At 36.7% G+C, this 135,774-nt stretch overlaps 22 protein-coding genes and 1 pseudogene across 37 annotated transcripts in view; 14 read left to right on the top strand and 9 right to left on the bottom strand.

Annotated features, from left to right (window-relative positions):
- The window catches only part of LOC109718052 (F-box/kelch-repeat protein SKIP11-like), a 7,697-nt gene extending 2,793 nt beyond the window's left edge, over positions 1-4,904 (top strand). The window contains exons 2-6 of one of the 3 annotated variants that reach the window (XM_020244052.1): positions 1-1,094; positions 1,543-1,649; positions 3,301-3,507; positions 3,961-4,009; positions 4,325-4,904. The exon at positions 1-1,094 is cut by the window's left edge and continues 476 nt beyond it. The gene's annotated coding sequence lies outside the window, so the exon portion shown is untranslated. Of the gene's footprint in view, positions 1,095-1,542; positions 1,650-3,300; positions 3,508-3,960; positions 4,291-4,324 lie in introns of those variants that run through there. The other 2 variants (XM_020244051.1, XM_020244050.1) reach the window with 2 other exon arrangements.
- LOC109718483 lies at positions 5,919-9,001 on the bottom strand (annotated as a pseudogene).
- Positions 9,104-11,585, top strand: LOC109718608 (pentatricopeptide repeat-containing protein At1g26900, mitochondrial). Its single transcript, XM_020244915.1, has one exon. The coding sequence runs from the start codon at positions 9,213-9,215 to the stop codon at positions 10,950-10,952; it is 1,740 nt and encodes a 579-aa protein (XP_020100504.1). The 5' UTR covers positions 9,104-9,212; the 3' UTR covers positions 10,953-11,585.
- LOC109718885 (HVA22-like protein a) lies at positions 11,713-15,126 on the bottom strand. Of its 2 annotated transcripts, none has more exons than XM_020245352.1 (5): positions 14,854-15,119; positions 14,001-14,027; positions 13,770-13,892; positions 12,591-12,840; positions 11,713-12,201 (listed from the first exon to the last, which is right to left on the bottom strand). In XM_020245352.1, the coding sequence occupies exons 1-5, from the start codon at positions 14,907-14,909 to the stop codon at positions 11,998-12,000; spliced, it is 660 nt and encodes a 219-aa protein (XP_020100941.1). In that variant the 5' UTR covers positions 14,910-15,119; the 3' UTR covers positions 11,713-11,997. The 2 variants fall into 2 exon arrangements, with proteins under 2 accessions (XP_020100941.1, XP_020100942.1); XM_020245353.1 differs by lacking the exon at positions 11,713-12,201 and adding an exon at positions 12,232-12,417 and having other exon boundaries at positions 12,558-12,840; positions 14,854-15,126.
- LOC109718193 (transcription factor bHLH47-like) lies at positions 16,341-20,817 on the top strand. 2 transcript variants are annotated; one of them, XM_020244269.1, is made up of 5 exons: positions 16,341-16,445; positions 17,050-17,149; positions 18,152-18,270; positions 19,592-19,719; positions 20,171-20,817. In XM_020244269.1, the coding sequence occupies exons 2-5, from the start codon at positions 17,070-17,072 to the stop codon at positions 20,645-20,647; spliced, it is 804 nt and encodes a 267-aa protein (XP_020099858.1). In that variant the 5' UTR covers positions 16,341-16,445; positions 17,050-17,069; the 3' UTR covers positions 20,648-20,817. The 2 variants fall into 2 exon arrangements, with proteins under 2 accessions (XP_020099858.1, XP_020099857.1); XM_020244268.1 differs by having other exon boundaries at positions 17,047-17,149.
- LOC109718192 (probable methyltransferase PMT2) lies at positions 21,136-26,634 on the bottom strand. 2 transcript variants are annotated; one of them, XM_020244266.1, is made up of 7 exons: positions 26,494-26,634; positions 24,904-25,555; positions 24,300-24,510; positions 23,835-24,129; positions 23,054-23,443; positions 22,308-22,385; positions 21,136-21,747 (listed from the first exon to the last, which is right to left on the bottom strand). In XM_020244266.1, exons 2-7 carry the CDS (start codon positions 25,546-25,548, stop codon positions 21,525-21,527), a joined length of 1,842 nt encoding a protein of 613 aa, XP_020099855.1. In that variant the 5' UTR covers positions 25,549-25,555; positions 26,494-26,634; the 3' UTR covers positions 21,136-21,524. The 2 variants fall into 2 exon arrangements, with proteins under 2 accessions (XP_020099855.1, XP_020099856.1); XM_020244267.1 differs by lacking the exons at positions 24,904-25,555; positions 26,494-26,634 and adding an exon at positions 24,671-24,718.
- On the bottom strand, positions 29,261-32,241 carry LOC109718120. 2 transcript variants are annotated; one of them, XM_020244141.1, is made up of 3 exons: positions 32,041-32,241; positions 31,882-31,946; positions 29,261-29,764 (listed from the first exon to the last, which is right to left on the bottom strand). In XM_020244141.1, exons 1-3 carry the CDS (start codon positions 32,177-32,179, stop codon positions 29,633-29,635), a joined length of 336 nt encoding a protein of 111 aa, XP_020099730.1. In that variant the 5' UTR covers positions 32,180-32,241; the 3' UTR covers positions 29,261-29,632. The 2 variants fall into 2 exon arrangements, with proteins under 2 accessions (XP_020099730.1, XP_020099731.1); XM_020244142.1 differs by having other exon boundaries at positions 31,882-31,934; positions 32,041-32,237.
- LOC109718616 (thaumatin-like protein) lies at positions 37,381-40,361 on the top strand. The gene is made up of 3 exons (XM_020244924.1): positions 37,381-37,488; positions 38,303-38,619; positions 39,253-40,361. Exons 1-3 carry the CDS (start codon positions 37,437-37,439, stop codon positions 39,685-39,687), a joined length of 804 nt encoding a protein of 267 aa, XP_020100513.1. The 5' UTR covers positions 37,381-37,436; the 3' UTR covers positions 39,688-40,361.
- LOC109718308 (phospholipid-transporting ATPase 3) lies at positions 43,938-60,150 on the top strand. Of its 3 annotated transcripts, XM_020244480.1 has the most exons (27): positions 43,938-44,397; positions 45,785-45,850; positions 46,466-46,527; positions 46,727-46,808; positions 46,921-47,031; positions 48,233-48,310; positions 48,454-48,550; positions 48,969-49,075; positions 49,292-49,357; positions 49,451-49,572; positions 49,753-49,837; positions 49,926-50,003; positions 50,085-50,201; positions 50,753-50,902; positions 51,021-51,122; positions 51,647-51,789; positions 52,304-52,405; positions 52,484-52,547; positions 52,626-52,838; positions 54,750-54,915; positions 55,068-55,147; positions 55,661-55,900; positions 57,176-57,397; positions 57,760-57,927; positions 58,690-59,052; positions 59,317-59,423; positions 59,537-60,150. In XM_020244480.1, the coding sequence occupies exons 1-27, from the start codon at positions 44,143-44,145 to the stop codon at positions 59,847-59,849; spliced, it is 3,759 nt and encodes a 1,252-aa protein (XP_020100069.1). In that variant the 5' UTR covers positions 43,938-44,142; the 3' UTR covers positions 59,850-60,150. The 3 variants fall into 3 exon arrangements, with proteins under 3 accessions (XP_020100069.1, XP_020100070.1, XP_020100071.1); XM_020244481.1 differs by lacking the exon at positions 43,938-44,397 and having other exon boundaries at positions 46,471-46,527; XM_020244482.1 differs by lacking the exons at positions 43,938-44,397; positions 45,785-45,850; positions 46,466-46,527 and having other exon boundaries at positions 46,921-47,060.
- Positions 61,543-63,127, top strand: LOC109718025 (40S ribosomal protein S28). Of its 2 annotated transcripts, none has more exons than XM_020244010.1 (2): positions 61,543-61,727; positions 62,672-63,127. In XM_020244010.1, exon 2 carries the CDS (start codon positions 62,676-62,678, stop codon positions 62,871-62,873), a length of 198 nt encoding a protein of 65 aa, XP_020099599.1. In that variant the 5' UTR covers positions 61,543-61,727; positions 62,672-62,675; the 3' UTR covers positions 62,874-63,127. The 2 variants fall into 2 exon arrangements, with proteins under 2 accessions (XP_020099599.1, XP_020099598.1); XM_020244009.1 differs by having other exon boundaries at positions 61,547-61,727; positions 62,675-63,081.
- Positions 63,652-68,497, bottom strand: LOC109718895 (IQ domain-containing protein IQM2-like). The gene is made up of 10 exons (XM_020245366.1): positions 68,379-68,497; positions 66,972-67,543; positions 66,412-66,526; positions 66,246-66,311; positions 66,057-66,145; positions 65,556-65,646; positions 65,320-65,466; positions 65,140-65,232; positions 64,906-65,007; positions 63,652-64,539 (listed from the first exon to the last, which is right to left on the bottom strand). Exons 2-10 carry the CDS (start codon positions 67,403-67,405, stop codon positions 63,817-63,819), a joined length of 1,860 nt encoding a protein of 619 aa, XP_020100955.1. The 5' UTR covers positions 67,406-67,543; positions 68,379-68,497; the 3' UTR covers positions 63,652-63,816.
- On the top strand, positions 72,166-77,163 carry LOC109718482 (F-box/kelch-repeat protein At1g55270-like). The gene is made up of 4 exons (XM_020244739.1): positions 72,166-72,233; positions 72,866-73,058; positions 75,215-76,462; positions 76,556-77,163. The coding sequence occupies exons 1-4, from the start codon at positions 72,166-72,168 to the stop codon at positions 76,595-76,597; spliced, it is 1,551 nt and encodes a 516-aa protein (XP_020100328.1). The 3' UTR covers positions 76,598-77,163.
- LOC109718894 (pectinesterase 31) lies at positions 78,359-82,584 on the bottom strand. The gene is made up of 6 exons (XM_020245365.1): positions 82,183-82,584; positions 81,106-81,210; positions 80,632-80,709; positions 79,608-79,795; positions 79,097-79,270; positions 78,359-78,772 (listed from the first exon to the last, which is right to left on the bottom strand). Exons 1-6 carry the CDS (start codon positions 82,435-82,437, stop codon positions 78,610-78,612), a joined length of 963 nt encoding a protein of 320 aa, XP_020100954.1. The 5' UTR covers positions 82,438-82,584; the 3' UTR covers positions 78,359-78,609.
- On the top strand, positions 84,022-86,782 carry LOC109718893 (transcription termination factor MTERF15, mitochondrial). Its single transcript, XM_020245364.1, has 2 exons — positions 84,022-84,061; positions 84,511-86,782. Exons 1-2 carry the CDS (start codon positions 84,058-84,060, stop codon positions 85,875-85,877), a joined length of 1,371 nt encoding a protein of 456 aa, XP_020100953.1. The 5' UTR covers positions 84,022-84,057; the 3' UTR covers positions 85,878-86,782.
- LOC109718481 (probable calcium-binding protein CML45) lies at positions 88,855-89,427 on the bottom strand. The gene has a single exon (XM_020244738.1). The coding sequence runs from the start codon at positions 89,425-89,427 to the stop codon at positions 88,855-88,857; it is 573 nt and encodes a 190-aa protein (XP_020100327.1).
- LOC109718403 (probable prolyl 4-hydroxylase 6) lies at positions 91,302-95,332 on the bottom strand. The gene is made up of 7 exons (XM_020244635.1): positions 95,104-95,332; positions 94,946-95,003; positions 94,334-94,438; positions 93,383-93,440; positions 93,105-93,280; positions 92,916-92,976; positions 91,302-91,813 (listed from the first exon to the last, which is right to left on the bottom strand). The coding sequence occupies exons 1-7, from the start codon at positions 95,256-95,258 to the stop codon at positions 91,503-91,505; spliced, it is 924 nt and encodes a 307-aa protein (XP_020100224.1). The 5' UTR covers positions 95,259-95,332; the 3' UTR covers positions 91,302-91,502.
- On the top strand, positions 96,609-99,867 carry LOC109718404 (translation initiation factor IF-2-like). Its single transcript, XM_020244636.1, has 8 exons — positions 96,609-96,878; positions 97,640-97,720; positions 97,810-97,898; positions 97,987-98,061; positions 98,482-98,585; positions 98,671-98,886; positions 99,217-99,285; positions 99,404-99,867. Exons 1-8 carry the CDS (start codon positions 96,756-96,758, stop codon positions 99,508-99,510), a joined length of 864 nt encoding a protein of 287 aa, XP_020100225.1. The 5' UTR covers positions 96,609-96,755; the 3' UTR covers positions 99,511-99,867.
- Positions 105,599-109,188, top strand: LOC109718979 (GATA transcription factor 19-like). Of its 6 annotated transcripts, none has more exons than XM_020245498.1 (8): positions 105,599-105,780; positions 106,852-106,938; positions 107,304-107,419; positions 107,963-108,082; positions 108,237-108,342; positions 108,445-108,513; positions 108,604-108,699; positions 108,777-109,188. In XM_020245498.1, exons 1-8 carry the CDS (start codon positions 105,685-105,687, stop codon positions 108,822-108,824), a joined length of 738 nt encoding a protein of 245 aa, XP_020101087.1. In that variant the 5' UTR covers positions 105,599-105,684; the 3' UTR covers positions 108,825-109,188. The 6 variants fall into 6 exon arrangements, with proteins under 6 accessions (XP_020101087.1, XP_020101086.1, XP_020101088.1 ...); XM_020245497.1 differs by having other exon boundaries at positions 108,773-109,188; XM_020245499.1 differs by having other exon boundaries at positions 108,604-108,704; positions 108,773-109,188.
- LOC109718002 lies at positions 110,220-115,576 on the top strand. The gene is made up of 2 exons (XM_020243973.1): positions 110,220-110,725; positions 115,077-115,576. Exons 1-2 carry the CDS (start codon positions 110,273-110,275, stop codon positions 115,248-115,250), a joined length of 627 nt encoding a protein of 208 aa, XP_020099562.1. The 5' UTR covers positions 110,220-110,272; the 3' UTR covers positions 115,251-115,576.
- On the top strand, positions 116,836-121,281 carry LOC109718216 (CDK5RAP1-like protein). The gene is made up of 3 exons (XM_020244326.1): positions 116,836-117,191; positions 117,893-118,947; positions 120,260-121,281. The coding sequence occupies exons 1-3, from the start codon at positions 116,863-116,865 to the stop codon at positions 120,760-120,762; spliced, it is 1,887 nt and encodes a 628-aa protein (XP_020099915.1). The 5' UTR covers positions 116,836-116,862; the 3' UTR covers positions 120,763-121,281.
- LOC109718217 (50S ribosomal protein L7/L12) lies at positions 121,485-124,506 on the top strand. Of its 2 annotated transcripts, XR_002218397.1 has the most exons (3): positions 121,485-122,321; positions 123,004-123,467; positions 124,129-124,506. XR_002218397.1 is itself a non-coding variant. In XM_020244327.1 (2 exons), the coding sequence occupies exon 1, from the start codon at positions 121,793-121,795 to the stop codon at positions 122,318-122,320; it is 528 nt and encodes a 175-aa protein (XP_020099916.1). In that variant the 5' UTR covers positions 121,485-121,792; the 3' UTR covers positions 122,321-122,322; positions 124,127-124,506. The 2 variants fall into 2 exon arrangements, 1 of the variants encoding a protein (XP_020099916.1); XM_020244327.1 differs by lacking the exon at positions 123,004-123,467 and having other exon boundaries at positions 121,485-122,322; positions 124,127-124,506.
- LOC109718898 (endoplasmic reticulum oxidoreductin-1-like) lies at positions 126,255-132,063 on the top strand. The gene is made up of 10 exons (XM_020245371.1): positions 126,255-126,487; positions 126,611-126,757; positions 127,966-128,221; positions 128,484-128,594; positions 128,883-129,001; positions 129,092-129,196; positions 129,723-129,925; positions 130,332-130,455; positions 130,852-131,029; positions 131,783-132,063. The coding sequence occupies exons 1-9, from the start codon at positions 126,314-126,316 to the stop codon at positions 131,017-131,019; spliced, it is 1,407 nt and encodes a 468-aa protein (XP_020100960.1). The 5' UTR covers positions 126,255-126,313; the 3' UTR covers positions 131,020-131,029; positions 131,783-132,063.
- LOC109718549 (histone H1-like) lies at positions 134,150-135,322 on the bottom strand. Its single transcript, XM_020244831.1, has 2 exons — positions 134,998-135,322; positions 134,150-134,872 (listed from the first exon to the last, which is right to left on the bottom strand). The coding sequence occupies exons 1-2, from the start codon at positions 135,199-135,201 to the stop codon at positions 134,414-134,416; spliced, it is 663 nt and encodes a 220-aa protein (XP_020100420.1). The 5' UTR covers positions 135,202-135,322; the 3' UTR covers positions 134,150-134,413.

Raw genomic sequence — 135,774 nt, 5'->3', positions numbered from 1 at the left:
TTTATAAAGGCAAGTGGCGTGTCCAGACGATGGATAGCCGTGCTTATGGATGCCGGTACCAGTTGGCATGCACCGTGGCAGTCACTGCCGATCTTTTAGGTACGCAAAGTCAGGACGTGCGAGGTTAGCGAGTAGGTGTGAGACAATAGGTGTGAGACATTGACTAGAAGATTGCGGATTGTAACGTTCATTGTTTCTAAAGGCACTCGACGTGTCAAGACGATGCATGGCATGCCCATGCATGGCGGTGGTCGCTAGTACTACGTGGCGCAGACCAGTGTCGTGGCACGGAACAACAACTCTTTTCTTCCAACCTTTTTCAAGTAAAATAGCTTGAAACTGCTTCCCAAACTCTTACTTAAATTCTACCATTCACGCATTTGAATGCTTCAATTCGATGAAATCGAGTGTTGGCTTAAGAAAATTTGATTTACTGAATTCGGTAACTTCGAGTAGTTTCAATGATATTGATGATTACTGTGCCCATGTAAACAGCTACGTATCATTTTCTCACTGTATAATAGTGTTTCTCACTAATTCATTTTTTCTCTTTACTGAAACCGCACCGCACAGTTGTCTTACTTGTCTCTAGCTTTGTTGTGTTAGAATATGACTCTTGTGATCTCCTTTATTGCCTTTCCTGTTAATGCGCTAATAAGTTTTTTTAGCTGTTAACATGTGAATAGTGAATACGCCAAATTAAGTGTAGTATACTCTATTAGATGTCCTTGCCGGATTTGTGTATTGTGCGACAAATTTTGCACTTATGATTAACTGCTACATAAAAGTTGGTGCCGAATCGCAACTCTCTTAAACACGCAAAGTGAGGAACCATATGGGAAGCAAATGCTGAAGTGAGAATCTGCATGGTTTTGTGAACTTGGAATAAATCGATGAAAAGGAAGAAAAAAGAACGAGTGAGTTTTTATATGGTCGAAAATTCATTCATTTCCGTTGTTTTGCTTTTGCAGGAAGTAAAAGAAGAAAACAAGGGTGCCGTTGAATTTCAACTTTTCAATTTGACCAATAAGATACTATGATTTACGACCTCACATTTGGAATTGCTCAATTTTTATTTATTTTTTACAATAAAGGTGTGCAGAATAGAATAATGTTTTTTTATTTTACTTTGAGAAAAGTACAATTTTGTGACAGAGATTGAAGCTCTTTATGTATTCTAGAACTTGAAAAGTCTAGTTAATGTTAGTTTCTTTATAGGCAAAGCTGAAACATAAATGCTTTACGTTAGGCCATCTTACTACTTTTAGGCCTCTACATTTCGTGCATAAATAATCTTTTCGGAAGTTCTCTTTCGCTTGTGGCTTTGCAACAACACTCTGAGATGTCAGTAAAAGGAAACTGTATCTTTTCGACTATTTGATACTTTTTATGATCATTAGTAATTAAAAATCAATTTAAGTCATACCCTATTCATTTGTGATGATATGCATAATCTGCTCAAAATTTGTAGTAGCTTTGGATAGAACTACTCTAGTTAGGAAATTGATCTAGTAATACTAACTTTAATTAAACACTCTACAGGTTTGAGCGCTGCTGTCGTTTTCTGATCAAGTGCTTTTTGTTTTCCTGCTTCTGAATTCGCTACGGTAATTGGATGATCACACTCCATGTAGTATCACACTTTAAAGGTTTGGAATGTTTTCATGTTGGTTTTCTATTTTCACATCAAAAGTTGGCTGCTTCGCTGTTGTTAATGGATCTTCTTGCTTATTCTTTTTCAGTCAAATCTTTCCTCACCTGTTCAATTGATCGTTAGCTGCTTTTATATAGCATTTAAGATTACGTGTAGTTCTTTGCCCCTGTAGTTTCTGTTTCTGTTCTCTGCACAGACCTGCTCGCATGATACCTTTACTAAACAGATCACTTTTGCTACTCCTTTAAAAGAAGGTCCTTTATATAGAACTAAAACAGAAACCTAAGCGCGTTAGTGTTACATTTAGAACCGCAAAGTAGTAAACTGCAAACGCACTATCCTTAGGAAGGCCTTTTTAAGTTGTCCCTACATTTAACTACAACTTGTTCGACATAGATTGTTATCATTTTACTACAACTGAGTATTTGATGCTCTTATGTTCTACAGACTAAATGAGCTCTTAATTGATGACATTAAGTTAATTAACCAAAATTGGCTTCTTACCGCGTTCTTCGGCATCTTTATACGTAGTAATTAAATGCCTTGTTTATTTAATGAAGTTAGTCATTACAAGGAATAAATTAGTGGAGTTTTTTTTTTTTTGAAGTAGAATAAGCATCAAGAATAATACTTGGATAACTTTGTAAGGGGGGATTGTTTCAATATGAACTGACAAAGAGCCAACAAAAAAGAAAAAGGAAAGAAAAAGATCGTAAATGAACGGAAGGAAAACCATAATAAGCAAGTGATGGTACTAAAAATAGGCATAAGCATCAAAAAAAGAATTTTGTGAAAAGCTATAATTTATTTATCGGGTATGACCTATTTGTTTCTTGGAGTTGCTAGATGAATACGATTAAATGCTTCTTTTTAAGTCAACATTAGAAAAAGTAGGAATATATGATAGTCTTGTATAATTAGTGGAACAATTTGCGGGTAATAATGTGAAGCAAGTTGGAAAGCGTAAACCTAGTTTCCCAGTGGATAAAGATTTTATTTTTTTAATTCTTTTGGAGCTCTTCTTAGGCCATGAGTTATTTTACTCGGATCAGATTCTCGTTAAATACGTAGTTATTTGTTTTAATTTTGACTAAAACGAAGCACTTAACTCACCTTCTTTTTGACATCGTGGCGAGGTAAATGTATTGAATGGTGATGTAAATGGAAGTAAGTATGGTTGCTTAGATAACATTAGCATTGCTTGCATATGGGTTTCGTCCGAAATGATTCCATGTGATGTTCAATCAACTGGTGAGTTATCTCCTTCGTTAAATTGCGAATTAGTTATGTTACAGAAGAGTCGTGAGTTCATAGTTTGATCTTACTAAATTATTCCTTTTTGATTACATGAATCTAAGCAATTGTTAGTATTACTCTCTTGTTTTATTTTGAAAAAGGCAATTCTTAAGGAGTAAAGTTGAGAATATCTTTATAAGGAAATTGTTTTTTCTCTTTCTCGTGCTACATTATATGCATTAATTTAGCATATTTGATGATTTACTTCTTTCATATATGAAGTTGTATGAAATACTCTTCTTCTACTTATTCTTCACGAGGGAACTATAACTGATGAAATGCTTATTCCGCTTTTGTCGCATTCTTCGGCATCTTATATCTGCAACTATAAATGCCTTCTTATTCGACAGGGAATAACTTAGTGGAGAATTATTCTGAAGCGGAATAAGCATCTGAATTTATGCCCAGGGACTTTGTAAAAAGCGAATTTGCTTCAATATGAGCAGAAGAAAAGGAAAAAGAAGGTATGATAAATGATGTTACTTTGAACAGCAAAGACGATGAGCATCGGAGAATAGAACTCGAAAGGCTACACTTGGTTTCTATATCACATAAAAGTAAGCATAACTTGGATGCGTTATGCTATTTCAGTAGATTAAAACCAAATATGGCTTCACAAGTCAAAATAGGATACAAAATAAATCAGATATGATGGATTTTGACACGCACTTTGAGTTGTTTTATTTTTTGAGTCACTTCCTCAAAACAGTAGAATTATTTTTCTTTTTCTTTTTTTTTCCGAATATGTTCGATTATTTGTCTTTTCTGATGCAAGTTGGAAGCATTAATCAGAATAATTGTACTTCCATATTCCTTCTTTTCTTGTCTCATTTGCAGAAATGGGTAACAGTTATTACATCATCATCTCAATTTAGGTCGATGCGTATAACGTCGTTTCTTCGGTTGTTGCATTTCATGTCATATTTGTCTTTTGCAAGTAATACAGGTTAAATTGCATCAATCTAATTTATATTTACCACTTCTGAAGCGCCTTTTTTTTTTTGTTTCAGAAGATGCTTCTGGAGAATTCTTGCGCCCGCAGTATCAAATGTATCATCTGTACGCATCGCAATCCTAGCTTGATATCTCGATTTTGAGAAATAAGAGGATCGAATCATTTTCTAGTGATGTTGCATTTTTCAGTAATCGGCGCTTCGCTCACAAGCTTTCTTCAACATTTTGTGATCATGCTGCCAGCCTTCTTTTTTTTTTCTTTTTTTGGTTTTTAATGCGAATTTACTTTTCTGTGTCCATCAATGTGCTTGTGTTTGATTCACTCTTATGATTTATTTTGATGCCGAAGAATAAAGCTTGTTCCTGTGGATATGCTAACCAGTTTAGATGCCTTTTTTTTCTTTTTTTTTTCTTCTGTAGAGAATCAGCATCTCCATGCATTGCTGTTCACTGCCACCTCGCGGATAGTACTTGATATGTTTGTGATTGTGATGGTGCTTGCAGTACGAGTGTACTTACCGATCTCAGTCGCACCTGGCGCGCAATCCAGACAGTCATCTTTTTGATGATCTTGGGATGGTTTTTCATGATGTCAGAATGCGCAGATCGACTGATGGTTTAGTCTGCCCTCCTCTCGCGGAGTTACTGAAGGCAGCTGTAATCTGCGGACGTAGCGGTGAAGCAGCCGGCAGCCAACCTTGTTGCTATGGTTGCAGTGCTGCAGGCTGTGGGCACCTCGAAGTAGAAGCAGGGTGGGACAAAGGAAGTCGGCTGGAGTGAAATACTTTTGTCAACTCACGAAGTAATACGCATCTCTGGATTTAGAAACATCCATGAAAAAGAAAATCAAGGCATATTTCGAAATTTGAGATTTCATTATAATGCCATTGTTGCTGTCAAAATGTCAATACCCATTAGACATTTGTAGATTTTAGACATTGGTTTAGTTCAAATTTAGTTAATTTGCAAATTATTAAAAATTCGAATAAAACGGCCCATATACGATTTATTCTCAAAAGATCGAAATAATATGCAAATTTTTTAGTTAAATTTATTATTCGTGAATAATTCACGTATGTCGAACTATTCGGCCAAAAAAATACACAAATTTTTTAGATAAAATTTCTTTTTGAATTATTGCCAAATTATTCACCAATTATTGAAAAACTTCGTGAACTTTCGAAATGCGTGGATCATGAAAAAGATTAAGATGGAGAAGATAATAAAATTTGCTATTAAGTTTTTCACTTAATCTACTTTATTTTGTAGCTCTTTTTTATATTTTTAAGAATTTATAGCTATGTAATAGCCCAATTTTTCTACCGAATTGTTAATTGGCGAACGTATAAATTGTGTATCCGAATAATTGATGAATCTATTTTTTAAGTCGTATTTTTCAACAAATTTAAAAATTAAAAGACAAATTTTATTCGCATTATACTCGTACCGAATTTTTGTCAAATTCAAATTAACTATGGTTCAAATTTAGCTTTGGAAATGAGATCCAGAGGGTTCTGCTCTTAATTCTCCCTCTAATTTTACTATCTATCTTTTTCTTTTCTTTTCTTTTCTTTTTTGAGAGATAGGTAGCACGCAACCCGCTTCGTTTATTTCATTTAGAAGTAAACTTAGCTGAAAATATGAATCAACTAGGATTCGAACTTGGATCTCGGGTATCAACCACCAAGCCCTTTGCGACATGCTCTAAGGACGGTCGGTGTCTTTTTCTTCTTTCTTTCTGCTTCTTTAAGGATCGTCTGCAGGCCTCGTAACCCAAATTTTACTCCGAAAAGGCGGTAGATCAAATCCTGTAAATACACAAGTGGGCTTCAATTTCCTGAGTTACAAGATGATCTCCCAGAATAAGAACAGCTGGACTAAGCCATAATTCTTCCATCTAATTCTAATATCATATGCACACAAAAGAAATAATTGGAGAGCGAGAGAGAAGCAGGAGGAGAGCATTCATGGATGGAAAACATAAGAGAAAACAGCATTAGTATCCCAACAGCAGAAGTCTTAAAAATAAGCACATTGGTTGCTCAAAAATAGAAAAGGGAAAACAGAGAAGAGTCTCTTCAATTCTCCTCACAAAAATGAATAACCTATAATGCCCAAGACCAAAACTACAATGGTACAATTGTCATAATCAAAATTAACATCAAGAACATGCATCAAAATTTATCCAGCGGAGCCCACTAAAACAAAAGTTAAAAAAGAAAAACAAGAAAAAAAAAAAAAAAGAAACATGTAATTTATCCTTCTATAGCTTATAGCAAGAATCAGTTCGGCCGACATCGAATTCAAAGGTTTGCATGAGAAAGAGAACTGATGGGGCTCTGCAGCACCTATTCGTCGTTAAGGGTACTGCACTCACTCCTCGTCCTCCTCATCACCGTCGCCCCCGGCCGCCTTCTTTGCCGCAGCCTTCTGGTTCTTCCTCTTCACTCTTCCCGGGCGGCCCCCGCCGAATGGGCTCGTGAGCGAGAAGTCAATGTGCTTCTCCGAATCTACCCTAACCATGACTCCCAACTCCGCAAGGAGTGATTTCGATAGCAAAGTCATTTATATTCAAAATAAATAATTGGGAAAAAAAAAAGAAGAAAATTTGGGCAATTAAGTTATAAGCAAGTAGATATAAGTAGACAGCAAACAGTACAGTAGCGCACTCATGATTTCTCAGGAAATAGATATTAAAGTCCTAGGCCTGTTTGGTTCACAATTTATAATATTCCGATAATCCTCTACATTTTTTATTGAAAATATTCAAATCATTATCATTCAACTCAAGTTGAATAGTTGTAAAAAGTATTAGTTCAATACCTAAGGGGTAGGAGTACTAAATTATCACGGATTAGGAGGTTTCTCATTTTCATGCTTGATGAGAATTACTAGTAATCCATTAATAAGAATATACTAGTTCTTAACAACCTCCAACATGCGGCTCAATAAGTTAATAACAAACTTGTCATTCCCAATATAAAATATACAATATTTCCAAAATAATAAAAACCTTAAACCAAACAGCTCTTTAGGAAAGCGTTGTCTCAAAGAAATATATACAGTATAAAAACCAAAAAAAAAGGAAAAAAAATATAATATCAATCTCAACTAAAGGTGTGGGGGGGGGAATAAAGTTAGGCATCAGAGAGATTTTTGCATCAGCGTAGACACATAAGTGCCTCAGACGACCGTCGTGAGTAATTTACATATTCTCATCATATTGCCCATCTTAAATCAACCCAAAGGAACCACCATCAATAAATCATCATAAGAAGATATTAATTATGCGCTCAACATATAGTCATCCAAATTTTCAAAAATACGTTTCGGATTGAGTAGGTTCAAAAAGCAGATATCATAGAAGTCAGTCAGTCATTAGAGGACTTATCTTAAAAACAAAATTTCTGTTTATACACAGTTGTGAGATTACAGCATCCAGTTTGAGCAAATCACACATGACTCTCTATGTACCAAACAAGAAGCAAGTGATACAGTTCTACTCAAACTGCACATAGTACAATAGTTGCACCCAAAGGAGAAATGGAGAGAGCCAATACATGAATCTACAAATCAGCTGTATAAATCAACTACAAGCACGTCCATTTTATAAGAGAGCACTACAAACTAACAAAAAGTTATGCAAAAAATGTAGGTGTATTCCTCGTACTATACCAATATACAGTCCCTGTACTTCAAATTTAATCACTTCAAAAAATCCGAACTTTTTGTTAAGTGAATCAAGGAAACGGGTCTAATAGTTCTAATGAACGACAAACCATATTTTTCGCCTAGGAACAAAAGTGCAACATATGTCAAGTTTTCATGCCAAAGTATTCAAGTGAAAAGTAAAACAACCAAGCCACAATATCAAGATAGTACAGGGACTTCCATATATTTTACCCTAAAGTTATGACACATATACAATTACTAAGGCAAAAAAAAAGGCCAAAGCATGAGCAGATGTTTCAAATCTAACACATAGATTTCCAATATGCATAACAAATAAGAGGCTAAAAAATCCCAATACATTATACCTAATGTGCCTCTGCCTGATTAGAACCCGGGCATGATGAATGGACTTGGCCATCCCCGTCTTGAACACAAGAGTCTGAAGCCGACGTTCTAGAAAGTTCTCAACAGTGAGCGCAAGGACATAATCGAGCTTGTTCTGATTCTAATCAAGGAGCCCGTATCGGTTCATGCGGCGGAGGAGGGCCTCTCCCTCGAAGATCCGGCGCGGGTTCTTCTCGTCAAGGGTGAGGAGCTCCCTCGCCGCATTCCGGATCCGGCTCAGTGCATACTGGACCCGCCAAAGCTCCCACTTGCACCGCAAGCCGTACTCGCCTACGAGCCTCAGCTCGGCGTCAAGGCGCTCCTTCTCATAGGGCCAGCGCGGCTTCTTGAATGTCTTCCCATCTGCAATGACGAGATAGCCACTACCATCAGAAATGAAGCATCCTAAACCTAATCCTAACCCTAACCCTAGTCATAACCTTAATAAAATCAACCAATAGAAGCTGAGGATATGCAAAGATGAGATCGCCACTGTCACTGTCACCGTCACTGCCACAAGCAATTAAAACCCTACACCTCACGCTAATAAATCGACAAAATGATGATATCTAAGATCTGATAGGGAGGAGGGGCCCCACCACTACGAGATTACTAGTACCATAAGCAACAAAGATCCTAACCTTAATGAGATCCATCAAAATAAGAGATCTAAGATCTGAGGGGAGCCTACAAAAACGTGACAACCACTACCATTAGCAATTATAACCTTAATCCTAACCCCAATAAGATCACCGGTACAACAAGCAATGAAAACCCTAACACAAGCCCTAAACCCTAATGAGATCGACCAAATAAAGAGATCTAAGATGGCCAACAAAGAAGCAATCGCCACGACAACAAGCAATGAAAACCCTAACCCTAACCATAATGAGATCGAACGATGCAAGGGGGAGCTTACAGTTGCGGTAGAAGCTGACGTGAACCATCGCCGGCGATCTCCTCCGCCACCAGTGAAGGGTAAGTAGCGAACGGGGAGGAGAGGGGAGAGGAGGGGAGGGGAGGGTCTTATATCTTGCGGCGGAAACCCTAGAATTTGAGAGGGGCGCGGACGGGGTGATACTGATGGTGCGGCGTGTGAACCGCCCAAAAAGTAAAATTTGAACCGGACAGGGTTCGGGTCCGGGTTCGGGTTCGGCTTCGAATTCGGGCCAAATTTATTTGTGTGGCTTGTTTGTAAATAACACGAACTCGCCGGGTGAAAGTAGAAGATGCTCCGCCACCGTCCGCCGCCATGCCGAGATCCGCGCCCGCACGAATCTCGACGCGCGTCGTCTCCCTCCTCCGCTCCTCCTCCTCCTCCGCCACCAAACCCTACCCCCACCTCCTCCAAATCCACGCCCTCATGGTCAAATCCGCCCTCGACCTCCTCCCCTTCCCCACCAGCCTCCTCCTCTCCGCCGCCGCCGCCGCCGAAGCAGGTGGCGGCGCCGCCGATTCCGCCTCCGCCGCATTCATCTACGCCCGCGCCATCTTCCGCTTCATCCCCGCCCCCAACCTCTTCCAGTACAACACCATGCTCCGCTCCTACGCCGCCCTCGCCCTCCGCCACCACCCCCTCCTCCTCTCCGAAGCCCTCGCCCTCTTCAAAACCCTAATGACCGAACCCCTCCCCTTGGACCAGTTCCCCTTCGTCTCCGTCCTCAAGCTCTCTGCCCGGTGCCGCACCCTCCCCCTGGGGAAGCAGGTTCATGGGCTCGTCGCAAAGTCCGGTTTTGATGTGTACCCCAATGTGTGGAACACCCTCATCCATTTCTACTGTTGCTGTGGAGAAATGTGCGATGCCCATACTATGTTCGACGAAATGCCCCAGAGAAGAGATATGGTTTCTTGGGCCGCGCTTATAAATGGGTATGGTCAGGTGTCGGAGACGAAGAAGGCAATGAGTCTGTTTAGAGATGTGGTGTCCTCTTGTTCGGAGGTCAATGCCGCTTCGATCGTCAGTGCGCTCTCAGCCTCTGTAGAATTCGGTTCCTTATGTGGTGAGTGTTTGCATGGGTATTGCATAAAGATCGGATTTTGCTCGGAGTTAAACGTCGCCACCGCAATCATGTCTGTGTACGTGAAATTTGGCTGCATGGATTATGCTCGGAAAGTGTTTGATAGTGTACAAAGAAGAGACTTGGTTTTGTACAATTGCATGGTGGACGGCTACGCAAAAAAGGGTCTTGTAGAAGAATCCTTGGGCTTGATAGAGAAGATGAGGCGCGAAAGGGCAAAACCTAATTCTTCTACTTTCGTGGGGTTGCTTTCGGCTTGCGCTTCTTCGGGGGCTTTAGTTGTAGGTCGGCGAATTCATGAGTTTGTTAAAGAGGAGGATATTGAGTTGGATTCAGCTCTAGGAACAGCACTTGTGGACATGTACTCGAAAACCGGATGCATCATTGATGCCAATAAAGTGTTTGATGAAATGCCGGAAAGAGATGTGAAGGCATGGACTGCTATGATCATGGGATTTGGCTTCCACGGGCGGGCTGAAGCCGCCCTTAGCCTCTTTTATAGGATGGAAAGTGAAAAAGCGCTTCCTAACGAAGTCACTTTTCTAGCAGTCCTCAGTGCCTGTAGCCACGGCGGGCTGGTGGCAGAAGCCAAGAAGTGCTTCGAGAAAATGGTGAGGGATTATAAGCTTTCTCCGAAGCCCGAGCACTACGGGTGTGTGATCGATCTACTGGGGAGAGCAGGGCGGTTGGAAGAAGCACATGAGCTTATAAAAGGGCTTCCTTCAGAAGCCGATGACATGGCTTGGAGGGCTTTGCTTGCAGCCTGCAGGGTGCATGGGAATGTCGAGTTGGGGGAGACGGTGCGGAGGTATTTGGTAGGGTTAGGGGATGAGCATCCGGCGGATTCGGTCGTTTTGTCAAGCACTTATGCAGGAGCAGGGATGTGGGACGCCATTGCAAAAGCGAGAGAGTTTGAAGGGCACAAGATGGTGAAGAAGGAAGCTGGTTGCAGCTCCATTGAGATGGCTTGTTAGTAAACCTGAGCACAATGGACCAAACCCAATTCACTAGGCCGCGCTAAGTCTGAAAAACTCGAGGCCCGAAAAAATTTCCGGCGTGGTTCAGATCTTTGATCCTTTTTCATGGTCAGTCGACTCGCCCATCTTGGCTTTTTGTAGCCCTTCTGAAACTGGCTCAAGCTTAAAACATCTTGGCTAGTGCTTGTTCTACATAACTGGAGCTTCTGGAGAAGCACTGTTGAGTAAAGCTATCGAAAAGGGCAATAACAGCTTTTCCGACAGTATCTCTCTAACTACTTCCCGTGTTTAGGGGGTTTCGAATGCTTATGTTCCAGTAAAAGCTATATAAATTTGTTTGTCGGGCATTTAACTGTTGCTTTTTAAGTAGAGAAGCTGTTCTAAAAGCCAAGCCAAATAGGTACTCTGCAGTTGTTAAAATAAGAACAAAAAGAATGAACGAAATTTTGAGCCTTTGGGTGTTGGCAGAGTAGGTATAAAGTGTTGTAAAGTATGATCATTTGACTCAATTTGTGAGTACAGCTTATATAAGATTCCTTTGTCTAGCTGATAACTTGAATAACTGTATCATATTTTGCTTGTAATTGAAAGTGAATTCTAATAATTAAGAATGGCCAAATTAGTTTTGTATTTTCTTCATGAGTTTTTTGTTTTCCTCTCAAAATAATTCAAATTATGCTAGAAGGAAGGGAAAAAAAAAAAGAAAGAAAGAAAAATCGCAATTACTAGTATGCTTAGCGCGAAATAAAACAAAATATGAGCTGCGAAAATGCGATCTATTTTTCATATTACTCAATAACTAGTTTATTACATTCACAAGAACTTGACCAACCTATTAAAAAAAGAAAAGAAAAAAGGGATCACTTTTGGATCATCAGATGACACAACAATGTAACATACTTAAGCACATATACATACAAGTTATCAAATACATCTAACTACTTACATATGACTCAAAGGTTTCTACCAGGAGTACAACAATATGATACATTGAGAGAGAGAGAGAGAGAGAGAGAGAGAGAGAGAGGTTGGTTCTAGCCTTCTAGGTCCAGTAATGATTCTCATCACTGAAAATCATGAAGTTGCTGCTGCTGCTCCAAGAGCTAGACTCTTGTTCGGTATCTTTCTTATGGTGGATAACATGCTTGTCATTCTTCGCGGACTTCGTCGTTTCCGTTTCGTGCTCCACCTCGGCAAATGTCACGCGCTTATTGCTGCTCTTCTTAGGCTTTGGCGCCTTTTCAGCCTGAATTTAAAACAAAGAAAAAAAGGAACAGGTTATCTTATTGTAATTGACAATGCGACTGGGGTTGTCGTAAGGATCAGTTACTGTGTTTAATAGCCATAGGTAAAATGTACGGATCGTCGCTGTACTATCCCGATATTGCAACTTATCCTAGAACTATTCGCTCGACCGCTTTAATCCCCTGAACTTGCTCAGATATTGCAATTGCAATATTGGCTGTTAACAAAAGATAATCTGACATCAGTTCGACTTTTGCTGCAAAAATGCCCTTTTCAGTCGTGCGTAAAAGTTCCGGCAACCAAGTTGCAACCTCGGGATAGTAGAGGGATTAATGGATTTATATCCATACGATTTACCCTGACTAGAATGGACTGTTGCTTGACTAAAACCTTGTTTACGAGTTTCTGCAATGCCTCGGGTCCGTTTTCCTCGATGAATTTCTCGACGGCGAATAGGAAATCGTCCGGTTTGGTGAAGATGCTCTTCTTCCGCGGGACGTACCAGACGTTGACTGTTTCCTGGACCTGTTTTACGAACATGGGCCTCACAAAATTCTGATAAACATAGGCGGCTCCGTTGAAGTAGGGTAAGACCAGCCAACAATTGAAGATCAGTTTCATGTACGACCAGAATGGAAGCCTACGAAAAGAAAGAGAAAACAAAAGGAGAAAAAAAACAGACAATTGTGAATGCTAGATCACAGCTTAGTTTACTAGACTTCAAAAAGAACATTTGCTGTGGAAGGGAGGAGTGAAAAATGAACTACGAGGCTCCAAAGGCAGAAGCTCCAATTCTATTGCACGAGGAAGATGTTGGAGATTTTAATGAAAACACTATTACAGCTTCATCAAACAGCTAGGCCAAAACAAGCTCTAAATCACAACGAAAGCACTAGCAAAATGAACCATTAAATAAACCCACACTCCAAGGGTTGAAGCGCCCATCGACACGGGCCGTATCGTGCCAGCAAAATATCGGCACAATACAGCCCTCGTGCCGATAGCACAACTCAAAAACTCTTTATTTTTGAAATTAGTAGGTAATTTTCTCAATAAAATTCAAAAAATTTGATAAAAATATACAAAAAATAATTGGCATATTTTGTTGCTAAAAAAAAATAAATATTTCATGCAATTACGTGTTGGCACACATATATTTTTTGTGACCGATACGCATCGGCACGGCCCAGCACGCACCGTGCTATACCGTGCTAGCAAGTTTCCAGCACAACCTCATGCCACGGCACTTAAATCCTTGCCACACTCGACTTTCAAACTATAAAATGTAAAATTTTTGCTGCTCAAAGAAAGTGGATAGCTTACTCTTCTATCTCTAAGATACAAATAACATAGAATAAGAGGATATAAGCAATTAAACTTTCCAGAAATAATAATGAAAATTTCCAAGATGTTATCTAGTTTGGAATTATTTTTCCTATTAACATCTAAAGAACACCACCGCAAAGTTATGGTTCTACAGTAAATGATGATGAAAAAAGTTAATAAGTACTCGAGCATTTGATGAGGATAAAGTAAAAAATAAAACTGACACTTCAGAAAAATATTCACCATTCAATAACTTTAGCGAAAGTAAGCTCGAATAGTGTGATTAAAGAGTACAAAACCCAATATGTGAGCCATTGCTGATCATCCACAGGAGACTTTGTTTCTATTGCTTTAACTGAAGCATACCTGTTAAAATTTCGTCGAGAGGTAACTTTTTCCCAAAAAAAAAAAACATAAAAAGAATTAAAAGAATTTGCTTATCTTAAACTTGTGTAAAGAGGAAGTAACACTTACAACGGATAAAGAAGCGTAATTACCGGCCTGCGTACCAAAATAAAGAAATATAAGCTTGAAATTACAAATTCAAATTTAAGAAGAATACAAGGTACAATGTGGATTTATTGATTCATTTGGTTCAAAATGTCAAACTAAATACAAGCATATAGTTTTGAAAACCTCAATTAGCATTACACTTCAACATTATGGAAATTTTGGTATCATGGATGTGAACTGAGTTTCGAGGAACTCGGCATAATAATAAGAAGTTTCATTGAGAAAAAAACATCTTTTCTAAAGCTATGCTCAAGAGAATTCAGAAGCTGCAACAAATAATAATTAGAATGCATGCAATTAATTCCTAAAACTATGTAGCCCTAGTAAAGAGGAAAAAAAAAAAAACCCTAAAAATCACTTCTTTAAAATAAATGTGCTACAAATCGAAAGAGAGAGAGAGAGAGAGAGAGAGATCAGTTGCACTGTAACTAGATAACAAATCATCAATTTGCAAAGAAATTAACACTTTTAAAACTAATTCACCATGGAGCCAAACTTTGAAGTTTGCAATATATAGTGCGAGAATTTATAATTGATAAAACAAAAAATCACTTTTTTTCCACTAAACCATACCAAAAAAGCAAAAAAATAAAATTTTTTTTTTTTGTTTTAACTTGACCTCTCTGTGAGTAGAACACACAACCCTACAATTCAACTTCAAAACCCACAAAAAGCTACAAGAAGAACAAAACCCACAAATTATTTGATCTAAAATTCCACAAAAAGTTGAGATTTTTATGTAAGGGATTTACCATAGAACCACAAAATAGAGTAAAGTGGAACAGGGGAACAAACATTACAATACATTACATACCCAGCAAGAACATCAAAGTTTTTTGCAACCACCTTGAGAAAAGATCCAGAGCCCATGATATCACTCCTTGTAATCTCTACTTCTCCTTTTTTTTTCTCTTTTTTTTCTTTGTTTTTGGGGCCCTTTTTGATTCAAAAAAAATATATGCAAAGGAGAGAGGAGTGAGAGTAAAGTTTTGGTAAAGAGAGGAGGTTCATAAAAAGGAGGTGATAAATACAATCACTTTTTTTTCTTAAATTCGCACACTTTGTTTTGGAATTTGTGTAAAGAGCTTATCCTTCTTTTAGACAGGGGAAAATATTCCCTTCTAAAAATAAAAAATAAAAAATAAAGAATAAAAAATATAGCACTCAATTTTCAATAATTAATATTTTAAGATTAAAAATTTAATTTAACAGATACTTTTAGCGCAAATTCATAAGATTTACAAATGTATTAGTAGGAAACTAAATAGTCTCAAAATCTCAATGATCAACACTATACAAAGAAGAGAAGTTCTTTAATTTCTAAATATTACAATTTAAATTTTATAATTTTTGATATATAAATTTTTTAAATATTATAGATTTCAATCAAGATTTTGTCTATTGGGCACAATTTTCAATCCAACATCTTATATTTGGCTAAAAAGAGATACAATTAATACTTTTATTTTAACAAATGCATTGAACAGTCAATGCCCTTAAATAGTTCTTATACTTTCAATTTAGATATTTTAGTTCTAATATTTTACTTGCATTATACTTTTAATCACTATATAATAAAAAAAATCAGCTTTTATTATATATAAGATTTAATCATGTTTAAAATATATTAGAATCCGCTAAGCATTTGGAGGAGAAATATAAAACGATAATTTACATAAAATAATATATTTTTAAAAAATTAGTAGGAACTATCAGTAATAATTTTTGCTTTTAATTAGAGACTAATGTTCGCAAAAATAAAAAAAGATTTAAAACATAAATAGATACAATGTATATGTTCCGACAATATTAAATATCATCAATTATTATAATATTAATTATCTTTTAATTATATTCCAACCACATAGTATATTTGAATCCGAATTTTAGTATAACAATAATTTATTATTTATTGCAATCGTATTATAGCCGTATTACTTCGTGCTCCCGCGTTAAATTCGCGCCACGTAGCGGAAAAATACACCCGGGGCCCACTGTCGGGTGGCACCAAACTACTTGCTGCGGCGGCGCGGGACCCACGGGAGGCGTAGAGTTGGGTGTTCGCCACACGCGGGTACGTGGTATCCTCAGATTGGATATCATTCCCTACACCAGGTGTATCCCTACAAACATACACCACCCTTAGATCTTCTCCCTCCACCTCGTATGATTCAATCTACACCGTCCATTGTATTGTCACACCGAAATATTTCACGTGGTGCACGAGCGTACGAATGAACCGCGTGCACGCTAATATTTCTACGAAAACAACAATATACTACACGTAGTGGTAGTGTGTCGAAGACGAGGAAGAGGAGGGGAAAACGAAAACCCTAGATTCTTCCTTTGTTCAATTCTCCCTTCGATTGCGTCCTCTTCGATCTCGTTTCCCCCAATTTCGTAAAGGTAAAATGGTTCCGATCTCGAATCCCCAATCTTTTCCGCGGTTTCTGAGATGGCGATTTGGTGGGTCCGTGTTGGAGGGGTTGATTCGGGTTTTTTTCGGGTGTTTTCGATGCGAATTTGGTGAATTGTTTCTAGTTTTGATGATAAATTTAGATTTTTTTGGCCCCGGTGTTTAGATTTTGGGAGTTGGAAATTCAGGGGTTTTGATTTGGTTTGTGACTGAGAATTGGTAAGAGAGGAGAGGAGTTTCATGAATTCGGTTTAATTTATGGAAAAAATCTGATAATTTGTTCGCAATTATTGATGATTTAGCCGCATTTTTTAGACAAAATTGTATCTTTTTTAATGTTTTTTGTTTCTTAAGGTCATGGTCTTCAAAAGATGGAGTTTTATGAACAAAACACACACACACACACACACACACATATATATATATATATATATATATATATCACTAACTTTTTATCTGAAAATTTGATATAAAAGGGGAAGAGTATTAGGAATTCGATGTAGCTATTTATAGGATGTTTCAAGTGAGATGCAATTACTTCTTATTTATTTATTGATCTATTTAATTTAACTTGTGTTATATATGATAAAGAAGTGAAAAAGGGGATTTGCGTGATGCTGGACAGCAGCCAGAGCACGGTCTCCGAAAATCCAACTTCGACGGCTAACAGTGTCACGGAAAAATCGACCGATGGGTAGATCTAAAACTCGCCATAGTTTGATTATAGTTGTTGCAACTTACGAATTACTTACCGTACAATTCATTAATCCATTCGTGTGCTTTATATTTAGTTATCTTGGACGACCATTTGTATGAAACATCGATTGCTTTTACGGAGCGTAATCTACAATGAACTTCATTTCTTTGGTTGTATACGCATTATAGTTTTATGTAATTTTTTCCCCCTCTTCTTTTGGGCATTTACTTCCTAAAGGGGCTTTTCTCTGTTAATCTACGGCTCTGTTCAGTTGCATGGTAGGGTACGTGGATCCTTATGCGGTACACATTGTTAGAAGCATGTCGGCTTGTATAGTGGGATAAGCGGTTGCGAACGGAGAAAATTGAACACAACTGCCATCCTGTACTGTTCCGAATGGAAAGCAAATGAGCGTGCACACAAGTGAAACGTGAAATGCTACGCCGCATGCCCAAATGAGCCTTAAATTTTACGTACATATTTGGAAGGAGTCGCATATTGCAATTAAGTTACATAAGGATTTTCTGGTGTACAAGGCTCTCGCCACCCTTATTTGGAGAGGCTGTTTCTATGTTTTGAACCCGTGCCACTAAATAATATAGTGGCAAGCTCTTACTTCACGCATAAAACTACACTTTAGTAGCATCTATATACATTCATGATGAAACCTCACCAAATATGTTGCTAGCATCGGAAGAAGCTTGTAGCAATTTTTTTCCCCCCAAATACAAGTTCTTAGCAATTATTAATAGTGAACAACAGGAAAGCTTACTTACAGTATGAAAGTAATGTTAGTTATTTCATTTTTTCAGCCGTTTCCTTATATGTTTATGAAATCTTTTGTTGTTTTTTTCACCGAAATTGTCTCTTCACCATTACTTTTCCCATGCTTCTGCTTGTGAATCTTGTATAAACTTTTTGTTTATCGAGTTCTTATAAACCTCATTTGCTGACACTGCAGCAAATTTTGGTCCGTATCTGAAAATTCCCATGATGCAGGTCTCCTCCTAACAGAAAATGCCAAGGGAAGGTCCCGAAGAAAATACACAAAGCTGAGAGAGAGAAACTTAAACGCGACCAGTTAAATGACCTCTTCCTTGAGCTGGGTAATTTGCTAGGTAAGCATATTTATAATCTGTGATTTATTCTACTTAATCAGCATTTATTGAGAGCTGTTATAATTGTGCGTGGTCCGAATCCTATCTATTAAAAAGCTCAAGTTAATTGTTGTTCCAGTCAAACTTTACTTTTCATCAGAATATCAATTCTAACTTTTATGTTAGAGTAAGGAGTTATGCGAGAAAAGAAACACTTTTCTCCCTAGACTCTTCGTCTGATGTTCTAAAGTTTTATCCACATTCTCTATTCAATGCAAATCCCAATATTAAAGCCAAACAAATGACGAGCATAAAGGTAAAAAGTAACAATCATCATGAGAATAAAATATCTTATGCCAATCTCTCTAATTTCTCAACTAAACATGTATTTTTTTCCTTTTTGGCGCGTCTGGATAAACGCTACCATGACTTAACAGTTTAATGTTATCACAGATTCTATTCTATAGCTTTATAAGTAGAAATTGCTGCTTCAATGAGCATCTCAGCTGAATATAGTTATTTTATCATTTATTAGGTGTATATTGGTTGTACATATAACAGATATAACTATATTTGAGGCGCGGTCTCTTATGCTCTCTAGCCTATACCCACTGTTCAATCCCTTGTGAGGATGGAAATATATCGACATTCGTTTTAATAATGGTAGTAATTTGTGTAATACCATTTAATCCAATATCTATTAGCATCTAATTTCTCAATCAGAATTGTGTAGACAATTATTTGTTTATTTAAGCATAAATAGCACCAAATCTACACATCATATGCATAAACTGGATAGATATTTTCAGATGGAACTGCATTATATTATGGGAAAACTTCAAAAACCTCCCCTGTGGTTTCATAGTTTCTCACTTTGCTCCCCTGTGGTTTAAAATGTATCAATTTGCTCTCCTGTGGTTTCCTTTTTCTCTTTTTCTTATCAATTTCATTATTTTTTTTTTCTTAAATCAGTGATAAAGTTAAAATTAAAGGGCACTAAAGTGAATATTTGATAAATCTAGATGGGTATCTGAAGTTTTTTGTATATAATTTAATGAAATATTAACAAAAAAGCTATCGAAAAGATAAAAACGAAACCACAGGAGGGCAATTTGATACATTTGAAACCACAGGGGGCCAAAGTGAGAAGCTACGAAACCACAGGGGGGGTTTTTGAAGTTTTCCCTTATATTATCTTAGAAGTAAATAACGAAAGAATACATGAGAGGAGCTTTTTGAAAAATAACATTGCGTCTTCTGTTTGGTTCTCTGGTTGTTGCAGAATAACTTTCGAACTATTTGTTTTCCATTTTTCCGATAAGAACTAAATTTTGATTTGCAGAATCGGACCGACAAAATAGCGGAAAGGCATCCATATTGGGCGACACTACTCGAATATTGCGCGATCTCCTTTCTCAAGTGGAGTGTCTCAGAAAGGAAAATGCTGCTCTACAGACCGAATCTCGCTACGTAAGTTCTTTGATGTGATGTTGTGCTGGATTTTCATGGTATCACTATGCTCTAAATGGTCGCCGGTGTAGATGCTGACAATTTGTAATTAGGTAAATATGTATGGAGACCCCTCAACTATAAGCTATTCTGAAACAGACGCCTGAACTTTTTCTTTTTTGGATTGAGAACCCTCACCTTTCATTTACTTTTATAACTACATGCAAAATCAATAACTGTCCTAAAATTTTCGACCTATTCGGGACAGTAGTAAAATGCAGGGTTAAATTGATGCAACTTTTTATGCGTAAGGGTAATTGAGACACGGGCGAGCGAATTTGTACCCTTTTTTCATTTCTTCTTTAATTTAGCCGAGTCTTTAATCACCATGCATTGGATATTTGACAATAGGAATTGACCCTTCTGTTTTTTTTGCATCAAATGGGAATTCTAACATAATGCTCATGAGCAGGTAACTACAGAAAAGAACGAACTAAAAGACGAGAACACGGCACTCCAAACCCAAATTACCGAACTACAAAACGAGCTTCAGGCAAGAATGGGCTATGATCATCCGGTATGGACCAACCGCACAGATTCTCTAAGCCGTCTCGCCACCCCTCACCCTGCAATTTCGATCCAACCGCCCCACCACCACAACCGCCATCACCCCCAGCCACTGGCGCAGCCTCCGCCTGCCGTTATCGGGCTGGTCTGCCCAACCCCGCCCCGAGAGCTCCAGCTCTTCCCGGTGTCGGAGCCAGCACGGGAGGAGGGCGAGGCGCCCTCCAACGTGAGGCGGCCGCATGCGAGATACCCAGCTTCATTGGATTCTTGGCCAGGGCAACTGCTTCATACTAGCCTTGTAGTAACAAGAACACCAGATGAGCAATGTAGTAGTAGTGGCCTTACTCTCACAACCAACACTCTGGAAGAGAACCCTAGATAACTGATCTAAAAAGAAAACCCAGGCTTGTTGTCATTCATGTGAATAGAGACCTGCCATTTTGAGTTATGTAATTCGGTCTTCATGCAGATTGAGTTTCTATTTTGTATCTTCAGGTATCTGAATTCTTTTTGTTTCATCGGTGAAAATAATATTTGCTGAGATTTTAATCACTGATATGTTTACAAAATATAACTGGATATGAGGTGGGAGAAGTAACTGGACATGGACATGAAACCCCATGTGAAAAATTGGGCATAGGAGCTTTTGTTTAGGTTAGAAATCAAATTTGGATCTGGATTTTACAATTCACACACACTAGCACAGAGTAGTTTACAGAAAAATATATACAACACATAATTGCGGTCGTAAGTGTCAACATTTGAAAAGGCAAACACATTTTAAATTCATATGCAGTGCAAAGGTATGCAAGTTCTTTGAAGTTTCAATGTAAATTATCAACATTTTTAGGGCATCAAAGCACATTAAAATTCAAGCAGGAAATGTTTTAGCCCATAAGATTGAACCATGCAATTTTTACAGCTCAAATTATAAATAATCCGGTGCTTACATCATCAAGCCTAGTTAAGTAAATTCCTCAGAAAAGGAAAAAAAAAAAGAAAAGAAAAGAAAAGAAAAGAAGGCACTGATGATGAAGCAATAATTATGATCACTACATTAAGCTAAAACACTACCAAACATCAATACATTAACTTCTACAACTTGCAAACACAGAAAACTCCAAGCTTCCTTCTGCTCGCGGACTGCGTGAAACCACCTAATTTGGTTGCAGCTTTTCCGCCTGAAAAGTGCGTCTTAAAATCAGCTTCAGGAAGTAGCCGATGAACTCCATAAAAATGTTAGTCTCCTTTATTAACCGTCAAGCACTATCGCTCCCGCCGACCCAATACTGCTTAACAGCGTAAAGTATCTTCTCGGGGACAAAAGGGCCGTCCTCGTGATCCGTCATCTTCGTGTTCCATCTCATCCCACTAATTACTTTATTTACTTTAATCAAGACGTCGACATTATCTCGGAATATAACTGCACCTTCTGGGCGCAAAATCCGATCCATTTCTAAGAGAATGTCTTCCATTTTGCACCTAAATTTAACACGGACCAAGTACGAGAAATTAGTAAAAGGACAATTTCCTGCATCCAACAATGGGGTCACCCGATAGTAATAGCAACAACCCCAATAATACTAAGGCTTAATTGCAGGACAATCCCCTATAAATATCATATCACTTTGCCCATTAGAAGATACAGGATAACCCTTATTCTACAAGCTTTGTCAGTGTTAGTGAGATGATCTCTATCACTTTGCTGATGGATCAATGATGTTGGTTGTACTCATGTAGGTTTCAAATTTCAGCGGGCAATGTGGAAATAATGATACTTACAAGGGGGTCTCCTGAATTTCAAACTAACAAAAATAACAAAAACAACTAGTATGTTCTTTCAATCAACTCTGTTTTGGGTAAGATTCCTTGTCAAGCCAAAAGCCATCATGTCTTATCTCACTATTTCCTCTATTGCCATTGTTTGCAAGATAATGGATTTACTGATCATATAATTAACATCAAAGCTTTGTGATTTCGATATATTATTATTATTATAACAGCTTGAAATGTAAAGAGTGTCGAGCTGCGCATCAACTTACTTGTTCTGGTACAAGCTGAAGACACCATTGGCATGTATAAGGTCGTAAGTCCTAGGATAAGTTGAAAATGCTTCACACCTAAACCAAGATGAATACATAAAGAACCGCTCAGTACTGATTATAATACATAAAAAAGAAGCCTTGTGCAAAAATAAAAAAAATAATGCAAAAACTGGGTATATATCATTTTGTGAATTTTGTATTACATTCTGATTACGAGTATAAGAATCAATTATATTTCTACAAAATTATAGAAGAGAAATCTCAACATCAATAAAACATTAGCACTTTTTCATATTTTATGGGGAAGGTAATGCAGGAGTTTCTAATTAATCGAGAAGCTATAAGCAGGTTTTGACTAGGGAGGGGACAAAAATGCAAATGGTGATATCCCAAGAAGCTATCTGTATTTTAATCATTTTAAGAGAGAAGGGGAGTGTTAAATATAAAAATATTTAAACACCGTTCTCTAACAAACAGCTTAAGCTTTTAGAGTACAACGGTTGTTTCACATGGTATCACAGCAGGAGGTCCTTAGTTCGAGTCATGTTAGGCTCCAAGCATATTAATTTCCTCCCATTTAATTCAAGCCCACGTCATGGGCCAATTAAAAAGTCTTGAGTCCAGATGTGAGGGGGAGTGTTAAATATAAAAATATTTAAACACCGTTCTCTAATAGCTTAAGCTTTTAGAGTACAACGGTTGTTTCACAGGGAGTAAACTTAGCATAAGGTGAAAATAAATACCAATCATGATAAATGCCGATCAACCCTCGCTCGTAGATGACACCCAACGTAGATGACTCGGCAGCAGTGGGCACAACATTCATAACCCATAGTTTTGGGGACTCAATTGCGGCAGCGAAGCTTCCCACGCCAGCATTCATGTCCATTATGTTGCGATACCGTCCCGTGTCAAGTAACTTATTGACTTTCTTATAAGCCTGAACATGCTTTTGCCACAACGAATTCTCCTTTTGAAATGACTCAACAGAAAAGCTGCGGACGGAACCACTGGCTATTCGAGGAGGGACAGCATTTAGCCTCTCTGGAAATGGCCTCAGTTCGCCCCCCGCAACTTCTTTGGGAGTGCTAACCTCGGGATAACGGCTTATGCAAACCTCCATTTTCTTGTACCTGAAGTCATAAAAGGAAATATAAGAAAAAAATATACATGTATATATGTCCCTGCAATACTATGTCTGAAGTTTGCTTACATACCTGACCGTTGATTATTTATTATTTCAACCATAATTGCAGCTTTTTTAACTGTATATTCTGTAGCCCTAATAGAATATTCTGTAATTTGATAGAATAATCTGTTACTTGTGAATTCTTTTTTCCACAGAAAGCGCTAAATTTTGACCGTATTTGACAGGAAGTTACTAAAATAAAATATAACAAAAGGTCTGGTAATGAGATCGAAGTAATTAAATGTAAGGATTGTAGTCATGTAGTGTCTATACCTTTTAACCTATTTTTTGAAATTTGACAACGTACAAAATGGTAGCCAAGTATTAACTCTCACCAGACATCATCAGGGTTTGTCGATTCACACATAGGAACACGTGGCTCATCTTGCCTCTCTGGACAAGAATCGGTATTTATTCTTTTTCTCCATATGGCAATCTCAGCAATCTCGGTAACCTTTTCCCAGCAAAGAAGTTTAGCAAAATCCTCGATCTTCCTCTGTTCCTCCTCGAGATCCTCCTTTGTACGCTGCCACGACTGGTAGTGAGTCTTCCAGTTAATGGGCGGGCCCGAAAGCACCCAGTAACCACCAGGCCTTAAAACTCTATCGACTTCCATCATGTACATTCCATCTTCAAAGACAAGAAAAGCAAATTAGTAGAGTAAACGTTGCACATCAACAAATTACATTCGATGGACCATTTTCCCTTCTTTGGATATATATTATATGCAACCTACAATAAAGGAAAAGACAACAACCAGACAATTTAACTTAAGTTAAAACATGAAGCAGCATCCTCACCATTTTCGCCCCAAGGAATCAAACACCGTGAACAGTGGGCCATATCGAAGGCTCTAGAAGGATATGGAAGCTTTATGGATCCAAGAACACCAATAACTGCGGGCACACCTCTCTCAAGTGCAAACTGGACCTGTGCCTCATGAGAGTCTCTTGGTGCAAATGACATGGCTAATACATTCCTTTTCAATAGGTAAGCTCCCCAACTTGCAACCTAGAAGTAAACAAAATAACCAGAAGCGATTTCAACAAAAATGTCTAATTTCAGAAAGCTAATTTATTATGCAGAAGTGCCGCTTTAGTAAAAGTTGTTTGAAGAATCACTAATAGGTTCTCAATAGCTTTTCGCTGTAGCACAAGCAGAATTTTCAAACCAGATCTTCTGCTTTCCAGGCACAAAAGCTCATTTTAGCAGCGTGCCACAACCAACAGCTCTGAACTTCTTGTTACCTAAGTGGCTGGTTTCTGGAGCTTCAGCTTTCTAAAGCAAAGAAGCTGTTTCAAAAGCCAAGGCAATAGATATTTAAAACACAATAAATAGCTCTTGTTTTTATAATGACAGATGTTAATAGCATTAGAGATCAAAGAAGATTAAAACTTCACGTACCCCACAGCCAGTGTCGAGCGCAGTTCTCACCGTCCCATTAGCAATAGGAATAACCGAAGCGAGCTGGTCAATATACTTATCTGCACCTTGAGGAAATTGCGTCCCACCACCAGGGAACCTAAACACATTCCCCTCAAACTGAACCCAATTCTGAACCGCCTTCTCCACCGTCAAGCTCTTATAAGGCGCATTAGCAAATGGAACATAGTCGCGGCTCTTAGGCCATGGAAAAGGAGCAACATATCCCTTAGGGGCCGGAATAAGACAATAAAGCTTCTCCTCCTCCGGAGGACAGTGCCTCTCCCTATAGATCATATTGTTCCTAGGGAAGGTCATGGCCCGCCTTTGATCTTGACAAGGAGTGTAATCAGTGTAATGGTCATCACATGGTTTGAAAGTTTCCGTTTCCGAGTTATTAACACTCTTGTCAAGGTTGGCTACGCTATGATGGGTCTCGAAATTTAGGTTTGTCGAGACGGTGCATTCGGTTTGCTTAGTGATTGCAAGAGCTATGCTATCCCCCTTTCCGAAACCACTCTTTTGCCAAGCACCCAATACATAGAAGAAGCAACAGAGACCAACTACAATAATAATGGATAAGGAACTTCTAGTCCTGTTGTCAGCTGAATTCCCTTTTATAGCCATTCTTCACCTAAAAAGATTTTTGTCATCAAAGAGAGCATTATATCATATTTTCCGATGAATATGATTACATTTTTTGAATATTATAAGTTCCAAAGTTTGAATTTAAATTTTTTGTTTGGATTAAGGACTAAGTTTATGGCTGATCTGTTACTCATTCATATTTCTGTTTTCGACAATCTCTATTTTCTGTTGATTTCAGTTCCTACAATCAAGGGATGGACATTTTGCACAAACATATTTCAAATGAAGAATTCGGAACCAGAGTGAAATTTTTTTTTAAAAAAAAAATCACCACTTTCCACTTCTCGAACTCAATCAGCTTTGATGAAAGAAATTACCACTTACCAATCATCTACAGAATTAGCAGAAGCTTACAATTAGTGCGTAGGATTAATCAGTAAATATTCAAATTAATCCTTTATAAGTAAAATAGAGATTGAAAAAACCTTTACTCGATCTAATTTAAGAACTTCCATATGATGGACAAATATAAAAGCAAAGGTGGCGCCTTTTACAACGAAATTCTCCAATTCACCTAAATTGATAATTAGAAATTGAATCAACCCAAATCCACGAACCACTAGAACGAGTACAAAATTAGTTCACATAAACCATGTCAAAATGGACGATTTAAACTTCAATTTCTTCCAAAAAGCAGATTTTTTTTTTTTCGAGGATGCTGAATATAAAAATATAAAACACCATTCTCTCTATAAGCTTAAGCTCTCAAAAAATGGTTGTTTCACATAATTTAACAGAAAACAAATTCGAATCCCTGTTGATTCTTACGATGAAAATGATGAAAATGACATGAAATTCTACAAATATCAGCAAATTACTGCAGAAAACGACACAATTCAGCTCAAAAAAAAGAGAAAAAAAAGTGCGAAATTGAGATCAAAAGAGATCGAGAGAAACGTTGTTAGGGGATCAATCGATTCATACCGACTAAGGCGAAGACGATGAAGAAGAAACGGATCTCAGATCCACCGACACATCAATCGAATCCACTCACACGCCCATCGGGTAGTGGAGAAACCCTAAATTCTCTCTCTCTCTCTCTCTCTCTCTCTCTTTCTCTCTCTCTCATTTTATAGCTAAAGCCACTATCGAGAAGAGGGAGGGGCAAAAATGTACGAGACCCCTTACATTATTGAAAATTCTGAAAACCGCTCAACAAAATGCTTGGACGCCGCTCACTACATGCTATTTTTAAAATATGCCCTTAAACTTTAATTTTAAGTATTTTAAAAAATATATAAAGTTGAGGCGCAATCTTAAAATTTTGTATACTTGAAGGGTCTCAGTGCATATTTACCTATCTCTTTCGCGTATCACTTTGAACATTTCTACGCGACTCCGTATAAGTACGGCCCCTCGATCCAACGGACGAGTCCATACAAAACATATGCGACCTATTTCTGATCGTCCGATCGTCCAACTCAACGGCTACGGATCCACGGCATACAAATCTCTATGCGGGGACGAGCAGCGACATTTATCCTTCAATGACACCGACACACGGTGTTCTTTATTGGGGGGATAGAGTTCGTACGTGGCCAAAAGATACCATTTAAACGTACCCCTAACTGTCCCCCAATCATATTTTCAGGGGCATTTTGGTAATTTAATCATATTTTTACTCTAATCCCACGCAACGTCAATTTTTTTTCTTAGTTTTAAAAATAAGACTAAATTAGGAAAAAAAATTTATAAATATTTTTTTTAACCTTTTCATTCTCAACTTTCAAAAATCTATAATTTACCACTTAATATTTCAAGTTGTTACATTTACTCTCTTTTCCTGTAAAACAGCCATTGTACTCTAAACCTTTAAGCGGTTAGAGAATAGTATTTATATAATTTTATATTTAACACTCCCCCTCACGTCTAGACTCAAAAGACTTTTTGCAACACCCATGACGTGGAATTGAATTAAATGGAAGAAAATTAATAATGCTAGAAACCTGACATAATTCGAACTCAGAACCCCATACTCTGATACCATATCAATCAATCGTTGTACTCTAAACCTTAAGAACCGTTGTAGTCTAAAAGTTTAAGCGGTTAGAGAACGGTGTTTATATAATTTTATATCTAATATTTTTCGTCAAGATTTCATCACTATTCCGTCTATTTCTCATAATTTACACCGAAAATATCATTCAAAATAACATATTTAAAAAATTATTTTTTTCTTATAAAAGATCTGGTTAGTTTATCATCTACATTAATGTTGTATCTTTTGAAAAAATTTCTCAAATTTTAAGAAGATAAAATATAAATTTTTAAAAATTAAAAAAATCTCTGTATTTTAGTCTAAAAATAACTCAATTTTTAGTAAAACAAATGAAACAATTTATTTCAGAACCAAACAGTAAGTGTACGAAATGTTTGTTTTGATGCGTGCATAAAATTAATTAAAAAAATTATTTCACGAATATCAATGTATCAATAGATAGATGGTGACATGCTCTATTGAGCTAGTGATGAACTTGCATGCACCGTTAGTTAAAAATTAATGTCGAAAAATTAAAATCAAATTCGATGAATATTTTGCTCGTACATGTCAAATAGGCTAATCTTTGTTTCTATTTCGCCTTAAAATTATGTCAATTTTAACGGGGCATTTGAAAGTTCAAAATAGCTGAAAATTTCCACTGTAGTGGAAACTAAAAAATATAATTGGGGGGACAAAATGCGGATATTCTAATTCCGTGCTTCTGATTTTGTTATATAGGGAAGTTCTTGAGAGGAAATTATTATAATGCCTCCTCAAACGAGATTTTGCATATATCGCTCCATCAAAAGGTTAGTATACCCTACAATTGGGCCAAGAAAAATCAATTGTACGTGTTATTTGTCGAAGTGCTGGCTCAGAAGTGCTATTATCAAGGTTTCTCTCGAGAAATCAGAAGTTCGAAACCTAATTTTCACACCATATAAACTAGAAGTTCAAAATTTGTTAATTATTAAATATTTTATTAAAAATAGTTGTTGCTGAAAATAGAAGCAAAAGCCATATATATATATATATATATTATATATATAGAGAGAGAGAGAGTGAGTGAGGCTACTATGTTATTGGAAGCACGGAGCCTTCCGTGCTTTCAGCTCGTTTTTGATATTGCGACTTTCGAATCGTCGATCGGCACCGTTAAACTTGATCTAGAGTATTTGAAGTACCTAGAAAATAAATTTTATGATTTTACGATATCATTTGCCTAGTGAACGACGGGGCTCAAAATCAACGGCTGAAAATAAAAATCTTACAAAATGTAATAATATGACATTAAAATTTTAAATCAAAGATATTGATCTTGTTTTATATAGTATAAAGAATTTTCTATCAAAATTTCACGTGATTTGGATATTTCTACACCGTTAAACTTGCAAACGACTCACTACGGCCATTGAAATTTGTTGATTTTGAGCATATTCGATCACTAGGCAAATGACATCGAAAAATAATAAAATTTATTTTCTAGGTACTCCAAATACTCTAGATCAAGTTTAACAGAGCCGATCGACGATTCGAAAATCGCAACATCGAAAACAAGCTGGAAGCACGGAAGGCTCCGTGCTTCCGATAGCATAGTAGCCTCATTCTATATATATATATATATATATATATATATATACTCGACCGTCTCTAGTACAAGTAGCAAATAATTTGATGATTGATACTCGAGATTTCAAGTTCAAATCCTAATTAATTCACAATTCCAGCTTTAAGTTTATTTCAAAAAATAAAATAAAGGCACACATAATATATAACTGTTACAAAATATCACAAGTCTACACTACAAATAATTAATCATAAATATATTTTTCTTTCTTAAAACCACCTTGACTTAGTTGTCACATTTCCTCTACTCTCCTTCACTACTTTTATGTATCAACTATTATAAGTATATATTAATTATTGTATATATATATATATTTGTTCAACTAGATGGACCTGCAGTACAAATTTTATTTTATTTTATTTTTTTTGCATAAGCAGTTAAAAAAAAGTCAAAATTACTTCTTTAAAGGACTTTCATTTGCTGAGAAAATGATTCAAATTTAAACTCTTTTCGAGTCAGCTCCTCTCCGGCGGTTTCGGCGTGTGACGATCGTTCGCGCCCGATCCCGGATAGTCTTCGATCTCTAAATCCATCCTCCCGAATCCGCGGAATTCGATTTCTTCGAATCGATTTCCTCGCTTGCTGACCTGCTCATTTCAAAACAAATCATAAACTCAAAGTTCACCAGAAACATCTTGTTTTTGAAAAACAAAAGTGAAAACTATTCTCACCTTTAACGTAATAAAAGAAAAGAAAAAAGAAAAGGGCTAGAGATTTTACGAAGGTGCTATTTCTGTGCAGCTGTTTACTGAAACACTTGTATCTATTTTTTATTACAGCAGCAGAAACTCATTTTAATTTTTCACTATTTGAAATTTAGTATATCATTAGATTTCTTTTTCCTATTCTAGTTTAACTATAAATATTTCAGAATAAGCGGTTTGAGAAAAATTTGTATTGTTTTGTATTAATATCTTTAACTATAATATCATCTCCTAAGGAAAAAAGAAAAAAAATTGTCTATTTTGTGATGCAAAATAATACTTACTACTTCCAAAGTATACATAGTTACATAAGCTACAGTGATTTACACAAAGTAAACTATTTTAGTCCTTTTTTAAAAAAATTTAAAAAGAACTTTTTTTCTATCAGAATTAGAAATGTTAGACCTTTTTATTTGTCAAATACTCTACTAAAGATAATTGTTATAGAAAACAGAAGCAAATGGGGGACACACGCTACAAATTTCTCCATCAAAACGTAAATTAGAATAAAATATTTCAACGAAAATTTTAAGAAACTTCTTTTTCTATCAGCATGAGAAATTTAGACATTTTTATTTGTCAAATACTCCATAAAGATAACTATTATAGAAAGCAGAAGCAAATGCGAGACGCAAGTGAACATTATAAATTTCTCTTTCAAAATGTAAATTAGGATAGAATATTTCAAGTATTATATTAATAGAATATTTTAAGAAACTTCCTTTTCTATCAGAATCAAAAGTTTTAGACATTTTTATTTGTTAAATACTTTACTAAAGATAATTGTTATAGAAAGCAGAAGTAAAAGGGAGATGCAAGCGGACACTATAAATTTCTCCTTCAAAACATAAATTATGATAGAATATTTCAAGCATTATATTAATAGAATATTTTTAAAAACTTCTCTTTCTATTAGAATAAGAAGTATTAGATATTTTTATTTATCAAATGCTCCACTAAAGATAACTGTTATAGAGAGTATAAGCAAAAGTGAGATGCAAGAGGATACTATAATTTTATCTTTCAAAACGTAAATTAGGATAGAATATTTCAAGCATTATATTAATAGGGATGCAAATGGATCCGGGTTGGTGGAGCTCCGCCCCGATCCGCCCCGAATGGGATGGTAAGTGGGAACAAAAAATATAAAAAAATATAACCCGCCCCGAATCCGCCCCGATCCGCCAAGTAAATGGAGCGGGAGGTGGGAGACTCTTTTCTTCCTTCAATCCGCCTCGATCCGTCAAAAATCCGGCTCCCGCCCCGATCCGCTCCGAATGGAGCGGTAAGTGGGAGCCAAAAATAAAATGAAAAGTAACCCGCCCCGAATCCGCCCCGCCCCGATAAGAAATGGAGCAGGAGGTGGGGGAACTCTCCCGCCCCCGAATCCGCCCCGTTTGCATCCCTAAATATTAATAGAATATTTGAAGAAACTTCTCTTTCTATCATAATCAGAAACATTAGGCATTTTTATTTATCAAACGCTTCACTAAACATAACTATTATAGACAGCAGAAGCAAAAGTGAGACAGTACAAGCAGACATTATAATTTTCTTTGTAATGCTAGTTGATTTACTCGAGACCCAAGTTCGAATCCTAGTTGATTTACATTTACAGCTAAGTTTATTTCTAAATGAAATAAACGAAGCGGGTAACATGCTACCTATCTCTCAAAAAAAAAAAAACAATTTTCTTTGTCAAAACGTAAATTAGGATAGAATATTTCAATCATTATATTAATATAATATTTCAAGAAACTTCTATTTTTATCAGAATCATAAATGTTAAACATTTTTATTTGTCAAACACTCTACTAAAGATAATTGTTATAGAACGAAAGCAAAAGCTGAATAAAAGCAGACACTATAATTAATTTTCTCTTTCAAAACATAAATTCGGAAGAAGACTAAATTTAATTGTCTTCAAACATTAATTGTTAAACTTGAATTTCAGCTATAAAACAGAAGAAGAATTATTGCATCTACAAAAATTGATTCACCTGAGTTGTGCCACTTGAAGGTGGAAAGCCTTTCTTCACCATTCTTTGAGACCCTGAATTGGTAGCTAACATTATAGATAGAGAATTATGAATGACCAGTAAGTGAGTAGAGGTAAATTTTTTCTTTTTTTGGGAAAAAAAAACATTTTAGAGAATTACTTGTTGAAGGTATTGCATGGGAGGAGAAGATGAGATAAGAGAAGCAAAATAGAAGCAATAGCAAATGAAGAGATGCAACTCTTTCCATGTCCTCTCTCTCTCTTGGATCTCTTTCTCTCTCTATACCATTTGTTAGCATACAATAAAAAGAGACATGAGTTGATCTCCTTTTATGAAGGCTCTTATCATGGAGAGCAAAGTCCAAAAAAGAAAAAAAAGCTAGGAAGGAAACAAAACTTCTTATTAATGCAATTGGCTATGTACCTAACATCACTCTCCCCCACTAAGGTTAGTGCTACACTTTAATTATATAGTAGGGCCCATTCTCTCATTTAAATATCTTCACAATGACCAAAATGCCCTCTTTATGATAAATTAAGGACTAAATTATAAAATTCTCTCTTGCACTTTATTCTGTGTTTCAGTTATCCTCTTATGTAAAATTTCGCTTTAATTTGAACCCATCGTGTATTTCGCCACATATTGTGTCAAACAGGTCTAAATTTTTTTATGATTGCTGGAACAAGTAAGAGAGTAATAATTGTTATATCTTATAAAGGAATTAAGAAAATCTCTTTTATTTAAGTTTACATATAGATGAAGTTTTGAATCTGAATCTAAGGATAGAGATGAAGTTTTGAATCTGAATCTAAGGATAGAATATCCCAACTTTTCTAATCTATATATTTAAGTTATGGTTTAAGTCGAAGCAAAATTACTTCTGCGCAAGAAAGTAATAAAGACAAGAGACAAAGTGCAAGGGAAATCTTATAATTTAGCCCAAATAGAGATACCATCAAGGTGAAACAAAGGGGTAGTTTGGTAATTTTGTGTGCAAAGCAAAGAGGATATATATGAACAAAGTACACAGACATATGATGGGTTAGTGGATAGGTATTGTGAGGTGTTTGATATATATATATTTATGAGCAAGGAGACACATGTAGAGTAACAGCCCTTTGGTGGTGGGAGGAGATCATAAGAGGCAAGATATGGGAGGAGAGTGGTGAGTGGTGCACCACCATAGTTAGTGTGGTGTGACATGGTAATGCATGTGTATTAATGATGATGATGATGATGATCTAGGACATTTGCTTCTTTGGAAAGCTTGCTAACTGGCTCAAGTCAATATATATAGTGGTGGTGTTTGTGTCAAAAGCACTTGTCACATATAGTAAGTTGAACTAACTTTCACTTGGTTGGAGCTATTTAGAAAAGTGCTAAGAAAGTATAACTGTTTGGAAAAGCACTTATCAATTATTTAGGGTTATTTTTTTGGCTTTGTAGAAAGATTATATTGCGTAGGATGAAAAAATACGATAAAATAATATTTTGTTTGTTTCTATGCGTAATATCACGTAGTGCAAATTGCAATAAGTTAGTTACGATATGTTTACTGATATTCTATAAAAAAAATAGAAAAGCATATTTTTATAAGCCGCCGTCATAACTCTGTTTTATTTAATAACATTAGATGAGTCTCAATACCAAGCAGGCTTTTGATAGCTTATATTTTGCCGATAAAAATGCATAGTAGCTAGCTACTTATTATAACTTCTATTTTATTGGAACCATTAGAGCATCAATTGACTTTTCACTGCATTAATAGAAGTTTTTACTTATTTATTTATTTATTTTTGCTTGAGTGGTAGCTTCTTCTTCTCTATCAGACATTAAGCTTCTTCTTAATTTGTTGACTCAGAGGATTTATTGTGCATTTTAATATGCACTCACTTGACTAAGTCAATTAAGACAAGTCATATTTAAATATTTGAGAAATTAATATTATATAACAAATGCTAATTTATATATAGATTAATGGCTGATGCATGAAAATTTTCAGTTGTGCATGCACTCCTATAAATTATTATGAATATATGCAAATAATATAAGTCTGATCTTCTAAATTATGATAACTATTTCATGTATGTAACTTACCTAGTTAAGGTATGCCCTATTTAGATTTAATTATTTAATCTCTAAAAATTTTGATCTTTTTTTTGACATAATTTGTGCGCACTGCTTGTTTTATTGTAAATATATATAGTCATGCAAATCACATAATTTAATATGAAATCAGATGGAGAAGTTTGAGAAAAGAGTGTAAAAATAAAGTAAAAAAATAATTAGAAAAAGCAGGTGTCTGGAAATTTCAAGTGAAGCATCAACACCTTTAAACTAATACATAAAATTATAAAAAGTACATTTTTGGGGTTTCCCTGTTCAATACATATGCATAAAGTTGTCAAGCAAATTTTTACAAGAATAGAAAAAGATTGTTTATCCTAAATTCCACTACACCACATGTCCCCATCATCTTAGATATTATATTTTTATTTCTTGGATTCTATTTTAGTTATTATTATTATTATTATTGTTATTGCCTCTAGAAGCCTTGAGATTGAAGCAAAGGCAACACCCCTCCACCACTCCACCATTGCTTGGTTGTGTTACATTAATGTCTATAAGATTAAATAATAATAATAATAATAATGTAAATGGTCCTATTATTCTTTGGCCATTGATTTAGACAAAGGTCAAACTTCTTTTTGACAATGGAGAGGAGGACAAGTATTAATGACCCCTCCACTCCCTATCATCATTTTGTTTGATTTTTTTGCACAGTAATATTGATAATAATAATAGTAACTTGTAGGTAAAATGCAGAGAATTTATCTAAATTATGGACTATTTTTAATCGACTATCTAATCATTCAAAATTTTTATTTTACTATCCAATCTTTTAATTTATTTCATTAATTTGAGTCAGTCAATAATACTTTAATTTTAAATTTTAAGTTAATTATTTACTTTAATGACTTATAGTTACAAAAATTATATAAAGCATACTAACAAAAGCTGTAAAAATAAACGATGCATTCAACTTTTGAAGTGAAAGAATCGTTGACTAACTCAAATTAAACAAAGTGAAAGGTTCCATGGTAAAATCAAAATATTGAAAGATTGTACCTAACTCAAAATGGTCTGTAATTCAAGTAAGTTCTGCACATCTTTATCTAAAATAAATCGTTCAAATGATTCAAATTGGTTTGTGCTGTATGAGAGCTCTGTGGCAAGAAGCAAAATTTTGGAGATAGATTACAAGGAACCACTATATAGAGAGAGAGAGAGTTGAGCTAGAATACTATCGGTAGCTAACGAGCTTCGTTGCCACCCATTTATTTTCGATGACGGAATCTCCAAATCGATGATCGACACCGTTGAATATGATCTATACCACTTGAAGTATTTAGAAATCAAATTTCATACATTTTCGATATTTTTCTCTTATCCATTGAGTGGACATAAAAATAAACGACTAAAAATAAATATTCTTTAAAAAATGATGATAGGAGTCTTGTAGTCAAGATCAAGAGTATAGATCTGGTTTTAAATAGTTTAAAGAATTTTCTAACAAAAATTCAATTGATTTGTATATCTTTACGCCGTTAAACGAGAAAACACCTCATATCAACCCTTAAAATTATCAATTTTGAAACATTTTTATCATTAGGCAAATGATGTCGAAAAGATTTAAAATTTGATTTCTAAACACTTCAAGTGGTATAGATCATGTTCAACTGTGCCGATCGTCGATTTGGAGGCTCTATCAACGAAAACAAATGGGTGGCAATGGAGCCCGTTTGTTATTGATAGTATTCTACCTCAACTCTCTCTCTCTCTNTCAAATTAAATAAAGTGAAAGGTTCAATGGTAAAATCAAAATATTGAAAAATTGTAACTAACTCAAAATGGTCCGAAATTCAAGTAAGTTCCGTACATCTTTATCTAAAATAAATCGTTCAAATGATTCAAATTGGTTTGTGCTGTATGAGAGCTCTGTGGCAAGAAACAAAATTTTGGAGATAGATTACAAGGAACCAGTATATATAGAGAGAGAGAGTTGAGCTAGAATACTATCGGTAGCCAACGGGCTCCGTTGCCACCCATTTATTTTCGATGATGGAATTTCCAAATCGACGATCGACACCGTTGAACATGATCTATACCACTTGAAGTATTTAGAAATCAAATTTCATACATTTCGATATTCTTCTCTTATCCATCGAGTGGACATAAAAATGAACGACTAAAAACAAATATTCTTTAAAAAATGATGATAGGAGTCTTGTAGTCAAGATCAAGAGTATAGATTTTGTTTTAAATAGTTTAAAGAATTTTTTAACAAAAATTTAATTGATTTGTATATCTTTATGCCGTTAAACGAGAAAACGCCTCATATCGACCATTAAAATTACAAATTTTGTAACCTTTTAATCATTAGGCAAATGATGTCGAATAGATTTGAAATTTGATTTCTAAACACTTCAAGTGGTATAGATCATGTTCAACTGTGCCGATCGTCGATTTGGAGGCTCTATCAACGAAAACAAATGGGTGGCAATGGAGCTCGTTTGTTATTGATAGTATTCTCTCTCTCTCTCTCTCTCTCTCTCTCTCTCTATATATATATATATATATATATATATATATAGACTGAGGCTACTATGCTTCTGGAAGCACGGAGCCTTTCGTGCTTCCAGATCGTTTTCTATGTTGCGATTTTCGAATCGTTGATCGGCTCCGTTAAACTTGATCTAGAGTATTTGAAATATCTAGAAAATAAATTATGCGATTTTTCGATATTATTTGCCTAGTGAATAAAGGGGCTCAAAATCAATGGCTGAAAATAAAAATCTTACAAAACGTGATAATATGACATTAAAATTTTAGATCAAAAATATTGATCTTGTTTTATATAGTATAAAAAATTTTCTATCAAAATTTCACATGATTTAGATATTTTTACACCGTTAAACTTGCAAATGGCTTACTACGGCCATTAAAATTATTGATTTTGAGCCCCTTCGATCACTAGGCAAATGATATCAAAAAATCATAAAATTTATTTTCTAGGTACTTCAAATACTCTAGATCAAGTTTAATGGAGCCGATCGACGATTCAAAAGTCGCAACATCAAAAATAACCTGAAAGCACGGAAGACTCCGTGCTTCCAAAAGCATGGTAGCCTTACTCACTCTCTCTCTCTCTCTCTCTCTCTCTCTCTCTCTCTCTCTCTCTCTATATATATATATATATATATATATATATATATATATATATCATCACCAACCATGCTTTAGAAGTAAGCATGAAGGTACCCAAATTATTGTTTTTTTTTTCTTTTTTAATTTTCTTTTGAGACATCAATTGATTTTACTTTGACTACAATGCAAGTATGTTGACAAAAGTTGAACCTTACAAGTTTCAACAATATATATATATATATATATATATATATATATATATATATAAAATATCTATATGACTACGCATTGAACTCATCAAAAGGAATATATATTTGGGGATCCCTCGTACTAAGGAAGTGTTAAAGATGAGTAGTATGGCTTTAGCTTGGCTCCTCCTGGTGCATTTCATCTTCTTAGGTAACCAAAAAAAAAAAAAGTGTTTCATTAATGTAACACATATATTTACTATATAGTTTTATTATTACAGTTATGAGTTAGGATTTCGATTACTAATTTTGTTGGTTTTAATTGTCTAAATGGTGGCTGTTATATATATATATATATATTTTTTACTTCGGAGGTGTTTGGTTTTCTCAAAAATAACCCACAAAATAATTTTATAGCCTACTAGAAAGAGTAGTTTTCTTTTTAAAAAAAACAGATTTTACGGAAAAAGTAGTGCTTTTATTTTTTGGATTTTTTTTTTTGTTTGGAAAAACAAAAGTTTGTAGAAAAAATAGTTTTTCATGAAAAAATTTTTTTTCCAAAAATTAATTTTTCGGAAACCAAACAACTTAACTTGTAGTTTTTCGGGAACCAAAAATTTTTTCCAAAAAATCAAACAGCCCCTAAAAGTAAACCATAAAGGTAGGGATTGAATTACAATTAATATCACATAATACACAAACTTAAAATAAATTGATCTCGATCCCGACAGATGCACACGTGGATGGCCAGGTCAGCTTCCACGTCANATAGTATAGTATGGAGGTGTTTGGTTTTCTCAAAAATAACCCATAAAATAATTTTATAGCTTACTAGAAAGAGTAGTTTTCTTTTAAAAAAAAAATTAATTTTTCGGAAACCAAACAACTTGTAGTTTTCCGGGAACCAAAAAATTTTTCCAAAAAATCAAACAGCCCCTAAAAGTAAACCATAAAGGTAGGGATTGAATTACAATTAATATCACATAATACACAAACTAAAAGTAAATTGATCTCGATCCCGACAGATGCACACGTGGATGGCCAGGTCAGCTTCCACGTCATCAACAAGTGCCCGTTCCGCGTGTGGCCGGCGGCGGCGCCCAACACCGGCCACCCCGTGATCGCGGACGGCGGCGGCTTCCTCCTCCAGCCGGGCCAGGGCAAGCAAGTCAAGGCCCCGCCGACGTGGAGCGGGCGGTTCTGGGGCCGCACCGGGTGCAGTTTCGGTTCGGATTCGGGTTCGGGCTCGGGCTCAGAACCTGCAGGTTGCCAAACTGGTGACTGTCAAGGCCTGCTTTCCTGCAATGGCACTATTGGGATGCCTCCAGCCACTCTTGTGGAGGTACTTCTAATTAAAATTTTTTCTTCTTTTTGTTTTCCAATAACACTTTAGATTGTTGTATATTTATTACTGACTAAAATAAGTTTTAACTTTCTGCCCAATAACAATAGGCTCAAAATACTAATAAATTAAATAGAATCACGGTTCATAATATATATTCAATTAATGGCAAGAGATCTAACAATAAAACTATCGTGTAGATATGTTGAGTCAGGTTGAAGCACGTGAGTGTCATAACTAAGATACTTTACTTCATTATAGTCCCTAATTCTTAAATGTAGCCTAATGTTTCGGTAAAATAAGTCTTTAAACGCGTAAAGAAAAGTAAAATAAGTCATTTTGTAGGTGAAGGGGCAAAAAAGTGGTTTATTATACAATTTATAATAAGATTTGTTCGATAGTAAAGAACATAGTAAGCATATGATAAATGTGGAACTACGAAAACTGAAGCACTTAACTGAGAAGTTAGTATAAAGACGCAATCACATTGTTATGATCGTATAAATACTTAGAAGCTTATTTCAGTCTTTCACTATTACAAATAGACTAAATAAGAACGAACTTGCAATCGAACTAGTACTTTTGTAACAATTTTCACATTATGATAAGACTTCGTAATATTTCCTGGTGCAGGTTTCACTGCAAGAGGACGAGAGCAAGCCCAGCTTTTACGACGTCAGCCTGGTCGACGGCTACAACCTGCCGATCGCCGTCTCGACCAGGCCGGCCGACCGCAACTGCCTGATCAACGGTTGCACGAAAAGCCCTAACAGCGTCTGCCCGAGAGAGCTGAGCGTCACGGACGGCAGCGGTGGCGCCGTCGTCGCCTGCAAGAGCGCGTGCTTGGCGTTCGATCTCGACGTGTTTTGTTGCAGAAACTCTTATGGAACGCCAGAGACCTGCAAGCCCACCATGTACTCCAAGATGTTCAAGGATGCTTGCCCCTCTTACTTTAGCTATGCTTATGACTCTCCCCCTCCTCTAGTGAACTGCTACTCAAAAGAGTATGTCATTACTTTTTGTCCCTCTAAATGGAGTGAATCACCTCTCTATGAGAGTGAAGAGTAAGTGTGGGGATTGAGTTTTAAATATACAAAATTAGAGTTGAACTGGATTGCTATTAATAGCAAATGAGTTCCGTTGCTACCGATTTGTTTTCGATGATAAGATTTCCAAATCGACGATCGGCACTGTTGGATATGATCTGTACCATTTAAAGTATTTAAAAATCAAGTTTCAAATCTTTTCGGCATCATTGACTTAATAATCAAAGTATTTCAAAATTTGTAATTTTAATGGTTGGTATAAAGCATTTTCTCGTTTAACTGCGTAAAGATATCTAAATTAATTAAATTTTGATTAAATTTTTTTAACAAATTATTTAAAAAATGATCTACACTCTTGATCTTATGAACAAGACTCCTATCATCTCTTTTTAAAGAAAATTTATTTTCAATCGTTCTTCTTTGTCTACTTGATAGACAAGGGAATAATATCACAAAAGTATGAAATTTGATTTTCAAATAGTTTAAATTGTTTAGATCGTGTTCAACGGTATCAATCGTTGGTTTGGAGGCTTCATCATCAAAAATAAATCGATAGCAACTGAGCCCGTCTATTATTAATAGCATTTCAGCTCAACTCCACAAAATTACTTATTATGCATAAGCTTTGTACATCATTTATATGTACGCACATTTGCTTAGAATAGAATGGTATAAATGGACTAATGTTGTTTGAGTTGCGAAGCAATACATCATGCTTATCATTATCATTAGTGTTTGCTATAATAACTTAGTGTTTATTTAGCCCGATTTTAAATAAATGTCTAGTTAAAAAAAAAAAAAACGGAAATTAATGATTTAACAAATGAGAAGTTTATATCTTGTGACTAAAATAGAATGTTTGAATCGGATGTAGAATCCCAAAATTAGAAACTCTTCGAAACTTTTGTTTTTACTTTCGGTTTCAAGCAATTTAAACGAAAAACAAAAGCGCCATGTTTGAATTTATTCAAAAAAGATATGTCGCATAAAATATTTATGATCGATCTACTAAAGTAGAAAATATAAATATACTTATTTTGTAGATAATAATTTATACTATGGAGATTCCAAGGCCATGCTAAAGAAGTTCTTGTGGGCTTCTTTTTTTTTTTTTTTTTTTTTTTTTTTTTTTTTTTTTGATGAGACTCCCTCTTAACTTTCACTAAATTTACTAAATTTAGTGGCGATTGCATTAAATTTGACCGTTGTTTTAGTATTTTCGCCGATAAAATGTTGATATTTCTAAGGGTTAATGGTAATAGCTAGCAAAGTGGTCAGGTTTAACAAAATTTCTAACTCAAATGACTTAAATAATCAAACTAAAATAACATAAAGCTCAAGCTCCAAAATTAAATTTAAATTTGAAGGGTCTATTTCAAGATCTACTAAAGTTGAGAGGGCCTCTTTACATTTTAGGGTTAATTTCATACATGTCCCTGAAAACATAATGAATAGTAAATATATTCCTACAAAATTCAATTTTTATATATTGTTCCTGCAAAAGTTTTGTTATTTTCAAATATATTCCTACCGTTAGAATCTGTTAGAAAAAGTTCCTGCAAAAGTCCTGCTGTTTTCAAATAAGTCCCTGCCGTTAGAATTTGTTAGAAAAAGTTAGTTAACCATAGATTAAATACTTAACCCTAGTTAGTTTTTGACATTTTTATCCCTTTATATTTATATTATACTAGTATGGCTTTTGGAAATTTATTTGTGATGACAAAATAGAAAATATAAACGGTTATCTAACAGTAACAAACTAGAGGGACGTATTTGAAAACATTATGACTTTTACAGTGGCAATAAATGAAAGTTGAATTTTGTAGGTATATATTTATTATTCACTGTGTTTGCAGAAACATGAATGAAATTAACCATACATTTAATATTAAACATTGGGGACCTTTTTGGGTGCGCACACCAAATTACCCGGGTTGTGATTTGTCAACCGGTTCCTCCACCTGTGCCACCACCCACTCGCGGAACTAATTCTGAACCTGGTGCACCACGTCATCTGTGGACCACCCAATCTCGCCTCGCTTCAGGTAATGAAATCGTTGCCCGGACCGGGTCCACGGTAGACCGATCTTCAAAAGCACATTTGTAGCGGTCCTAGTGCGAAATGTCGCATAACAAAGAAACGTCAACGCGTTAAACTCATAATAATTTATTTATTTTTCCTTACATAATAAATAGCTCTTTTATATTATTCATTTTTTTTAAATATTTCATCTTTTATATATATATATATATATATATATATATATATATATATATATATATATATATATATATATATATATATATATACTATATATANATTTTTTTTACATATTTTTATCATTCAATATTTTTTCTTTTGACAATGAATATTTATATATTATCTCTATTCTATTTACTAATATTTTATTGTTACAACAATTAATAATCGAATTTAAATTTAATTCAAATATATACCTAAATTTTAATATTATTTCATTTTAAATTTTTATTTACCTAAAATTTAGAGTTGAAATTTAATTATATAATTTAAATAATTTTTGGATATTAAATTTGAATTAGTAATTAAAATTTTTTATTAAGGTGGATCAAAACAAAATTTTAAATTTTGAATAAAATGTGAATTAATATTTCAATATTTTTAGTTTAAAACATATATTTAAAATTTGNAAAGAACAGAAATGTACTTTCATAGTTAGAAACAAACAGCGGAAGTGAATTAATTTTTTCCTAAACTTCACTTCAACCCAAAGTCCACTTTTATCCCAAGTCTACTTACATTGAAACAAACATGCCCCACACAAGGCTGTCACCCTTTACCTAGGGGTGAATACGGTCGTATTTTGGCGAAATCATATCCGTATTTATATTTTGCAAAGTTTTCGTTATCATATCCGCTTTAAATGAATTCGGATTTGTATTCAAGTCTTATTTGCTTTCACATATTATTCAAATAATATACAATAATGTGCATATATAAATATAGTGTAGAGCTCTTATGCTATCGGAAGTATAGAGGATTTGATGCTTTCGATTTTTTGACCATTCGATTAATAATTGTACGGTTAGGATAATTGCTGTCCCCCTAAGGTTGAGTGGTCTCCACTTGGTAATAGTATTAATCCAAAGATTAAAAATGATTAAAGGGACTGATTTAAGGGCCAAAAAGTTGGAAGCATCACATCCTCTATACTTCCAATAGCATAGTAGCTCTACTCTTTCTCTCTCTCTATATATATATGCTATTTATTACTGTAAATTATTGAGAAAAAATCAAGATATGTGGAACTGATTATTTCTTGCATGATATGGAGGACTAGATTTAGATTATATCTCATCTGTTATATCATATTTTTTAATCTAGACCCTCCATTTGCTGCCTATGGTGGTTTACTAAAATATACTCTAGAGGTCTCAAAGTGATTTTTTTTAAAAAAAATCATACATGGTTTACAACATTTAAAATAGTTTATATTTTTAAATAACACTATTACAAATTTCTCATAATATTATTTTTATAATATGCAGTAACGTATAGACCAATTTATATAGTATTTTAGATTGTATGTAATGTGTTTGATTTAGTCAATAGCTTCCATGTAATAGAAAGACAACTATCACGTCTTCTCTAAAGAATTTTTCATATTAGAAATCTAAATTTTAAAAATAGATAAAATTATTATTTTGAATGCTATTTTCATCTATATTATTTTTTTTTAAAAAAATTAAAGACTAAGGCCTAGTTTAGTATTATATTTATTTTCTATTTTAACAGAATTTGATATAGCAAGAGTGTGGGAGTGGACAGTAAATTACTTGAATTTTTTTATCTAAAATATTTATTTGGCAATAAATTTTTTTTTGCTTCTATTTTTTTCTAAAAATATTATGTATTGTTTGATGGGATGTATTGTACTAAACTTATAATAATGAATTTTTTAATAATGATTAAATTATATAAAATTATAGTTTTAAAAAATAAAAAAAATGACACAGATATCGAAGCAACATTTCAGTGGTTAAATACACCAAAGTTGAAATTCCACGCTCCCTCCTCAGCTGACGTGGTGGACCGGGTCCACGAAGTTTCCTCCACGTGGAGGAGGAACGACCACCACCCGTGTTTTCAGCCCATCATCATCGATCACACCCGTCCGGTTTCCATCAGACGGCTAATATTCCTCCTGGATTCGTTATACTGCGTGAGACGATTCGCCTCCCTCGAACCGTGTATCACCAACTCTTGTTGAGGAAGACGACGACTCTGAAACCCTCCATTCAAAATACAAAACACGAACCAAAAAGCGAAAAAGAAGAGGATACAAAAAGAAAGAAAAGATCCTCGAAGATGAGATTCTCTGCGTTTCCTCTCGATCTCGCGAATGAATTGAGACGCGATTGAGGCGAAGATCCCGGATCGGATCTCTTTGGCAACGTCGATCGCTGATTCGGTTTCCCCCGAGCGGGATTCGTGGAGATGAGCGAGCGATGGGATAGGGTTAGGGTTGCGACGGCGCGGCTCGGCGGGGAGGGGGCAAGGGGGTCGTCGCGCAGCTTCGGCGGCGGGGGCGGCGGGGCCGGCGCCGCCGCGTCGGCGTCGGCGTCGGTGGCGGCGGAGCTCCGGCAGGCGTCGTCGAGGACGGTGCGGCTGGGGCGGGTGCAGCCGCAGGCGCCGAGCCACCGCACCATATACTGCAACGATCGGGAGGCGAATCTCCCCGTTGGATACAGGGTAGGATCGATCTCTCAGATCGTATCTGTATTTACGTTTTTCTGACCTTCTTTTTGTTAGATTCGATCTATTTCTTCATTGCTTCTCATGTTTTCATTTTGTGTTTCGTTGCTTTGCTTAGTGTTTGTTACGAATTTTGCGTTTATTTTGTGTGTTATGCTGGTAATTAGATGTTTCCGTGAACATAAGTAAGTAGAATCTGTTTTTCAAAGAAAACAATAATTCTTATTATAGCCTTTTAGGGATAATAGTTTTAGCTGAGCAATGAAATGAAAGAACATTGAGCTACTGTAAGATTCTTAATGGGAAAGCAACTATAGTTGGTCTAAGTTTCAAATTCTACTCTGGATTCTGTTTCGAGGAGTTAGTTACTGTCTATTACGAATGTACTATTGATTTGCATATTGGATGTATGTTGGGTTATGGTAAAAAAAGTTGAAAATGTATGAGAATGAACTGTTTTTAGGAATGAGAATGCAAATCTTCCGAGGATAGCAATTTTAAACAGCATCACGTGCATCTAGTTTCCCAGTCTCCTATAGGCTGTTGATTTTACACGCACTTGGGGGTTGAAGCATCTGCTCAGGGGGAGAAGAATGGAGGGCTTGGTTATTTGTTTCATTGTTGTTACGGCCTATGGCGATGCATTAGAATAGGCACTCTATTGTTTTTCCTTGGTTCTTTGTTCTCTGTCTATCTCTTTGACCCAAATGTAAGATGAAGGAATGAGCTTTGAGAATGAGTAGGTGCTTGCAACATGTCCCTTTTTTTTTCTGGTGTAATCGCATTTGTTTCTCTTCATTATATGCGGTTTATTGGTTGATTTGTGGAAGGAATAATATATTAGAACTGAAATTTAGGCAAGATAACAAAAAATTAGCCTTGCAAGTTACTGTTTAAGATTAAACAGAATCAGTGTCAAGGAAAAGAAAAAGCTAGGTTGTACTCTTTCAAGATTGTGAATTTCCAACTTTGCTGAATGTACATTTCATACATAGTATTTTCTGTGGTGGTCTTGTATTACAGTTACCCATCTTCTTGCTAACTGTTTGATATTAGCTTTGGCTCTTGGTTGCCCATTTGTTTTATTACACCCTTTGTTCTTCTTTCCAGAGATTTTGCACTGATGGCTACACTGTGTTGCTCTACCATGTCATCTGTTTCCCTGAAATTGTGTGGGCCTTCCAATGGGAGGCCTGCTATGCCAAAAGCGAGATTTGTCATTACACGTCTAATTTGCTTGTGCTTTTCATACAAATTTTGCGAGTAAAAATTTACTTTCCTGCTATGACTAGATAATCGTTTAAAAAAAGAAAGAAAGAATGGGTTGGATAAAATGATTTCTATATTTTGATAACTCTTGTTTTCACTCTTATCCTATTTTCAGGGTAACTCCGTTTCGACTACCAAATACAATGTCCTGACTTTTCTACCTAAAGGATTGTTTGAGCAGGTACTTCATTTGTCAAATTTTTGTATAGATTTCTGATACTATAATTTCTTCAAGCCTTAACCCTATCTAATCTTTTGCTATTTAATATCTCAACTTTGAAAATTTTCCCAAAATGTTTTAATGTGGCAAGTTAACATGGCGACCGGGCAATTCATGTATCTTAAAAATATACTGATGTGAATTGAATTTATCAAATATATGAATTTGACTAAATTAGATTTTAGCCCTTGTATGTGTATTAAATGATTTCGTATGGCAGGTAGCTCAACGTACTATATTCATATGTTAGAAATGCTTTATGACTTTGTTGTCGCCCATTCAATTACTATTTAACTGCACGATTGTTAAGTAAAATGGGAGTAGGATGATCATTTAATTAGATATAGAAAACTCACTGGAACAAGTCACTCTGATCATAAGAATCAAGTAAACTAGGATTAATAATTCATTTAAATTAGCCAAATAACAAATAACTGTGAGCCTCAAGCCTTTTCAATTGACTCGAGTTAGCGTATTCAACCCAAGATCACTAAGGTTTTCACATGTTCAGTTATTTGGATTTTGTACCTTCATTCTAATTTTTTTATCTGAGAATTTCCATATTTTCTCTGGCAGTTCAGGCGGGTGGCGAATCTGTACTTTCTAATGATATCTATCTTATCTACTACACCAATCAGGTATCTTTATTCTCCCAAATAGCTGCAGGAATGATATTCACATATGACACTATAGTTGCATTTCAGTTCTAATCTTTCAGATACAAAGGGTTTTCCTAGAATACATGCAATGATGGTTATGTTAATTGACACAAAGCTCTTAAGTGTTTTTTTCTTGGTGTCATGTTCTTTCTACTAAAGTACCAATTATTTCTTGCAGTCCGGTGCATCCAGTGACCAATGTGGTCCCACTTAGTCTAGTGCTTTTGGTCTCTCTTATCAAGGAGGCTTTTGAGGACTGGGTCTGTAATGCTTACCCTTCTGTTTCCGTTTGTCCTTTGATGATCTCTGCTTCAAGATGACTTTGATATTTAATTTAGATAATCTCATTATTTTATGTATTTCATAATGCAGAAGCGTTTCCAGAATGATATAACAATCAATAGTACTCCTGTTGATGTGTTGCAAGGTCAAAAATGGGAGAGTATTCCCTGGAAGAAGTTGCAAGTTGGAGATATTGTGAGGGTAAAATCCGTGAACTTTTCATCATGATGGTAACCCCTTGCACCCTAGCTTGTATCTCAATTGCCCCTTGTATCGCAGTTGCATTGATTTTGATCCTGCACTTACCACTATGTTAGATAGGATGAAAAAAAATGGGATCATTGTTGTATTCAGATGCAATACTTCACTAGAATGAGTTGGCATATCACATTGGTTCTATACTTGGACATCTGACTTGCATCTAGATCATAGTTTTAAAACTCGATTAAAAAATTCTCTGCTGGAATAACCAAACCTAGTAGTTTATTCGAAGATTGATTCACTTTATGTGATTCTGCTCTGTTAAATATAAGCAATGTCATGTGCTTATCCATCACCGTGAAGTTTTGCATCTGAATTTAACAATCATCCCAAAATTTTTGACCTATTTGAGATATCGTCAAAGGTGTAGGTTTGAAATTGATGCAATTTTTTACTCAGGGAGTAATTGAGAAATAGGTTGAAGGGCAAGGTTTTTTTTTTTTTTTTTAACTTTTCATCCTTTGGTAGTTTTGCATGTTACTGTTTTCCCTGAGACTATTGAAACTCTCAAAGTTGGTGGTCTGCATGTTAGGTTTGTGCTTATATGGGATGTGTGCCTTTGGTGGTCGCATGAGAGATTTTTATGCCAAATCAGCCAGCCGTAGCTGTTAAAAATCATTATTTGACTACCAATTACTGCTTATATTCGCTAATGGCATAATTTCATAATAATTTTGATGAATTGTCCTCAATTGTCAATACCATAAAAGTCAAGAAGCAAATGAGTGGCTTGCATGAATGCAACAGGAATCACCTATGAGGTGGCTGGGTGGTTAGGTAGAAGCCCTTGAATTGTATCAGTGAGTTAAGATGTCCCCTAAAGTGAGGATACTCTAAGTCCTATAGTAATTAACTTGCTTTATAGATCAGAAAATTTGTAACTAAAGAGTTCTAGTGTATGTTTTCTGTTTTCTGATGTGAAAACTATTTGTGTGCCTTGTCTGTCAGTTATTTTCTTCAGAAGTGCATATTTGAAAATTTTACTTGATAAATCTAACAATATTGAAAGCAATTTCCTGCTGCTGTTGTTTTACTCAATGTTAGTAGATATTATTTGAGTGTTTTGTTATTTTCTATTATAGAATTTTTTTTGGGTTCATGATAATGGAGAGCTTATAATGGCTCTATATGTTTGAAGCAGGTTAAGCAAGACGATTTTTTCCCTGCTGATTTGCTGTTCCTTGCAAGTACAAATCCTGACGGTGTCTGCTATGTTGAGGTTTTCTTTTTTCAGAAAAAATACTTTTCCATCTATATGCTTGAGAAGCTTCTGTAAGATAAGACCGATGAACAATGATGTATGCCTGTATAAATCTTTCATATTACCACTGAAACTGATTATAGTTAATTCATGGGTTTTAGACTGCAAATCTTGATGGGGAGACTAATTTGAAAATTCGAAAGGCATTGGAGAAGACTTGGGATTATTTGCTTCCTGAAAAAGCTGCTGAATTTAAAGGTTTGGTTTATCCTTGTTTAATAGATTTTCCTTGCTAAAGTATTCTGTTCTAATACATTTTACTATTCTCCTAACACTAAATTAATAATTGTGATCTCTTCACCTCTTTTACACATTCACAATCACATCTGTAAGTTCCCTATCTTCTTCCACAATGTTGACAGTTCTCCAAACTTTGTTCTCCTTTTGGAACCTTCTCATCGTGTTTGTCGTAGTCTTGATGATGAATTTCTGAAAATTTGCAACAGATTCTGTTTGATTCTGGAAGTGCAGATTTTACATTTCAAGGCTATGTAATTAATAAATCATAGTGCAACCTTACATTTAATTCCTGTTGAAGGCAGTATTTTGTGCTTATAGTTTCTTATCTCCTTGATTATCTGGTGTAATTTATGTTGAGTTTCCTTTTGACGAACAGGAGAAATACAATGCGAGCAACCAAACAATTCACTGTATACATTTACTGGAAATCTTATTGTAGATAAGCAAACACTACCACTTTCTCCAAATCAGCTATTGCTAAGAGTAAGCTTTGATCTCCTATTGTCTGATTGTATACATCTTCTTCGTTGTGTATGGACTGTAGAAGTGCTTTCTTGCATTCAGAAGTCAATATGATTTAGTCAATATTTTTTTTCCTCTTATTTCTATGGAGGAGCTTTGTAGTCAACCCATATATGTACTCCATGTAGGGTGAACTTTTACCTATTACTTTAATCTAAAATTGTCATCATGCCACAGGGGTGCAGCCTTCGTAACACGGAGTACATTGTTGGAGCTGTTATATTTACCGGGCATGAAACAAAAGTGCGTGCTCTTAGAAGCTTTCTACTGACATTGAACTCTTTTTATTACTCAACTCCGCTTGTTTTCTAACAGTCTGTCAACACCGTACTGTAGGTTATGATGAATTCCATGAATGTTCCTTCTAAAAGAAGTACACTAGAAAGGAAACTTGACAAGCTCATACTTGCTCTTTTTGCTACTCTCTTTGTAATGTGCCTCATTGGAGCCATCGGAAGGTAAGTTCAGAAGTATTCCAGTTTGCAGAATAAGTTAAACAGAGTTTATGTATGCATGCTTCGGCAAAGTGTACCCTTGTCCATCATTGTAAATGGTCCTAGCACATCGTGTCTTGATGCATCTTGTTGCTATTAGTTCATTAACTACTGCTCTTGTTGACTGTTTCTTAAATTACTCAGTGGAGTGTTTATCAACCGCAAGTACTACTACCTTGGACTTTTTGGACATGTGGAAGATCAGTTCAACCCCAACAACAGATTTGTGGTATCAACTCGTTGAATTAATGCAGCAGATTAGATTTATGTATATCCCGTCTTTTACGTTTTCTTTATGGTTTCTATTTCTTTTGCAGGTCACCATTTTAACAATGTTTACTCTAATTACACTTTACTCAACTATCATCCCGATTTCTCTCTATGTGTCCATTGAGGTGGATACTTCATTCCTTTTGTGATATGTTCTTGAGAAATTCTTTATGAACCTTTCAAGCTAACGATGCGACTTTTATCAGATGATCAAATTTATCCAGTCTACTCAGTTCATCAATAAGGATTTGCACATGTATCATATAGAAACAAATACTCCTGCTCTTGCACGAACATCTAACCTGAATGAAGAGCTAGGGCAGGTACTTTTTTGTCTTAAAGGGCTTTTACTGTTAGGATTGGTACTTGTTCGTTGATTTTCTTTGTTATATTCTATCTGAAAATTATCCAATATTCTAATAGCCAGCCTTGTTATGCTGGTAGTCAAGGTCTATCATAGTGCACAGCCTAGAAAAATGTTTAGCGGTGATTATTGATTAAAGGTACAGTAGTAAAAATTTGTGCATAATTGTGCGAAATGTTGCACTTTTAGAGTTTGTTGATGATTTATTGAAATGTACCAATTACTTTATGTACACAATAATCAAGTGACAACGAACAGTGGTCAGCTGTTTATTTAAGCTAATAAAAATTTTTTAAAAAATCTACAAAGCATCTAATTATTGAGTTAAAATGGAGTAGAAATATGTATGCAAATGTCTTTCTCAAACTACCTAGATCAACTATGCAATCATTACATTTGGTTCTAATGACAGCAAGCTTCTTTTGTGAGTGTGAAATTGCTTTGCCTGCATAAACCTAGATAGCATTCTGTATTTTGGATCACTAAATCTGGAAAGCTTTTTTGATGCAGGTAGAGTACATATTTTCTGATAAAACAGGCACACTTACGAGAAACCTGATGGAGTTCTTTAAGTGTTCAATTGGTGGAGAAATGTATGGAACCGGTATTACTGAAACAGAAAGAGGGGGAGCACAACGGAATGGACTGATAATTGATGAGGTGCAATAACCTTTACGTACAGTGACAGTAACTTTTTCATAATGAAATATCAATGTCCAATGAAGAATTATATAGTTCGATTTACTAATGCTGTATATATTTGTTCATTTGTGTAAAGGCCAAATCAGCTACTGCAACGCATGAGAAAGGTTTCAACTTTGATGATGCTAGGCTTATGCGTGGTGCATGGAGAAATGAGCGTGATCCTGAGGTTTGCAAGGTAGGAAAAATTACAAAACTCGGATAGGTTAATGTTCTTTTAAAGCTTCCTTTCTGGAAATGTTTCATAGCATATATCTTAGAACTTCCAGATTGAAACGTTAGTGCTGATGAATTCTACATTTTGCATTTTTTTTGGTGGACTGTTGTCAAACAGTGGAAAAGAAGCATCCCCTTTGTAGGAAGCTAAAATAGATCAGAAGCTGAAAACTCTTCAGGAACTGTGATAGTGGGCGTTGTATTTGGAATTGCCTTTTCATTGGCTTCTTTCGTGATAACTTGTTCTAATTTTTGCCAACTCACCTGTTTCGTACGGAGTCATGTGGCACTCTGTCCTTTTTAACAGTCCAATCCCAATCATCTGTCACTCTTTTTACCTTCATCCTCAATATGGTGACCTTGCACTCATTTGAACATGAAATTCAGTTATAACAGTGAACTTTATTACTTTGTTTTTCCTCCAATTTTTTTAGCACTTATCTTGGACGAGGACTTTATTCTCAGGTTGGTCATGTTCCTGTGTAGGAATTCTTCAGATGTCTTGCACTATGTCATACTGTTCTTCCAGAAGGCAACGAATCTCCAGATAAAATCACATATCAAGCTGCATCACCAGATGAGGCTGCTCTTGTGACCGCTGCAAAAAATTTTGGGTTCTTCTTCTATAGGTATACTATTTTTTAGTTGGTTTTAATTCTTCTTACCTTCAAAATGACTATATTAGCTGCTACTTTTTTCATAATTGTACTGTAGTGTGGCTTTTCCTTTCTATGCGTAAATTGATTGGTTTCATATCTCCCTTTCTTAATTCTCAAACTTTCCGATATTGTCTATCTGTAATGACTAGTTATATGGCATATCAATTCCAAGGCTTAAAAGATCTCGTTTTATGCTACCAATTGTTATCTTGACAGTGTTGATGAAAATAGAAACTTGTGGACCTTTTGTTTGATCATGTTGCTAGGTATTCATCATCCTTCATTATTTTTTAAGGCTTTTTTTTTTTCTGGTTAATGTAAGAGAGTCCACGACAATTTAGAAATGGATGAGATATTCACTCTTTGTTCTTTTTTTATGGTCCCTATTTTCTAACATCCTTGACAATTTCAATACTAGCAAGGTTTAGTGCTTTAGAGTAGTACTGCTTCTTGTTTACTGGAACTGTTTACTTTTTGTTAACAGACGCACGCCAACAACAGTTGTGGTTCGTGAATCACATGTTGAAAAGATGGGCAAAGTTCAAGATGTCTCCTACGAGATTCTAAATGTTTTGGAGTTCAATAGGTGCTTAGAGTTTTCCTTTAGTAAGTGAATTTATTGTCTTGACGAACTATATTTACCTTTTCTTTAATGTGGTAACAGTACTAGGAAGCGCCAGTCCGTGGTGTGCCGTTATCCAAACGGAAGGCTCATTCTTTACTGCAAGGTAAAACCTGAAATGTTACTTATCACTTTCCATCAAGCCTTATTCTCACTCCAATAAATTAAAATCAATAAAAAACAGGGTGCTGATACTGTTATATATGAAAGATTGGCGGAAGGAAATCATGAGATTAAAAGGTTAACCAGAGAGCATCTAGAACAGTTTGGCTCAGCTGGTCTGCGCACACTTTGCCTTGCTTATCGAGATCTAAGCCCTGATATGTATGAAAATTGGAATGAGAAATTTATTCAAGCTAAATCTTCATTAAGAGACCGTGAAAAGAAACTTGATGAGGTATGTCTGTTACTATCATCTATTGATGCAATCCTCCTATTTTACTGAATATGCAACTTACTAGTAATCTGGATATATCTTTGCATTGCAATTGTAGCATAACCAACCCTCATTCTCTGAATAATATTTCTATACTAGTGAAGGCACCGGCGCTTTGCGGCGGGTTGATTCCACATAAAAAAATAAATAAACAGAAAAAGCTGAATAAAAAAGAAACATTAAAAATATATGAAAAATAAAGAAGTTAAAAAATAAAACATAAAAAAAGTAGAAGAAATTAAGAATAAAAGCATAAGACAGAAAAAAGAAGAATAAAGGCTAAACTGTAAGAACAATAAATTATATTTATAGTATCAGTAAAAGTTGAGGACTAAAACTATAAGAATAATAAATTATAGTTTTAGCGTGAATTTGCTATTAATTGAAGTTTGAGGACTACAGTGTCATGTGCCTTATAATTTGAGCCAAAGCTTGAAGTTCAAAAAATAACGTGTCATGCGTCTCATAGTTTAATGACCAAAGTGTAATTATCTTTTTTTATGTTTTATTTGTATTCCAAACAGTAAGGGTTGACCATCGATCGATTTCATTCAAGTAGTAATTTCATTCAAGAAAAGAATATGCTTAATTATCTAATAAAGTTTAGAATGCCTAATTGTTAAAATATTTTGAATATTTCAGAAGATTCTAAATGTGAAGTTGATTGCTCATCATACTATAAATATGACATTAAAGATTGCTATCAAAATCAAAATAAAAAAGTATATAATTTTCCTAAATTGTGGATCAGTTTGAATCGGCTGTCTAACCTTTCAAAATTGTCTTTACTATCTAGCATTTCAATTAGTTTGATTTCAGTTAGTCTACGGTACTTTGACTTTGAAGTTTTAATGCATCGTTTATCTTTACAAATTAAATTAGTAAACTTTATACAATTCTCGTAACTATAAATTTATTAATATAAGAAATTACATTAAATTTCATCAATCTCTCTTTTAATTTTTTGTTGTACAACCTATTTTTAAACGACCAGTATTATAAAATTAAAACTCATATTTAATATAAGCAATCTCAATTATATAAAAATTTATGTATAAAAATATTTAATATAAGCAATCTCAATTATATAAAAAATTATGTATAAAAAATTAACATAAACTTTTATAATGAGAGAGAGAAAGAGGAGAATTGGTTTGGATTAAAAAAAAAAAACAGCCCAAGTCCAACCCCAACTCACTGGAGGTTGAGAGAGTGAGAGAGGTGAATTGGGATGGAAAACACCAAAAAAAAAAGAAGTGGGCCCACCCATTCTCCTCCCATATTAATAGAAAAGTGCCACCTGGACCACCAACTGTGGTTTCATATATGAATATAGCTACATTTCAGACCCAACACCTTAGAGTTATCATTGTAGCTGTAGTGTTTCAATAATTAGACGAACAAGCCCTTTTATATCTTTTCTCAATCTTTTATATCTTTTCTCAATTTTCGTTTATACCTCTAGGCTCAATGTACTTGAAAATTATCTCAAGCATCAGTATCATGGATTAAAAAACTGCGAAGTTTATATATTGTTCATTATCCGTGGTGCTCACCATTATCCTCTATATTTTTCTTTTTCTACTCTTTCCTACTCTGAAAGTTATATCAAGAGCTGCTAACACGTTTAGATTTGTAAATGTTATAGTTTTCTTCTCAATAGTTGAATATTTTATTTAATTTCTTTATCATGTTCTGTTGAGAATGCCATCTCAAATACTTTGTGTGTTATTTTTGAAAGGTATTTATTGGTCTTCCAATTATATTTTGGATTTTCTCCCTAGTTTTTCCCTAAATCTGTGTTCGCAGAAAAATGTCTCCATGCTCCAAGCTCATAAATATTTCTCGTTGTAACAAGCCAAATTTTTGTAGGTGGCAGACTTGATTGAGAAGGATCTTATACTAATAGGAGCCACCGCTATTGAAGACAAGCTTCAGGAAGGAGTCCCAGATTGTATTGAAACTCTATCTAAAGCTGGAATAAAAATTTGGGTGTTAACAGGGGATAAGATGGAAACTGCAATAAATATAGCATATGGTAAGATTTAAAAGGAAAAAAAAAGAAACTCTGATCTTAAATTCATGAGTTTGTCTTATCCTTTTGTTTTCCTTAAGCTCGTTATATGGGAAAGCTTATTAGTATGGTATATCTTACCTTTTAATAGTGTTTACTGATTTACTCTCTGGCAGCATGCAACCTGATAAACAACAATATGAAGCAATTTATCATCAGCTCAGAGACGGACACAATTAGAGAAGCTGAAGATAGGGTAAGATCATTTCTATTAGTAGCTGAAATAGTTTACTTGTAAATCTTTGTTTTCGATTCTTTTCTGCATTATAAACTTTTGATCCCTCTTTCTTGTCCTCCTTTTCCTGCGTTGCATTTCTATTCATTCTTTCACGTGCTTTCTTTTGATTTCTCATCTTATATCACTTATTGGCTTATTGCCTAGATCTTTGCATGTCATCGCCACTGACTGAGCTTAGTTATTGCAATTTCAAATTATATCTGCATTGCTGTATTTGGCGGATATAATCAACTTGTTTTTCAATTTTTAAATTTGTTCACTTTTTTTTTTTTAAGCTTTTGCAGCTCTAGACCAAAATATTTTCTCACAGGCCGAAAGGCCTTTGACTTATGTTTCACTGAATTTACATATTGAAATCTCATCTAGAGTTTTTGGGTCCTGTAAAAGATATTGTTGTCTATAGCTACAAAACAATAAAAAATGGGCTGTAATTGCAAGATCAAAATGGCCTTATTGAGTTATTTATGTTAGGGAGATGCTGTGGAGATTGCACGCGTTACCAAAGAATTGGTAAAGCATGATCTGGAACGATGCCTTGAGGAGGCTCAGGAGTACTTGCATGGTTTTTCAGGAACAAAATTGGCTCTCATAATTGATGGGAAATGCTTGATGTATGCATTGGATCCAACTTTACGTGTTGGTCTTCTCAATTTGAGCTTGAATTGTAGTTCGGTAGTTTGCTGTCGTGTTTCTCCGTTGCAAAAGGCACAGGTAAATTTGTCTTGCTAATGTCTTCCAATTGGAATTTCTGCCAATTATTTTATGTCATGACCTACTGTGAGAATAAAAAAGATAAGTGCTGGTGCTCATAATTTGAAAATGCATCAATTATCTTATTATAAGAGTTTTCTTTTCATTTCTTTTATTTGAAAAGAAACCATTTGTGCAGGATGGGGATTTTGGTGGATCCCTACTTGTCTAAGATAATTGGTGTTATTTCATGTGCACGAAATGTGATCAAGTAAATCAGGGTTTGTCTAGTGCTGTTTAGTTTTCAAGACAAATCAAATTAAGAAAGCCATCTATTAACATCATATTCCTTCGAAATTTGAATTTTTATATGTTCCTCCAAAAAACCTTAATTTATTGCATACAGCTTTTAATTTATTACTTACGTACCTTTTCGTAAGAATGCACCTTTTTAAGATATTTTTGCAAAACGAACTTTCCTTGCACTGGCATGACCCCTAAACTTGCAATAGGAATAATTTTGTAACAAACTACACTTTCGAGGATTGAATATGAAAGGTCAGATTTTACAGTTATATTTGTAGATGGATGATTTTGCAGCATAAAGATATATGCAAAAGCCCTATGGATATTGTTAAACCTCCATTTCATGGGAATGCCATGTTTAGTTCCTTGGCGGTTGACTAGTCTTTACACTTTCTGTTCCCTAAATTTCTAGCTTTGCAAAACACATGAAATAGAATAACTCTGTATATTAACTTCCCTTATTATTTTAAAGCATACAGAACTGGAACTATCCATTTTGATTTGGCTACCTAACCTTTCTAAATTTTGATTTTACTATCCAATATTTCAATTTGTTTGATTTGAGTCTGTCAATGGTACTTTTGACTTTAAAATTTAAGCTAATTACTTACGTTAATGAATTTATAGTTGCGAGAATTGTATGGAGAATATTAGCTAAATCTGTAAAGATAAACGATGCGTGTAAATTTTGAAGTTAATGTGCCATTGACTGACTCAAATCAAACAAATTGAAAGGTTAGGTAGGAAAATCAAAATTTTGAAAGGTTATTTAGTCGGATCAAAATGGTCAATAGTCTAGGAAAGTTTTGTACATTTTTACTTTTTGTGAAGTTGGAAACAACTTAAATCTGTGGATTAGTACAATTCCTTCTTCAACATTGGTTTGGTGGTGTCCAGTGCACAAGTGAACAGTTTTTTATCTGTATTTTCTTGTCTCTAGTCGGAGCTTTCTTTTTATGCAAGGCTATTAATTCTTGTGAACTTGTGAAGGTTACTAGCCTTGTCAAGAAAGGAGCTCGCAAGATCACTTTGAGTATCGGTGATGGTGCAAATGATGTGAGTATGATTCAAGCTGCTCATGTTGGGGTCGGCATAAGCGGGCTTGAAGGAAGGCAAGCTGTGTTGGCTAGTGATTTCGCCATTGCTCAGTTTCGTTTCCTAACTGATCTGCTACTTGTACATGGGCGGTGGTCGTATCTTAGATTATGCAAGGTTCCTTTCTCTACACTTTTCATAAGCTTAATTAACAGTTAAAATGATAAATTACAACACTGGTAACTGGGCTTAATAACGAAATTTCACTTAGGTCAGCTATCAAACTCCTGTTAATTTCCCTATTGGAGGATTGATGTGGCAGATGAATTAGATGCCACGACCACACCTCTGTTAGGGAAATCAGACAGATTTATGGAGGGATCTGATTGAAATAGAAACTGAAGTTCACTGCATCAATTTCAACAAATTAAAGTTCAGTGCCCTAGGTGAAAGTTCGCAGTCATGCAGCAACCATTGGCGTAATTTAACACTTTTAATTAATTATCAAGAGAATTAATTGTCAACTCGTCATGTTGCAGGTTATTACATACTTCTTTTACAAAAATCTTACTTTTACGCTGACTCAGTTTTGGTTCACCTTCCAAACTGGCTTTTCTGGTCAAAGATTTTACGATGACTGGTTTCAGTCTCTGTATAATGTCATTTTCACAGCACTGCCTGTCATTATCGTTGGATTGTTCGACAAGGTATGTTTGCTTTTACATTTATTTGCACTTTTTTTTTGGGAAAACTTCAAATACCACCCCTGTGGTTTTGCACTTTCTCACTTTACTACCATGTGGTTTAAAGTGTATCAATTTAGCGCCCTATGGTTTTATTTTTCTCTTTTTATTATCAATTCCACTACTTTTTTTTCTTAAATTAGTGACAAAGTTAAAACTAAAGGGTACTAAAGTGAATATTCGATAAACCTAGGGGGGGTATCTGAAGTTTTTTTTATTTAATTTAACGAAATATTAACGGAGAAGCTGACGAAAAGAGAAAACTGAAACCACATGGCACTAAATTGATACACTTTAAACCACAGGGTACTAAAGTGAGAAAGTGCGAAACCACGGGTGGTATTTGAAGTTTACCCTTATTTTTTGCTATGTCTCGCCAAAGCATTTGGCAGATGCCTAAATTTACCGGTGGCTAGTATTATACTGCCATTTCTTTTGGGTTTTTACCTATATATCCCCGCAAATGTACATATCAACATATTTATACTCTTGCAAAATGCTTTATATAACCCTTGAGAATGTTGTTCCTTACCAAACAAATCCTCCAATTCATAGGCGGAAGGTGGTTTTGTAATATAGAAAGTTATGAGGTTACATATATGTGAAAAACTAAACTTATTGAAGGGCATATATGATAACTTAGATTTTGCAGGGTTACAATTATATAAATCTCTTTCATTTATCCGGAGAATTGTACATCATGCCAAACCGTCTTTTGTCTTCCAGGATGTGAGCGCTTCTCTCTCAAAAAGGTACCCAGAACTATACAAGGAAGGAATTAGGAACATGTTCTTTAAATGGCGAGTGGTGGCTGTGTGGGCCTTCTTCGCATTCTACCAGTCATTGATCTTCTATTACTTCACAACCGCTGCCAGTAAAAACGGGCACAATTCGTCAGGGAAGATATTCGGGCTTTGGGATGTTAGCACTATGGCCTTCACTTGCATCGTGGTGACTGTTAATTTGCGTCTTCTTTTGGCATGCAATTCTATCACGCGGTGGCACTATATAAGTGTTTTGGGGAGTATCGTGGCATGGTTTGTGTTTATATTCGTGTACTCCGGAGTAATGACTCCATACGATAGACAAGTAAGTTCTTTGACTTTGCTGGTGCAAGTTGTATGATGGATCGCTAAGTTTTTTGGGAAATTTCATTCTAGTCGCTGAAAATCCTCTTTTAATCGAGGACCAAATTGAAACGTAAATTGATCTCCAGGGCGTCAATCGAAACAATTGAAGTTTGGTCATCTAAATAAATTTTGAGAGTAACTTCAGTGACCAATGGCGTAACTGGAGCCTGCTCTTCTAATTAACTAATTTGTCCTCATCTAACTCTTTGCGTTGTTCTTGCAGGAAAATATATTCTTCGTGATTTATGTTCTGATGAGCACGTTTTATTTCTATTTCACACTGCTGCTTGTCCCAATCGTCGCACTCTTTGGTGACTTCTTATACCAAGGGTAAGTTCTCAATTGCTTACCCTTTTAAGTAAAATGACCTGCATATAAATTTCTCATGCCGTGTCAATGTGAAATCAGCTTAGGTTCTTCACCCAATTTTCTTGTAATTCCAGAATCCAAAGATGGTTTTTCCCTTACGACTACCAAATAGTTCAAGAAATCCACAAAGACGACCCCGAGGACAACAGCAGCAGGATGGAACTACTAGAGATCGGCCATCACCTAACCCCAGACGAAGCACGAAGCTACGCCATTTCCCAGCTTCCACGGGAGACCTCGAAACACACAGGATTCGCGTTCGACTCCCCCGGCTACGAGTCCTTTTTCGCATCACAACAAGGAGTTTACGCCCCTCAGAGGGCCTGGGACGTTGCACGTCGAGCCAGTATGAAGTCGCGGACGCAGCAGAGAACATCGAGGAACTAATTCATTGTAACATACTGTATATTTTTGTTTTCTTTTTTTTTTTTTGTTTTCTTTTTTTCTTGCTCGATATTTGACCTCGAAAGCTGAGTGTGTATAATTAGCTTTGCCTTACGCCTAGTACTAGATTTCTTTTTTCTTTCTTTTATCTTCTTTTTCTTTTTTTTTAAATATTGATTTTGTTGTCTCTCTTTTTGCTTTCTATCTGTTAGCCAAAATAGTCATGTATTCATTTAGCGGAAACTTTATTTGATAGTTACAAAGATTATGGAAAATGAAGTTTACCGTAGATTATTTCTGTGAATCCATTTTGTATTATATATTTTCTTATTCTTATTAGGTTAAATTATAGTAAACTTTTATGTCAATATTTGTTTTTTTACTTTCTCTCTTGTCATTTGAAAATTTACACTTTACCTTCTTAAAAATAAAAAATGTTTATTTTGACTTTTAACGTCAGTGTTCCGTTAGATTTTGTTTATATTTTATTTTTTATATCTAAAATATTTTTGAAATCCTTCTTTCTCATTCTCGGCCGTTTTATCTCGCCCTTGCCCATCTCTCTGTTCGTGCCCATATGCGTCCTCGCCCGCTTTCGCCGCCCCCACCCTAGTCCATCTCTCCATTCACGTCCATACCAAAAAAGATGAGATGAGGGTAATTTGATTATTTTGCCACAATATATTCTTTGTGAATATTTTTTATTTTTTTAAAAAATAAATTATAAATTTTTGAACGACAGGAGAGAAAAGTAAATAAATAGGCATTGGCATGAAAGTTTTCTGTAATTTAGTGGAAAAAGGAATCCGTAGAATTGGATATTTTCGATTAAGCGTAGTGTTGGAACTTTTCCTTAGATTTAAAATTCAAAATAATTGTGAGACTTTAATAACACCATCCTAAAGTGTAATAATGGAATTATGAGGCTAAAACTAAAATTGGGTCAAACTTAACCAATTTGTACTTAAAACCTCATGAAAATTAAACCCATATTTTTACCAACGTCTGGGATTCCTGGTGTGTATGCATATTCTTGGTGTGTATATGCATATCCTCATGTAGATTTTTTACATACAAAGTCATATATATTTCTGGAAAATCACATATATTTTGGGAATTTATTACCTTTACATCAAGTAGCCTAAAAAGTTAATAATAAAAAAAATTGCCATTCAATTCAAAAAATATAGGTGCCGAAGACATAATTTATGGTTATAACTTTTAATAATTTTGGGCCTCTATCTCGGCTTAAAACAGATTTAAATTCAGATATAAATAAAATTTATATTCAGATATTATTTAAATAATAATATAAACTAATATACATATATAAATATAAATTAAAACTAGAAGATGCGTACTCGTATTTAAATTTTATATTCCTATATTTTTTTACTAAAATTTAAATACAAATTTAAATAATATATATATATATTAAATGCTAAATTGACATCCATACACACCTAGGGGTGTCAAACGGGCCGGCCGGCCCGTGGACCGGCCGGCCTGGCGAGATATCAGGCCGGGCCGTCGCCTGACACGGATACTGCAGATAACGTGCCTGGTCAGCCCGACCTGCCATACTGGGCCGTTATGGGCCGAAAAATGTGGGCCGTATCAGCCCGGTACGGCCCACATTACACCCCTACTTACACCGGATTTAAATATCTCTCAAAAAGAAATTTTGCTTGTCACTTTCCCCGCTATCCGTATATCCCCTAACAAATAAATAACGAAAGCTAGGGTTTGTATCATCTCTTTTCCCCTTCGTCGCCGCCGCCGCTTTTTCTCTTCGATCGCGATTTCCAGGAGAGAGATCTCGCCACTTTTGCCCTTCGATCGCGCTCCTCGCCGAGCCCAGGAGAGATAGATCCGAGAAAGGTGCGTAGCGTAACCCTCTCCTAAACCCTAATATCCCCTCCTAAACCCTAATAATCGAGGATTCCAAGGGTTGTAGCTTTGTGAAGTTTTGTTTCTATTGTTGTTGTTGTTGTTGTTGCTGCTGCTGCTCTTTTTTTTTTCCCCCTTTTTTTTGATATATTTTGAGTGGTTTGATCTAGTACTTTTGTATTAGTTTGTTGTTTTTTGGGACTTCATATCTTTTCTTTTTTATTCGCTCGAAAATTGGTAATGTAGTGTCCTTACGCGCTCGTACTGTTAAAGATTGATTTTTTTTTTTGGTGATATATATCTATATGGCTATAATTTAGAACTCTGAAGCATAATACAAGTTATTGGTGATATATCCATATCTTAATATTCGATTTCGTACATTTTGTGCATTGTATAAGCAGTAAAAGGTTAGGGGTAAAAAAAAAAAAATCCTAATTTGCCCAGTATTACCTCAATTGGAGCTTATTGTTTCATCTATTTATGTAGCTACAACTGTTTCTGTTTATGTATAATTGAGATATGGATCCTCTCTTTGTGGAGAGAAATTGGGCGTGTCTTTTTAGCAATTGCGAGACCATTTACTGTGGCTAATCGTTGCGCAGATTATGTTAAATTTTACAACTTCTCTATTAGCGACAATGTACGGATTCTTTTTTATAAAAATTGTGCTAATCTTTGTCGCAATTAAGTGATGTTAAAACCATCCAGTCCTTAGCTGAACTATTGTACCATTTAAAATGTGGATTTGCTTTGTCAGCTCGACGGTGATTGTAAATTTTTAATAGGATTTGTTGAGCTCTAATATAATTTGACGATATGAGGTAGCGAAATCAATATTTTCGAAGTTTAGAGATTGATTTCAAATGTTTCTACATTGTCACTTTGACGATCGAGACCTATTTATTGATGGTGCAATCTGAATTATACTTTAGCAGCATGGATACTCAAGTGAAGCTCGCGGTCGTGGTGAAGGTCATGGGCCGGACCGGGTCGAGAGGGCAGGTGACGCAGGTTCGAGTCAAGTTCTTAGACGACCAGAACCGGCTCATCATGAGGAACGTGAAGGGCCCGGTTAGGGAGGGCGATATCCTCACGCTGCTCGAGTCCGAGAGAGAGGCTAGGAGGTTGCGCTGATTTCCGCGCTGGTGCGGCAAACCTTCCTTTAAAATGCAGGAGCTTTATTAGGGTTCTTTTTTTTTTTTTCGAGCGATGATCACCGATCGGCGTGTCTTGATGCCGTAGTAGCGGACGTTTTTAGGCTCTTCTTTTATCCATTGATGTATTGGCCACATTTGTCTGAGATCTGTTAATCAATTATGAGTTTTGGGTAATTTCATAACTATGAGATTCTTGTTTCGTGTTTCTTGTTTTAGAGGATAATTTCGTAACCATGCCGTAGCAGCGGTTGTTTTTAGGCTCTTGTTTTTCATTCTAGATCCTCTGCAGCATTAATCATAGGAACAATGCACTTTCAATGATTCACAATCCTCTTTAACTTGCCTAGCTCTGCTGTTGAGTGAAATGAAGGTATACTCTCATGTGTGATAACTTTTGCTCTGTTCAAAGGAACAGTTTAGAAGCTTTGCATTGTTGTAGGAATAATATTACAAACAGAAAGGATCTGAATACTGCAATTAGATGTACAGCATTGCTCTAGAGAAGTTGCTTGGTGTTGAGTAGGCAAGTAGAGTTATCTGGGGTGAGGATGGGAAACAGAGCTTACATATCAAAGAGAAAAGGTTCTTTGAATGTGTACAAAAGCTTGTGTAGTAATTAAGGAGAAAAGAACAACTTGTAGAGGCTTATTTCATTGAAAATATTGCTCAATTATGAGTACTAAAGATGTGGTAAATTGTGTTCTAATTTTCTCTTTCTTTTATGTATGTATGCAACTTGCAACTAACAATCTTGGTATAATAACTTTTGAATGGTTTTGGTTTCTATTTGATCCATCGAAAATTTATAAATACTTTCAAACACACAATATTTCTCTACCCAATCTACAAGAAGTATGAATCAAACACTCCTTTTCTATACATTCAACAATTTCACCAACTTCAAAAGGCCTCACTCACCTTCACCTATCACTCTCTCTTCTCATTTGTGTTGCTTGTGCCTCCTCTTTCACCTTCAATGTCTCTTTAACTCTCGGACTCGGACTATAACAAGTTCTCGGTGAAGCAAATCTAGACGGTCCCAGGTTTCTCGGAGATAAGTTCACTTGCTCTAGGTTTCTCGGAGATAAGTTCACTTGCTCTAATGCGCGAAATTGAAGCCCCGGCGGGTAACCCCTCACCCAACCAATCCGCGGGCCAGCCCCCGTAGTCCATCTGAAGGATAATTGCTTGCCCAGTTGATAAGATTTCACTCCTTTCTTCGAACTGATCCTTCGAAGAATCAATTCCTGCAGCACCGCTTCCTCGTCTGTCTCTTCTTCTCCTTCTTCGAATAGGTTTTCTTTGCAGAACATGACACGCTCCTCATCGATTTCTTCTTCTCCTTCCTCTTCTTCACCTTTGTCATTTTCTTTGTTCTCTTGTGCGTCAAAAAACACAATATTCTTCGGGGGAAGCTCTAGATGGAGTGATCTTTTCGTTTTCCTCTCTCGTGATTCTGGTCCAGGAGCCTTACACGAGCTTGCATTTTCTTCTGGAATGGAGATTTTTGCTGCATCATAAGCATAAGAATGCTTCTTTTGAGCTTCTGGCTTGCTGAAGTAGTTACTTTCGGCAAAGTTCGGTTCGGAGCTGCTGGTTCGGATTATCTGCCCCAGTTCCTCGTCCTCCTCGGTTGGACTTAACTGCATAAAACAGAAAACAATACTTGTTATATCAGATACTGGCCAAGAATACACGATTCTAAGCGTATGTTTGGTGTAGCTTTTGGACAACTTCTCTACTTCGAAAAGTAGTTAGTAAAAAATTTGGCCCAAAAAAGAAAAAAAGAAAAAAAAAAACTTTGAGCTCTTTTTGTGATGAAAGTTGAAACGAGCTTCTAAGTCCCAAAAGTATAAGCTATACTTTAGTACTGCTTTTTCGAACAGCTATACTTGACAACAATTCCATAAATGGGCCTTAACGAGTCAAAACTACTACTAAGATTCGGAGCTAAAGATTTCATGCGGCGCAATTGTAAGATAAAGAGAGATATGAGTCATATTCCTCACCTTAACATCCGTAAGATCGACATTATTTTCCTTGAGGAAGCTCGTGAACTCTCGGAAATTTTCTTCCGTTGGCCGATAGTGCCCACTATGAGGCCAAACTGCCTGCAAAATGAAAGCGAAATTAAATCGAGGGTAAAATGTCATTTTAAAGTTTCACCAGGCACGTAATGTGAGAATCGCGATATGTTATATGGAGTTCCTACATTTGGTCAATCTCTCTCTAAGGTTACATACCTTAAGAACTCCATTCTCTACAATTAATCTCCCAGCAGCAGAAGTAGCTCCTCCAGCAAGAAAACTCGAGTGCTGAAATGTTCCCTTCTTTTTCTGATCATAAATTGTCGAAAGATGATGTTACAGAAGCAATATATGTACAAATATACATGGAAAGAGTTTCTGTAGGGAATTAATTACTTGACCAACATATAAAGCTTTTGATGTGCTCAGAACAAAGATCCATTTCACATCCTCAGGGCCCTCAGAAGTGTCTAGAAGTTTCCGGCTCTCTTTGTACATGAATATTCCATCCTCAACAATGACTTCATAAGCCTCTCTTTCTTTCTGTAATGTAGAGAAAAACTCGTAAACGAAATGCGGCTTTCGGGATTGAATTAGTTGCAATTATATTGGTTTAGTATGAGATATTTTACCGGGCCGAGATACTTGATACATTGCTGTTGAAGTGTCAATCTAGGGCAGTGCTCTTCAAGATTTACCTCCTTCCCATCTCCCACATCTAGCCTGTTAAATGAATCCAAAATGGTATTAGTTTAAGATGTATTTGTGTTATATTTCTATAAACACTGATTTTTTTTTACTTTCCTACACTAAAATATTGATACCTAAATATTGTCGAATATATGAATTAGAAATGTCGTTCTCTGACAGCTTAAGCTTTTGGAGAAAAACGGTTGTTTTTCATATAATTCAATTTCGTCACTTTGCCTCCTTTCTGAATATTCCATTGACGAGATGTATCACCTTGCTTTATCGGTCAATATGGTAAAATGTAGGTGTTGATATTTCACGTGCGGTAATGCGAACATTTATAATATATATAGAGGGTTTCATACATTTTTCGCCTGTTTTATCAATTGATTCAAACAAAACTAGAGGGAGAGAGAGAGAGAGAGAGTTTTTTCATGACCTACCAATAGAAAAAGGGTTGCTTGCTCTCACAGTGGAGCCAACACTCATAGTAGTAGTGAAGGTTGTGACCGTATCGATGGCGAGGATCAATCTATTCATAAGGAATCATAATACTCAGATTATTAACTCTACACACTATCAAAGATCAAATGTAAAGTAGAGGCATAATTCGTGATATGCGCGACACTTACGGCCTCGAGCCAATGCTGCAATGCAAGTTTCTGAGCTTTCTCATCCTTTGATAACCCTTTACCAACCTAATGTAAAGATCAGAACGCTGTAACTAAGCCAAATCTTTTAAATTTTCCATTTACTAGTATAGTTTGCTTGGAATATCAGCATGTAGAAATTAAGTACCTTAGCAGCTTTAGTCCTCGCCCTCGACCATTTAGAAACAGCCGTCTCTGGCTTCTCGATGTCGAAGAAAGACACAGAACTTCTCCTCAACAGTGCGAAATCAAGTAGTTTCCACCTAAAGCAAGTAGTCGTAAAGATAAACATGTAATGATATAAACTAATGTTTGATGACTCGAAAACTTGGCTCAACTCAAAAGTTAAACTGAGTAGAGTCACTTTGGCAAACTCGCATGCGCTTGCTGAGTTCTTATTGTCTTTTTTTACATCAGTAAATAATAAGCCTAATTTGATTCACATAATTGAGAGGATCATATCAATTACAAACTCATCGAGTTACTCGAACTCAATTTCATTTCTAAGTTACTCATCAATTTAGCAGAGTTCGACCATTTTCTTTGTGGAGCTTGCATAGTGTGAATCTCTCATCGTATCGATCAATAACAAAATCAACTTGGCTTAACTAGAACAAGTTTCGAATCAATTCAAACGAGCTTTTCGCAAGTTACAGTTGTTATCTACGAATGTAAAACCAAAAGAAAAATATAATCAAAACTTCATACCAATGCTGCTCAACAAGGACAGCGCAGTCCGCGAGCTGCCTCCTCGTCCGAAAGCTCTTGTAGACCTTCTGCAGCTTCAACGCCGCCTCATGCTGCGGGCTTTCCGGCGCGGTAAGTTTGGGGCTTTCGTACGAAGGGCTAAATCGCGATTTACTAGCGCAAGGTGATTTCTTGGAGCTCTTTTTCTTGGAGGTAGGGCTCTTTATAGAGATCATGGTTTCCTTTCCATTGAAACTCAGAGATCCTTCTATGATCAGCTTCGCCGAGCCGAAGGCTTTGAATATCGCGGGCTCGGAATCGCGGCCGTTGAAGCTCAGGGACCGCAGGGTGCTCTTAACTTTGTCGGTGAAGCTGAAAGATCTCATGAGGAGAGATTCAAAGCTCTCATCCAAATAATCATAGTCATCTATAGGGTATGAGAATGATAGACCCATTTTGTGATACTAAATGAGATTACTACTCTCAAAAAAAGGAAAAATTCCTCCTTTTTTTTTTTTTTTTCTTTTTTGATTGATTGGGAAGAGGATGAACAAAGTAATCAATGATAGTAAATGATGTATGTAGATCTCCTCCTGCAGGGAATTAGATATTTGAGTTAGTTCACATATTCTTTTTATTAACAAAAATGAAAATTTTAAAGCTGGATTGCATCTTCATGATATCATGAAGCATTTGGAAAATAGCTACAAAGGAAATTGAACAAGTAGAACAAAGAACATAAAAAGAAATTTCATTAGGATAAAGAGTTCTACAAAAGGTTCTTGGAACAGTAGTCATTAGAATCCATATGGATGCACAGGTATTAAAATATCTAGTTTTATGTACCATAAATTACAGTAAAAACAATATCTTCGACATTGTGAAATATTGTCAACTTAAGCTATCAGAAAATAGTATTTTAATATTATATATTCGTTATTCTTTCTAAGCGGTTAGAGAACAGTATTTTAATATTTTATATTCAACATGTATCATAAAGAATTCTGCAACTTACATACAAATAAGCACAAAATATGGACAAGTATCATTGGCAAAATGAATCATTTTCACAATTTCTCTATTTTGACTCCAAGAGAAAGAAATTAAAAAGAGAGAGAGAGACACAAAACATTATTTCATGCAATTCTAGTAAGGTGCTTGGTTCCTCATAAAAACATCATCATAGTTTTTGTTTTCCAAATAAAAAAAAAAATTCAAAACATATAAACACTATATTTACCGCAAATCAAACGAGCAGAAAATACTTTTCCGGCCAGAAAACTATATTGTTAGGATTCTTGAAAACCAAACTCTCCCAAAGCAAACAACATAAAAAAAAAAGAAAAGAAAAGAAAAGAAAAACCCAAATGAGATTTTTCAACAACAAAAGAAAAACAAAATGATCAAGTTTTGGGGGGATTTTTGCACCTTTGCCTCCTCTCCTTCAAAACCAACTCACAACCTGGGATAGAGGGAGAATGTGGGGAAATGTGTGAAGGTGTGAGAGAGAAAGAGGAAGGAGGAGGAGGAGGAGGAGGAGGAGAGAATGAGAGGAGGGGATGAGAGAGGGTAAATTAGTTTGGTTGGTTGGCAAAATGGAGATGGCATGAACAGGTCAGGAGAGAGAGAGAGAGAGAGAAGGGAGGCTTTCTGCCTTTCTCTCTCTAGCTCTCCTAAAATAAGAAGATTTGGGAGTCTAAAAATTGCAATTTCAGGCTTTTAGCTAATCCAAGGTAGTAGTTTTTTTGGGAAAAATTTTAGAATGTATCAGTTATATTGATGGCGTGTCATCTTCAATCAATCAAATAGATTCTTTTAAATCAATTCATCACATCAGGATTTAAAAAAATATTTTTGTTGCACTTTTTTCTTAGAAAGAAGAGATGTAATTGGCTTGTTATTGCTGATGTGATGCAAGCGTGACACAGTAGACTCTCTTATTTTTTTCGGAATAAAACATAAGTGGGGGCTTCCCCAGTGATGCTTCGTTGAAGAACCTCGATTCGCTAACGTATATAAGTTTTTGCCTTCATTCAAGAATTAAAAAGCTTAAATTCTAAAGAGAATGATTACAGTTTTTAGATAGTGACAAAATTAACACGTGACAATATATCTGAAGCTCCTCAACAAGGCTTTATTGGGGAGCTTTCTACTGAAGTTTTTCTCCTAAATTTTTAATTTCTTTCTTTTAGTAAATTATCCTTTTGGTTCTCAAACTATGAGACACGTGACGCTCTAGTTCTCAAACTTTGATTTGTAATAGTTTTTTACTCAAACTTTCAGAATTATTGTATTATTATAATTCAATTTAGTTGACTGAATATTAGTAACACTGATATAAGGACGTAAGTATTCAGCCTTTTCCAATTTTGAAAATTATTTTTTACAAACTGGCAGAGATTAGAAGTAGAGATATAGTGCAGTTACATAACATAGTAAGTCTGGGCTTAAGAAATTATTTTTCTAAATCATTTGGTGGTGATTAAACAAGCAATTTAATAAGCTAGTACAGAATCTTTGTCACTGGCTGCTTGAGCAGCATTTCCTCTTATCTTTGCTTATACTTTAGCTCCAATACTTTTTTTTCGAGAGAAAGATCGTATACTGTCCATTTTGTTTATATTTTCACAAATGAATGAAAATTTAGAGTAATTAAGTTTTGAGCTTGCAACCTCGCATACCAATTATTCTATAGACTGTTGGTTAGCTCCGATCTTTTGATTTTTTATAGTCGTGTCCTTTATATATATATAAATAGGAACTAGGCTAGAATACTATCAATAGCACCAAGTTATTGGTGTTATTAGGTTTTCAGTTTTTGGATGAAAAAATGTACGGTTAGGATGATGTGGGCTCTCTAAGGTTGAGTGAGTTATTGATTGAATAGTATAATCTAACAGATGAAAATAATCAAAGAATTTTAGGCTTCGTTTGGGATTGCGGGGAGATTGCGTTACGTGTGGTGGGAAAGTACGTTGGAAAAATACATTGTTTGTTTCCGTACGTTCCGCATATTGCGATGAATCGGTTACGATATATTTTCTGCGGTCCCATCGGAGAACGTAGAAATATGTCCCTATATGTTTTTTTCTCAACCCATTTTATCTAATAACGTTAGATAGACTTCAATATCAAACTAAGCCTAAATCTTACGGCGAAAAATTCGGTAGCATCAAACACTTTTAGTGTTATCGATAGCATCCCAGTTAGACTCTATAAATAGTCATTTTTGTAAGTCTCTTTTCTTTAAGAAGGAACCTTTGAGGATGAAAATAATCAAATGGTTAGGGTTGGTTTGATATATGATTGGTGTTGACATGATAATTTTTGTTTGAGTTAACAAAATTTTTGAAGGAGAGGACTTGATTAAAATAGTAAATAGATATTAGCAACCCAATAGCAAAAGTTAAAGAGGAGCCAAAAGGCTTTGCCCTAGTTGGCTAGGGCCTTCATTGGTGACCTTCTTTAATAAGATGTTCTATTGTTGACTTCACAGTCAAATTTTTTTTTTTTTTTCCTAAAACTCATTAAATAATATATTTTTAAATTTTTATGTCTAAAAGATAGTTGCAATTTAGTAATTGACTATACCTATTTGTTGTTGACTAAGAACTTGATGGCTGATATTTGAGGTCCAAGTTCATAGTTTATTTGCTTTATATTTTAATTAAATTTATTTTTTAAGAAACAAATGATTATTTTTCTCTCTCAAAAAAAAAAAAATCTTTTATTCCCTCCAAGAAAAAATCTTTTCTCTCAAAATATTTCCTCCCTCATTGAGCTAGTTAATTAGCTAAGTAATTTATTCATTAATATAATTAATACGAAACCTATTTTACAATTTATTAATTATTTTAATTTACTAAATTATTATTTTTTATAATTAATATATTAACTTATTTTCATAATTTTTAGTTAATTGATTAGTTAACAAACTAAATTATTATTTACTTCATTTTTTGATATTAATTGACTTAATAAAAAAAATTTATTTTCGTTATTCCGGTCTGGTAATTCAAATCCTATTTTTTTTATTCCTGAGAATAACATAATTTAGATCTAAACAAAAAAATTAATATAATTTTTATTTATTCTAAATAAATATATGTATCAGAAATAAATAAGAATAATTTATTTTCGAACTAAACGAAATTTATAAAAAGAGTATTTTGAGCCACTTATAGTGCAAGAAAAATCTTCTTCAATTATGATAGCTAGCAATGATGGACACTGTGAAGTGAACTGCTCCTGCACTTTTCTTTTCTTTTTTTTTTTTCTTTTCTTTTTCTTTTTTTTTTTTTTTTTTTTTTTTTTTTTTTTTTTTTTTTTTTTTTTTTTTTTTTTTTTTCTTTTTCTCCTTCTTAGTCTCCTACTCTCCTTCAAAGGGTTGACTCCTTCCCCAACAACTCACATTTAACAATGCATTGATTGGATAACTAAAAAGATTATTATAGTTTTTGTCCAAAACACAAACTCTAGAGAGAGAGAGAGAGAGAGAGAGAGAGAGAGAGAAGAGGACATGGTCTTCCATGTGGGACTTTTTTTTTTAAACGACCTTATAAAATTTTCTAATTGGATAAATAACTCTATAAATTTTATTTTTGACAAACTAATTCTTCTTTTGTCATATAGGAGTCACGCTGAAATTTTCTCTTAAAAACGGTAAACGATTCACTGCCTTCATAAATATGATTAATGATTCACCATCTTTCTAATTTTTCATAAAAACGGTGAATCATTTTTCATTTTTTACTTCTTTACAGTTTCTTTTTATATCTCATATATAATCTTAATAAATATATAAAAATTTTAATTAATAATCTTAACAATATGAAAACCCTAATAATCTATCAAAACAATCCTAACAATCAAATAAAAATTCTAATAATCCACGCATAATCCTAATAATTTCTTTTTTTTCTATTTTTTTTATAATCAACATACAATTCTAACAATTATGAAGATGGTGAATCGTTAACAGTCTTAATGAATGCGGTGAACGATTTACTGCCTTTAAAAGCCCTGAGACTCTTTCAGAATACGGTGAATAATTCATCGCGTTTCGAAAAATGATCCTACGTGGTTCTTATGTGACGAATAAAGGGTTACTTTGCCAAATAAAAATTTGACATGCTTTTTTCGCAAATTACAAACTTTTAGAGGGTTATTTTGTAAAAAATACCCTCTTAATAATAATATATTTATGGAGACTGACATGTGGGGCCAACCAAAAACTGGTGGGTCACCTGCTGCAGGACTTTTTTGTCCCTGCTTGTTGGGCAAGTTGTTGCATAGACCATGGTCTATTGAGTGTGTTCTAAACTCAAATCATGAAAGTGTTAAAAAAATTTTTTAAAAAAATTAAAGGTTTTTTTATGGGATCTATAGCCTCTAAATAGTTCATTGCATAGAATTATTTATAATGTTTAAAATTGTATTATCAAAACATCTAGTACTCGAAAAATTAATATAGAAAAAGAAAAAAATTATTTTTTGTTATGAAACAGAAAAATTATTAATCAATGCTTTTAATCGTCATAGATATCGTTCGAAAGTTTAGATTTTTATTAGAACTATATTTGTGGCAGAGTATTTGACAAAAAAAAAAATTATAATAAATTTAGGACATGAAGAAAGAAACTGTATTGTAGTCTGTAAAACTGTCAAATTTATAATAAAAAATGTTTGAAGACCGGTCCACGGTGGACCGGGATCATTTAGTAATCCAAATTAAGTAAACCACTCTACATTTTGGCTTCAAGTGTTTCACACCCACACACACATCTACATAAAATTTATAAGTAAATAAAAAAATTAAAAAAATTAAAAAGTATATAAATATATATATATATATATATATATATATATATATATATATATATATATATATAATGAAAAAGAAAAAATAAAAGCAGAAGAGGGGAGAAGCAAAAGAAGCATTTTTATTTTTTGCTTCTTCTTCTCCGTCGCTCTCTCCCCACTTCTCCCCCTCTCCTCCCTCCTCCGACGATCGCCGGAGCCTCGCCGGAGAATGGAGGAGGCGGCGCGGGCGGCGGAGGCGATGCTCCGGCGGGCGCTCTCCGAGGCGTCCGCGTCCAGGCCCCGCTGGTAAAAATCCCAAGCTTTTTCACCGGATTCGTGTTAATCGGTCTGTAAATTATTAGCTAGATCGATCAAAACCCTTGGGAGTAACGAGATCGAGGTCTCGGTCGTATCGTTTTGGGGATTTTGGGGTTTGATTTGGAGATGTTGGTTGGGATTTGTGAGCTAGGGTTTCTTGATGATTGTAGCGCTCGATTTAAGAAGAGATTGAGGCCATTGTGATGGATCGTACGAGGATTTAGCTTCTGTTTTTGTTGTAGATAAAAATGTGTGGAGACCCTCCCTCACCTATTGGCCTTTTTGAAATAGGGTTTGTTTGATGCCCCCCTCATATTCTATTTTGTCGATTTGCGTTGTTATGCTTAGGTTTGTTGAGGATTTCTGTCAAATACTATTGTTGTATGAACAATTTGTTGTTGGTTCTTGCAGTTTCATTTGCTAAAAAGATGATTAGAGCCATTGAACTTGAAGAAATCACTGTTGGATTTAGTAAAAGCACCCGAATTGTCGGATTAAGATCACTTGAATCAAAACATTCATGACCTGAGGGGTGTTAATTGAAAAAAAAAGAAAGAAGAAGAAGTTGAGAGGACCATTTCAAATTGGCCTCTATTTGAGTTTGTTCTCGACACATTGTGATGTTCGATCACTCTTTTTGCTCCAGGAAATTATGGAGCATGTGTGGTGTGTCAATGCTGCATTTGCTCACTGTTCATTTCGTTGCAAGCGTGTAGAATCAAATAGGTAAAAATGTACAGGGAAAGTGTGGAACATTTTGAAATAGATCTCTCAATTATTGTCCTCTTCATTGACATTTTTTTTACTTTTGATTCGCTTGACTTAGTCATCTCTACCAGTTAAATTGGGGTTTTGTGAAATCTCATAGTGGTTTTCAGTTGATTATACTCTAGATTTCGCTAACTTTTAACAGCTGCTAGCTAATCAAGCCGCAGATTTTGAGGAATCTCAAATTAAGTCAAGGAAAATAAGCTAAATCAATGAAACTAAAAGTTGAGTGGTGTCAATCATAGAAATATAGTTGGAGGATCCATTTCAAAATGGCGTATAATTGAGAGTGTTTCTTATTTTATGGCTTGAACAATCAGGATGAAAAAAATCAATTAAGATTGTTAATTAAAGGTTATTTCTGGCATGAGAAGCTAAAATGTATATACAGTGATATTCTGTTTGGAATTTTTGTTGGCACATGGAAAGCAACTAAATTTTATGAACCTTGTGCCGATCCTTGGTTCTATATTTGATATTTCATAATTCTGCTGTGATTCTTCCTTATTCTCATCTGGACCTTTGAGAGAGCCTTAGTTTGACAATTTTTCTTTCCTCATTTTAGTCAACTAAGTAGTGGGTCCCATGAATTAGATGGTACTGTATTAGTTGATTATAGCTCAGAGCCTTAGACTAGAGCACAACTTTACGATTTGGCCGTATGCAAGACTCTAGAAGGTTTACACCTAATTTTCTCGAACTTTTGCTTGGTCATGGATCAAAGTCAACCTATTGAATTAAATATATCAGGTTTTAGTTGATTCAGGTTTAGTAGGGTACTAGGGTTATTTTGGTTGGGTCATGATTTAAATTGAACTTCCAATCTATTATCAAATTGCACTTCTTTTATATCGAGCTCGTTGGATATCCCCTACTACTGTAAAGCCTTCGCATTGAATGAAGAGAGGAAATCCGTTTTGAGTATCTGAGTTGAGAGGGAATATTTAGTTGACTGAACTGAAGCATTGTTTTTTAATTATTAAGAAGAACAAGTGATAGCTTTATATGAGATGATTCTGCTTTCGTGCTTTGACTTATTTAGGTAAAGGTTTTCTCTCTTGGTTGTAAGAAGAGAGAGAAACTTGGACTTTAGGAGCTTCCAAGGTTCATGATCTGAAAAAATCTACTTTTTAACTTGTATTTTGACCTCTTAGGTCATGTTTTGTTAATGTTCTTAGGTCTTTTTTTTAATGTTCTTATAATGATTTGTGACCTCTTAGCTATTGACTAGATCAATTAAGGATACAGTTAGTACTTTGAGATCCTGTATCTATGTGAAATGAAGTATCTGTCTTTGTATCTAAACTTATTATTTTCAAAATATTTTTTCCCTCTGTTTGCTTTACAGTTAATTGACTAACTCATTTGAGTTGCAGGTTGATTCAGTTTCCTGCTACTGCAGAGTAGACACTGGCCTGAAAACTGTTGTAGGCGCTAGAAAGTTCGTACCTGGTGCAAAACTCTGCCTACAGCCGGATATCAAACCCAACGGGCCCCGGCCTAGGAACTCACGCCGCGACAGGTACAAAACCCAAGCACCTTTCTTGCCCGGCCTCCCCGACGATCTCGCCATTGCTTGCTTGATCCGCGTACCGCGAATCGAGCACCACAACCTTCGGTTAGTCTGTAAAAGATGGAATCGCCTTTTGTCTGGGAATTACTTTTATTCCTTAAGAAGAAAGCTAGGAATGGCGGAGGAATGGGTTTATGTTTTTAAGAGAGATCGAGATGGAAAAATATCGTGGCATGCCTTTGATCCCACATATCAGTTATGGAAATCTCTCCCGCCTGTCCCTCCGGAGTACGCAGAAGCCCTTGGGTTTGGTTGTGCCGTTCTGAGTGGCTGCTATCTCTACTTGTTTGGAGGTAAAGACCCATTACGAGGTTCGATGAGGCGAGTAGTCTTTTACAATGCGCGGACCAACAAATGGCATCGAGCACCAGATATGCTGAGAAAACGCCATTTCTTTGGTTCTTGTGTAATTAACAATTGCCTCTATGTTGCTGGTGGGGAGTGTGAAGGGATTCAGAGAACTCTCCGATCGGCTGAGTTTTACGATCCGAACAGAAACAGATGGACCTTTGTTGGCGAAATGAACAATGGAATGGTTCCATTTATTGGGGTTGTCTATGATAATAAATGGTTTTTAAAGGGGCTTGATTCTCATCGCCAGGTAGTTAGTGAATTCTATGCGCCGAGTTCCAACTCTTGGTATACGGCTTCCAACGGAATGGTCACCGGATGGCGAAACCCCAGTGTTTCGTTCAACGGGAGGCTTTATGCTGCTGATTGTAGGGACGGATGCAAAATTAGGGTTTACGATCGGTCTACCGATTCCTGGGCCAGGTTCACAGATAGCAAGCATCATTTAGGCAATTCACGTGCCTTTGAGGCTGCAGCCTTGGTTTCTATAAATGGTAAGCTTGGGATTGTTCGGAACAATATGAGTATTAGTTTAGTCGATGTATTGAATCCAGGATTGAGTATAGAAACAAATAGCGCGCGTGCGTGGGAAACAATTGCAGTGAAAGGACAGATTAAGTCCTTCGTCGCGAATCTGTGGTCGAGCATTGCGGGGCGGAGCGGGCTGAAGAGCCACATTGTTCATTGTCAGGTGCTTCAGGTCTGAGGATATGTTTTTTTTGTCTTGATTTTTGGAAGACTAAATAGCAGAGATTTATAAATGCCCATCGGCTCTGATGTCTGGTATCAACAGGCCCATCTCAATTTGCGGGAATATGCAGCTGAGAAATCTTAGTTTCGGAGGTCGAGGTCGAGGACATCGATCCTTCTCCTGATTAGTATTGGAAATCAATGTTTTTGTTCCTTCTAAGATTCTTGAGTAAAACACATGGAAAGGTTACCAGGACCACCAACCTCAGAGGTGAAAATGCTTCACCACTAGCTCATTCAGAGACACTGAAGAAAGGAAAAAAGAAAGGAAGGGCGAAAGGACGAGCATGTTTCGCATCTAATGCTTGTTTATGCACGCTGGAGCACTCAAAGCGCGGAGACGTATTCGTCGCTAAAATTTGAGATAGATCTTGATCATGATCTTGTTTGTCATATCATTGGGTATACTTCCTGTATGCCCTATTTGGTTCCCCTTTTGTTGGTAGAAGATACTGGGGTACATTTTCTGAAACTCTTGTTCTTTGTAGACCCTGTTTATGAAGTAAATTAGGATTTTGGTTCTCTCAAATTCGCTGTATATTGCTTTGAATGAGAAGAATTGTACTTATGATTCGATAACTAGCATCACTAAATCAGATGCCTTTTGTAATATAGCTGAAGTTAATTTTCGATTCTGGGGTGATTTCCTGAGTGGTGCATTTTTTGACAGCTGATTTTTTCTTCCCAAAGTTAAAGTTCTATTACCCGATGCATGTGAAAATAGAGAAAACGATGAATGTATGTTGCTGCGGCGGAAAGCTAGATGAATGCATGTTGCTGCGGCGGAAAGCTAAAATGAGCTTTTTTGGGTTGCGGACTTTTTGCTTCTTGTTTTTCTTGAAGCTGTTGGAATGATATATATATATATATATATATATGAGTAGGGCTACTGTGCTATTAGGAGCACAACAGCCCTTGTGCTCCTAACATTCTAACCACCCATCAAATCTGATGAGTGATTAGAATGAGACAGGAAGGAGATATTGAAGAGAAATTCCCATCAAATCTGATGGGTGGTTAGAAATTGAAACACCTAATTTCTCTTCNGGCTGCTATCTTATTAAGAGGATAGTAGCCCTACTCTATGTATATATATATATAGAGAGAGAGAGAAAGAGAGAGAGAGCTAGGCTGCTATATTATCGGTAGCACGGATGCCTCCGTGCTACAAAGTTGTTTTCAATGATGTCACTTTCAAATCGACGATCGGCTCCGTTAGACTTGATCTACACTATTGAAAGTATTTGGAAACTAAATTTCATAATCTTTCGGTACATTACCTATCAAACGAGTAGTCTAAAAATAAACGGTTGTAAATAAAATTCTCATAAAAATGATGATAGAAGACTTGAATTTAAGATTAGAGGTACTGATCTTACTCTAAATAGTAAAAAAAAAATTCTATAAAAATTTCATCTGAATTGAATTATTTTACACCATTAAATTTACAAATGCATCACATCTATTATTAAAATTGTCAATTTTGAGACCTTTTTAATCATTAGCCAAATAATGTCGAAGAATTCTGAAATTTAATTTCCAAATACTTTCAATAGTGTAAATCAAATCTAACGGAACTAATCGTCGATTTAAAAGCCGCATCATCGAAAACAACTTGGTAGCACAGAAGCCTCCGTGCTACCGATAGTATAGCAGCCGGACTCTCTCTCTCTCTCTCTCTATATATATATATAGAGTTATATATATATATACTGTTAGTGCTTCTTCAAAATAGTTTTTCGAACCTAACCTCTTTAGAAGCTCCAGGTGCTCTAGCAACGACAAAGAGTAAATAAGATAAAACAAAAGAGCTTTAGGCCATCTGAAAGTGTACCACAAAATCCGATAAATTAGGAAGTGGAAGAAAACGCAAGAAAATATTATTACAAACAATTCCATGGTGCAACTATTTGAGAAAGGCTCTAAACGATAATAAACTAAACTCACCACTCAAATTATGCCTATGAGATCAAGGTCCAGAACATTTGTACAAATGAAGCTCCTCACAAAACTAGCATTTATTCATTTGTTACCTCCCTGAATTACTAGCTAAACACATACATATACGCCGCTGGAAAATGCAATATTTAAATTGCGTTAGGCAGAGTGTGGTATTTTGATCGCCATCCTCTGTGCAAGCCACGGCCTGTCAGGATCCGGGTCGATAAAAGAGTGGGCGAGAAATTGCTCGGCCTCCTCGTCGAGAAGCTCTCGAGCCCATGTGACTCGGTTCGCAGGGCGATAACCTGGCCCCGAGCATCTGCAAGCAGTAAGGAGAACTAAAAGTGAGACAGGTAATGGCGCCAAACAAAATCACTTCTGTAAAAGCCATCCACCTATTGATATCTGTAGGTACTTCGAGATTATAATGAATCTTCAACAGCTTTTTACAGTACTAGAAGCAAAAGTTTCAAATTAGAACTTTTACTTTGATAGTCGAAAAGGCCATTTCAACCGCTCACCGTGACAAAAGATTTAAAACTTTGTTTGCCAAATGCTTGGCTGCTGCTTTTCAGAGTTGAGAAACAGTTCCAGAGGCTACGGAAAACCGTCACTGAATAACCATTTGCGAAGCTAAACATACCTGTACTCGTAAAAGCAAGCACTTCGCTCATTCTCGCATTTGTCCCAGTTATTCCACCCAACCGGTCTAATGCACGCATCCATCCATGTGTATGCAAAAACCACCCTTCCAAAAGGTCCCCACGGCCGCCCGAGATACATGTATGAAGTGCTACCGTTACCGGTAATAACACATCTGAGTTGTTTTATTGGTGAGTGCCACAAAGAAGCAGAGGAAACAAATAAGTAAATAAATAAATAGATAACGCTAGCAATAGCAGGGGAATAATTAGGAAGTATGAGCTCCAATTGTATGATTATTATGCTTATTATGTTGCCAAATGAATAGTTTGAGAATTTATTACAGATTCTAATTGTTTTTTACAATTCTAATAATAAACACCATTTATCACGGCCCAAAACACTAAGGCACACATTGGTGAAAAACAATCGCTATAATGGATTACTGAATTTAATTTACCATGGGCTATAACATAAAGCAGAAGAAAAAAGATGATCGATCACAAGATCACCTCAAGAACACATAACCAGTCGATTCCTGAGGTGTTTTCCGGCTTTGAGCAGTTATAAATCCTGGGGATTTGCAATAGATGTGACAATGTTCTAAAAAGGCTGTCGAATTCCCGAATATGAAGTCCACGCTCCCTTCGATGTAGCAGTCACGTAGATATTGTTTCCCATAATGTAAATACAAAGTATCCTGCGTGGTTTGTTTAAAGAAATATATGAACCACAACCTTAACAATGATAATATTTTTCGATACCAGAACAAGGGGAACGCTTGTATATAATTGTAAACTTGATGTACAAGTATACCCAACATCCCATTTTTGAGTCAAATATCATTATGGACGACAATTGTTCCTCGCAGTCAAAATCAGCAACTTCTAAATCACTTCATAAAAGATGAATTCAAACATGTAGTTAGGAATTAGACGACTTGTCCTTTCCCCTCTTTTAAATTACTAAACACAACTGAAGTAAGACATCTTAGGACCGATTTGGTCATCTGTGAATGCAATATGACACAAAATAAACATCCCGATAGTGATTTTTCTCAAGATAGCAAGATCATTGAAGCGTGAGTTGCACATAAATTCTCTATCCTTGTCGTGAAAGGAGAAGGTTATACTTATGGTCTTTTGACACTTAAACTCAAACCTACATGAGAAGTATTCATAAACCCAAATTTGTGACATGAAAAGAAACTAACAAAAAATCACTTCAAAAAGGAGGTGAAAAAAAAGGAAAAAAGATAACAGAATCCCCAAAACAGTATATCTTTGGGACCATTATCTTCCTACGTGAACAAAAGAAACCAAGCATGGAAGCTCAAACTAATGAAGAATTAGTACACCAAAAACTTCAGGTTCTTAATCAAGATTTAGTAAAGCAAAGCTAGTTAAACAGTTGAAGTGACCAAAATACACAAATTCAACAGTGACATAGTGAACTATTGGTAATCTTACTAACATACATCACAACCGTAGTTACGCATTCAAATTGGAAAAAAGAGCGACAGGGAGGAACAATTACTTGCCACCCGAGGAACCTGCAATTATAGAAGGCACAACGATCGGCAGTCACTCTGATTGCCACGGCCTGACCCGAGCCCTGCGAAATCATGGCAAAATGTAAACAACTCTGGCAGAAAAGGCATTGACTACTAAGAGGGAACAGGGAAAAGTGCGAAAAACCAGCAACTAACGTATTTTGCAATGGCGCGTAAACTTGAAAATTTTTGCTAGTGCTGCCTAGTCTTTTAGCTTGTTCAATTTCTAACTTTCTTACATACAATGGAATAGTTTGTAACACGACGGAATATTCTATTAATTTTTGCATAGAAACCACTAAATTTTCGTAGAAATGACGCGAATTTCCGACATCAAAGATATGGAAAGGTAAAGGAGTAGTATCGAAATTTTAAAGTGCAGATGCCTATTTCAAAATGCGCAATGATTTGCATGAGGTCCATACATTAGTACATAAAAAGAAAAGAGGGAAAAACACCTGAGGAGCAGAATTCTCGAAGGTGATATTCTCCGCAATGAAATCCTCTCCCTCCACAATGACGGTTCCGCATCCGAAGGTCCCCGTTCCAATTACGCGAGAAGACTATGGAGAAGAGGAAGAAGATAATTGAGCTAAGTTAGTCTATGCCCGAAAGTGTTAGCGGGAAATCCTACAAGGAAACATAAACAGAAGCGAGCTAATGGAATGCATCGGGGGATCAACACCATCAGTCAACTGAACTTCTTAGTAAGTTTCACTCAGCTCACCAAACTTCAGTTTTCATCTACTACGGCACTGTAATTTGTGTCTCAATGAATCCATTCCGCCAAACTCGGTTTAACTTCTCCAACAGAGCGATGATGTGCCAGCTAACTCAGTAAGCCAAAACTTGACCGTCATGTGACATTCAAGAGATGGTACAATAATGATGTGGTAATTGACTCAACCGCAGCATCATCTCAAGACTCCAATAATAATAATAATTCAACCACCACATCATCTTGTAAACACGACATGGCAAAACCATAGCAGTTAAGCAACATCCATGTCATATTCAAAAAATAATATAATGACTGATTGGAACGGAAATTGAAGTCCAGTGATTTAAACAGATCTTCCTAATAAAATTAGTGTGGTAAAAGACAAAGAGCCTGTTGAGGCAGAAGCGACTTACAGTAAAATCATTTTATTAAAATCTCTTCTACAAATTCTCTCTGCAGCGGCAGAAGCGTCAGACTTTTCCCTTTTTAAAGTGCAGCTGAAAGCAGAAGTGGATCGTCTGCGCCACCAGCAAGGTGTTTGCGGGAATGCCTCAACGAGACTTGGCGTAGAGCGAGCGAAAGAGAGAAGAGAGATTGTTGCAGCTGAAAGCAGAAGCGGATGCGGAAGCAGAGCGTCTGTGCCGCCCGCAAGGTGTTTGTGGGAATGCCTCAACGAGTCTTAGCGCAGAGAGAGAGCGCGACTGTTGCAGCTAAAAGCAAAAGCAGAAGCGGAAGCGTCTGCGGCGCCCGTAAGGTGTTCGTGGGAATGGCCCAACGAGAGTTGGGGTGGGTCTTAACTCTTAAGCGCCATTACCTGGTGGTGGTTGATGCGCCCGGCGGTGTTGTCCCAGGAGATGACGGTGGTCTCGGGGCGCGCGGCGGCGAAGGTGATGAGGTTCTTGGTCTTGGGCACGTAGACGGGCTCGCGGTAAACCCCCGGCGCGATGGCGATCACCGTGCGCACGCGGTTCCCCAGCGGCACCGCGTCCACCGCGTCCTGCACCCGCGCGAACTCCCCCGCTCCCCCTCCTCCCCCCGCCGCCGACACCCGCAGCACCCGCTGCGCCATCTCGCCCTCCGCCGCCGCCGCCGCCTCCTCGTCCTCCGCCTCGGCGCCGACGCTGATAAATCGTTCGTTCGGGGTCCAAAGAGTCCGCGCTCGTCAAACGTTGTTGCGCACAAACTATGAATGGACTTCGACACCTCGATCCGATGAGAGTTATTTGCATACGCGTTCCTGCAAACATAGTAAATTACAGAAACAGCTCTACAAAACGAAAATTCTATAAGTTGTCCCTGCAAAAATTTTAAGTTATGCAGATATGTCTCTACTGTTAAATATGTTAAAAAAATTTCGTTAGCCACAGTTAAAAACTTAACCATGGTTAATTAATAACGTAAATTGACGGTTTTACCCTTCTTCCTCTTCCTTCTCTTTCTCTTCCATTTTCTTCGTTGCTGGTGACGGCGGCGGCGGCAGCGGCAGCGGCAGCGGCAGCGAACCCTCTCCCTCTTCCTCTTCCTCTTCCTCTTCTTCTCCCTCTTCCTCTCCTTCTTTCTCTTCTCTTTTTTTCGTCGCCGGCGAATCCAACCCCGCGCCGCCGCCGTCCACTCCCGTGGCCCGAAGAGGGAGAGAAAGGAAAGGGGAAGAGAAATATTTTGGAAGGATATATTTGTGAGGGCAATAAAGTCATTTCACAAGAAAACTGTTAAAAAATTAACAGTTTCCTAACAGATTTCAACCAGAGGTGCATATCTGCATAACTTAGGACTTTTGTAGGAATAACTTATGGAATTTCTATTTTGCAGGAATATTTTTATAATTCATCATATTTGTAGGGACGTGTATGCAAATAATCCAATAAGTAAATATTCAAGGAGTTCGTTTTTCTTTTTCCTTTTTCTTTTTTTCACACTTTTTTTTTTCTGCTGATGTGGCATTTTTAATATCATTTTTTTTAATTTATAGATCCCATTATAATTATTAAAAAAAAAATTTATATCTTTTTAAAAAAAAGAGAGATGTGATTCGCTGTTTATTGGTGCGTTGGTATAAAGAAATTGAATATATAAATAATTTATTTTATTGCGTGCATTCTAGAATTTCAAACGTGCATGATTTTTTTTACTTAAAATATAATTAGAAAGATAAATTTATTATTTTTATTATTTTTAATTATTGTGATACTGTGATTAGAACTATAATTAATTTGAATGTGTTTTCAACTACGACAGTTAAACCTTCTTATGTAGTTCCTGTTACGACAGTTTGGTTCAAATGTTTTAAACTAAATACCATGTTTGGATTAAATACTATTTGGCCTACCACAACTAAACCTAAGGGCCAAAAAACATATAGTCAATATTATTTTTTCACTATCAAAGAAATTCCAATTTCGCTCTAATTATATTGCAATTATAATTCTGTATAGTTATAATCGCGTACAACCAAACAATTTGTAATTGAACTATCGTTCCTATGCCGTTTATAGTACGCATGATGGGTCGGTGATTCGCGATCCTTCTTATCATTGCCTTGATGCTTTCTCTCTCAAAAGGAGTGGTGTTGCTTTCAGATTCGGATGGTAAGAGATTCTGATGCATCGCTATAAATGTTACGGTGTCTATCATATTCAAAATGAAAACTGATTATTGATTGTTTTCGTCTTTTATACTCTCGCTTTGAGCAATGCTATCCACTCTATATATAGGTGTAAACTTTACATCTACATCAAGAAAGCTTATGCAAGCATTCTGCATATTTTCAATCATTTTTTCTCTATTTTCAATCAAAATCAATACACGTAAAAATCGTAAATTATAGAATAATTATTAATGTGGTGTAGCAGGTTCAAATTAGAGGTATATAAACAAAAGCTCATTTCGATACACGTGCATTTTTTTTAAATTTGAATTTTAGTATTAGTATAAAGTAAGAATTTTCTCTACCAACCCAATATTAAATCTACGAAACTTAATTAAATTAGTGTTAAAAGTTTTAAAATTATAAAATATTAATTTAAAAAAAATAAGTTGAGGAGGCTATGCCAAAATATCCTATAGTTGAAGGGCTCTCCATTATTTTCGTCCACTTCTTCTCCCCTTTTAAAGTGGGCGATCAGGGTTTAGCTCGTCCCCGCCATGGCGATTAGGGTTTTAGTTCGCCGCTCCATCCCCTCCAAATTCGCTCCAATCTCGCCCAATTCGCTTCAAAAAATCCGATTTTCCTCTCAATCCCCCGATTTTCCGCGTAAATGTCCCCCGAGATATTCTCCATGGACCTCTCCTTACTCGAATCAGATCGCCATCGCCAGTCTCCTGCGGAGGTACGGATTTCCCCAATCCAATCTCCACGAATTCGTCCAAAGAAACCGATTTGTGTCAGATTTTAACCCTTCCGATGTCGAGAATTGCATTAAGATCCTCCTATCCTTCGGATTCTCGCAAAACTCCCTTTTGTCGATCGTTTCCTCTTGCCCTATGGCTCTGGATCTCGAATTCTTGCGAAAATGGCAGGGCTTTTTCTCCGAATTAGGTCCTATTCCTCCTTCCGTAGTCCAGAAACTTCTTGAACAATCTGGAAAGTTTAGTATCAGGCCGGATGATCTTCGCCCGATTCTACGGTTCATGAAAGATATGGGCTTTAGGAATGAAACTTTAAGAAGACTATTGGGGGAGTTGCCTTTGGGGTTGTTGAAGGATTCGGCTGAAATTGGCGATAAAGTTGACATTTTGAAACGAATCGGACTTGATATAGATGAGATTGATCGAATTTGCTGTAGTTTTCCGGGTTACTTTGCTCTTGACTTCGAAGGTAGTTTGAGGCTCTTATTTCAAGAGTTTTATGATTTGGGTTTTACCCAACATGAGGTTAGAAAGGCAATAAATGAAGATCCGAGGCTTCTTTTAAGCATGGAAGTCGGAGAGCTTTCGCGGTGCATGGAATTGCTCAAAAGCTTAAAATGCAGGCATAATGTAAAAGAGAAGATCTTTAGTAGGGGTTATTTAAGAGCCGTGATCGACGTAAAGCTTAGAGTGGATGGCTTGCACAGGCATGGTTTGATTCTTAGAGATGCTTTTAAGATATTGTTCGTGGAGCCAAGAATAATTTTATATGATTTAGAGGACATAGAAAAGAAGATTGACTTCTTGCTCCACAAGATAAAGTTTTGTATCGAGTATCTAATTGAATGTCCTGAGTATTTAGGGGTAAATCTTGAGAAGCATATAATTCCACGCTACAATGTGATTGTTTACTTGAGATCCATAGGAGGTCTTGGCGATGAGGTGGGAATGAAGCATTTTGTGAAGCTTAGTAGGCTAAAGTTCTATAACTTGTTTGTGAAGCCATACCCTGAGTGCGAAAAGATGTTTGGAGGACCAAAGAGAGAAGTTGAAGTTAGACCGCGGCATCCTACTGCCATGTGGAAGCTGTTTAAGCCCCAGAGATACCCCGATTCTAAAGAAGATGTGAATAACATGAAGCTGTTTATGGAGTCTCTTGTGTAATACCGGTGCTGCTGGGGGTCTATTTGACCTGGTATAGCTTTTGCAGTAGTGCAATTGTAGTAGCAGCTATCCGAAGAAACAGATGAAACATTCCTGCTGCAGGAAAAGCACAAGTTTCAAATTGGAACTTTGCTTTTGGGTTCTGTATGCTCCCATCGCAGCAAAAGATCTAGACTTTTTGTTTGCCAAATGCCTAGTAGCTACTTGTTGGATTATTCCAGAACAGCAGACCTAATAGGCATTATGATGTTGGTTCTATAGGTAAGCAAAACAGAAAAACGGTGAGAATTCAAAAGGTATTGGTATATTTTAGGATGATCTTGACTGAATCTTGCTTGTAAAAGAAAAATGTATTACAATACTCCCCAACTCAATGTGCATGCGAATGAAAATCAAGTTTGAATTCCATAGCAAATCTTTGAGCACTGAATAATTTGAAGTTTTGTTTGAGATCTGCCTCATTATGGATGTTAGTTCAAAAGTTGCAGCTAGAACAATACATACATTAATGAAGCAAATTTAAACTTTGAGATGGAAAGGCATCCTCCTAACAGCAGAGAAACTCATGATTATTCATTCACATGGGTAACAATATGTTAATACTTGCGTCTCTTTGCATGGTATTGATATTGAATGGGCTCGCATTCGATGCTTTAAATAATTTCTGTGCTATATGGTTCATAGAAGTCTCTATTTTGGTTAATAGAACCACCATATTCAACTGAAAAAGCAGAACAGCTGCTGAAATGTCAAGCTTATTCAAGTGAAGTTTAGTTGCAAGGATTTCATCATTTAGAAGTTAATGAGAAGAACCCAGTGCCTATTTCTAATTTCGTGAGGTTCGGTGCTCTTAACATAAGATGTTCTGTTCTATAAGAATGAATCCATTATGTTTTGATGAGTCAGTAGCAGTGCACTCATTTCATCAAGTTGCCTTGGATTCTCTTTTCCTATATTCTTCTAATTGACTTAAGATTCTACTTGTTATAACAAGCTCTTAACTCTTGAAGATAATAGCTGGCAAAGCCAGCTGTTGCAAAGCATTTTTAAAGCACTCGTGAAACTTCACGGTCTCTGCTAATAAACTAAACAACTTCTCTTGATATCATTAAGAGTGAACAGAGAAGCAGAAAATAACCAATAACAAAGTTCGCCGACGTATATAATTTGAACAAACCACAATAATGTTGTTGCATTTGTTGATTGTATGAGTTTGTACCACAGCTCTGTAAGATTAGTGTATTTATCTTACAATTTTAGCTAATAGTTCGGTCTTTTAAGATTTTGAAGCATTAATGTACTAACTCCTGCAACATTGTTTTTCGTATCGTTTACTCTTGTAATCATTTACTGTTTGTTAAGAGAACTCTAGATCAGCCAATTGGGAATTAGTTTGCGAAATGCAAACCCACTATTATTTCCAGAAGAGAAAAAGAAACAGAATGTTAGAGTGCAAAAGAGTTGCAGATATAATGAGATGAATCAAGAATTTTGATGGACAAAGTTTGAACTGGAAGAATATATGGGCTTTAACAAGCTGCATTTTGGCAAACTTTATGTAACAAGATGATAACTAACAAAGCACTTTTTGGGAATTGTGTAGGTGGAAAATTCACAAAAAATGTCATTGACTTTAGAAAGTCAAATACTGCATGCATATTTTTAGAACAACTGTACCAGCTGTACATAATCTGGTTTAATTATGGAGCATAACTTCTCCAACTCCAAACTATCAAAATTGTAGTTGGTGTTTCCGCAAATTGTATTATCTGTTTTATTCATGAATAGTGTCATTTGATTTTTAATATTATTGGATCTCTTTGCCGACAAAATACGATATATTTTCTTTGTTTCTTTTTCCCCGTCTATTGTTTTATTGTTTTGACGAAGCTTCGCAAGCTTAGCCCTCTTGGTTCTAAAGTTTCTACAGGAGTAATGTTTGAAAAAGCTCTCATCAGCTTCTTCTTCTTTTTTTTTTTATGAACCTTGTAGTTTTGTGGCCTACAAACTTATATCAGCTTTTCCCGGTAGCCAAAAACTCAATGCTATTTACTTTTAACCAATTCCAAACTCAGCTTCTGCATCTTCAGCAGAGTAAATGTTTTCAGTGAAAAGTCACTTGGAAATGCTGATTTGTTCACTAGCTTAGAGCTTGTTTGTGCCTGCTGTAGCCTATAAAGTGCAATGCTGTTTAATAAAGTGTTATTTTAATACTACTAAGCAAAAACACTAATACAAATGCTCGCAAAAATTTCTCCATTCGCCAATTTTTCAAGCTCAGAATCTCATTTCTGATTTCTGGTTTTGCATGATCTTTAGATTTTTATTCTCCCTCAAACACTGTTGTATATGTACTCTAAATGCAAAGCAGAAGTGGGGCCAAACAAGCACCAAGTAGCTTTTGTATCTCTATATCTCCTGTTCATTTTATTGCTCATTTTATTGAAGTGTGTGCTCATTTTTCTCCTTGTGAAGAATTTAAAAATTATGGATAAATTGCACGATTGGTCTTCAAACTATGAAGTGGGTGATACTTTGGTCTTCAGTTTTTAATTTGTTGTAATTTCTGACCGGAACTTTTAGAATTGTTGCAACCAAGTCCCATAGCTGAAGTTAGCTGATTAAACATTAAGGCATAATTGATTTATAAGTAATTGTAGCATCTTAATTATTATTGTATTATCAATCGCAATATTTCTACATCACATTTATATTAATAATTTGTCAATATTCAGCTAATTAAATTATGTAGTCAGACTTAATTGTAATAATTTTGAAAGTAATTAAAGTTTGAAGACCAAACGTAAGCCAAAGAATAACATCGAACAATAAGAACAGGGTATCAATTAAAAGCTAGATCATAAAAAAGAACCCACATTGTAAACAAAGTAGGACTCATTGTACAACTTAAAGAAAAAGAACATAAAAGATTCAAAAAAAAAAAAAGAAAAAGAAAAAAGGGATGGATGAATAAATATCAGCAAAAGCTACCATCCAAAAACTTAACAAACTCAATCAGATCTATCCTCCCATCATTGTTCACATCATAAGCATCAATCATCCTCTTGCATGCATGCAGATCCACCCCTTCTGCAAACCCCAACCTGGAGAGAACCCTCTGCAGCTCCTTTGCATCAATGAAACCATCACTGTTCTCATCAAACACAGAGAAGGCCTCTCTGACCTCCTCCAAGCTGGGCTCCTTCTCCGCGAACAAGCCCGACAGGTCGTCGATGCCCGTCGCGGGCTCGTCGTCGTCGTCGCCGCCCAACCGCATGCCCATCCGCCCCATTATCATCTCCACATCCTCTCTTGTGATCAACTTGTTGGGGTCCTCATGACCATTTTCACTTTCATGGCCATGTTGCAATGCATGGAATGGTTGGTTGGTGGCATTGTGGTCATTTGGGGCCATGAATGTGGTGGTGAAGAGATTTGTGTAGGATTGGAGGTGTGACAAGTAGGTGGGGAAGAGCTTGTGGAGTGTTTTGATGGCCCAAGTGAGTTTTGTGGTGTTGAGGAAGAGAGAAGTTGTTGATGGTTTCTCCATTGCTTTGTATTGTATAAGAGAGAAAGAGAGAGAGAGAGAGAGAGAGTATAGCAGGTTAGTGTTAGTTTATTATAGGAGATGTTATGTATATGAATGGTTGAGTAATGTTGTTGTTTGGAAAGAAGCTAAATATAAGAGCTATGGGAGGGAGAGAGGAAGGTTCCTGTGAGGTACAAGTAGGAAATGCTTGAGAGAGTTGTGATGGTTGTAATGATCATTTTTAAAATTGAGTGGGAGGAAAAGCATAGCTGGTCTTTGAAAGAAACCATTTGGTGCACCCTGCGCATGCACCGCATCAACCGGTGCGCTGCACCCTCCCAACCATTCGTCGTACCGTAGACGTCAGTCTCTGCAATCCAGTGAACGGTGGTCAGATTCAGTGCTCTTAAAAGTTAAAGCGACCTGGACAGTGCTGATTAAAGTAAGAGATGGGACGGATGATTGAGACCAGAGAGTGTGCAGTGCACGAGATGACGTGGTGCACCGGACGTAAATAATGATAAATTAAAGGGGGGCCAACCTCCTCAACTTGTGGGTTTTGTTGGGTTGTGAAGACTTTAAGAGGAAATTTCTTAGAAAGAGAGAGGCAGCAGGCTTGGCCTGCCAATTTGTTGTCCTTGGATATATGTTCTTTTTCTCTTTTTTATTTTTTAACTGTTATTTTTTTAAATTAAACTTTTTAAAGAGATGTAAGGAGAAGGGCTTGAAATTTGGAGGTAAAATAAGTAGTCTGCAAATTCATGCTTGATAGTTCTTCGAGGTAGGCAAGGCCTTTTTTTTTCTTTTTTTTTTGCTTTTTTTCTTTTTTCTTTTTCTTTTTTTTTCCCTTTAGCTAGTCCATGGGGCTTGAACTCGACCTCTTGCTTGATGATGAGAAAAGCAATGCCGCTTAGTTTATACATATAAAATATGATAAAAATTCATTAGTTAAGTATTAATATTTTTTTTATTTTATAATTTTATTGTTGTATTATTATAATTTATGTATAAAAAATAATTTAGTTGTTTTAGACTAAATTTTTTAATTATATTGGGATATAATTATATTATTTTTATTTATTATATTATAATTTATTATTTATTATTTATTAAGTTATTTATTATTTATACATGAATTATAATTTTATATTATTTACTTCCTGCCAAATAAATAGGAAACTTCACTTTTACAACTATGAAAGCAAATAATAGAGGAAAAATAGTTTTCACCGAACTCCACTTCAATTCAAAATCAATTTTAACCCAAAGTTGAATTTTAAACGGGCCCTAATAGTAGGAGACTGAAGATAGATTCAGTGCAAGTACCAACAATTAGATGTAACTGAAAGGCTACAGAAATGTACGGTCCCAGTTTTTTTTTTTTCCGTAACTTGGCTGTAAACCGAATTTGACACTATATAAACCCGAAAAGTCTGGGACTTAGAAGTTAGAACCTCCTATTATATAAATTCACACTACCAGATATTCACATCTCTGACCTCAAAAAGAAATAGCGTGTTGACATAACAACCAGCTACTAACTATTTTTTGTATTTGGAAGAGTCTTGTCGTTTATCCTTTATCTTGTACCCTTGATTTGGTCCATGCACAGGAAAATATTATGTCTTAAATGGAAACTTTTGAGTGGAAAAAGAACAAGAATGATGCCAAATTTTATTTTATTTTTTTTAAAAAAATCTACTACATTCGTTTGATATGAGACAAATTTGGTAACCTCAGGACATATATAAGTCAAATGACCACTTTGTTCATGCTATGCTTTCTCCTGTCTCCTCCTTTTTCAACACGTTCTATTAGAGATAATTTGCTCAGGAAAATAAAATCAACTTCTTTTACATACACTTACTGCACATATTAGGCACCCCAAAAAATAGTTTTTGCTTCGCGAACCAGCTTAATTATTATAAAACATGCTTATAGTGTAAATATGCCCATCAAAGGGTTCTTATTGTCTAATACCATTCGAAGTACAACTTTGTCGACACACAAGAGAATCCCTAAATAGCTTCTGAAACCAACATTCTTTTCTCTGCCACACTCAAATGTTATTTACATGACGACAAGTTAATCCGTGCCTATAACGCGCAGACGTTGCAGCTTTTCCTACAAAACCCAGGTGAATCTTTCGATCCAACCATATAAAGAGGATTCTTCACGCACTCGCCCACCGCAGCCCACTGCGGGCAAAGGGTGTTCTCGTCGTCGCATGCCTCGCCCGACCTCTCTACACTCACTGGCTTATCGAAGGATCTTACGTGAATCCACTTTGTCGCAGACCACTTCTCGCCTTCTATAACAGGGCAGCTTCCGTGCAGGCTGTCGGTATCTGTTGTTGCATCAGGGTGAAGGCTGAAGAAGAGGAGAGCATCGCCTTTTCTTGGTTTTACTGGACAAAGAAAAAGAAAGGAAAGAAGGAACTATTAGTGATGGACTAAGTGCTTCGAAATGATATATTTAGATGTCTAATGTGGGCATTATAATCTAAGCATGTTCAACTTGAGCAGCTATAATAGTATCGACGAAAATTAGGCTGAAACTAACTGGGAGTCATTTTAGGCAAGTTATACTCATTGTTTTAAAACCCGGTTCGACTCAGACCAATCGGACCACATACTTTGAATACATTTTTAATCATATATAAGAATATAACATAATAATATTTAAAAATAATATAGAATACAATACTTCGTATATATTTTTATTAATAAGTAAGCATTTATGACGTTATACTGACATCATTCAACTCACTGGTTAAACCAGTAACCCATGGCCCGGCAATATTTCCGGGCGGTAAACAGTTTCGGTTTTTAAATCATTGGTTATACTGATAGTTCCCTATTCTCAGGCTGAGTTACACTTTCGTTTCCACGCTCAGGTAGTCTTGATTAATTATTCAAACATCATTAAGTGATTCAATTAGGTCTTGCGGTTAAATTTAGTCCATGAGAGTTTACGGAAGACCAATGTGTAGTCACAGTTCTTAAAATTGGACTATGTGGTATCCTAATTAGTGCCTAATTTGAGCCTACGTAGGTGGGAATATACCGACCCAGCTTCATAAAGGTTTTCAACCAAAATGGTCAAATGGGACCACGAGCCGCAAACATTAAATAGTGCCCTTCCACTTTCGGGGCCCAATTAGGTGCTAAATAGGATGCCCCAAAATCTGTGCTAGGTTAGTGCAACAAATACACCATGGTTTCGTCGACTCTCATGGATAGATATCGATAACAGGACTAAAAGCCACTAATGGGCATAAATTGAAGTTTAGGTACCAAAGTGAGATTGAGCCCATAGGGTGGGAACTTCTATAACAGTTAGGCCTCAATTTTATCTTTATTGATTCCACTAATCCTGACAGATTTTTTATTTCGCATAGATTTTAAAGTAACAATTGAAACAAAAAAAAAGCAGCAACTTGCATCAGATATGGACCATTTAATTGACGAAAATAAACAGATAAAACTCAGAATCACCATATGAGATACCTGCATAGCCATTTCTTGAACAATCAGACCAGGAGTCATCCTTGTGCTGAGTAAGTTTACTCTGCATAGGAGGCAAAGTAAACAAGATTATTTTTTTCTTTTTTTTTCCCTTTTCTTGAGAAATAATTGTCAAAAGAAAATTTTATTTTGCAACTAAAGAATTGAAAAAAAAGAAGAAGAAATCCCTACCTCCGCATTAGGAAAAATGGTCTCCCCACCCTTTATGACATCAGACAAGTACATGAGAACCGTGGCGACTCTGTGACCTCCAAGCACTTGATTTGCCTTGTCGTGAAAATAATCAAAATGGGGCTCATATTTTTCACCATTCTCGTAGTGTAGAATTTGCATCGACTCGCCGTTTTCTGAGTAAGATGACATTAATAATCAAAGATTGCCAGCAAATGATAACTATCAACTAAGCAGCACATAATTGTTCCAAGAAAAAGACAGCAGCTTTAATTTACCTACTGGAAGAAATGTCCAAGCAGCGATCCTCTTTTCGATTCTTGCAACAATTTCGTCCTTCCAAAGAAAATATTATTTTAGAATTCTCACAGAAAATTTCTTTATAGATGAGAATATGATCGCGCATTGCAAACTAACGAAAACATGTACTAATGAGTAAAGAGTAATTCACAGGACAAAGAGCGGAAATTATTATGATATATATTTGAAAACTTGAAATTTTCAGTACGAGTATACAAGGAAAATGCTGTTAATGATTCTCAACGACAACATGTATTATATTCTTCATTCATCTGAAAGGAGGCGTGAATTTTGCAATCACATATACTCCTACAGAAGTTGTTAGATGAAGAATAAAGTCCAGAGAACAGAAAAGATAAGAAAGTGCCGATTTTGCGGGAAAATGGGGGAAGAGACAATTAGAAAGGAAACAGAGGGAAAAAAATTTATATGGTTTAGATAAGTCAATGGTTACAGTGCACAGCATCTCTTCGAAGTCATTTTATTTTAACTTAAAGTATCACAAGGTAAAATATTGCCACGGGACAACAACCTTCAGTGATATCCACCATAGGATCCTAAACTAATATTTTTTTGAAATCCTACGGAGAGCAACTACAAACAGAGGGGAAAAACACACAAAAATCTCAAAACAGCTCTACTTAAAAAGCATTTCTGCATAAACATAAGCCTCATCCAACTCAAAGAGGCCCTTAATTGTAATGCATCAAATAACAATCTTTCAAATGCAACAACATGTGTATTATTCTCGCCTAACCTGCATTTAAATTCTCAAAAGATGACTGCATATATAGAAAAGCTCACAACATAGAATACATCAATGAAGAACAACACCAGAATAGCAAGTCTGAATGTAAGTTCTCCGAACCAAAACAAGCAAATTTATTGAAAAGTTACAAATGCAAAAAGGATTAAGGGATTCAAATAACCTGGTGCTTCTCAAGGAACATTCCTGAGCTTGTGCGGACCTCACTCATCACGCTCTTCCCGGACTCATTATCGGCCACCATTGATTTCTCCAGCTTTCCTTTTGCCTACTCTCGCAATACAAAACCGAAACCAAATTCCAATAATCTAATCAATAATATCAAGAAAAATAGGCTAAACTACAAAAAAATTATCCCTACACTCTCCCCTCTTCCTCAATTAACTCCTTGCAATTTTACTCAACAATTTAAACCTTTGAACTTAGTGCCGTCTCAAATAGGTCATAACGCTGATTCTATAGAAGAACATCGTTATATGTAGGTCATAACGTTGATTCTATAGAAGAAATGTTGTAGTCTAAATAATAGATCTAAGACCCAAAAAAGGATCCTCTTTATTATAACAGCTAGTTGAATTGGCATTTATCGACAATTTACTCAATTTATATGCCATCAAAGTGAAATTGTCCACCAAAATTTCGCAATCTCAAATTCTCGCATCTATTCAAAACAAGAGTAAAGTGCAAGGAGGGGTAATTGAGAAAGAGAGAAAAGTGTAGAATTTTATTTGCAAATTAGTACCAAAAAAGAGTAAAAATTGAAACTTTTCCTCACCAATTTGATTAGGTGGTCGCATTCGTCGCCGGAGAGGAATCCCTTGCACAAAAAAGCCCTAAACAAAGCCCAAAGCTCAGATCGAAGCCTAATTGTGGTAAAAAGGTACGGGAAAAAAAGGAAGGGGGAATTGGAAAGAGGCTAGGGTGGGGAAAAACCTAGGGCGCCATGAGAGTTGGATAACGCGGGTGGGGTCGAATAGGAAGGCGTGGGCGTCGTCGTCGTCTCCATGGGCGAGGGTGGGGAGAGGTCCGAAGAGGAGGTGGATGAGGACGAGGACGAGGACGAGGTCGAGACGGTGACCGGATCCCATCGGCGCGGGGAGGAGGGAGGTGGGAGGCGGTGACGGGAATCGACGGGTTGTGTTCGTGGGTTTCTATTTTCTAAAATAAATAAATAAATAAATAAGTAAATAAAGGGTTAATTGCGTACATGTTCTTGTAAACATGATGAATTACAGATATATCCCTATAAAGTTTAACTTTTATAAGATATATTCCTACCGTTAGGATCTGTTAGAGAAATTTAGTTAATCACCATTAAAATATTTAACCATGATTAATTAATAAGGTGAATTGATAATTTTATTTTTCTTTCTCTACCTCTTCATCTTCCCCTCTTACTTGTCAGAGTACCCGTCGTCGTCGTCGCCGGCGAGGGAGGAGATGTGGCGAGCAATCGCGGTGGAGAAGGAGGATCGGGTGGGGCTCTTTGTGGGAGATCAGCACCGACCTCACCATCCCCAACGGTGTCTCCAGTTGAGGTAAGTGCAGCGGCGGCCGGACAACGGCCTTTGCCGCCTCCTTTTTCTTCATCTTCTTCTTCATATCCTTCTTTTCCTCCAATTTTCACCTCCTTCTTTCTCTTTGTTGTCGTCGTCGATGATCCAATCGTCGTGCTCGCGTGGGCCGTCGTCACAAGCGCTTCTGAATCGGCCGCACCTTTGCCCTCCGCCTTGCTGTTGCGGGCCTCAGCCTCATCCTCGTCGGCCGCAACTTCGACAAGCTCCGCGACGTCCCCGCCATTGCCGCCGCCGTCGTCTGCTCCCACAACCCAAAAAGGAAAAGAAAGAAAAAAAAAAGGGACATTTGTGAGGGCATTTCTACAAACGTATACCAGCTTGAACATTTGGAGGGACATACTTTGAGGACAAAAATATCATTTTACGAATTTATTGTTAAAAAATAAATAATTCTTTAACGAATCCTAACCAGAGAAACATATCTGAATATATTAGAACTTTTACAAGAATAACTTATGAAAGTTGAACTTTGCGGGAATATATATATAATTCATCATATTTATAGGGACGTGTATGAAATTAATTCATAAATTAAAATTTCAACGTGGCAGAGAGGAACGTTAGGTACGTGAGACTGGTCCACCACGTCATCCATAAACCCGCCTATTAGAAATGAGAAGGAGGATGACGTGGTGAGATGTTCTGGAAGATTCGATTGGGTGTCCCGGCCCTAACAAGTTTATTGGGCCTTCGTAGATCCGGCCCAATCGAAACACTCGTAAATGAACCGGGCCGGTTTTTTTATCAGAACTCGGACTTAGAAATACAATTGTATGGGCCGATCCGGTCTAATTAACTCGGCCCGTAATTTGGCGTGTAGTACGCACAATCGCCATTGCATCCCACGGAGGTTTAAGCTTATTTATTACGCACACTCGCTCCTCTCTAGGGTTTAGAGACCCTTCTCTCTCCTCGCAACCCTAACCCTAGTAGCACCGCCTCGCCCCTCCTTCCCCTCCACTCTCCTCTCGCCTCTCTCTCTCAGAGGAAACAAGGATCTCAATCGCCATGGACAGATACCACAAAGTGGAGAAGCCCCGGCCCCAATCCGCCATTAACGAGAACGAGGTTCGAATCACCACACAGGGGCTCATCCGGAACTACGTCAACTACGCCACTAGTCTCCTTCAGGTGAATCCCTCATTTCTCTCTCTCTCTCTTTTTTTTTTTTTCCTGTTATAGATCGAGCCCTAAGATGTAATTTGATCTCTGAAATTGGGAATGTTGCTTGTACTCTATCGATTAACTATGTTTTTTTTTTTTTCCATATATAAGATTGATATGATTTGAATGTATGCATTTGTAACCGATTTATCGCTTGTTTTGCTCTTTAAGTTTCAGGTTTATTGTGTTTCTACTGTTTTTGTTGCCAAAAATATATTTTTCTAATGTACGCATTCATTCACTGCTAGATTACACTTTTCCTTAAAAGCATTACACTGGGGATTATATTGTTTGGTCATGAGCATTATATTGTGGATTATAACAGAATTTAAGAGGCATCTTGATGGTTGAATGTGTTAGTAAATATTATTAAAGTGATTTGACAGCAGTTGGTTTGAAGTCGACACTTTTTCGCTTCTCATAAATTTCAGAAGGTTGCTGTGAAATTTAGCAAATGATTGGAATTTTCAACAGTAGGAAAAGAATTGAAGGTTTTTTTTTTAATTAGTGCTTCTCATGTCTTTGTTGCGCAAATATATCAGGCGGCTGTTGCAAAAGCATCTCAGTAGTGGATTTGTTGGAATTCTCATGTTCTTTCGCATATAATTCTGTGCCCTGCTTCTTTTTTACCAAATTTCCTGCTGCCATATTTTTATTGTTCATATCCTCTAGGAACATTGATCCATTCTGTGTACAAAGGAATAAAATTGCATATTATGTCAAACCAGGAAAAAAGAGTGCGAGAGATTGTCTTAAAGGCCATGGGACAGGCGATCAGCAAAACTGTGGCTGTTGCAGAGATTATGAAGGTTGGCTTGACATCTCCCCTCACCTAAGTCTTCTTTTTTCCTTTTTTGTGATGTTTGCTGGCATCTTCACTCATCTACTTTGACTACAGAAAAGGATTCCTGGTTTGCATCAAGAAACCTCGACCAGTTCGGTTAGTATTACTGATGTATGGGAACCTATTGAGGAGGGCCTTGTACCGTTAAGTCTCTTTGCAGCTTTTTGCACCAGCTATAAAATAGCATGCTTTTGTTGTAATTTTTTTTAATATTTTACTTAAATTATGCAGATTGGAAACAACACGCCATGTTTCAGTTATCTCAATCACTCTGTCACCAAGAGAGCTAAACAAGGACTCCCCTGGGTAATCAGATTAATAATGTTCCTACTGGCAATCAAATATTTAGGGTGCTGTTGGCATTGTTCATGTTTTGTTTTTTGGTTGTCATCAATTCTATGCAATTGAAGTTGCCAAGGGATGGACTTATCGCAAACTCATCTTTTCAAAAAAAAAAGAAACAAATAGCAGGAAAAGAAAATTACATACCGTAAATTAAGAAAACCATAAATGTGGCATTTTGTTATTAATCCACAATAGCAAAATTATGTAAGGCCAAACCTAGCGGCCTCCAATCACATGGAACTTGAGGAAAAACGAGAACAGATAACCGAAATGGACAACAAAGTATAAATATGCCCCTACTGGCGAGCTGTGTTGGTGAGTCTCTTTGTGCGCGAAAGTTTTGCATTTTTATCTTATGGACTATCTTTCCTCTTTTGGTAGGTATCAAGCTCCAGTGCATGCAGAGCAGCCTAAGCACCAACAAAAAGCCCAACAGCTGCAGGAGTATCAACCGCAACAACAGTATCAACCAAGACAAAATCAAGGTCAATTTAATGAAGTTGCATCTCATCATAGTTTAAATTTCTGATAATGAAAACAATACTGACATTTTTATGTTCGTTGATGAAGATTCCTATGGACGAGGGAGGGGTAGGGTGAGAGGAAGAGGAAGGGGTTGGGCTAGAGGAGGATACGGTGTCTATGCTGGATATGGAAACAACCGAGGTGGGTACGGTGGATACAGGAACAATCAAGGTGGATATGGTGGATATCGAAACAATGACGGTGCGTATGGTGGATATCAGAACAATGAAGGTGGATATGGAGGATATGGACACGACCAAGGTAGTGGTGTTTGATTTCTCATCCATTGCATGATTAACTTTGGCATAGAATACACGGACTGTTCTTGCACTTTCGCAATATTGTGACGTAGTCCTCGAAAACAATATAGGCCCCGAGTATATACATCTCCTGAAGCCTTCTGTATGTTCTAAATAACATATCTAGCTTGTAGGATAGGATTGGCTTATTCTAGATTTGAAACATTGTTTTATGAGGCGCCTTTTATTGCAAGTGGTAGAATTATTTTCCTTTAGGGTTCTGTATCATCTTTTCCCCTCCTTCACCCCTCACAGTCAAAATTTTTTACTCAAGTAACCATTTCCTCAATAGAAAATGGTGGATGGAGCTCAAATTGGGGTCAAGGTGGCGGGCGAGGTAGAGGGAATTGGAGTTATCGCGGTAAGCACTCAACCATATTTACTTGGAACCACTATCGAATTATATACTTTCACCATGTGAAGAAACTCATAGTCATACTCGAGTTCATATAATACCATTTCCCGTGTTAATTTGCTAGGTTCCGGATATGAACGCGGCAGGGGCGTCACAAGAGGATACTATGCTCGGGGCAGTCGCGGAAGGGCTGGGGGCCGCGGGAGAGGGTTTCAGCAGGCCTCCTACTAGTTGAGTGGTGGGCTTACTCTTGTCTTGCAACGGCTAACTTTCCCTGTTATAAGTATTAAGTGCATTCACTTACTAATTTTTTCTGCTGTATTCTTTTCATCCAACTACGGCCCACCGCTGTATCTAGTGGTAAACATGTTTCTTAGTTCCCCGTTTTTTCTCCCCCTCCTTTTTAATTGTGAGTTTGCAGTTTTGATTTTGTTGAGAAGTTTTATTAACATGTGACCTGTATTTTATTTACTGTTTCTAAGAATGCAACTTAAATTGTATTCCTTAGCCTTAGGCCTGGTTTGAGAATGCGGTGTCGAAAAACACTTGCTTTTATGTTTTGAAAAGCTGTTTACTTTTTTTAGAACATTTCGGGGGAAAGATTGAAGCTACCTGCGAATTTTGAGTGTGAAAATAGATGCATTTTGATATTTCACTTCCAAACTAGGTTTTAATACTATGTTTGTATCTTGTTGTCCGTACAAATGTTGTTTGCTTATGGTATTTTTCATTTTGTGCCTATACTTAGCTCAGTTTAGAAATATTTGCTGGTTTCTTGCTTCTAAAATAATTGGAAGTGCATTGGAAAAAGAGGGGTGAAAACTTTTGCAAGAGAAATATTCTTGTCAAGTGATTCTTCTGAGTCGACAATTTTACTATCATTTTAAACGGTTAAATTTTTTTTATAACATTAAAGGAGAGGAGTTCCCTTTTTTTACATTTCAGAGGACAGAGGGGCATTGTTATGTATGCCTCTGGAAAAAAAAAAAAAGAAAAAAAAAAGAAAAAGAAAAAAGAAAAAAAGGCACACTATGAGTAGGGGTGTAAACGAGTTGAACTACGAGCTGATTTGCTTAAAAGTTCGAAGTCGAAAAATTTGCTCGCTTTTCGGCTCCGTTATAAACGAGTCGAATCACCGAGCTGGCTCCACGAGCGGTACACGAACAATAAGTTAAAAAATGTAGCATTGAATATAATATTAATAAAATAAATTTTATTAAAATCTTATTTATAAGACTTTGATCTAATAGTTGAAATCTAATATAGATGAGTCTTTTTATAATTAAGCTCGCTAATTTTATTTTTATTTTATTAAATATTAAATAAAAATTATATTATATATAATTATTTATTTATATTACAAATATAATAAATAAATTATATAATATAAAATATATGTATTGCGAGTTGTTATTGGAGCCAGAACACGATCACTACTGCAGCTACTTGTTTCGGCTCGTTTATTAAATGAGCCGAAAAATTAAATCCGTGTTCGGCTTTTATTAACGAGCGATCGATCTCGACACTCTTTTGAGCTCACGAAGCGAATGGTTTGCCACTCCTAACTATAAGTGCTTGTTAAATCAAGGTTTTATCTTATCTAACAATTTATATATTATATATATAGAGTTGAGCTATGATACTTATTACAAGTATCTACCATCATGGTGCTATTAGGTTTTAAGCCATTGGATTAACTTTTTGATTTTAATAGCCTTTGGATTAAACACTTATTCCACCATACCAGCTACCACCACCTACCAACCATCATTCTCACCTCAATCTCTCCATCCAAGGCGCTAAAAACCACAAGTATCACCCCATGATACTTTTTACAGATATTCTAGCTACCTATATATATATATCATATTATATATATAGTAGCGGCTAGCCATACTTGTAAAAGTATTCACCCAAGTGATACTTGTGTGTTTTTAGCCCTTGGATGGAGAGATGTGAGGCTTGAGATGATGGTGGTAGGTTGTGGTAGTAATAGTTATTTGATCCAAGGACTATTAGTAATCAAAAAAGTTAGATCTAATGGCCCTAAAACACAAAGTGATCACTTGGTGATACTTGTAAAGTATTCTTAGCTTCTATTTATAATATATATATTATATATTCCAATGGTCCAGTATAAATAATATAATTAAACTAAATGTTGTTAGGATTGGAAGGGTTTTAATGAGGCCAATTTGCATAAAAAATCCACTTATTTTGGCTTTTGTAAATCAGGGCACCTTTTTTTAGTTTTTGCGCATTCGTGTCCACTTTTTCAGCAAACTGACCAAAATACCTTTACTTTTTTCTCTTTCCTTTTCTCTCCTCTTGTTTCTCTCATTCTTTTTTTCGTTCTCGCCAGCAGACGGGGCGTAAACGTTCCGTCTCTCCTCTCACCCTCATTCTCTAGGCCCTCGCCCTCGCCCTCGGCCCTCGCCTTGCCCTCGTCACGCACCCCACTTCGCGCTCCACCCCGCCAGGCCGCCGCCCCGACTTTTTTTTTTTTTTTTTCTTTTTTCTTTTCTTTTCTCTCCGACTCTTCTCCACCGTCTCGACGGAACGATGCGCTCTCGTCTTCTTCGTCCTTCCCTGCCCTCTCTTCTCCCTCTCCCTTATCTCTGCCGCCGTCGAGCGACGTTATGCATTTCGCCGGCGCGACGTCGACACGTGGAGGTCACTGCGGCTTTACAGGCTCGAAGCGAGGTCCTTATCGGTGTCGTCGCCGGGCACCATGCGCTGTGGCAGAGTAAGGTGACAAAAAAAAATTATAGAAAAAACAGAAAAAAAATAAAGATAAAAATTATATAAAAGAAGGATGAAACTCAAATTGACTATACGTTAACTGCTAAAAAATTATAAGTTTTTTACACTATTTTAAGATGTAACTGCAGCTTTAGATGAAAACTACACTTTTAAAACGAGAATTACACTATATTGAGAATATACACTGTATTTTTCTCTTATACACTTCTTTAATGTTAAAACTGCATCCAATTAAGATGAAGTTATACTCTTTAAACAAAATTGCACTGTTTTCTCCGTCTTGTTGCCACCATTTCTGCTATAAATAAGAGGAAATAAGTCAAAAGAGGAGAAACAAGTGCAGAGAGAGAATGAAACTGCATGTTTTAAGATATATATATATTATTATATAATATATATATATATATATATATATATACTGTTTCTCTCTTGTTGACCATTTTTGTGTAACAAGAGGAGAATTAGACAAAGCAGAAGGAGAAAACTGCATGTTTTAAGAAAATATATCTACTGTTTTTCTCTGTTGCACTATTTCTGTGTTAACATAGGAGAAATAGATTGAACAGAGAGGAAACATGCACAATAAGAGGAGAATGGCCACCCTTTTAGAGATATTATACTGTTTCTCCTTCTTGTTGCACTGTTTCTCTTGCTTATTGCCCACTTTCTTTGTTAATAGAGAAAAATAGCTGCACAACAGGAGAAACGTGCAACAATGAGGAGAAACAATTAAAATAATCCTTAAAGGATGCATTTTATTTAAGATAAAAAAAATTAGTTATAATTTCGCTTCAAAAAAAAAAAAAAAAAAAAAAATAAAAAAAAAAAAAAATAAAAAAAAAAAAAAAAAAAAAAAAAAAAAAAAAAAAAAAAAAAAAAAAAAAATAAAAAAAAAAAAAAAAAAAAAAAAAAAAAATGTTAATATTTTATTTAATGCAGAATTTACATCTTACATATGCACTTATAATTTTTTTTGTAATTAACGATGTAATTTCAATCTTCATTCTTCTATTTATATATAATTTTTTTATCTTAATTTTTTTTCTGTTTTTTTCTATAATTTTTGTCACCTTTCTCTACACAGCTAGGCGCCGGTGACGACGCTGGGTGACCGACGCGGTGACGGACGCCGCTAGGACCCCCCGCTCAGGCTGCTGCGCCGCTAGTGACCTCTACCGGTGTCGACATCGGCTGCGGCGAGATAAATCATCGTCGGAGGCCGGCAGGACACAATGAGGATGAGGGAGAGATGAGGGAGCGGCGCGGGTTTACAAGGGCCGAGAGGCCGTCGTGTTCGGAGACGGTTGGAGAAGCAGTCGGAGAGAAAAGAAAGAAAAAAGCCAAAAAAAAAAAAAAGTCCGCGCAGCTTTTAACGGGGTCGGAACGGCGAGGAAGTAGGGACAAGTTGCTGGACGAGGGCAGGGGAGGGCCGCGAGCAGATGGGCCGTGAGAGGCGATGCACGGACCGTTTCTGCCTCGCTTTACCGGGAGAAAAAAAAAGAACTAGGAACGAGAAAGAGAGAGAAAGAGGAAGAGAAAAGTAATAGCGGTATTTGTTAGTTTGCTGAAAAGCTGACCGAATTGTGCCCAAAAATGAAAAAGGTGGCCCGATTTTGCAAAGCCCAAAATAAGTAGATTCTTTTTATGCAATTGGCCGTGTTAATGAAAAGGGCCTATAGTTTAATGTATTATATATATAGCATATAATATAGGCCAATTTGCATAAAAAATTCACTTATTTGAGGCTTTTGCAAAACGGGCCACCTTTTCGTTTTTTGCCAGATTCGGTTCCGCTTTTCTCGTCCCGCCTGGACCAAAATATCCTTATGGTACTTTTCTCTTTTCTCTTTCTCTCTTTCTCAAAGTGTTTCTTGATCGTTATGTTTTTTTTTTCTCGCCGCCCCCGCCGTTCTCCTCGATCCCCTTGCGCCGCCCATCACCGTCTGCCAGTCATTCCGAACCGCCAACCCTCCTCGCCCCCGGTGACGCCGCACCTTGACGCCCACGCCGCTCCCTCCGCCGCCGGCCGCGGCCAGCGGATTTTCTTTTTTTTTTTCTTGCCGCGCCGCCGTTCTCCCTCGATCCTGCGCCGTTCCGCCTCACGTCGTGTTCACGAACCTGCACCTCCTCGCTCCCCCCGGCGACCGCACCCCTCGCGGCCCCCCGGCACTCTCCGCATGGCCGGCGGCCGGCTGAGAACTGCGGGCGCGGCAAGAAAAAAGAAGCGATAGAATTTACACATTACACCATTCACCAACACCATTACATCCAATTACCATTACACTATACCCATTAACTATTACAACCATATACACCATTACATTACACCCATTACACCCTTACCTTACCAATTAACACCTTACCACCATTTACGGCCGATTACACCATTACACCATCTCGCCGACGGAGAAGAAACATGCGTTGGATCTTTTTCATTTTTTCTTTTTTTTCATTTTCTTCTTCTTCTCCCTGCGGAGAAGGGAGCAGACGCCGACTCACTCATCTCCGCTGGACGGGGGGAGCGCCCACTATTCGCACCGCCTCGCGGCGCGCGCGGCGCGAATGGCGTCGTCGGACGATGCGAGACTTTTACACGCCGCGCGACTTGGCAGAGTCGCGCGACAGCGTACCGCCCTAGCAGCCCATCTTGCGGCGCGTCGTGTCGAAAGTCTCGTGGCCGATGTGAGGGAGGCTGCCTCTAGGTGGTGCTCCGCTGTTGAGCTCGGGCTTGGCGGCGCCGACCCTGCGACTGGTCGACAGAGGCCAGCCGCCAGGCCACGGCGCTGCCGACAAGCGGAGAGCCGGCGAAGCTCGGCCAGCTCCGCCGACCACCGCGCGTTGGCTCCGCCGCCAACCGGCGATTGCTCTGCCGCAGTCGCTTCATTCTCCTCCACCAACGCCGTTGCTCCTCCTCTGTTCGCGGCATCTGGCACGGCGGCGGAGCGGTAGGGGTAGGGGCGGAACGAGGAGTGCGAGGAGAAGGGGGAGTCGGTCATGGGTGAGGGTTGTGTCCGCGACGATTGGGATCGAAAAAGGCGATTGAGAGAAAAAAAGAGGAGAGAGGAAAAAGTATATAAGGGTATTTTTTGGTCGTTTGCCTGAAAAGTGACCGAATCTGCAAAATTTGAAAAGGATGGTGCGATTTTGCAAAAAATCAAAATTAAGTGAATTTTTTATGCAAAAAGGCCTATGAATTAAATAATATAGTATTCAAAAAAAGAAAAAAAGAAAAATGGCGTGCATAATGTGATCTAAAGTGCCTTGGAGTAAGATGCACACGCGTATTATGGACGCTCTCCATAGATATCTCGGAATCCGACGCCTAACGTCACACGCACTATCAAATCCAGACGCGTCCGATTCGCTCTTCGACTCATCGCACGATGCCCCGATCTCGGCGCTACACCGCTCCCAGTCCCCACCGCGCCCCTCCCTCCTCCCATCGCCTCGTTCTACCTCCCCTCTCGCCATCATCACCGCTCGCGCCGATTGCCGGAGCCGATCAGCTCCGAGGGGCCAGAATCGCCCGCTCGCCTACCGTCGGCGATTCCGGCGGCGGCGGAGGATTGCGCCGCCGGCGACGATGCGGCGGCGGCGGAGGAGGAGGAGGAGGAGGAGGAGGAGGAGGAGGCGTCGGCGCCGATGGTGGTGGTGGGCGGGGGCGGCGTCGCCTCGAACCAGCTCACGCTCTTGTACCAGGGCGAGGTCTACGTCTTCGAATCCGTCTCCCCCGAGAAGGTCCTATCCCTAGTCTCTCAATCCACTCGCCATATCACTATTTGTTATTGTTTTCGTTCTAAATTAAACGTTGATATGCTACATTGCGGACATTACTATCTATCTCTCCTTTTAGGTTTTCCCTTTTTTTAATTTTTTTTTTTCATGTAAATTTTGGTTTTGGTTGGGCTATTTGGTGAGGAAGCGAGTTGAATTTTGGGTAAAATTTTCCTCTTTTTTTTGTGGTTAAATCGTAGGATCAAACATTTCATTGTATTCTTTATAAAAAACACTTTATCCTACCTCGACCTTATGTTGTTTTGAAATGGGCCCTTCAGCTTGACTTTTTTTAAAATTTTATTTCATATCACTCCCTCAACTTCGGAATCGTTTTGATTTGAGTTATTTTCATAAATTGAAATCAGTACTTTGTTCTAATGAAATGCTCAATCAGCTATCAGCCGATCACAATGTAACAAAATCCCCATTTTAATCGATCGAAATAACTGAATCAAAGGAATCAAGAGTTGTTAGGGTATAGCACAATTTTACCTTTAGGTTGGAATTATATGTTGTGAGGCGTCCAGCGGATGTGCTACAAATTTAGTTTATTCTGAATCATTTGATGACCAAGAGAGCCAATTTAGTTTCTAGTGAATCATTTGATGGCCGAGAGAACCATTGATTACTGCAACTGAGTATTCAATGGCTTCACATAAGAGGAGTGTGAGCAAGTGAAGTTTCATGAAGTAGCATATCGAATTTATTGAGACTTCTCATATTTTAGGATCTTTCAGTTGTTCTTTTGTTGATGCAACATTGTTTCTTTGCCGCCCTTTTTTTTCCTTTCTTTCCTTGGTTGGAAAATTTATTGTTAATTTTCACCTACTGAAGCATGACAGAGCTCTACAAATGGCCTTTATTTTTCGATGCAATTACTATATATATATATATATGCTCTTTGTCTTCATGGTTTGCTCGTGCTTCTTAACTTCTTACTTTTATGCGATTTGGCAAATTAATTTTGCTTTTGTTTTTAGTTTATTCCCTTGTAACATTATCTTCTTCTCTGATTGGATGATTGTGCTGCAGGTGCAAGCGGTGCTATTACTGTTGGGAGGGTGTGAAGTGCCCTCTAGTGCAGTTACTTTGGCGGTTCCCCCTATCAATGTAGACGAGGTGCTCTCTCTTATTGGAACTTAATTTTTAGGGTTTTTTTTTTTTTTTTTTTTTTTTTTTTTTTTTTTTTTGCATATATTCACATTTGCAAAATATTTGCCGTTATGCGAACACTCTTGTGAAGTTGGTACTTGGCTGCATTCCTTTAAAAACTATCTTTATTTGGATTCAGGCGGGGCTGGGTACATATGCAAAAATGATTTTAAAATAGATACCCCGGCAGAGACACTAATGCAAAGCAAATAAGCACGGTTTTTAGGGGCACGCATGCAAGTGCCCCGACGTAGCAAGCTGGTAGTAGAATTTTGCATGTTTTCAGAGGGTTATTGGTTATTTATTTCGAGTTCTTTAAAAATATTAAACAGAGTATGACAGCACCTACAAGTCGGATTGCTTCTCTAAATAGGTTTCGCGAGAAGAGAAAGGAAAGGTGTTTTGACAAGAAAATTAGATATGCTGTCCGCAAAGAAGTTGCTCTCAGGTACCGTTCCTTCGTATTTTATGTTAATGTAGAAAGTTTTTTAGTTTGTGGTGGTTTTTTATAATTCATGGATACTTTTTTGTATTAGCCTGGCTCGCATTGAACATGCATCAGATATCTGTACTCGTTGGATACGGCAGGTGTTATCGTGCATCAGAATTTAGAACCTTTGAACATATTTCGTAATGAATGTCTGTATATACCCCTATATAAACAAAAGAAGAAGTAATCGTAGACAAAGACACAATGTTGCAGGCAAAACTGGGCCTATTTTGTTGCGCTTCTATTGTCTGGAATGGAACTCAAATTCTGCACAATTTGTTACGCTTCCTAAGTTTGTTTGGCAACAAAAACAGAAATTTCGTAGTATCTTCTGCTTCTTTTTTTTGTCGAAGAGATGAGATTGCAAGCTAATAAAAATAATGAGATTGGAAAGTCCATCCAAAAAACATAGACAACGAGGCCTAGCTTTTTTTATAAAAAAAAGCCTTACTCTTTATTAATGGCCCCTTTTATGTCAAACCTTTTGATCAATCTTGTTAGAATGAAGAGGCAAAAAGGGCAATTTGCTGGGAAGATTAATCCTGATGTGGAAGCATCAGCTTCTCCAAGCTGTGGTTCTCCTCCAGCCAAAAGCCAGGACGATAATCCACAAGAAAGAAAGTCAGCTTCTTTTCCATTCTCCAATTTCTCTTAACTGCCTGCTGTTTAAGATCACTACTTACTAATTTCAAAACCGAAGAAACCAGTTTTGGATTTTTTTTTTCTTTTTTTTTTCCTCTACTTCATATAATAATGTTCATGTGTCTTTTTGCAGTTGCCAAAACTGCGGCATCAGTGAAAAGCTGACTCCAGCAATGCGTCGTGGACCTGCTGGTCCTAGGTCTCTTTGCAATGCTTGCGGGCTGATGTGGGCAAACAAGGTAATTAAAATCTTCCCCAACCTTTAGAAAAGGCTTCTTCTTTTTAACTTTTTCACCTGAATGTTCTATCCAATTTGAATGTTGGATCTTTGAAATCTGCAGGGTATTCTGAGAAGTCACATGAAGCCCCCTAAACCGGGTATTCAAAATCCTACCGAAGTAAACGATCTGGTCTGTTTTAATTACCTGTATCATATTTGAAATATACCTGGTTTTATCTTACTTTTTATTTTTTACTTGTTCAGTTCTTTTCTCCCGTAGGTTGACGCTAGTGACTCAGAAATCAGGAGCGATGACAACGCAATCGTTCTCACTTCAGATATCCATAATCCAATTGCCACTAATGCTGACGCATACGTGAAGTATCCTCCACAGTATCTCAAGATACTATTAAGAAGGATAATTACATTATATCCTTTTCTTTTTTCAGGTAGGCCCAAGCGATTTCGGCAAATTCCTCTCAAACCCAGATAAATGAATGACCATACCAACCAGTTTGCATGTCTTCTCTAGAATTATATGGAAAACGACTAACCGATCGCTTAACCGCATTGTCGCGATGGAACCCTTCGCAATGGAACCCTACATGAACTGATGCTGGCATGTATTTGTGCATCACTAAAGCTGCCCTGTCTCAATTTTGATCCTTTTTGTTAACTTACGAAATTTTCTGTTAATGTTCCAGAAATAAGATTTACTATAATGGATAGTGGTTTGTTTAGTTTGATCATCTCTAGGCAGATAACGGCCCGCCAAATTGTAATTAGTTGGTTGATCAAACTTCATATTTTGTATTATAAGATGCCTCACTTAGATTGGATGCTGGGACAGCTCTCTTTTTCCAAAATTATGTTGATTAATAACTTGTGTTGGATAACATGTGGTTTTGGAGATATTCTTATTAATCTTCCAATATTTGCTGTCCCTGCACTAGAGGCCTGTGCGGCGATGCTGGAGCTTCTACAATTGTTTTAATGAAATAAGGCTCTATTTGGGATTATAGGAAGATTGCATTACGTGCGATAAGAAAGTTTGATAAAAAAATATTTTATTTGTTTTCGTATATAATATTGCATTTCACATATCATATTGAATCAGTTATAATATATTTTCTGCAGTCTCATTGAAAAATGTAAAAGCATATCACTTTATGCTTTTCTATTAGTATTAGAAAAATCTCAGGACTAAACGCGGCACGAAAGCTGTTTGAATAAGCCCTTACAAATTCTTTTGTCCAGTGGCTTCTTGTTGCATAGCTGTGAATTTGAACCCTTTTAAAGATGAAGCTGAAAGGCAATTCGCAAATGGCCTGTTTTTGGTTGGACCTCAATTTTTTCAGAATTAAGCGATTTAGTTAAAAAAAAGAAAACTAACATTTTTATCAAATTTATTGATAATTATCAAATTTAATAATATTTATCAATTTTTAGTAAATAGAGCTAGAATTTTACAAAATTTTTATCCAAAGCCACTGGAATAATTCAATTCCAAAAATCAGGGCGTCTTGTCAAAAAAAAAAAAAAGGAGGAAAAAGTAAAAATGAGCCATTTTTAGTCAAATATTTAATCTTTTAAAATTTTGATTTTCCCATCCAAATTTTAATTTATTTAATTTGAGTTAGTCAATGACACTTTTACTTTATAATTTAAGCAGAGTGCTGTTGATCGATTCAAATGAAATAAATTAAAAAAAATTAAATAGTAAAATTTAAATTTTGAAAGAGTAAATAGTCAATTCAAAATGATTTTATATTATTCGCAAGTTCTATAAGCTTTTACGAAAAAAATAATAATAATAGAAGGTTGAGGAGTGTCTTTCATAATCTCGTATAGTTGAGGGGTCTCCATACATTTTCACATTCTATTTAGTTATTACCTTTCCCGTTCATCTTCTTCCTACCGAGCTCGGCTTTTGCACTCTCGATCGAAAAATGGGGGCCGCTACACAACCCTCGCTCCTCTGCTGGAAATGGCCGTGGGATCCCAACCCTAACCCTAACCCTAGCCCCAACCCCAACCCCTGCGGGAGCCCGGAGCTCCCCTGGCTCTTCCGCTCCCTCCACACCCTCTCCACCCTCGCCCAATCCCTCCTCATCTCCGACGCCGCCCCCGATCCTCCTCCGCGGCGGCGCCCTACGGCGGCGGCGGCGGCGGCGGCGGGGAGGGGGCGGGGGCGATCGCGGGAGGAGCAGGGGGAGGCGGAGCACCGGGCCCTCGCGGCGGCGCTGGCGAGCGGGAAGGAGGCGACGGTGGTGGAGTTCTACTCCCCCAAGTGCCGCCTCTGTGCCTCCCTCCTCGACCTCGTGCTCGGCGTCGAGTCCCGGAACTCCGACTGGGTCTCTTTCGTCCTCGCCGACGCCGAGAACGAGATGTGGCTCCCCGAGGTATTGCGCTCTTTATGTTCTTCCTACTCTTCTCTCTCTAATTGTAGTAAATCATATTTTATAAATGTGTTTGAATTGTGCTAATGTAACCAAATTTCTACTTTTCTTAATCAAGTAAGGTTTTTGTAGAAAGATATTGGACTGAAAAATTATGGCTAAAATGTAGTTGACTTCACTCCCATGGATGTAGATATATCGTGTTTTGCGCATTACCCCCAGAATTTAGGTGGAAAAAGTGCGCTTCACTTTGCCGGATCCCTTATTTAAAGTAGCTTATTGAATTACCTCAATGAAGTTTGTATCTTACCCCTAATTGATCAGATTGTTGAGCATGAGTGCTCTATGACATCAATAAGAAAATGCTCGAGAAAATGAGGGGTGTGTGTGGATATGTCTGGTTAGGTGCTACCTCGAATCTATTTTTCATGTCTTATTATAAACTTTACCGCCAATGAAGAAAATGACTTGAGAAGCTCATTGATTACTCATGGTACGCCTTCAATTAACTGAATTAGCAAATATTAGTGTACATAAAAGGAGATAAGATTGCTTCATCATCAGCCTTGGATAGGTTAATGGGGTTATATAACACAATTTGATGTAGTGAAATGGAATCATAGGAAAATATGTATAGTTTTACCTGTTTGCTTGAGTAGGATGTAATGTTGTAGGCAAGTATAAGGCTACTGTCATTTGTTAATTGTAGTTCATTACTAGGAGAACTTGGATCAATTGGTAAGAAATAAGAGTGACTTTGGGGTAACATTTCGGACAAGATAGAGGATGAGTGCTATCATTGTATTATTTTGACAATTGCATTCGTTGGGTTCGTGTTATCTTACTCTTCTATCAAAGTATGGTCTGAGCATTCTTTTGCCTGTTGTTTGGGAGAAACTTCGTAAGGAGTTAACTACTTTCCGTTTGTTAATTATGGCATTCCACTGATTTAACTTCTCATGATATAATGAACTTCCCCGTTTCAATCTTTGAATGATTCTTTATGTTGTTCGGTCCATAAATGGAAGAATCGCCTGGCTTATTCGGGAAACTACTTATTACTATAACTTATATGGATCTTACATGAGGAACTACAAGATACCAAAAATTGTCCAAATTTCCTATGGTAAATACATGTTGTCGCGGAAACCAATATGTGCAGTCTCCAACCATGTTGTTTCTATTGTGAACATTGGCTACTCATTGTGGTGCAAAAAAAAATCAACGGAAGATAGAAAAAGTTCAAATCACTACTATTGCTTCCAAAAGTAGTTGGTGGCTTTTTTATTTTTCAGTTTGCTGAAGAATGCGAACACTACCACTAGAATGCAATCAAAATGTATATTTTTTCACTTTCGTTATGTGTCAACACATTAAGGGGACTATAACGATTTGGTTAAATTGTAGAATGGGTCCTCAACTTTCTTACATAGTTTCAATTTGATCACCAGCTTTTGCGTTTTGAATCATCTTTCTCGTTTAGTAAGAGGTTCTTCATCAAATCAGGTGTAAATGTTCATGCAACCATCTTCTAACCGTATGAGAAGTAACTTATCGACTTGTTATTTAAAGAAACTGATGAATTTAATGTAGGTTTGGCCAAGCTGTTGGGGATAGTTAGGGGTGGAAACGAGCCGAGCTCGAGCGAGCTTACCTCGGCTCAAATTCGGCTTGAAATTAATTTCGAGTCTAAATTTAAGCTCAAGCTTGGATTGAAATTAATTCGAGCCGAGCTCGAGCGAGCCTAATTTCGAGTCGAGCGAGCTCGAGCCCTAAACGAGCCGCTTGAAATTCTCAACATCATACGATCAATAATTTAATTTGTATAGAACATTATCTATAATTTGATACAAAAATATGTCTAATAGTTCAAAGTACAAAATAATTATATAAAATATAGTATTGTAATATGGGAAAAAATAATTTATGAGTTGAATATCTAATTTTTTCAGCCTCACATGTATTTTCTTCCGCTTTCAATCTCCATATTATTCATTTTCATTTATGCAGTTAAAAATAAATAAATTATATAGGTAAATATTTGATTAAACTATCCAATCATATATAACTAAAATTAAAATTTTATATGAATAATAATTTTTTACTTTAAAAATATTCTGTATATTTTCTCAAGCATACAATTAATAGCAAGGTAGGCAACGGCGGGCATATGCTGTTACTTGGTAACTTGGAGGGCTTCCGGCTTGGCCACTTAGGGTGAGAGACAGAAAAAGAGAAAGAGAGAAACATATTGAAAATTTAGAGCTCTGTGAAAAAAAGAAAGAAAGGAAAAATGTATAAATTTAGTGAAATTTTGCTCTTTTATTTGTCTATTGGGTTTATTTTTACGGGTCAACAACATTGGCCCAATTTTAACTAAACTCAGATTATTCACTCAGCCTATATATAATTAAAATATATTATATTTTTAAATTTTTTAATATATATATATAGTGTACAACTGCTATGCTATTGAAAATTTAGAGAATTTGATGTTTTCGAATTTTTGACCCTTTGATTAAGAATTGTATGGTTGGGATGATTGCGGTCCCCCCCTGAATTAAATAATACCCCTAAGATTGAGTGGTCCCTACAAGATAATACTAGTATTAATCCAAAGATAAGAAATGATTAAAGGGGTTGATCTAAGAATCAAAAAATCGAAAGCACCAGATCCTCTATACTTTCGATAGCATAGTGGCTCTACTATATATATATATATATTCGAGCTTTTCGAGCTTTTCGAGCCTAATTCGAACGAGCCGAGTAATACTTAAGCTTGGCTTGAAATGAATTTCAAGCCTTTTTCTTTGTTCAAGCTCGGCTCATTTAATTTCGAGTCGAGCTCGAGCGAGCCAAGTATCGAGTCGAACACGAGTCGAAAGCGAGCCGGCTCGCTCATTTGCCAGCCTTAGGGATAGTGCTCTTGAAAAAGTGCAATATGAAATCGTATAGTGCTGTAACAAAAAAGCTGTAGAATATTTGGTTGATTCTATTATAAAAATGTTGTTTGTTGTAGAAAGCTTTTTGGCAAAAATTCTGATAAAATGTTGTTGTAAATCGATTAAAAGAAATCAACTAATTATTTTTAAATGTCAAAATCAACTAATTATTAAATATCGAAGTGTATGGAAAACCCCTCAATTATAGGCCATTGTGTAATAGTCCCTTAACTTTATTTCTTTTAACTTCGTACTCCCTTCTTTTATGTTCTGTTATTTCGATTTGAGTTATTTTATCCAATTGAATTAAAAATTTGTTAAACTAATTAATAATTTTGCGAAGTATTAAAGATAAAATTACTTTTTAGTTGTAAAAGTGCTAATTTTGTTAATAATTGATGATCGATAGCTAATAAATTATTTAACTTAAGCAAGTTTCTAATTTCATCGACTAAAGTATCTTAAAGTAAAATAGATGAAAATTAAGAGAAAATTGAAAGAAATATAGTTTAGTTTTCAATATTAATTAAATTTTATTAATTTCATCAGTAATTCTATCATTGAATTGTTTTTTAGCAAATTTAATTAAAGCAAGTGGTGGCTAAAAATTAATGGAGTTGTTAGATTAATAAATTTTTTAAACTTAATAAGTTAAAAAAAAAAAATAGAAGCTATATTTTTAGTGAGAAAAAGTAAAGTTGAGTGAATCACTGGAAAATGGCACATGATTGAATTGGGCTCAGTACATCTTTACTATACAGTTTTACCAAAATTAAATAAAAAATTAAATTAAATTTCATGAAACTTAAGAGAAAGAGAGAGAGAAGGGGGAGAACCCCGCCCCCTCCNCCCCCCCCCAAACAAAAAGAAGAGGAGGAGAGTGATGCCTTCCCTTCTGGGAGCAGAGGAGGGAGGGGTTCCCCTGCCTGAGAGAGAGAGAGAGAGTATATTTGTGGTAGGAAAGAGAGAGAGTACATTTATGGACAGACGAGTATTTTTTTCTGGACAGATTTGAATTGTATTATTTCTTTAGGGGTATTCTGGTTATTTTCAGAAAAAGCTATGAAGTGGCAATCCACGTTCCGCCATCTCCACATCGCAGAAGCTCCAATAGTGGAGCCTCTGCAGCTGGTTTGCGGACCATCCTTTTTTTTCCGATTCTAAAATATACCACACCTCATCCAAACAGACAATTATTGGGCACCGTGCTGTTTGGCCGAGCAGAAGCTGGCCCAAACAAGTACGTAGATTGAAGCGGAATTCAAATGATAGGAATCTAATAATAACAATTTAGAAGTATAGGGATACGTGATTCAATTTACCTGTGTAGATAATCATCAATCATTAAAGTTTCTATCCGTGTTGTGAACTCCATTTACGTAGTAAATGTGTATTTTCCTGACCCTGTACAGCTTCTCCATTACGACATCAAATACGTTCCTTGCTTTGTGCTATTGGACAAGCGCGGAAGGGCTTTGGCGAAAACAGGAGTTCCGACCAGCCGTTTGCATGTCATCGCGGGCCTTTCTCATCTCCTCAATCTCCGGCGGCCCCCATCACATAAAGTAAAGAGCTCTTCCTCATGACCTCTTCCTCTTTAGCGCATCGGAATGTTGCAAATACTTCTCTCGCTTTGTTATTCCGCATTAGAATGAGCAATTTGTATTCTCTTCTGTTCACTCAGATTTTTCCCATGTCGCCGATCAAACCATAAGAAAATATAACATTTTTGCACTTTCTCAAGTGTATGCGATAAATGATCTTTCGGAGAAATTGTAATAGGGAAATCGAGGGATAAGCAAAACAATGATGATTCAATATAGTGTTTGTATTACATGAGAGCTGGGGATGAGATGAGATCATAGAACTGGTTTTCCTCTTTTGCGCATAAATAATATGTATTGTATCTTTTTGGTTTGCCTTATAAACTGTTCATCTGCTGCATATTTCCATATCCACGAAAAGCCGATTTCATGCATAACAAATTATGTCTTAATCATCATTTGACATGGAAATTTAATGTATGTATAATAATTGAATGGTTTGGGTCCGGTTTTGGTATCAGGCCTGGTCTTCAGGTTTTCTGATCAGGTTCAATTTTGATTATCATTTGGTTCCTGATATAATTTTGAGATTTGATTTCGTCTTTGGTTTTGGTAAAATCAAGAATCTGACCCATCGATTTCGTGTTTGGATTTGTTCAAAAGTTTTATTATTGTTACTTTTTTAACTTACTGAGTCCTTTATCTTCTAAAATGGAAAGCCATATGTAGTGGTGGTGTTTGTGCACTTTGAATTACAAAACTTAGGGACTAAACTGTAGCTTATCTTTGACTTGAGCAACAATCGAATTGGTTACATCTTCAGATTATTCATTATTCAAACAAAGCAAAACTCATAAAACAAAAAGTTTTGGTTGTAGGAATAATTCTTCAAATTACTTATTATTATTTTAATCTTGGTTAAAATCACAAAAATGAGGAATTACTTATGAATTTATTAAGTAAATCAAACATATTGCACATTAATTAACACCAAATTATTATCTATTATGATTTTAACCTTCTGGTACCATGAGATTAATAAAAATAATAATAAAAACATAGCAATTTTATTATATATTCTTAATTTTAAATATGTGTAACTTATTAATAAAACTGATAGTGAATTTTTTTTCATTTCTTTTCCATTCCCGGACGTTTCGACTGCGTGTTTATTTCACCGAAAATGGAAGGGAGTAAAATAATTTTCGATTGTAAATATTGCATCTGTTGTTTGATTTAATTTTTTTTGCCTTGTGTAATATGAAAATCAATTACAGAAAATAAAAATAAAAATAAAAAAATTAAATAAGCAACGGCGGAAAAAAGTAAGATAAGTATGGTTTTTACATTCATTGGTTTCAATGAAACAAATTAGCGAAGCCAAAAAAAAAAAAAAAAAAAAAAAAAANAAATAAAAAAAATATATATTTTAAAATTATTTTAAATCTGAAAATCAATTTGGAGGCCAAACTAGTGACTGTGACTGAATGAACCGGCTCAAGGTCGGCTCGTTCATTATCAAGCCGAGCTCGAGCTCGGCTCGGCTCCCTCGTATTCGGCTCGTCTACAACCCCTCCTCCTTCCTCCTCCAAACCCACACCACTCATCTCTCTCTCTCTCTCTCTCTCTCTCTCTCTCCCTCCCCCCTCCGTCCATGGCGTCGTCTTCCTCCTCTCTCGCCCCTCTCTCCTCCCTCTGGCGCCACCCCCACTCCGCCATTGGTGCCCACCTCTCTCTCCGGCGGCGGCGCCGCCACCTCCTCGCCCTCGCCTCATCAAACCCTAACCGCTCCTCCTCCTCCTCCCTCTCCCCACCCCATCCTCTCCGACCCACCCCATCCTCTTCTTCTGCTGCTCAAAGCCCTATCTTGAAGTGTTTTCTCTACTCCCGAGTCCCTCTCCAAAACCCTAATGTAACAATCCCCCGCCGCTGCTTCATTTGCTCCGTCTCCGCGGCCGCGGTCGCCGCCGAAACCCAACAAGAGTAAGCTCCTCTTCTTCTCGTTATGCCTATTTGTAATATGATATTTAAGTTTATTGTTGTAAATTAACTCATTTACAAGCTCGATTCTAAGATTGTGGGTAAAGGGAGAAATTTTTGGTGAAATTTATCTTATCGGTTTTGGAATTTTATTGAATATTGAGTGGATAAGAGCTATTAGGTAATGTGGATACAAGTAATGCTTCATATATCAAAACGGATCCTCAACCATTTTATTGTAGTTGCGATGTGGTTCTGTACCATTCAATTTTTATTATTTGATTCCTAACCTTTTATGTGCTGTTGCAGTGTTAGCTTTTCCACTGAATTTCTCTGTAAATTGCATGGAAATGGTTGGCCCTGTTGCTGGGTGTAGAGTGTTGTTCAAGTAGTGCTGGTAGAGGAAGTATTATAATTATATCCCCCAAATTGCTTCTCTCAGAAGCAAATCAGAAGTTCCAAATTGGGTCTTCTGCTTTTGGGGATTGTAATCTTATTTCTGCTTTCCACTGTAGCAAAAGCTCTACAAGTTTCTCTTTTGCCAAATGCTCTGTTAGAGATGGCATTAGTTGAAAGCAGAAATCATGAGCGGGGCCAAACAGGCACGCTAGAGGCTCCTGTAAAATTTTAAGTTGGTAGAACATGCAAATTTTGCCATCTATAATTAAAGCTTAACTATTTTTTATGTTTTTTGATTTATCTAGTCTAGTACCGACTTCAGAAAGTACCAGCAAAGGCCGTATCTACCATGAGACATATGGATGCCAAATGAACATAAACGACATGGAAATAGTATTATCCATCATGAAAAATGCAGGTTATCAAGAAACTGTCGAAGATCCAGAGAGTGCTGAGATCATCTTTATTAACACCTGTGCCATCCGCGACAATGCTGAACAAAAAGTTTGGCAAAGACTTAACTATTTTTGGTTTCTGAAAAGGGAATGGAAGAGTAATGTTGCAGTTGGAAGGTCAAAATCTTTTCAACCTCCAAAAATAGTTGTTTTGGGATGCATGGCTGAGAGACTGAAAGAAAAAATACTTGACGCTGATAAGATGGTTGATGTAGTTTGTGGTCCCGATGCTTATAGGGACCTGCCTCGATTATTAGAAGCCGTTGAGTATGGGCAAAAGGGAATTAATACCCTGCTCTCTGTAGAAGAAACTTATGCTGACATTAGCCCGGTAAGGATCTCAAGCAATTCAGTTACAGCATTTGTTTCAATAATGAGAGGGTGTAATAATATGTGTTCGTTTTGCATTGTTCCTTTTACAAGAGGGAGGGAGAGGTCCCGTCCGGTTAATTCTATAGTTAGAGAGGTTGGGGAATTATGGAAAGAGGGTGTGAAGGAAGTAATGCTTCTTGGTCAAAATGTCAACAGTTATAACGATGCTTCGGAAGTTGAAAATTTGGAGCCAGGTTCTAATTGGAGGCTAAGTGAAGGGTTTTCGAGCATGTGTAAAGTGAAAAATATGGGGCTGAGATTTTCTGATTTGTTGGATCGATTATCAATTGAATTTCCGGAAATGAGGTTTAGATTCACTTCGCCACACCCAAAAGATTTTCCAGATGATTTACTGTATTTAATGCGGGATAGGTATAATGTCTGCCAAAGTATTCATTTGCCAGCTCAGACAGGGAGCACAACAGTTCTTGAGAGAATGAGGAGAGGTTATACTCGCGAGGCATACTTGGACTTGGTGCAGAAAATACGGGACATTATTCCAGATGTGGGGTTAAGTAGCGATTTTATATGTGGTAAGACTTGTTTGAGTTTTTCTAAATATTATGTTTCTATAATAGTTGTTTGGCTATTAATGTCTTGCTACTGTGTGTTCCTTGTGCATTTTTTAGTGCTTATATCATTAAGTTTGATCAGCGGTATTCTAGATTCATTATAGCTACTCTACAATGTGTTTGTGGTTTTTTGTTGGCCTTAGTTATCATGCTTTAAAGATATGAGCACTTTTTTGAGGTTATCAATTTAATCATTTGTAAACACTAATTTGTTTGCAGTATGATTTATGAACTGTACAGTTGTTGCCAAGCGACTATTTTCACCAAGTTTTGTGGCAATGTCCAATAGTAGAAAGCTAATTATGTGTCATTTAGGGCTTGTTTAGTATTGAGGGTCATCTAACGCCATTAGGCAAAATGGAGATTGGGCTGCAAAAGCGTATAAGGACATGCTTCTCTGTTTTGTGGTGGTACCGCAACAAATATATAGGAATTGGCTCTTTTTGATATGTGCAATATGATATTATGTACGGAAATAAATGAGATATTTTTCCATCATATTTTTCCATCATATTTTTCCACTGTATGTAATGCAATCTCCACGCAATCCGAAACGGAGCCTTAGATGGCATGTGATTTTTCGATCTCCTCGTTTCTGTTTTGTATGACCTATTCTCTTTCATTTCTAATATATTTTCTTTTGATCTATTCTCTTTCATTTCTAATATATTTTCTTTTCTTTGTTTTCAGACTTTGTTGCTGATTAAAGACACTCCTTACTACCTTCTTTTCTCTGCATCTCAAGTTGATTAGAGATTCAATTTTTCTTTCTTAATTTCTTCAAACTCATTTAAAATCATCCGTAAATTATATTTACTGAAATTTTCATTAGCAACTTGAAGTTCTGAATCCTCACTTCATTCCGCCTTTATTTTCTCTTGGCACATACACAAACTCTTGTATCTTTTTCTATTCTTGATTGCGTATATTTTGTAAGGAATTAGATTTTTTGAAGAAAGAACCTCGAGATCAATCACAATGTGTAGGCAAGCCACTGAGTTAACACCAATCAAGTTTCAAATTTACAACAATTAAGTCACAAATTGACTCAAGTCAAATTGAGCCAATGCAGTTTAGACTCTATTAAACACAAACTTCATCTAAATTCACATAATCGGCCTTAAATGAATCTAATTTGTTACGTTAGATCCCATTATTCTCTCTCTCTCTCTCTCTCTCTCTCTCTCTCTCCATATTTTTAGATGTACATCTGCATGTTTTGTTGTATTCTCAGTTTCTCTAACTGATAAATTCTTTTCTTACTTTTTGGCAGGCTTTTGTGGGGAAACAGAGGAGGAGCATGCCGACACCCTAACTCTCATTAGGGCAGTTGGGTATGATATGGCATATATGTTTGCCTATAGTATGAGAGAAAGAACTCATGCGCATAGAAATTACGTCGACGATGTCCCTGATGGTATTAAGCAAAGAAGACTTACTGAACTCATTGAAGCTTTTCGAGAAAGCACAGGACAGCGGTATGATTCACAGATCGGTACGGTTCAACTTGTTTTAGTCGAAGGACCAAATAAAAGAGCTCCTGAAACTGAACTAGTCGGCAAAAGTGATAGGGGACATAGGGTTTCCTTTCTTAATGTCCCTATAAAGCACTCATTTGAAGCTGATGGCTTGCAAAACCCTAAAATCGGGGATTTTGTTGAGGTAAATATTTTGAAATCAACAAGGGCATCGTTGTTTGGAGCAGCAGTATCTCGTACAAGCTTGAGCTTTTTCTATAAGAACTGTGCATCTGCTTCTGCTACAGCCGAGAGTTGAAAGACGAAGTAAAAAGGCTTAAATTACAACTGGTTCAAGCTCTTTAAATACTCTTAAATCTGGCAGAGAAAAAGGTGACTGAGGTTATTCACCACACTGATGGTTTGAGATCGCAGGGCCTTCGTTCATGGAGATGACCTTCGGTGCAGAGAACAGCTTATTTTGCTTTCAGATGCTAGAGAGGTGTGGGGCTTATTCTTTCTGTGGATCTTTTAACAGTTTTATCGACAAGGTGCTTGCAAAGGGAAGTGGTGTAGCGCTCTGTATACTGGTTATGATTGCCGCTGCTATAAGACTTACTCGAACAGCTGATGATACTTTTGATTAGGTTTTCTGTTATGGCTTTCTACTATTCATGGTGATAGAAATGTGAACCATCTGCATCTCTTTCTTATTGCTAGTTACCTGTTTTGCTCTATGTAAATACTCTATACAGGACAAAGGCCATGTAAGCCTATGATGAACTTCTTAGGGGCGCATTTATGTGCGCTTCTGTATAAACACTGCTTCTGTTTACACTTTTTATGCCCTCGGTGGCCCGCTTGGCGTGTGGGTTTAAATTGGATAAAGATTAGAGGGGGATCGACATTGCATTTAGCAACTCAGAGGCGCGGGGTTAAGATAATCCTGTTGAGATGGGTTTAAGCCTCCTGTTTTTGTCGTAATTTACAACTCCTTTGTGCTGCTGAACCCTTTCTCTATCAATAGTAGTCTTATTTTATCCTGTGCAACTGAATTCTAGATGCCTAGGGTATGTTGCTGTCCACTCTCCATAAAATCGGCACCGGTAGCTTCTTCACCACCGACTTATATACCTACGTCTGCACCTTCAGCAGTCTCGCTGCCGACTTCAGCGTAATCCCGACGCCTATGTAAAACCGGCAAATCGAAGCGTATTCGTCGACGACTCCGAGTCCGAATGTGCAACATGGTTGTTTATGTTGTATCGAAGCCGACACAGAGATCGCATCCTCTCTCTCTCTCTCTCTCTCTCTAAACCTCTCTCCCCGCCCACTTCCCCAAAACCCTAATGAGGCCCCCTCTCTCCCACCTCCTCCGCCTCCTCTCCCTCCGAAACCCTAGCCCCTCCCTCCTCTCCTCTCCCTTCGCCTCCTTCTCCTCCCTCGCCCCTCCTCCCCCCTCGCCCCGCGTCGCCGCACTCGTCGACGAGATCTCCTCCCTCACCCTCCTCGAAGCCGCCGACCTCACCGAAGCCCTCCGCGCCCGCCTCGGCGTCGACCAGATGCCCGCCATGGCCATCCTCACCCCCGGCATGTCCCCCGCCGCCGCCGCCGCCGCCGTAGGAGGCGGCGCCGCCGCGGCGGAGGAGAAGAAGGAGGAGAAGACCGCGTTCGATCTGAAGCTCGAGAGCTTCGACGCCGCGGCGAAGATCAAGATCATCAAGGAGGTGAGGACGTTCACGGATCTAGGGCTCAAGGAGGCGAAGGAGCTCGTGGAGAAGGCCCCCGCGGTGCTGAAGAAGGGGGTGGCGAAGGAGGAGGCGGAGAAGATCGTGGAGAAGATGAAGGTTATCGGCGCTAAGGTCGTTTTGGAGTGAGGTTAGGGTTTCTCTTTCGCCTTTACTCGGATTCCTCTTTGAGTGCTAATTGTAGTGTACACTATCAATTTAGAAGCAGCAGTGAAATAACACAAATGGACAAATTTGAATGGGCTTTTCTCTTTTACTATTTTAATCCATTTTTCTATGTATTTCTTCTATTTTTGTGTTCTATTGTTGTGTGTAAAACATCAATTTTGGAGCAGTAAAATAAGATAAATGGAACAAATTGAATGAATATGCTTTAATTCCTTTCTTCCTTTTCTTTTCCCTTGTTGTCACTCAATTTATGCGGCAATTTACATATTTGAAATAGAGATTTAATGCGAGTTTTACCAATCTGATGAACAAGTCGATATTGGTCCATAATTTGATTCAGATATGTTGAAAAATGTTACTGGGTGGATACAGGTAAGTGCATGATTCAACAAAAACCACTTAAATGTCGAAGAAAAGGTGCATGGGATTACAAACAGTATATTCTAATTGAGCAGTAAATTTCATTACTCTGAGTGGGGACTATATTAATCTATGTTTATATATGTAAGTCTCTTGTTTTTTCTTTTTTTTTTTCCTCTGTGATATCTTTTGGATCGAGAGTGGTAGTGTGATTCTCCTTACTTTTCCTTAGACTTTACATGCTGTATCCTTGTCGGCATTAATGTTTGAAGAATTTTTCTCAGGAACCATCAATCTACAAGGGAAAGATGAGTCGGTCCTTGAAATTCCTTGGATGGAGAAAAAATTGTTGGGTATTGCGAGTGCTTTGAGAGAAAGGAGCAGTATAAAGTTGACATTAGAGGAGACGGTGAAGAAAAACACGACAAAAATTACAAAACAGAAATTAGAGGGGAAATAGGATCCATATAAAGCTGATTCCAATAATAATTGGAACTTTATGTTTTGTTTTTTTCTTATTTAATTATATGGTGTTTTCTTATCTTACAAATCTTAGTTAGGAGATATGTTTTAAAAATATTCTTTGGATAAATGTCCATTTCTAGTTAGTGTAGTTACTTGTCCTGAATGACAGCCTTTCATTAATTTTTTCCTTCATTATCTTATGGACAATTAACTGTTTCATTTCAGGTTTGTATAGTGTAGTTTTTCTTTTTATGATGAAAAGAGAGAAATAATGACCTTACAGGTGAACTTTTTTTTCTCTTCTTTGGCATATCTAGATCTCCTATAATGATTCTATTATTAACAGGTTGCTCGCATTATGTTTGGCAATTGGGGAATTGGCTGATTTTCCTATTGATCGTCGAATCACTTCACCATTGGTTGTTTTGCATGTATTAATTTAGAATGATGTCAAGGGAGAGGTTCCATTTCTATTCAGTTTTTTGCTCTGTTGTTTGACAAAGTTGTTAATTATCAAACTAAGGATAGGTTATTGTTAATAATGTGTTTCGATGGAAATGTAATGAGCACCTGGAGATGGCTTAGAAGGACCTTGTTGAATCTGAAGTAGATTAAAAACAAGACTAGTAAATAGGAGGATTCACAAATCAACAGTTGAGAAGTTATATCATCTTGGATGAGTGATGTTTTATAGTCGAGTGAAAAGCTGGGAAATTTCGTTGTGAAAGACGAGTGTTTTACAGGAGCTCTGATCTAGAATCTGATGGAAAGCGGAATGATGAATAAAATTGGAGTGGTGATAAAGATCATAAGAGAAAATTGGGAAGATTTATATGATCTTCGAACAAGCACAGTGGTTTTGCTTTTCTTAATTTAGAGTAATATTTCGGTGTTGCATAAGAATTTTTCAAATATTACTGATGAGCCAGTTGTGTGTGTGTCAGCTATGGAGAGTGTAAAAGGCGCTTCTTGAAGATGCTTGGCGCATGATTTCTGTTCGAAGCGGAATTCGATTTTGATCCCGGCCATGCTGTCTGAAGGGAGAGTTACCTACCAAATTGGCCAGTAAGCAATGCATATGATTGCTAACAAATTTGCAGTATTTGTTGGGACCTTCCTGTGTACTCAGTAGCAGCAATACTCTTTTCTTTTTTGGAATTGTATTCTTTTCTCACAACAGAAGCACCCCCCAAAAAAAAGGAGGGAATAACACTCCCCACTGGAACTTATGTAAAGATGCTATTTGAGTAGGATAGTGGAAAAGGCATTATCTTTTTTTTCTTTTTGAACAAATTGGTTTTATAGAGCAGAAGCTTCTGATAGGACTGAGATTTTCTCCTTTTTTTTTGTTTTCTAATTTTTGGGTTTTTGTGCCAGAAACTTATTTGATTCTTTATCTATGCTTTCTTAGTTTATATGCTTTTCCATTTTTCGTTAGGACACTCTGGAAAATATATCCTGACAAACATATTATGATATGTGCAGTATAATATTGCGTAACATGACAAATAAATATTTTTGTTATTGTACTTTTTTATCATATATAATGCAAATTTTTCTATAATTTCAAATGGACTACAATCTCTTTATTTTAAAAATTCAACTTTGTTTCTCCACTTCAGGGGATTGTAATTCAACTTCTAAGCTCCAAAAACACAAGCCACAATTTGAAGTTTTCACTTTCATTGTTGTACCAACAAGAAACTACGAAACTTTTCAGGAAACTATAAATAATTGCTCATAAATTAAAATATAGTTTTTATTAGTGAAGTTATCTGTGCGTTGCGATGGGTTAATACTGTAGAAGAAAAAATTGACAAAATTAAAATTTTAAAATTTTTGACTTGTTATGAGACATTAATAGATATAAATAAAAAAATAAAATAGATATATACAAATATAGCAAAAGTTACAATATAACAATAATGAAAGAAGCAGTAACCCTTGAGTTACTGCTCTAAACACACCCTCATCGACTCCAAATTCATTGCACTTAACCTCGTCGCGTTGCTGCAATCCTCGGAACCCTGATTTTAATCCACACACAATTTTACAAAATAAAAAAAATTAAGAAAAATATAAAAATTAAACCCTTCTTGTGCACCAAAAAAAAGCAAAAAGAAAAAAAAAATGTGATAAAAATAAATATGAAGAGATCCTATTTTACTCTTTTTTTAAGCGATTTGTTTAGATGAGGTGGGCGGGTAGAAAGATAAAGTATCGAATAAAAATGAGGTGGAAAGACGAAGCATCAGAGAGTGAGAAGGGTGAGGTGAAGAAGGAATTGCTACGTGACAAACTTAATAAGAAATAATGTACTGGTATAAGTACAGGTATAGAGGTATAGATAACATCTATATATGTTTACAAATGTTCCAGCAAATGCCAAATGCAAGTTCACAAAACCTACCTAGCATATATATCTATCTATATTCAAACATTCAACCTTAACAATAGGTTCATGGAATAAAACTGACATCCAGATCTTTCTAGAACTTTCATTTTCGTCCATTGCGGAAATTTCGAGGAACTTTTGGCAAGTCCATCTTTTCTTTCTTAATATATCTTAATTAATGTTGATTCTTTTATATCGAAAAAAAAAATGTTTTTTAAATTTTAATTACTCCCAATATACCAAAATAAATAAATAAATAAATATTTCTCGCTCGATAATGTTCCAATAAAAGCCTTTTTCAAAAGGAGAAATAAATAAAGACAACAAAGTCAAGCCATGTAGATTTGGTCAACTATATCCAAGCTGCAACGTCATCCAACCAATCAGGTTATGCCATCGCGGAAAGCTGCCACGTCACAGGTCGGTGACGTCCACTACTCTGACATGTGGGCCCCGCGTGTCATAGTGACACCCGTGATATGTAACGGTTACCACCGTGTCCCTCTATTGAAAGACTCAACAAGCGATTTATTACGCGTCGTGATTAAAAGTTGAAACTCGTCGTTCTCGGAACCGCCATTTTCCAACCCCCAACCCCTCCCTCTTCGCATCGTCGACCTCGAAGTGAAACGTCTCCAAAACCCTAACCCCCCCCCAACCCGGTTCTANCATCCCGGTTCTATATGATCTCGATCTCGCGGGGGAGGAGGGGAAACCTAGGGCTCTGATCCCCGATGGCGGAGGCAGAGCACCGCGGCGGCGGCGGCGGCGGCGGCGGCGACAGGCGGCGGCGGCGATGGTTTTGGGCGGCGGCGGCAGCGGGGGCGGTGGTCGCCCTCCTCCTCGCCACCGCCGCGAGCTCCAGGAGCTTCCCCAGGCTCTCCATCCCCGGGATCTGCGAATGCCCCGTAAGATCACCCACCAACCCCCCAATCTAATTGCGATGATCGCCTAATCCCTAGTTCCGAATGGAATTGGATGCGTTTGAAGTATGTTATTCGATGTGTGTTTGACTTTTGGGGGAAGATTAGGTTAAGAAGGGAGAGGATTCGAGGAGGTACACGGGAATGGTGGAGGACTGTTGCTGCGATTACGAGACGGTGGATTCGATCAACGAGGAAGTGTTGCATCCGATTCTGCAGGAGCTCGTCGCCACGCCTTTCTTTCGGTACTTTAAGGTAAAATTTGAAGGAATTTTTGGTTGTCCGATTCCAACTGCTATTTGGTGATTGTAACGGTTACAGTTTCTGGTTTGTACTGAGGTAGATGGATGTGGTCTCAAAAGAGTTTACGAGGGATAGATTAAAAGTTAAAATGAGTAATTTTAGGGAAATTTAGATAATTTATTGTGCTAGGGTCAGTTGGCCGTGCCAGAACTTCTGCAGAAATGCTATATGAAAACAGCTGCTAAAAGAAACCCTAACAGCTTCTTCATTAGAAATCCTGCAATTAACTTCGGTCTAAAGCTAGAAGTATAGATTTATGTTGGAGCTTCTGCTTTTGGCCTATTGAGTGTATATTTGATCCTAGTTGTCTACTTTTTACTTCTTATCAAAATTCAAACCAGTTGCCTCTTTCATATCTTGCTCGATGTGATGTAGGAAGCAAGATGTTTTTTTTCTTGTCTTGACAACAGTTAATTAGCTAGTTCAACAACTCTTGACTCAAACTCTTTAAATTGAGATATTTAATTGACTTTGCAAAATCAAGCATCCATCTTTTTTGTATGCTCAATGTAGGTTCAAATAATGTCTAATTGTGCCGCCAGCAAGATTAAACAAATAGTTTGTTATCAATAATTAGAGACTGGACAATTTCTATTTCTTGAAGCATCCTTGTTCTGTACACAATAAAAAGTTATAGAGCGATCATTTAGATTCTAGTGTTGCTAGTACTTCTAAAAAATGTCATGGAGTTTAGCAGTTTCTAAGAGCAAGGCATGAGAAGATATAGTGCACAAAATTATCAAAGATATTACCTTGTAACCTTAACCCGTCCCTCCTAGTCACGATTAGTTTTCATGGCTTATGCCTTCATATGGTCTCTCCCCCTATGACATAAAAGAGGCATAAGGATAGTATATATTTTTATCCAATTGGGATCAAAATGCACAATCACACCTTGGTCCTGATTCTCCTGAACCTCAATGGATATTTGCTAAATGTGATACCAGATTCTACTGTATTGTACATATTATATGTACAAAACTTGTTTGTAATCTCGGAGACATCATTTATCTTTTTGGGAAAAACAACCATCCACATTGGATGGGGAGTTTGGTGGACTGTTACCAACCATCTGAGGAAAAGAAACAAAGCAGATTCTGTAATTAAAAATTTCTAAGTGTTCGGTTTTTTAATTGTGTTTTCTCTTTGTTGTTTGATAGGTTAAGCTATGGTGCGACTGTCCATTCTGGCCCGATGATGGAATGTGCCGTCTAAGGGATTGCACTGTCTGCGAGTGCCCTGAAAATGAATTTCCGGAGCCTTTTAAAAAACCGTATAATGGTCTTTCCACTGATGATATGATTTGCCAAGAAGGAAAACCCCAGGCTACCGTGGATAGAACAATTGATAGTAAAGTATTCAAAGGGTGGATTGAAATCGACAATCCATGGACATATGATGATGAAACTGACAATGGTACTGCTTTTAGTTAGCTATGTGCTATTTGGTCCTTTTTGCAATATGATTATATTTTGGAGCGTAATTCTATGATTCTCTCGGAGTGTACCTAGATGTAGCTGATGGGTCAGACTTCAATGTGGCATCTAATTGGCTAGCTGCCATGTGACTCATCAACTACATGTTAGGGTGCACTTGGCTATATACCTATAACATTACTCGTTTACTCCTTTTTTCTTTTTTGGTGGATTGACATTTGATAGTTGTTTTTCTTTTGCAGCTGAGATGACTTATGTGAACCTCCAGCTAAACCCTGAGCGTTTTACTGGGTATATTGGTGCATCAGCTAGGAGAATATGGGATGCTATTTACAAAGAAAATTGTCCAAAATGTTAGTCGATTTCTTGTACAGTTCCTAGTTTTCATTGTATATTTATGGCAAAATTCTAACTCTACTTGGTACAATAGTTAAAATTACTTGTCTTTGTAAGTCTACTTGGTACAATAGTTAAAATTACATCAACAAATCTTGAGTTTGTAAGGGCAAACTCGGTAAATTGCCAATTGTCGTGTTTTTATGGAATTATAACCTCATATAGATGCTGTTACAATTGTAGAGAATCATATTTGTTTGAATGCCCTAACCTTTTTTTGTTTCTTTTGACTCTGTCTTCTCCAGATCCTTCAGAAGAGCTTTGCCAGGAGAAGAAGGTGTTGTATAAGTTGATCTCAGGCCTGCATTCCTCAATTTCAGTACACATAGCTGCTGATTATCTCCTTGATGAATCTACTAACTTGGTATTTTCATCTCACACTTTAATGCGCGGTTACCAGCATTGATTCTTTTTATAGCACATTATTTTCTAATCTATCTTGTAATCATTTCAGTGGGGCCACAATCTTGGATTGTTGTATGATCGTGTTTTGAAGTATCCAGATCATGTTAGAAATCTGTATTTCACATACCTATTTGTTCTTCGAGCAGTGACAAAGGTAACCAGTTCTTATATGATACAAATTTAATGTTTACATGCTACTCATTGACATAATGTCTGCTTTTTCTTCCTGTAATTCAATTCCTCATAGATATTAACACTAGCAAGTACTACTCCTAGAGTCTTAGTCTGGGTATGTTTGTTTGTATCACCCTCAAAATTTGCAATTGGTGTCTAACACGTCATATATAGATAATATAGCCCATATTGGCATGCATGCTCTTCAAAAATTAGAAATAGCTCATGTTTGCTCGTTCACCCTATTGATTGAGAGCTTGTATTTGTTTTGAGTTGAAATTATGATTCCTCCTGAAACTTTCAGCCAATGGTCTCTTTTTTAGCATAGGAATCCATCTTTTCAGCTTGTGAAAATCTCAGGTGAAAGAGATCTACACAGAAATATGAGCTGATCAACTTGCAAATTTTGAGGGATATGCACCCAAATACATGTGTTTCAGTCTTATGCATACAGAAGTCCCCTTAGTCTTGAAACTTAAATAGTAGTTCTCCTGGATTGGTTTCAGGCTGCAGATTATTTAGAGCAGGCTGAGTACAACACTGAGAACCCTCAAGAGGACCTGAAAACACAATCTCTAGTGAAGCAGCTCCTCTACAATCCTAAGCTGCAGGCTACTTGCCCACTACCATTTGATGAAGCCAAGCTTTGGCAAGGTGAAAATGGGCCTGAGCTGAAGCAACAGATCCAGAAGCAGTTCAGAAACATCAGGTTTATATTTGCAATATCGACGATTTCAGGGTTCTTCTACACATAGAAGTCTACAATATTTTCTATTGAAGTATGCCCCCATAGAATCTGAATTTTCATATGTACTGCTCAAAAATGCTTTAAAAAGGGAAAAAAAAAAATTCTTCACCTTAATATAGGTAGTCATCCAGAAGTTAGTTTTGTATTACCAAATATTTTTTAAAGAGGGGAAGTTTTGCAAGTACAAAGTTACAGATATGGATTTATCTTATGAAAATTCATATTTTTCTGGGATATCCGTGTAGAATTGATAACTTTGCATGGGTATATATATATATATATATATATATATATATTAAAAAAAATCTCTTCTAAGTTCTGATGCATAGGAAAAGTTGAAATGACCAATTCCATATGCCTATTGTAGTGCACTGATGGATTGTGTTGGATGTGAAAAGTGCCGCCTTTGGGGAAAGCTTCAAGTTCTAGGACTAGGGACTGCATTGAAGATTCTTTTCTCTGTCGAGGAACAGCACCCCTTGTATCAACCTGTATGTTTTCTCATCTTTGTTTGCCCTTATAAACCTATGAAAGCTGAATTTTCATATATACAACTCAATATCGAAATTTCTTCCAAACATATGAATATTTTAAATTGAGAAATTGAGTGTCATCCAATTAATGAGAATTTTGTTTCGTACAAAATGATTTCTTTTCAAATAAGAACATTTTACTAAGCGCAAGAGTAGATAAGTAAGAAATTAAGTATTTGAAGGGTATATAAGGAAATCGAGACTTTGCAGGGTGTATGTCCGTCAACATATTTAAAGTTAGTATTGATACTACTCAAGAGTATTGATATTACTGAAATCTCCTATTCTTTTCATAATTTTCCTTTAATAACTCATTGCGTAAGTCGTAATACACTCTTGTTGGTGATTTTTCAGTTACAGCTGCAGCGAAATGAAGTGATCGCTCTAGTGAACCTTCTCAATAGACTGTCGGAGTCTGTAAAGTTTGTTCGCGAGAAGGGGTCGTCGGCTGAAAAATTCATAGCTGGTCATATCTCTTCAACAGTAGGAAAAAGCAATTTTTGGGCAAAAACAAATCAATAGTTATACAGTGGTATGCCTTCCTCAATCTCTTCAACCGTATTATAAGTTCCATTACAAGTCCCTGACCTTTCTAAGCAGTTATAGTTTGGCCACCGACCGCCACCAACCATTCTATTTGCATCTTTGCTGTTTTCTTAATAGTTCTCGATAAAACTGGATCGGATCGAAATCCCACAATTACTATATAGCTAGTCCAAAGTCTGTTTGTGTGGAATTTTGATGATGATTATGTAGATTATAACAAAAGGTAAAAATGTTGGGAGGCCCCCTCAACAGTGAGCAATTTTGAAATTGACCACTCAAGTTTTTTTTTTAAAAAAAAAAAAAATTAGGCATCCCTTTCTTTCTTTTAAGTTATTTTCATCAAATTAGAGATTTTGTTAAATTTAGCGGTGCATGGTGCATGTGTTAAATTTAACTGTTCTCAACAATTTTTCAGTTGATACACCCGTGAATTTTTAGTAACAAGATTTTACTGATTCTTAGCTAATGAAACAGCTAACTTAACAAATTTTCAATTGAATTTAGTGAAATAACTAAAATTGGATAATTGCATGTTGTGGTGTTCTCACTCAAAATTACAGCAGTTATGAGGATCCCATTTCAAAATGAGCCTATTTCAAAGGGGACTAGAATATAATTACTGAAATGTTTGGAGGCCAAACTGAATCTAGTTACTAGGTTTTGAGGACTAGAGATATACTTTAATTAAATTGTTGTCTTATTCATCAACTCACTTTTTACATATTGATTTTCTCTCCAGTGTGTCAGAATTTTCGATATTGTGGGACGAAAGAGGCGGCGTTTTATTCCGTTTCTTTTCTTCTTCCTCTTTTTTTCGTCTCCCTTTTGTTGTGAATTAATACAGAATAAAAACTTTCAAGTGCAATTCTTCTACAAGGTTCCTCCAATACAGAGGAAGAAGCTAGGGGGGGGGGTAGAATTTGAATTGTGGGAGTCACAAGGAGTAAAGAAGATATATGATGGAATGTTTCTGTAAAATACAATTTGATTGAGCCATTGGTGTTGTTTTCGAAGCCAGTAGTCTCCCTGTTTGTGTTGCTATTGCTTAATACGCTACTCTTCTGTTACTTGTTTGGTTTCTGCTTTTGATTCTACTTTTCATTTCTTAAATAAGAAAGTCTGGAGTTTCTAGTACGACACCAAGCTAAGTTAAACTCTCGAACCCTAAAAGCTGAAACTTTGATTTAGTGCTTTGAATTTAGCTACCTTAATAAGAGGCACTCAATAAGATTTAATTACAGCAGCTAGAATCATGCACAAATTACTTGCAATTTTAATTGTAGTAGTAGTTGAAAAGAACATGTTCAAACAAAAAATAAGTTTATCCTTTCTACTCATCTCTTAAATAGAAAATATCGTTTTAATTTCTATTGGGAGTAATCTATAATTCTCAACTATATGCAGTTAAACAATTTATTTATAACTATAGCGTTTTATATCACATGCAACTAAATAAGGTGGGTATTTTTAATTACATCTCTCTCTCTCTCTCTCTCTCTCTCTCTCTCTCTATATATATATATATAGAATTAGGTTGGAATACTATTAATAGTAAAACGCTCTTTTTGCTTATAAGTTATTTTCGATGATAAAACTTTCGAATCGACGATCCACTTCATTAAATGTGATCTAGAGTATTTGAAACTTCTAAACAATAAATTTCATAATTTTTTAAAATTATAATAAAGTTCATCAAGTGGGTATAAAATGAACAGTCGAAATCAAACAACGTCCTAAAAATAGATGATTAGATCTTTCAATTTAAGGTCGAAGTTATTGATTTTATCTAAGTAGTGAATAGAATTTTCTATCAAAAATTCAACCGATTCCGATTTTTTTACACCATTAAACTACCAAGTATGCCATACCGACCGTTAAAAATTGTCAATTTTGTGACCTTTTGATTATAAGATAAATGATGTCAAAAATTTATAAAATTTGATTTCTAGAAGTTTTAAATATTCTAGATAATGTTTAACGATATGAATCGTCGAATTGGAAGCTTTATTATTGAAAACGACTTATAAGTACGAGGACGATCGTACTCATAAGAGTATAGTAGCCGGACTCTATATATATATATATATATATATATTGCATTTATAAATACTAAATCTAAGCAAGCCCCTTCTTAAGGAGAAATTTTATATTATCACACTTGCACCACATTATCAATAACAAGCCAATCACCTTTCTTCTTTTCAAACAAAAGTACAATAAAAATATTTTTTTTATAATCATAATGAAACATATATTTTTAAAAGAAAATTTTTGATTGATTTGTTACGCACCACGTCACTGACATACCATTCTAAAATTTTTCCCCCTTAAGAGGAGAAACTCTACATTCAAATTTTGTCGATTGTAGCTGGTCAAGCAGCCTCAGCCTGCGAACAAGTTGGAAACTGTTTTGTTAGATGGCAGCGTAAAAATAGGTTGCGGCTTATTAGAGCATTGTGCGCGAGGAGACAGAACAGCAGAGCTTTCCTTTGAAACACCGTTGATTTATTTAGCAGCCACTTCTAGTCAGTCACCTGACAATGACATTCCTACGGCATATATCGGCCATATCTCAACCTTAGCAAGCATCCTTTGATCAAATACCCATCTATCTAATACACCATAGGAACGATACGTGACTAGTCAGAGTCGTACCTTCCTTAACTTACACCCACTCAAACAAACTTAACATAGTCCGTAAACATGCATAAAGATAAAGATAGATACACCGGTTATATTAGTAACATATCATTCCTAATCAATCAAATAAATCATTTCTCCAACTACGGGCTTCTCTAAAATCCTGTATTTCATCTATTAATTTAAGACTAGACTAAACTATTTTTTAATTTCTAATTTTATGTTTAAATCTAATCAAATTTCATAAATATACATTGTTTATAAATCATAACTAATTAATTTTTGATAAATTTAATAAAATTCTCAAGCACCACCACATGCAAAAACTACGCACCTAAATACCTATTATTATTATTATCACATTATTTATTAGCACTAATAGCTGCTTCCCCCAATCAGGGAACGCTGTAGCACGTGAACATTATTTAGAATAAAAACAAACAAATAAAATAGAAATATCACAAACTCACAAAATATGAAATTAATTAAAGATGGGAATAGGTGTGATAACTCTTTAAAGCTAATAATAGCAAATACTCCTGCTGAAGAAAACAACACAAATTCCGTCCAAACATACCCCTATCGCAATATCCAATTTACAAACACTGCCACTACCTCAAAAACAAAATTAAAAAAAAAAAGGGTGAAAAGAAAAAAAAAGATGAGAAAACAATTAAAAATAAAAATAAAACAAAACAAAAACAAAAACAAAATGCTACGACTCTTACTACTACTTGGCCTTCGTCTTCCTCGTGGCCGCCCTCGTCTTCGGCTTCGCCGGAGGCGCCGCCGCTTTCGGCTTGGGCTTGGGCTTAGCCGCAGCTGCTTTCGGTTTCGGCTTGGGCTTGGGCTTCGGCTTCACCGCCGCGGCTTTCGGCTTGGGCTTGGGCTTCGCCGAGGCAGCTTTTGGCTTGGGCTTGGGCTTCGACTTGGGCTTGGGCTTGGGCTTGGGCTCGGGCGCGGGGGCGGAGGCCGAGGCGGGGGCGCGGGCGCGGAGCGGGGGGAGCTTGTAGGAGTTCTTGACCTTGGTGAGCTTATCGCTCGCGGTGAGCTTCTTGAGGTGGAAGAGGAGGAGCTTCTTGAAGTTGGGGGGTACATGATCCTTGTGCTTCTCCTCTATGTACTTCGTGATCGCGTACTGGCTCGACCCCGTCCTCTCCTTCAATGCGGTGATCGCCTCCCCGATCATCTGCGTTTAGGGTTAGGGTTAGGGTTAGGGTCAAACGTTAGGGTTTTACTCGGATCCCGATTTCACATCCCAAAACCACACAACAGAGGAAACGAAGCTAAGATTCCATTCAATGCGATGCTCACCTCGATGTACGGGGGATGGGAGGGAGGGGACCGGGGCTTCCGCGGCTTCTTCTCCTTGGGCTCCTTCGGGGCGCGCTGCTTCTTCGCGTTCCCCACCGCGGCTCCCTCCGCCGCGGCGGCGTCGTTCTCGGCGGCGGGCTCCTCCTCCGCCGCCCCCTCCACCGGGGCGGCGCCGCCCTCCGCCGCTTCCTCCTCCGTCGCCATGGATCGGGGAGCGTATAGAATCGAGCTAGGGTTAGGGTTAGAGTCTCCCGTAGACGAACGCGATCGGTTATGAGAGAGAGTAAGAAAGAGAGAGAGAGAGAGAGAGAGAGCGTAGGTTGACGATGATGGGCGAGGAAGAGAACGAAATGGATTTAAATAGTGGGCGATGTGAGAGAGCGGACGACACGTGGGGCTGTGTTATTGGTCAACATGCCCGCACTCGGATTACTCCCTCCTTATTTTCAAATATGGGCCGTTCGATCTAAACTCGCATCAACGGTAGGGAGTGGGTAAATGGATGGAGCCAGGATAGAGCATAGGTAGGACTACAAAGGGATTGGCCAAAGTTTCAGTGTGCTTTTCCCTCCAATTTAAATCTCAATAACTTTAGCTGTGGCCCATGGATTCAAATGAAATTTAAATCAAGTTGAAGCTCTGGACCTTAGCTTTCAAATGAGTGCAAATTTGTTTAAAATGGTCCCACATTTTGAGAGAAATTTAAATTTGAAGCGACACTGGTCATGCACAAGGTTTCTGTGTGAGTTTGATGAGGTTTTTAGCCTATTAGAAGGA

Source organism: Ananas comosus, linkage group 12, assembly GCF_001540865.1.
Source record: "Ananas comosus cultivar F153 linkage group 12, ASM154086v1, whole genome shotgun sequence".
Taxonomy (NCBI): domain Eukaryota; kingdom Viridiplantae; phylum Streptophyta; class Magnoliopsida; order Poales; family Bromeliaceae; genus Ananas; species Ananas comosus.
The sequence above is the reverse complement of the archived record's forward strand: the minus strand, read 5'-3'. Positions and strand labels throughout refer to the sequence as shown.

What these genes read in the sequence shown, in the direction of transcription:
- LOC109718608 (XM_020244915.1), top strand. Translation starts at nt 9,213, where the DNA reads ATGCCGAGATCCGCGCCCGCACGAATCTCGACGCGCGTCGTCTCCCTC.
- LOC109718885 (XM_020245352.1), bottom strand. Translation starts at nt 14,909, where the DNA reads ATGGGCTCTGGATCTTTTCTCAAGGTGGTTGCAAAAAACTTTGATGTT. An exon ending in TTCGCTAAAGTTATTGAATG is followed by an intron (nt 12,841 to 13,769) that starts GTGAATATTTTT and finishes TTCTTTTCGTAG; the next exon opens with GCTTCCATTCTGGTCGTACA. An exon ending in TGCAGAAACTCGTAAACAAG is followed by an intron (nt 12,202 to 12,590) that starts GTTTTAGTCAAG and finishes TTTTAAATTCAG; the next exon opens with GCTGAAAAGGCGCCAAAGCC.
- LOC109718193 (XM_020244269.1), top strand. Translation starts at nt 17,070, where the DNA reads ATGCTGGACAGCAGCCAGAGCACGGTCTCCGAAAATCCAACTTCGACG. An exon ending in ACGGAAAAATCGACCGATGG is followed by an intron (nt 17,150 to 18,151) that starts GTAGATCTAAAA and finishes CCCATGATGCAG; the next exon opens with GTCTCCTCCTAACAGAAAAT. An exon ending in TGAGCTGGGTAATTTGCTAG is followed by an intron (nt 18,271 to 19,591) that starts GTAAGCATATTT and finishes TTTGATTTGCAG; the next exon opens with AATCGGACCGACAAAATAGC.
- LOC109718192 (XM_020244266.1), bottom strand. Translation starts at nt 25,548, where the DNA reads ATGGCTATAAAAGGGAATTCAGCTGACAACAGGACTAGAAGTTCCTTA. An exon ending in GATTCCTTGGGGCGAAAATG is followed by an intron (nt 24,130 to 24,299) that starts GTGAGGATGCTG and finishes TTGTCTTTGAAG; the next exon opens with ATGGAATGTACATGATGGAA. An exon ending in TTCAGCTTGTACCAGAACAA is followed by an intron (nt 21,748 to 22,307) that starts GTAAGTTGATGC and finishes TGTTAAATTTAG; the next exon opens with GTGCAAAATGGAAGACATTC.
- LOC109718120 (XM_020244141.1), bottom strand. Translation starts at nt 32,179, where the DNA reads ATGCTAACAAATGGTATAGAGAGAGAAAGAGATCCAAGAGAGAGAGAG. An exon ending in CCATGCAATACCTTCAACAA is followed by an intron (nt 31,947 to 32,040) that starts GTAATTCTCTAA and finishes CTATAATGTTAG; the next exon opens with CTACCAATTCAGGGTCTCAA. An exon ending in CTTCAAGTGGCACAACTCAG is followed by an intron (nt 29,765 to 31,881) that starts GTGAATCAATTT and finishes TGAAATGAGCAG; the next exon opens with GTCAGCAAGCGAGGAAATCG.
- LOC109718616 (XM_020244924.1), top strand. Translation starts at nt 37,437, where the DNA reads ATGAGTAGTATGGCTTTAGCTTGGCTCCTCCTGGTGCATTTCATCTTC. An exon ending in GGTGCATTTCATCTTCTTAG is followed by an intron (nt 37,489 to 38,302) that starts GTAACCAAAAAA and finishes CGATCCCGACAG; the next exon opens with ATGCACACGTGGATGGCCAG. An exon ending in CTCCAGCCACTCTTGTGGAG is followed by an intron (nt 38,620 to 39,252) that starts GTACTTCTAATT and finishes TTCCTGGTGCAG; the next exon opens with GTTTCACTGCAAGAGGACGA.
- LOC109718308 (XM_020244480.1), top strand. Translation starts at nt 44,143, where the DNA reads ATGAGCGAGCGATGGGATAGGGTTAGGGTTGCGACGGCGCGGCTCGGC. An exon ending in GTGATCCTGAGGTTTGCAAG is followed by an intron (nt 51,123 to 51,646) that starts GTAGGAAAAATT and finishes GTTCCTGTGTAG; the next exon opens with GAATTCTTCAGATGTCTTGC. An exon ending in GTGAAAAGAAACTTGATGAG is followed by an intron (nt 52,839 to 54,749) that starts GTATGTCTGTTA and finishes AAATTTTTGTAG; the next exon opens with GTGGCAGACTTGATTGAGAA.
- LOC109718025 (XM_020244010.1), top strand. Translation starts at nt 62,676, where the DNA reads ATGGATACTCAAGTGAAGCTCGCGGTCGTGGTGAAGGTCATGGGCCGG.
- LOC109718895 (XM_020245366.1), bottom strand. Translation starts at nt 67,405, where the DNA reads ATGGGTCTATCATTCTCATACCCTATAGATGACTATGATTATTTGGAT. An exon ending in TGCAGCATTGGCTCGAGGCC is followed by an intron (nt 66,146 to 66,245) that starts GTAAGTGTCGCG and finishes CCTTATGAATAG; the next exon opens with ATTGATCCTCGCCATCGATA. An exon ending in AAGCTTTATATGTTGGTCAA is followed by an intron (nt 65,233 to 65,319) that starts GTAATTAATTCC and finishes ATTTATGATCAG; the next exon opens with AAAAAGAAGGGAACATTTCA.
- LOC109718482 (XM_020244739.1), top strand. Translation starts at nt 72,166, where the DNA reads ATGTGGGGCCAACCAAAAACTGGTGGGTCACCTGCTGCAGGACTTTTT. An exon ending in TCCGCGTCCAGGCCCCGCTG is followed by an intron (nt 73,059 to 75,214) that starts GTAAAAATCCCA and finishes TTTGAGTTGCAG; the next exon opens with GTTGATTCAGTTTCCTGCTA. An exon ending in TTCATTGTCAGGTGCTTCAG is followed by an intron (nt 76,463 to 76,555) that starts GTCTGAGGATAT and finishes TGGTATCAACAG; the next exon opens with GCCCATCTCAATTTGCGGGA.
- LOC109718894 (XM_020245365.1), bottom strand. Translation starts at nt 82,437, where the DNA reads ATGGCGCAGCGGGTGCTGCGGGTGTCGGCGGCGGGGGGAGGAGGGGGA. An exon ending in TCGAGAATTCTGCTCCTCAG is followed by an intron (nt 80,710 to 81,105) that starts GTGTTTTTCCCT and finishes ATGATTTCGCAG; the next exon opens with GGCTCGGGTCAGGCCGTGGC. An exon ending in ACTGGTTATGTGTTCTTGAG is followed by an intron (nt 79,271 to 79,607) that starts GTGATCTTGTGA and finishes AAAACAACTCAG; the next exon opens with ATGTGTTATTACCGGTAACG.
- LOC109718481 (XM_020244738.1), bottom strand. Translation starts at nt 89,427, where the DNA reads ATGGAGAAACCATCAACAACTTCTCTCTTCCTCAACACCACAAAACTC.
- LOC109718403 (XM_020244635.1), bottom strand. Translation starts at nt 95,258, where the DNA reads ATGGGATCCGGTCACCGTCTCGACCTCGTCCTCGTCCTCGTCCTCATC. An exon ending in TGTTCCTTGAGAAGCACCAG is followed by an intron (nt 93,441 to 94,333) that starts GTTATTTGAATC and finishes TTTCTTTGGAAG; the next exon opens with GACGAAATTGTTGCAAGAAT. An exon ending in TTCAAGAAATGGCTATGCAG is followed by an intron (nt 91,814 to 92,915) that starts GTATCTCATATG and finishes TTCTTTGTCCAG; the next exon opens with TAAAACCAAGAAAAGGCGAT.
- LOC109718404 (XM_020244636.1), top strand. Translation starts at nt 96,756, where the DNA reads ATGGACAGATACCACAAAGTGGAGAAGCCCCGGCCCCAATCCGCCATT. An exon ending in ACGCCACTAGTCTCCTTCAG is followed by an intron (nt 96,879 to 97,639) that starts GTGAATCCCTCA and finishes ATGTCAAACCAG; the next exon opens with GAAAAAAGAGTGCGAGAGAT. An exon ending in AGGGAATTGGAGTTATCGCG is followed by an intron (nt 99,286 to 99,403) that starts GTAAGCACTCAA and finishes TTAATTTGCTAG; the next exon opens with GTTCCGGATATGAACGCGGC.
- LOC109718979 (XM_020245496.1), top strand. Translation starts at nt 105,685, where the DNA reads ATGGTGGTGGTGGGCGGGGGCGGCGTCGCCTCGAACCAGCTCACGCTC. An exon ending in CGCAAAGAAGTTGCTCTCAG is followed by an intron (nt 107,420 to 107,962) that starts GTACCGTTCCTT and finishes CAATCTTGTTAG; the next exon opens with AATGAAGAGGCAAAAAGGGC. An exon ending in GGCTGATGTGGGCAAACAAG is followed by an intron (nt 108,343 to 108,444) that starts GTAATTAAAATC and finishes TGAAATCTGCAG; the next exon opens with GGTATTCTGAGAAGTCACAT.
- LOC109718002 (XM_020243973.1), top strand. Translation starts at nt 110,273, where the DNA reads ATGGGGGCCGCTACACAACCCTCGCTCCTCTGCTGGAAATGGCCGTGG. An exon ending in ACGAGATGTGGCTCCCCGAG is followed by an intron (nt 110,726 to 115,076) that starts GTATTGCGCTCT and finishes GACCCTGTACAG; the next exon opens with CTTCTCCATTACGACATCAA.
- LOC109718216 (XM_020244326.1), top strand. Translation starts at nt 116,863, where the DNA reads ATGGCGTCGTCTTCCTCCTCTCTCGCCCCTCTCTCCTCCCTCTGGCGC. An exon ending in GCCGCCGAAACCCAACAAGA is followed by an intron (nt 117,192 to 117,892) that starts GTAAGCTCCTCT and finishes TGATTTATCTAG; the next exon opens with TCTAGTACCGACTTCAGAAA. An exon ending in AAGTAGCGATTTTATATGTG is followed by an intron (nt 118,948 to 120,259) that starts GTAAGACTTGTT and finishes ACTTTTTGGCAG; the next exon opens with GCTTTTGTGGGGAAACAGAG.
- LOC109718217 (XM_020244327.1), top strand. Translation starts at nt 121,793, where the DNA reads ATGAGGCCCCCTCTCTCCCACCTCCTCCGCCTCCTCTCCCTCCGAAAC.
- LOC109718898 (XM_020245371.1), top strand. Translation starts at nt 126,314, where the DNA reads ATGGCGGAGGCAGAGCACCGCGGCGGCGGCGGCGGCGGCGGCGGCGAC. An exon ending in CAAAGAAAATTGTCCAAAAT is followed by an intron (nt 128,595 to 128,882) that starts GTTAGTCGATTT and finishes TGTCTTCTCCAG; the next exon opens with ATCCTTCAGAAGAGCTTTGC. An exon ending in AAGCAGTTCAGAAACATCAG is followed by an intron (nt 129,926 to 130,331) that starts GTTTATATTTGC and finishes TGCCTATTGTAG; the next exon opens with TGCACTGATGGATTGTGTTG.
- LOC109718549 (XM_020244831.1), bottom strand. Translation starts at nt 135,201, where the DNA reads ATGGCGACGGAGGAGGAAGCGGCGGAGGGCGGCGCCGCCCCGGTGGAG. An exon ending in CCCATCCCCCGTACATCGAG is followed by an intron (nt 134,873 to 134,997) that starts GTGAGCATCGCA and finishes CCCTAAACGCAG; the next exon opens with ATGATCGGGGAGGCGATCAC.